Genomic DNA, 121,896 nt, shown 5'->3' on the forward strand with positions numbered 1-121,896 from the left:
GTTAAATTACAGTAGGAAGTATTATGATCATGTTTCAGTTAAGTGTCCTCTGTTTGACTTTATTTTGCTATGTTGTGTTTATTAATTAGAGTTTTCATGAAAGCAGAGTATGGGAATTGTAAGAAATGTGAGTTAGTTTGCATTCTTTGGAGTGGGCACTGTTGTTGAGGTCAGTACCACTGGGACTGGGGTTTTCAGTACCACAAGGTGCTACTACAGAGGAGGAGTTAAAAATTGTAGCAGACAAAGGAGATCAGATGGAAGTAGGCTATGCAAAGTTGTCTAAGAGACTGGGAACACTTTGGTCTGGGGGGAAGGAACATCTGCATTCACATCATACTCCAGAAGCCTGTCATGGTGAGTGGCAGAGGGTACTTTCTTGTACCATTACCCTACCCTCTTTCACTTGCAAATGGTGCATTGGAAGAATGATTGTATTACATCTCTGTATTGGATCTAATTTCTTGAATTTTCTCATCATGGGCATTATGTGAGATGTATGTGGGATTAATTAATATATTGTCTGACTTTTCCTGGAAAGTGTTCTCTCAAAATTTCAATAGTAAACCTCTCTGTGATGCTTGACACCTCTCTTGTATTATCTGCCAGTGATGTTTGTTGATCATATCAGTAACACTCTCCTACTACTATGACTAAATGACCACATGATGAAATGCACCACTCTGAATCGAATCTTCTATACCACTACTATCAGTCCTGTTGTGGTTCCATGTTGATGAACAGTGCTCAAGTATCAGTCAAGCAAGTACCTTATAAGCCACTTCCTTCATGAATGAGTTACATTTCCTTAAGATTCTTCCTATGAACATCAGTCTGGTGTCTGTTTTTGCTATTATCTGTTTTATATGGTCATTCCACTTAAGATCACTTTGAATAGTTACTCCTAGATATTTTGTGGCAGATACTGTTTCCATCAATAGTCTAGTTGTGCAGGACTGGATTTCTTCCACAAGGTATGCAAAATATATATATTTATTTACATTCAGGGTGAACTGCCAGAGCCTATGCCATTCATCAGTCCTGTGCAGGTCATTCTTCAAAGTGATACTGTCTCCTGGCATTGCTACTTTGTTATAGGTAACCACATCATCTGTGAACAGTCTTAAAGAGCATCTGATGTTTTCTAGTAGGTTATTTATATACATTGTAAACAATACTGGCCCTATTACACTTCCTTGGGATACACCCGCCGGCCGTGGTGGTCTAGCGGTTCTGGCGCTGCAGTCCGGAACCGCGGGACTGCTACGGTCGCAGGTTCGAATCCTGCCTCAGGCATGGGTGTGTGTGATGTCCTTAGGTTAGTTAGGTGTAAGTATTCTATGTTCTAGGGGACTTATGACCTAAGATGTTGAGCCCCATAGTGCTCAGAGCCATTTTTGCCAGCCGGTGTGGCCGTGCGGTTAAAGGCACTTCAGTCTGGAACCGCGTGACCGCTACGTTCACAGGTTCGAATTCTGCCTTGGGCATGGATGTGTGTGATGTCCTAAGGTTAGTTAGGTTTAATTAGTTCTAAGTTCTAGGCAACTGATGACCTTAGAAGTTCAGTCGCATAGTGCTCAGAGCCATTTTGGATACACCAGAAATTACCTTTACATCTGTTGATTTTGTTCCATTAAGAGCAGTGCGTTGAGTTCTGTCTGACTAAAATTCTTGAATCCAGTCACAAATCTGGTCCAGTACTTAATAAGTTCATATTTTTCTCGCTAAACAGCAGTGCAACATGGAGTCAGATGCCTTCCTGAAGTCAAGGAACATGGCATCAACCTGATTACCGCTGTCTACAGTGCTATGAGTCTCATTGAAGGAACAGAGTGAGCTGAGTTTTGCAAGATCTCTGTTGCAGAATCCATGTTGCTTTATACAAGGAAATCTTTGTTCTCCAGAAACGTCATGATTCTTGAGCATAAAACGTGTTCCATAATTGTACAACAGATTGATGTCAATTATATACATCTACAATTGTGTGCATCTATCCTACGGCCCTTCTTGAACATGGGAATGACTTGAAATTTTGTCCAGTTGCTAGGTAGCCCTCAATACTCCAGTGACTTGTGATAAACTGCTGCTAGAAAGGGAGCAAGTTCTTTTGCATGCTCTTTGTAGAATCTTATAGGTATCTCATCTGGTGCAGATGCCTTTCCCCTACAAAGCAACTGTAGTTGCTTTTCTATTCCCTGATTGATTATCTCAATATCTGCTATTTTAACATTCATATGATGACTGAGAAGAGGGACTGCGTTAAATCTTCTGTGGCGAAATAATTTCAGCAGATCAAATACAGTAGTTCAATCTTCTCTCTTTTATTGTCAATTTCAGTGTTGTATGGTCTTTTGAGTGAATTAATAAGTGATTTCAAACCACTTAATGATTTTACAGAAGACCAAAACATTTATTATTCCCAGATCAGGTGACAAAATTTTGCTTTCAATGTCATTGACTGCTTCTATCATTACTCTCTGTACACTCATTTTTGTTTCATTCATCTTTTGTTTGCAGCTGGGTTCTGACTCTTCTTGAATCTGAGATGAAGCTCTCTTTATCTTTTTATTTTCTCTGGGGCCCATAGCATGGTAGATATCTTGTAATGACATAATAAAATAAAAGATGATAATGTACCAAAATGCTGTTATAATTGTTAATTTCAATTACATTAGCAATAGGCCTCTTTTGGCATTATCTCCATCATCAGGCTATCTGCAACCAAATACACTTTGTTAAAAGTTGTAATATTATAGCTAAATACAATTTTGCTTTACTGTGTGCTAGTACTTGCTTCCGTATTGCATTGTGGCACTGTTGCTGTATTATAATCTTACTGTTGCATAGCTTGTTTTCAACTGTAGCCAAGTTTTTAAATATTTATCTTAATTTCTATTAGTTGCTTTTTTTCACAGATGTAATCTAGGCCTTTTATTGCTTATAACTACTGTTGATATTTTGACAGCTATAATTGACAGCTAGTTCATAGATAATTACAAATGAATAAACAAATTGTAACCATACAGCATTGCTGGATTAGTTGTCACTACATTATGTACAAGCAATAAAAGACCAAGCTTACATCTGAAAACAACAGCAATTAATAGAAATTAATATAAATACACTCCTGGAAATAGAAAAAAGAACACATTGACACCGGTGTGTCAGACCCACCATACTTGCTCCGGACACTGCGAGAGGGCTGTACAAGCAATGATCACATGCACAGCACAGCGGACACACCAGGAACCGCGGTGTTGGCCGTCGAATGGCGCTAGCTGCGCAGCATTTGTGCACTGCCGCCGTCAGTGTCAGCCAGTTTGCCGTGGCATACGGAGCTCCATCGCAGTCTTTAACACTGGTAGCATGCAGCGACAGCATGGACGTGAACCGTATGTGCAGTTGACGGACTTTGAGCGAGGCCGTATAGTGGGCATGCGGGAGGCCGGGTGGACGTACCGCCGAATTGCTCAACACGTGGGGTGTGAGGTCTCCACAGTACATCAATGTTGTCGCCAGTGGTCGGCGGAAGGTGCACGTGCCCGTCGACCTGGGACCGGACCGCAGCGACGCACGGATGCACGCCAAGATCGTAGGATCCTACGCAGTGCCGTAGGGGGCCGCACCGCCACTTCCCAGCAAATTAGGGACACTGTTGCTCCTGGGGTATCGGCGAGGACAATTCACAACCGTCTCCATGAAGCTGGGCTACGGTCCCGCACACCGTTAGGCCGTCTTCCGCTCACACCCCAACATCGTGCAGCCCGCCTCCAGTGGTGTCGCGACAGGCGTGAATGGAGGGACGAATGGAGATGTGTCGTCTTCAGCGATGAGAGTCGCTTCTGCCTTGGTGCCAATGATGGTCGTATGCGTGTTTGGCGCCGTGCAGGTGAGCGCCACAATCAGGACTGCATACGACCGAGGCACACAGGGCCAACACCCGGCATCATGGTGTGGGGAGCGATCTCCTACACTGGCCGTACACCACTGGTGATCGTCGAGGGGACACTGAATAGTGCACGGTACATCCAAACCGTCATCGAACCCATCGTTCTACCATTCCTAGACTGGCAAGGGAACTTGCTGTTCCAACAGGACAATGCACGTCTGCATGTATCCTGTGCCACCCAACGTGCTCTAGAAGGTGTAAGTCAACTACCCTGGCCAGCAAGATCTCCGGATCTGTCCTCCATTGAGCATGTTTGGGACTGGATGAAGCGTCGTCTCACGTGGTCTGCACGTCCAGCACGAATGCTGGTCCAACTGAGGCGCCAGGTGGAAATGGCATGGCAAGCCGTTCCACAGGACTACATCCAGCATCTCTACGATCGTCTCCATGGGAGAATAGCAGCCTGCATTGCTGCGAAAGGTGGATATACACTGTAGTAGTGCCGACATTGTGCATGCTCTGTTGCCTGTGTCTATGTGCCTGTGGTTCTGTCAGTGTGATCATGTGATGTATCTGACCCCAGGAATGTGTCAATAAAGTTTCCCCTTCCTGGGACAATGAATTTACGGTGTTCTTATTTCAATTTCCAGGAGTGTATTTAAAAACTTGGCTATAGTTGAAAATAACCTAAACAACAGTGGGATTATAAGAGAGCCACAATGAAATATAGAAGTAAGTACTAGCACACAATAAAACAAAACTGTTATTAGTTATAATGTTATGACTTTTAACAAAGTGTATTTGGTTGCAGATAGACTGATAATTGTAATAATGCTGAAATAGGCCTATTGCTAATGTAATTGCAATTAACTGTTATAGCAGATTCCTGGTACATTACTGTCTTTTATTTTATTATGTCATTACAAAAAGCTCTCTTTGTTTATGGAGCACTTTTCTAACAGAGCTATTAAATGACAGTGGGTCTTTACCATGCCCTAAGACCTTCCTCAGAACAGACTTGTCTAAAGCACATTGAACAATGCTTTTGAATTTTTTCCATTTGTGCTCCACATCTTCATCCTCGTCACTGTATATTTGATGCAGCCTACTCAGAAACTCTGCAGTTTGTATCCTGTCACACTTGCTAAGTAAAAATATCTTCCTACCTTTCTTAACATTCCTTATAAAACCTGTAGTCATAGTTGCTATCACAGCCTAATGATCACTGATACCTTCCTCTGAGTTAACTGGTTGGAAAAGTTCAGGTCTGTTTGTTGCTAGGAGGTCTAAGATGTTACCTTCATGAGTTGGTTCTCTATCTGCTCAAAGTAATTTTCAGACAAGACATTCAGAATAATGTCACATGGAGTCCTGTCTCTGGCACCAGGCAATTCATCTCTGATCGCAAGGGCAGTTTCTCTAAGCTTGAAAACACTCACATTCCTGCCACATGTACTCCATTACTCTAGTAGCCAATATATTCTTTTACATAGTGCACGTCTGACCTACTAAGGGGAACACTACAGTTCTCCATCCAATAGTAAAAGTTGAGAAATTAACATCTGATACCATCACAGAGTTGTTTGAGCCTCTGGTTAAGACCTTCCACTCTGCTCCAAACCAGAGAACTGTGATCAACCCTGGGTATAATGCAACAAGTAGACAGTTTAGCCTGCACTCTGTGTGCAGTACTAGTTGCCTTCACCAAATCAGCCACCTGCTGAAAAGAGCTGATGATGGCAGGCATAATTCGTGGCAGCATGTTCCACTGTTTGCAGCCAGTCAGTGCACTTGATAGCCACTGACAGAGTCTCTTCCATGTCATGTACGAGATGTCCCGCCAAACATACCGAGTGCACATTGGCATTCTTTTCCACCCTGCATGCTATTTCCCTGAGAGGCTCCACCTAATATTGCAGCTCCCAATGCCTAGAATACCCATCCTCACCCCGAGTACTTGTCTGGACCAGGCGGGAGAATCGGCCACTGGCTCAACAGGAGTGGTGCCCATGCTGGCTCAGGTTAGTACCTTATACCTGTTACTCACACATAAGGAGCCAGTCATGCAGCACATTCCCTATTTTGCCTTCCACCTGGTGACATGCAAACCCACCACTGTCTGCCACTCACTCTTGAGTGATGACAGACTTTCAGATATTGCATATTGAAAGATGCAGTGACAACCAGGTCACCAGTGGATTCCAATGGCACCAAAGGTGTCACAGGTCTCATCACCAGTGCCCCACTGTTATGGCAGCTTTGAGCATTAGCCATAAGCCTGTTGACCACAGCCAATGCAGCATCCAGCTGTTTATGGACAGCAGTCAGTTCTCTTTGTGTCTACTCACAATAAGCTCAATCCCTAGCCATATCATATTGTGAAATTACTGATACAAGATTGCAAAAAGTATGAACAAAGCAGTCAAGATAAACTTAGAAAGTACTAGCACATCCTGTGAAAGGAAGCTTAAGAAATGGAAATTAAGATGAGAAAAATTAAGAAGAGAAAATTTTGATGAAATAGCTTTCCACAATACTCTGGAGTATTCAGATGAGGTGCAGAGAAGATTCAGTGACTGGTGGGTTAAAATGGGGGGAGGGGAGGGGGAGGAGATAAAGAATAGGAAGATTTTGAGAGGATGGAGAGAAGGGACAGAGAGGAGCAAGAAGAAGAAAACTGAAAGATAGGGGAAGAGGTTTGTGTCTAGTTTACCTGCTCCTGCAGTATGTCCAACAACCATTTATGTAATTGAGCTTCTCAACTCTGTTAGGAGTAGGTCATAATCTGGTCAGATAGTCTCTTGAATGGGGTAATTAAGATAAATAGTGAAGAGGGAGATGATGTGCAAAGTTGGCTCACTACAAGAGGTACTAATATTATGGATGTTGAAAGGAGTAATGAGGGAATATTAGGTCTGAAATCACATTGAACTGTGAAGGCTAAGGTAGCTGTAGTGCCATAAGAAGCAAGTGTGGGCTGCACCAAAGAAAATAAGCATGTGGATAGCAACCTAAGTAATTTAAGTGCAGTAGTTTCTATCCCATTGGGTGATAATGGGTGTTGTTTAGAAGCTATGGAGTCTGGGCCAGATGCACATGGAAGTGTACATGCCACTGATTCTTGGGTTGTGTACAGTGGAACAGCCAATGATGATGATGTTGTAGGTACTATAGAGAATGCACAGATAGCTATTAATGTTGATAGCTGTGCTGCAGATGTTGTGGAATAAATTGTACAAATGCATATATTTCCTCAGAATCAGGGTGAACTTATGAAAAGGAAGAAGCAATGTATTTGTGAAGTTTGTGATCAAATCAACAAGGTGGAATCTGCTGACGAAGGTATGCATGGGGTTCAGAATGCTATGGTAGTGTGAGCATTAGTTCACAACCTTGCAGAGCAAGCTGATGATGTGTGCTATGACCTGTTCACAACACTACAGCAGTCTGATGTGCACAATGAGTGTAAGGTAGGTGAAGGGTACGAAGAAAATCAGAGAGTAAACTTTCTGCCCAAACTTCATGCAAAATTGACCTTTTTGTGCAAACAATGAAATTTAGGGGGACAAAATTCCAGCTAGGCAAACCAGCAGATTCCTGTTGCAAGGTTTGTCCATTTTAATGGACAAATTGGTTAAACTGGGAACAAAAATGCTAATATTTAATTCATATGATACAGTGCCACAAGGCACCAGAAAGTTACTTTAGGTGATCAGGGGCACTGGAAAGCTGAGCATTTTGGGAAGAATTCGGTTTGTGATTAAAGCTACAATGACTATCTGTTGATGTATTGTGAGTAGTAGTACCATGTGTGATTCATGGGTGAGGAAAGGTCTGGGAGTATGTTTTATAGGAAAGCATGAGGGAAACTATTTACACAGGGAAAAGTTCCAAAACAGCAGACTGAAAAACCTCTGGATAGACAAAAAGAGATTCTGGGCATAAGAGTTTAATAAAGCCAGACAATGTGCTTTTAAAGAAGTTTTGTTCATGATAATTTATTAAAAGGCAAACAGTTTTTCAGTACCATTCTTCTTTATAAGTAGCAAGTAAGAAGTAAAAAATAATTATTTTATGTGTGACATTGTAATGTGGGTAGTAGTAAGAAATGTATTCCACAGTATTTAAGAGGTTATAAGACTATTGAACAAGCCATAATGATCTTGAATGTGGTGGGGTGATGTGTTAAACAGTATACAGAGAGTTTACAAGATGATATGGCTAATGGGAAGTTATTAGTTGAAAGTTGTATTGTACATGCTCACAGGAACTATTGGACTGCTAATCAGCATGACAAAGATGTAACCTTGTTGTTGTAAGTAAGGATCTAGTGGGCTAAGCTTCATAGCATACAGTTGCAGCCTCTGGACCTTGTGGTTCAAACTACCTGGTACTTATGAAGTGAAAATTTTTGTAAATATTTACATTGTTGGCTGTGGATGTTGAATTTTACTGCAGTCCAGTCCAGAGTAGTGGCCCAAGGGCTGGGTCTTTGAAAGAAAGGGGGAGGGGGGTTGGTAATGTAGCACCACCACTATTTTTTTGGCAATTCCGTGGAAGCATAGCAGCACAGCACTGTATGAGGTCTGTTCAAAAAACTCTGGAACATTCATAATTTCATGCCAATGGAAGTGAAATGTGATTGGCATCCCTGTAAATGCCTGTGTTTAATGTGTAACTGCCAGAAGTTTCATTGTTGCATACCTGTTAGTTATTGTTCAGTGCCGTATTAAGTAGAATGTTTATCACACAGTTTGTGAATTTTGAGATACCAGAGTTAGAGGAGTAATACACCTGTATTAAATTTTGTGTGAAACTCAAGAAAACCTTTAAAGAGACACATCAAATTATCCAGGGTGCCTTTGGTGATGAGTGATTAAGCCATACATGATGTTACAAATGGTCCACACAGTTTAAAAATAGCCAGATGGAAGTTAAAGATGACCCTTACTCAGGACACCTTTTGAATTCTACTGATGATGCTCATGTTAGGAATGTCAACGAAATTGTGTATGCCAATCAAAGACTGGCTGTTTGAGAGATTGAAGAAGAATTTAACATTTCAGTTGGATCATGTTATGCAATCCTGACACAGCATCTTGGAATGCAACATGTTGCTGCTAAGTTTGTCCCATGGCTCATGAGTTAAACCTCACAATGTGTCAGGAAAGGTTTTTCCAATGCCAAAAAAAGCTCGTCAGGTCAGGTCAAATGTCAAAGCCATGCTGATAGTTTTCTTTGACTTTGAAGTATTAGTTCATAATGAATTTGTGCCAGAGGGACAAACTGTTAATTGATGGTACTATTAGGATTTGTGACAATGCCTGTGAAAAATGTGGAGAGGAAACAGCCTGAAGTGTGGCAAGACAATTCACGGCTCTTGCATCACGATAACGCATCTGCACATTCATCCTTGTTGGTGCGTGACTATTACACAAAAAACAAAGTCACAATGCTGCCTCATCCTCCACAGTCTCCAGATCTGGCCCCTATGGACCTTTTTTTATTTCCAAAGTTGGAAACCCCATTGAAAGGATAAATATTTGCAATGATAGATGAGATGAAAAAAAAATTCGCAGATGGCAAGTTCGATGATCCAGCAAGAGGCATATCAAGACTGCTTCTGGAAGTGGAAACATCACTTGGAGCAGTGTATCAATTGTGAGTGAGAGTATTTTGAAGCAGATCATGCACAATAAGTAAGAAAAATTTTGTGGATGAAGTTCTGAAATTTTTTGAACAGACCCCATAGAAGTCGCAGGCACGTGGCAGGCACATGATGTCAGCATACTTATTACAGCAAGAGAGTTTTCTTGTGTGCAAGACAGATCAGATCCAGCACCATGAACAAGCAAGTGCAGCAATAAGGCAAGGGTCATACAAAATCGACCAAGTGGTTTCCCCGTTGGGAGCCAGATAAATGTAGTTGGGAACATGACTGAAAGCTATGCCACAACACAAAGAATGTGACACTACCTTCTATAAATAACTGTGACTTTTTAACAGAGATATTCACAGCTCAGCTGAATGATTGTCATGAAGGGCTATGCCACACACTGCTGCACACATGGGAGAGCATGCAGCCACCATGAGCTCAGCCATTTGCCACCATGGTACTATCTGCTGATGCAAGTGCCACTTGGATGCTGGTATGAGCACTTTGACACCTTGCACCATCACACGCAGAGGTGGGATTTCTCACCAGAAAGCTGCAGCCTCTGCAGGTGTTCCGGTCATCTGCTGTGCCTCTAATGGCAAACACTGAGTGTGGCATATGGAAATGGTGTGCATGCTGCTAGCTGGCCATAGGCATCAGCATTCTGGGTCGCATCATCAGGACTTGCCATTTGGATGCCAACTGATGGTACACCATGCATGCTGTTACCCCACAGCATCTGAGTGTAGCTTCATAAGTTGTAATAAAGTGACTGGCTTGTTGACAATCTTTTAATGAGCTACCACTAGCCTGCATTCTCACCATGACCACCTGCCACTGCCCAGTCCTGTCTAGAAGCGGCCTGCCATCCCCTCATGACTTTAACACTGAAGGACAATGATTTGCTTCCTGACTGCCAGTCATGAAGTGAACCACTATTGTGTCCCTAATAACATACTGTTCCAACTTATGTAAAACTATTGCACGGTCCATACAATGAAATGCTTTTGTTAAATCAAAGAAAATACCTGCCGTCCTTAAGTTGTCATTTTTTCCTAATAATGCCTCACATAAATAAGAATATATTGCCTTTCTGTTGATAATCCTCCCCTGAAGCCATATCTCAGTATACGAAATTTGCTGAGTCTGACAACAAATTATCTCGGCTGTGATGTGATACTTCTCTCTTATACATTGCTTTCTCAAAAAGTTCTAGAAACACTGTTAGCAAAGGCATATGGTGGTACCAGTAATTGAATGCATTCTGTCTTTCTCCCTCTTTATAAAGTGGTTTTACTAATGAGTATTTCAAGCTGTTAGGAAACTGGCCATACCTGAAAGACACATTGCACCTGTGAACGAGTACAGAATTAATACATTGTGCACTGATTTCCATAAGAATACTTGATATTTCAACTTATCCATGGAGTTTCTACTTTTAAGTGAATTAATAACTTATTCAGTTTCATCTTTGTTTGTTATGTGTTTCTGCATGAGCTATTATTTGTCACAGAATATCAAATTTTATAAATTCTGCTTGTTTATCTGTACCAATAAACTTCTGGTTTAACCTACCACCTACTGTCAAGAAAGATTATTAAATTTTTGGCACAACTATGGTAAATCACTAATAGGTTCATTCTGTAATATACTGAGTGTCCACATTCTGCCCTGATACCTCTTTCACAACTGGCCATCTAGTTTTGATTTTTTCCTCAGTTTTCTATTCTCTTGATGTCATTCATACTTTTTAATGTGAAAGAGCTGTCAAAGAAAGTGGTAAAGATTTGTGGAAATGAGTTTTATTTGTCCCAAACTGTCTGTATTGTAGACTTCTTGTCCTTTGTGATTGGCTTTTTAATGATTGATTTGCAGAGATACTCATGTCTTTAAATCTTTTGTTTCCTACTTTGGCTTATTCCTTTCAGCATTACTAGCTGTGCATCATGATCTGACAGACTATCAATGATTTTTCTCACACTGTGCCCATCAACGAGAGAAGAATCTTTGAAGGAATGAGTCTCTTAAAGATGTCCTAGTAAAGAGGGAAACAACATTCAAGCTCACCATGAGATCATGTTGGCCTAGTTGAAAGTTCTGAAGCCACTGGATGAAATGCATGAACTTCTACATGTGATGCTGACAATTGCGAACAAAGCATCTGAGCATCACTGTGCAAGTTTTTGCCACTTCATACATTGTTGCAACAAAACTGTTTATGATGGTACAGAGCAGCATCACTTGTTTATTAACTTTAGGTAATCCATAAAATCTAGAAGGAGAAGCCACTTTTGGACAAAGTTTTCCTCATTGTTTTATCTTTGATAGTGATCTGCTGCATTTTGGTAGTCTCCCTCTTCACTTGGTTGGTTGGATCATTTTTTGTAGCCATTATCCTTTAGTAGGTTGTACATTTTCTGCTTGTATTCTTGAAGTGGTAGCAAGACCTGCTGAATGGATTACTGTCTCAGAATCTTCTGGGAGGCATTCAAGTGTTTTCCTCTCCCCCATGGAACAATTTGGCTCTTGTAAGTGTGTATCATATTTCACGCTGTATTTTTGTTACTGCATTGAGGGGAAGAGCAACCTGTTCCACTGCACTGATAAAATCTGCTGCTGGTACTGTTAGAGTTGGTGAAAAATTTAATATCTTCCTGAGTACAGATAAAACTGTATCATCAACTATTTTCCCTCTACAATTGATTAAGTCCTCTGAGGCTCTTCTTCCTTTGATTTAGGTACAAGGCATTTGTATTTTGTAGCTTGCCTGCATGTTGCTGAATACCCTGCTCTGTTTTCTGGAGATCAACTGGCTGTGTCTACCCATTGCCGCAGATTGGGGCACAGGTTGACGTCATCTGCAGATGAAGCATGAAGAGTTCTCTTGTGGTCTCAGCAACTCTGTGCCATGTGTAGTTGATCCTTTTCCTCTCCAGAGCCAGGATGCTACTTCCAGTGACCTGTGTGGTGGCTGAAGTTCTGATATGATGAATGACCTTCAAAAAAAGTTGGTATGATTCTGTTTTGGCATCTCAGCAAGTGTTTACCATAAGCCTCTGCTTATAGTTATATGCTTCCAGCTGTTATGCATCCTCACTACAGCTGTGCAACTGGATCACAGTTTGCTGTCAGAAAAATCACAGTTCATAGTTATCAATCGAGAGTCATTGAGTAGAATGGAACTGACATCCGGGATTCCCCAATGAAGTCTCATAGGCCCTCTGCTATTTCTAATCTATATAAATGTTTTAGGAGGCAATATGAGCAGCCATCTTAGATTTTTTGCGGATGATGCTGTCATATATAATATATTAACGTCATTAGAAAATGAAAACCAAATGGTGCAAAAAGCAGCAATTGGCTGTAAATAAGGAATAATGTGAGGTCATACACATCAGTATTAAAAGAAATCTGTTAAACTTCAATTAAACAATAAATCACAGAAATCTAAAGAGTGTCAGTTCAACTATATACCAAGGAATTATGATCATAATAACTTAATTTGGAACAATCACAAAGATAATGTTGTGGGGAAGGTAAACAAAGAGTGAATTTTATTGGCAGAACACTTAGAAGATGTAACATGTCTACTAAACAGACTACCTATGCTACACTAGCTCATCCTCTGCTATAGTATTGCTGTGTGATATGGGATCCTTACCAGAGAGGATTGACTGAGGACACCGAAAAAGTCCAGAGGAGGGCAGCTCATTTTGTATTACAGCGAAATACCAACTTTCTCCTCTGAAGGCAAAAATATTTTATTGATACCAACCCTCTTAGGAAGATGGGATCATGATAAATTGGGGGAATTCAGAACTTGTTCAGAAAGATTTAAATGTTCATTTTTCCCACCCACTGTTCAAGAGCAGAACCACAGAGAAATATTCTGAAGGTGTATCAGTGAACTTCCTGCCAGGCACTAAGTATGAATTACAGAGTAGTCCTGTAGATTTAGAAGTGCTCCTAAGCACATTTGATTCACAGGCTCTCTGACAAAAAAGAGTTTAAGAGTGGAACTGCAGAGCTACAGACCATTTTCCATAAGAAAAATTATAGCAACCATGATATCCAGCATCCCATAAATCTGAAGACACTTGCATCACAGCTTGCAGAGGAAGGAAAGACGTGTTGTGATAGTGTTTATCTGTTACATTCTGAACACATCAGCAAAAATTGGAAGACTACTCTGGCTGCCCACCACCTAAGATGGAATTCTACTTGGAGTCTTGTACATATGATCTAATACTCTGGAAACCACAGAATTACCAAGTGTCATGCAAGTACAGGAAAATGTACAAAGCTCAAACTATCCTGACAGTGCAGAAAAGATACCTATAGCATATGCATCACTTGAATAAAGAACAATCAACAAAGTCAACTCAGAGTTTGCTCCACCTCTAATGGTCATACCAAGCACCAATTTGTTAAAACAGGCTAACACATTCTGGGACTGCATACTATAAGAGTCTCTAGAGATCTAGCTGTATGTTGAACTTATAGATAAAGATAATGGCTACCAACTCTGTAAGGGTTGCAGCATATCATTGAGTGTGCTGTAAGCACAATGGCAGTCTGTGGGAAGATTCACTCACATCATGTCAATTAAGTAGCTAAGGGCACACGTCACAAATCTGGCTCTTCCACAGCGGCATCATTTTGAGGCCTATGGTCAAGACACAGGGGCTGAAGAACATGGCTTATTCCCCAACTTTGCATAACCCACCCCTCTCCCCTCCAGTCTCCATCTAAAGAGTAGCAATAAGGTAAAAGTGTTGCATCACCCAGATAAAGGCACCCTGCTGAATACTGAAGCAGATTTTAAAATCATCATACAGTGAAAAAATGTAAAATCATACTTCTGTTATGAATGTTTTCCATGACTATTTCTGTGGCTTGGGTCTTTAAAGTATTAATGTAGTGTATGAGCTTAATATTGTTCATTACCTGATGCTACATTAATCACTCACAGTAATATGTGGGTACTGTTTATACTTTCAGCCATTTTCTACAAAAAAATGAAATTTGTGAATGTGTCAGTATTTGTACTTGTTTTCTGTCAGTTGTAATTTAAATTTATCCATATGAACTGTAAAAACCCATGAGAACATTTTTTTTTAAAGAATATGTGGCTAAAACAACACTTAATTATGTTTCCATGTAGGGATTACTCATGCACAAGGTTGAGATTTGTGGTTGCCCAGTATAAGATGTTATGAGAATTTACAAGTTCCAACAACAAAATCATATTTCATCTGTCTTAAATAGTAGAACTAATCTTCATCAGCCATACCAAGAATCTTTCTATGATGCTGCAGTTACAGTAGTACCTAGAGTTCCCCTAATTTGATTCCTTCTATTGTTAGACTTATGTGAGTCAGTGCATTCTGAAGTTCTTACTTTTTTGATGCAGATCTTTAATAACCCATCTTGGCAGTAGTGCTTGGACAAGATGGCTGAGATGCCACTAGTCTCCCTGATGGAAGACTTTAAGACAGTCTCGCAATGTGCACATAAAATGAGTGCAATAGGTACACTCTGTGACACTCACTGCTGTGTTTTTTATGAAGCCATCAGTGATCTGACATCTAGATATAGGTATATGAGCAAGCTCATCTTTGTTTACATTGTAAACCTTACCTGGCTTATCACAACATGGCTTCTAATTTGTTTATGCTTTACACTGAGGTGAGAAAAGTTATGGAATACCTCCTAATATCATGTTGGACCTCCTTTTACTAGTGCAGTGCAGCAGCTCAGTGTGAAATGGATTCAACAAGCCATTTCCCTGTAGAAATGTTGAGCCATGATACCTCTATGTTGTTGTTGTTGTGGTCTTCAGTCCAGAGACTGGTTTGATGCAGCTCACCATGCTACTCTGTCCTGTGCAAGCTTCTTCATCTCTGAGTAACTACTGCAACCTACATCCTTCTGAATCTGCTTAGTTTATTTATCTCTTGGTCTCTCTCTCTGATTTTTACACTCCACCCTTCCCTCCAATACTAAATTGGTGATCCCTTGGTGTCTCATAATGTGTCCTACCAACTTATCCCTCCTTATAGTCAAGTTGTGCCACAAATTCCTCTTCTACCCAATTCTATTCAGTACCTCCTCATTAGCTATGTGGTCTACCCACCTAATCTTCAGCATTCTTCTGTAGCACCATATTTTGAAAGCTTCTATTTTCTTCTTGTCTAAACTATTTATTGTCCATGTTTCACTTCCATGTTTCACTCCAAACAAATACTTTCAAAGAAGACTTACTGAGACTTAAATCTTTACTCAATGTTATCAAATTTCTCTCCTTCAGAAACACTTTCGTTGCCATAGCTAATCTACATTTTATGTCCTCTCTATTTTGACTATCATCAGTTATTTTTCTCCCCAAATAGCAAAACTCATCTACTACTTTAAGTGTCTCATTTCCTAATCTGATTCCTCAGCATCACCTTATTTAATTCTACTACATTGCATTATCCTCATTTTGCTTTTATTGACGTTCATCTTATATTCTCCTTTCAAGACACTGTCCATTCTGTTCAACTGTTCTTCCAGGTTGTTTGCTGTCTCTGACAGAATTGCAATGTCATCGACAAAACGCAAGGTTTTGATTTCTTCTCCATGGATTTTAATTCCTACTCAATTTTTTTTTGTTTTCTTTGCTGCTTGCTCAATATACAGATTGAATAACATTGGGGATAGGCTACAACCCTGTCTCACTCCCTTCCAAACCACTGCTTTGCTTTCATGCACTTTGACTCTTATAACTACCATGTGGTTTCTGTACAGATTGTAAATAGCCTTTCACTCCTTGTATTTTAACCCTGCCACCTTCAGAATTTGAAAGAGAGTATTCTAGTCAACATTGTCAAAAGCTTTCTCTATGTCTGCAAATGCCAGAAATGTAGGTCTGGCTTTCCTTAAGCTATCTTCTAACATTGTCATAGGGTCAGTATTGCCTCACATGTTCCAACTTTTCTACCGAATCCAAATTGATCTTCCCCAAGGTTGGCTTCTACCAGTTATTCCATTTGTCTGTAAAGAATTTGTGTTGGTACTTTGTAGCTGTGAATTATTAAACTGATAGTTTGGTAAAGTTTATACCCGTCAACACCTGCTTTCTTTGGGATTGGAATTACTATATTCTTCTTGGAGTCTGAGGATATTTTGCCTATCTCATTCATTTTGCTCACTAGATGGTAGAGTTTTGTCATGGCTGGCTCTCCCAGGGCTATCAGTAGCTGTAATAGAATGTTGTCTACTCCCAGGGCCTTGTTTTTACTTACGTCTTTCATTGCTCTGACAAATTCTTCATGTAGTATCATGTTTCCCATTTCATCTTCATCTACGTCCTCTTCCATTTCTGTAATATTCTCCTGAAGTGCATCGCCCTTGTATAGATCCTGTATATACTCCTTCCACCTTTCTCCTTTACCTTCTTTGCTTAGGACTGGTTTTCCATCTGAGCTCTTGATATTCATACAGGTGGCTCTTTTTTCTCCAAAGGTCTCTTTAATTTTCCTCTGGTCAGTATCTATCTTAACCCTAGTGATATATGCCTTTACATCCTTACATTTGTCCTCTATCCATTCCTGCTTAGCCATTTTGCACTTACTGTTCATCTCATATTTGAGATGTTTGTACTCCTTTTTGGCTGCTTCATTTACTGCATTTTTATATTTTCTCCTTTCATCAATCAAATTCAGTATTTCTTCTGTTACCTCCTTAAACCTAACTAACCTAAGGACATCACACACATCCACGCCTGGGGCAGGATTTGAACCTGCAACCATAGCAGCAGCACAGTTCCGGACTGAAGCACCTAGAACCACTCGGCCACAGCGGCTGGCAAACTTGATGGATTTGCACACACATTCCAACAACTGGTTAATGTGCTCAGTATGGGATGTGACCACCTCTGGCAGCAATACAGGCCTGACAATAATGGGACATGCTGTGAATGATGTCATGAGTCTCGTGTTGTGGCAGTAATGCCCATTCTTTCTGCAGAGCTACTCACAGTCTTGGAGAGTTGGGTGGATGCTGACGTGATGCAAAATGTCCCCCTAGTGCATCACAGACATGCTCTATGGGATTCAAATCAGGAGAGTGAGTAGGCCACACCATGTGTGCAATATTTTCCATTTTGAAGGAAACATCAACCACTTGTGCTCTATAAGGTCAAGCATTATTGTCCATAAATAAAATGTTTGGGCCCACAGCACCTCGCAACAACTTTAAATGAGGTCCCAAGATCTTGTTACAACACCTCCTACAATCCTCCTCAATCTCAGTCTCTTTCCACAATGTTTGGGTCCCAAAATCATGTTCCACATTCCAAACAGATGCAAATCCATCCAGAATCACTCTCCAGACTAAATCAGGACTCATCTGTGAAAGCAACATTGGCCCACTGTTTGTCTGTCCAGGTGGCAGGTTGATGACTCCAGGCCAGACCTTCCCTTCTGTGAAGACATGGCAGAGGCACACTTGCAGGATGTCTCCAACAATAAAGGCCACTCTTCCACAGTCTTCTACACACCATTTGTCCTGTTACAACATGTCTAGTGGATGCTGCATGCTCACATGCCAGTTACTGTGCAGCATTAATGCAGTAATATCGTGCCTTACAGCCAAATAACAGTCCTCTGTTCTGAAGTTGCAAGTGGTCTGACCTGCCCTAGTCTTTGGGATACAGTTTTGGTGTCTATAAACTGTTGCCACATCTGAGAAACAGCAGAATGATTCACATTAAGCCATGGGGCCAAATAAGTTTGTAACTGTTCTGCTCCCTTTCTTTCTATGACCCTCCACTGCAGAGAGTCCTGGTAGGCAACTTCTCTGTGACGTAATGCACCATCTGTGGCAGTGCACACAGCAATTGAGGATGTGGGGCTACTCAGCAAATGCTACCTCGTTTCATAGGTGCCCTGACATCATTGTTGGTTTGGTTATCCACTGACCAGAATGCCATCTTACCATGCAGAACATGACTATACAGACATGTGGTTAACAGTTGATATGGTTATATCATGGATTAGACACAGGACAGGGAAAGAACAGTGTGTTGCTTTAATTTTGGACACCAATATAGTTCTTATTTAACTCTGTGAATATTCTTCTGGCAAGCACCACATGTATTAATGTTCTATTATTTGCAGATTCTCTGCTCTGAGCAAAAGTTGTACATTTCTGCTACTATTTCGGCACTCATTTACCTATACACCTTCACTGGTTTCACAATGTTCCAGACTTAGTTACTGTCGAGTATGAAAGAAAGTGGCAAAAATGACAGCTCCTAAATTGCTGATATTATTTCAGTATAAATACACAGTTTTAGGATTTGTGGAAACAGCAGGTGGAACTGCAGCAGCAAATACAACAGGTGCTGCAGCTGTGATTAGCTTAGCAACAAGAGTAGAACTGGCAGCTGATACAGCTACTGATACAACAGCAGCTGTGACAACATCTATACTCTGCAAGCTACCTTACAGTTTGTGGCAGAGGGGATTTCTGGTGTCAATACCTTTTCCCCTACCTGCAAATGGCATATTGGAGGAATGACTATCAGTAAACCTCTGTATGAGCTTTCTAACTTTCTTACCATGGTAATTTTGTGAGGCATATGTGGGGGGGGTGGGGAGGGGGGTATATGTTGCCTAAATGTTCCCAGAATGTACCCTCTTGGAATTTCAATAATAAGCCTCTCCATGATGAATAATGCCTCATTTTTAGCATCTGCCACTGGAGTTTGTTGAGCATCTATGTAATGCTCTTACACCAACTAAATGATCTATGATGAAATGAATCACTCTTTTTGGATCTTCTCTGTCTTTTCTATTAATTCAAGCTGGTTCCAGACTGAAGAATAATACTCAAGAATTGGTCAAACAAGTGTCTTTAAGCCACTTCTTTTAAGAATGAATTAGGGGAAGGTGGGGTAAGGTGGCTACTCTGTGGGAAACTTTCACAAAATTATGGTTATCAATAGAAGCTTACTGCCTACCCTTTTTAAATGTAAATATTACAAGGTATCATACCAAATATTTGTAAGTGAAAATAAAAATAATATATAGGAGTTATATGCTTCTGAAGTCTAATGAAGAGACCACTTTCCCCTACCTAGCAGGGTGATCTGGAAAATTCCATCGCAATCCCATGTTTGTTGTTCTTATTTTTGGACTTACTTTCTAGACCTTTTGGTGTCCTAGTATCTGATACAATACCACTTGCCTTGGCTACATTGTTTCCAGTCCGATTTTTGTATTAGGCTACATATAATAGAACTGATGCAGTTTAAAATAATATAAATTAATTCAGGAGATGGAATGGCAGGAGATTCCTGTGATTTGTTTTATGTTGTTATTCTACATTAGGTTACTCCAGGTGGTACCCCTAGCTATTTTACAGTAGTTAATGTTTTAGTGATTTCTCCCTAATAGTGTAATCAAACAGTAGTGGGTTTCTTCATTTATTTATGCACAATACATTACATTTATTTATGTTTCGTGTCAACTGTCAGCCTTACATCAAATGTCAATTCTCTGCAGGTCTTTCTGCATTTTGCTACAGTCTTATGACATTGCAATCCTCCTTTAGATAACAGTATTATCTATGAATAGCCTCACAGAGCCTATAATGTTGTCCATGAGATCATTAATACATGTTGTAGACAGTAGCAGCCCTATCACACTTCATTGGGGTACTAGCTTTATTACATACAACGCATTATTCTTCTCAGTATATAAGGCCTGACCAAGGTCACATATACTGGTTAGTGATTATTCTACATGACACAAGATAATTTTCTTTCAACTCTGTTATGCAGGCAAGTTGTGTCTTGCACAATGACCACCTTCACTGTTTTAAACTCTCACAAGACCAACTGTCAATCCCTGCATCGATCATTGATTCTCTGCAGGTCTTCCTGCATTTCCGTAGTCTTCTGGATCTGGTACTTATCTGTGGACAAATTCATGGTCTGCAAACAACCTCATTGAGCTTCTGATGTTAACCACTTGATCATTTACATATATCGTATACAGAATGGACCTATCACACGTCTTTGGATGCTCCTGAAATTACCTTTACATCTGTCAGTTTTGTGCCATTAAGAATCATGTGATGAGTTATATCTGCAAGGAAGTTCTAAATACACCACATGCCTGGTCCAGTATGTGATAATGTCATATTCTGTTCACCAAACAACAGTGCGGATCTGCATCAAATGCCTCCCTGAACTCAAGTAACATTGAATCAAGCTGGACACTATTGTCTACGGTGTTCTGGATCTATGGATAAAAATAAGGAGTTGAGCTTCTCAAGGTCTCCTTTGTGGAATACATGATGACTTTTATAGAGGAGATTTTTGTTCTCTGGGCATGTTGTAATACATGAACATAAAACATGTTCCACAATTCTGCAACAGACTGATGTCAGGATCACCACAACAGGTGTCTGATGACAATTTTTACCAAGCAGAAGAAATGCGGGAAGTTTATCTGTATCAACTAAATTCATGTAAGTTGTGTAAGTTGTGAAGTATTTCTTACCCTTTGTTTCTTCAGGTAGTAAAATATATGAATTAATTAAAAAATTACAGCTGTTTGCTGAGCCTAGTAATCTATAAATTTCTGAAACTTATGATACACTTTCTAGCCTGTATAGTAAGAAAACTCATGGCACAGCCACAACTATAAAATTTAATCAGTGTATCAAGTAACTGGGTAAATCTTACACAGCATGAGTCACTGAACTTCAGGCTTTATTCAGACAGAATAATTTTTCATGTGAATCATGCAATGTGTTTTATTAATGAAGTTGAGTGCTTACTCTCAAAAAATCATATAAGAGCTAAAGTACTAAAAACATTAGACCACCTCTCTGTGAAGTTTTACAAATAGTATGAGTGTTCAACATTACTTCTTCTGTTCAGAAAACTTTTTGTGGCCAAATCTGATAATTAGCAGCGCATCTGATGACATGCAAAAGTCATAATTATTGTCAGGGGATACCAACACAAGCCTACAATTTTGCTGCATCCCTGTGAAAAAGCCTAAATTAAAAAGTAATGTAGTTGGCAAATCATGTTAAGCCACAGTATTGGTAGATATTCAAAGACAAGAGCATAAATTATAATGTGTCATCAGTCTCCAGCACAAGCAGCATATGAAAGACATGGCTCATGCAATGTTATCACTTTCAGATACTCATAAGTTACTGTAGTAATGTCCTGACTTCTACAACAAACACAAGAGAAGTCATTGGCTAAATGGGATGCAGAGTGCTTTATCTGTCACATGTCTGGCCACTTGGCCAACATGTGCATAGTTAGGTAGTGTACACAAAACAATGTAACATGATTGTGTGCATTGCCACATTAATATCAGCAGTCAACAGAGCGCCAACTAACATAGTGATCAAGGTGATTGTTAATAAATATGAGGTAGAGTTCCAAGCTGTAACACAAGCAGCTGTGTCCCTGATTAACTAGGATACTGATGCAGCAGCTCCCTGTCACTACTGTAATCTCAGCAACAGACAGTCACCTACAAGTGTCAAGAAATTCCACTAATGGGCTAGGTCAATATAAAAGAAAGGTGTAAGCATGTAGGTAGAATACTAACTCAAAAATTGATATTAGACTTGACCACCATGTTTATTTTATTCTGCCTTACATGTTTCAGACTTGTGCCATTCTTAAAGGCATCAGTGAAGAAACATTGGTACAATTACATAAAATGTTTATCACAAAAATGGAAGACACAAACACACAGTTAAAAAAATTATAAAAGTACATGAAATGTAATGTATATAAATACTATATAATATGAATTGATTGTATCAGTATTTCTGTATTTTAAAACAATATGACTTTCATAACTGCTGAATAGTACCATCCTCTAGTGACCTTCTTTACCCAATACTTTGGCATGTACAGGCAGCATATAATAAACAGCATACACCCCTGATCACCAGATAGACATACTGCACTCAATTTAGCCCATAGCATATGTGTCATGTGGTAACTGCATGCATTGCACCAGCACATTAACCTGTGCTGCACACACACCATATCCCTCATGTCAGCTGTCCATTGCATCACACAGCTTGTGATGTGCCCATGGTGAGGTGTGTTACTGTGTACAGTGCATAACATGTAGTCAAAAATGGAATGTTATACATCACGAGAGTTAGCAGACATGTATTTAATGTATGGTGCAGCAGGATGTAGTGTCCTTAAAGCAGCTCAAATGTACAGAGAATGCTTTTCCAACAGGCACCATCCCAACTGGAAGATGTTTATCTCTTTGGATACCAACTTACAAGAGACAGGATTGTTCACAGCACAGAGTGCTGCCCAAACTCCAGGCTTTGAGGAGATGGTGTTGGATCATGTGGACAACCATTCAGCAATAAGTACCCATCAACCTGCCAATGAAATGCACACTTCAAAGGAAACAGTGTAGAGAGTACTGGTGGAACAGGTATTACACTCCTATCAAAAAGAGCATGTGCAAGCACTGGGATCAATGGGTTTTGAGCACTGCATTCATGTCTGTGAATGGATTATCCACTGTAGTGCCAAACATCATACAGTTTGTTTGTTCATGGATGAGACCTCATTCACCCATGATGGTGTTTTTAACAGTTGCAACAGCCATTTCTGGGGTGAGGACAATCCCCAGACCATCCATACTGGTGGCCACCAGCAATGACTCTCTGTCACTGTACGGGTGGACATTCCCCAAGATCACCTAACACGACATTATTTGCTGCCTTCCCATTTGAATGGTCCACATTATGTGCTCCTGTGAGATGTGCTTCCACTGCTTGGAGACTTTACCCCTTGTTGTCCATGAAAGGATGCAGTTTCAACACAATGGTGCCCCAGCCATTAACATGTACAGTCATCGTTAGATTATGAGGGAAGGTCCTGTCCCATGGCCAGTGTGATTGCCAGATGTCACACCTCTGAACTTTCTCCTCTGATGTTACATCAAGGTGTTGGAGTATGAAACCCCTACAGAAATGGTTGAAGACCTGCTTCCCAGTGTCCAAGATGCCTGCCTCCTGGTCCAACAGGCACCAGGGATCTTTGAGATAGTGCAGCAGAACTTCATGCACCAATACCATGCATTTGTTGAGACCAGTGGTCGTCAATTTCAACAATCACTATGAGCTGCATTGTTGTTACATGATGTGTGCTGTGTATGTCCATAATACAATAAAAATATGTTTCTGACTTGGTTCCCTAATTCAGTATAATCAGTTGTGGACCCAATACAACCTCTTTTGGTTTGACCCAAAACGTTTGAGACACCCTGCATTTTTGTGAGATTTAGCTTCCTTAGCTTTTTACGATGTGTACTTTATCAATGGTTTTCACTGTGTGTTTGCTTCTCCATATTTACAATGTACATTCTATGTAATTGTACCAATGCATTTTTACTGATACCTTTTCATGTATTTCTCTTGTAGAGCCTTATAGAATGGTGTAAGGCCAAAATGCATAAGGCAGAATAAATTACATGTGATGGTCAAGACTAATTTCTGTTTTTGAGTGCATTAAAATGGCCACAATGACTCATAAAGTATTTATGCATTTTGCTACTAGAATACAAATACTTCATGTAATTAACTTGCTAGTGACAGCTAATATTTTGAGTTGGTCATTTTTACTAAATTGATGATCAGTATCATTAGAGCTATCTCCCATTCAATTTAGCAACCTAGAAAAGTCTTGCGCAGAATATTAATAATTGTTTACACCCAGAGCAGGATGTGCAAAAAAAAATTTTAAGCAAGTATTCCACTGAAATCAGCTAAACAGTCGTATACTTGGCATGCATGTCCAGTACAATTTGCAATGCAGGGAACAGTTACAACTAAGGTAGATTGCATGAGCTAAGTTCCATTATACTTATGTTGATCAGTCAGTAGGTACCATAACAAAAATGGCCATAATCAAAAAACTGTATGGGTCTATTAGAATAGATGGAGATTTTAGGGCAGCAACAAGGGGGGAAAAAAAGATAAGGAAAAACTTTTCTTTTTTTTTTTTACATCTACATCTACATTTACATATGTATTCCACATGCCATCATATGGTGCATCATGGAAGGTATCCTGTATGACTACTAGGAAGTTCCTTTCTTGTTTCACTCATGAATAGAGTGAGGGGAAAATCCACTGTCTATACACCTCCATAAAAGCCCTAATTTCTCTTATCACATCTTTGTGGTCCTAATGCAAAATTTATGTTGGCAGCAATAGAATCATTCTGCAGTCAGCTTCAAATTTTGTCAACAGCATTCCTCAAAAACAATGTCACCTTCCCTCCAGGGAATCCCGTTTGAATTATCAAAGCATCTCTGCAACACTTGCATGTTTATCGAACCTACAGGTAACACATCTAGCAGTATGTCTCTCAATTGCTTCAATGTTTTCCTTTAATCTGACCTGGTGGAGATCCTAAATACTCAAGCAGTACTCAGGAAGGGGTCACACTAATGTTTATATGCAGTCTTCTTTACAGGTGACCCACACTTTCCTAAAATTCTCCTAATAAACTGAAGTTGACCATTTGTATCCCCCACTACAATCCTTATATTTATTGTAGTTGCATGAGAAGGCCTGACAAATAATATGTTCATTAATGTTAAAACTGATAATGTACACACACCCTGTAAACTGACTCATTCCACATTCATTCCTATAAAAGAATTGTTAAAATGAGCTAACTAACTAACTCAGTTTAATAAAGATGAGCATCTGATTTTGTGACTTGAAGACCGGCTGACGAAGTTATATGAAGGCCAGAATTTTTGGAGACTGATCTCACTGACATATATTTACAGATTGCCTTGGAGACAGAAACAAGGTAAAAACAGGTGTTGAATATGCCTTCTGAAATGTAACAGGTCAACTGGTTGCTATTTGTAGTGGTCAGTGGTTTTGATTTTTCAGAGATTTCCCAAAGAATTGATTCACTGTTGCCTAAACCATGTTAATTACCTTGAAGATATGATTGTAACATGGCCTACTTTAGAACAATACATGGAAAATCCATAAGTCTTGTTTGCCCACCTACCAGAAATTAGATGGTATATTTCTCATGCATGGTGTTCTGCAACTTCAAAAAATTGTATGAAATGTGTACTATTGCAACATTAATCCACCAGAGCTGCTTTTTATATTTTGTTCACTGCTACTGGTTTTGAGAGTTGGCTCATTCTCAGACATTACATTATACAAACTAAAATTCTATTTTTCAAATATTATCTGCTTTTGTTTTGGCATATTCGTGCTTGTAACCATGCACAAATGTGACAAAACAAAAGTAGATCATATCTGAAAAATAACATTTAAATTTGTATAAAGCACTGCTTGATAAGGAACCATTGCTCAAAACCAGTAGCAGTCAATAAAACACAAAAGAAGCAGCTCTGGTAGATTATTATTGCAAGAATATGCACTTCACACAAAATTGATTGTGTTGCCATCTCAACAAATGAAGCTTCTTAAAGGTAAACATAAAGTACCTAGGACATCTTTTGAGTAAGAATGGGCTTATCCCCAGGGTGGAGCACACAGACACCACTAACAATCCGTCAGTGCTACAAAATGTGAAAAAATTGCAGACTTTTTTTGGCCAAAATTAACTACTATGATATATATCTATATTTGGCCTTTGTGGGGGGGGGGGGGGGGGGAAGTGGGGGGGAGGGCACCTCAAAATATGTTTTGTAGTGACCTGAGTACAATAATGATATGTCATAATCGTAATTTATATCATGTTTGGCCCCAACTGCTTACTCTCTGAACAAACTCCACAAAAAAGGCATTCAGCAGGGGTGGTCAAACACATCCTGCAAATGGGCCTGCATCTTCAGTTGGAATCCCATCTGGGGACAAGGCATAATCATTGGCCACAGTAAGTGCCATGTTTTTGAGATGGCTGCTGAATATGATCAGCTGATCTAACAACAAAACAGCTTTGATACAAACCACACTCCTGTTTAGGACTGTAAAAGACTTGGAAACCCATATTATGACCCCAGCTCCAGTCCCACTAGCTAGCATGGGTCAGCCTTGCCCCTATCCTCACCCTAGTCTCTGCACTGGCCATAGTGGCATTACACCATAAGGCCATGCAATCAGGAATGTTTTCTAAGGCCTATACAGAGTAGAGATACTCACCAATGAAGGTAGTTCCTGATCTGTCATCATAGCAACTCTAACTACTCACTCTGATGGAAACAAGCCCTAGCAATGCAGCACAACCTGTGTAGACTGACCAGCTGTACCACCACCATCCTCACTGAAGCTGACCTGTCCAGACACTGAATTCCCACTAGATCATGAGGCTGAGGGTCTGTGTCAGCCATACCATTCCCCAGTGGTCCTGGCAAAACCCCAGGCAACATCAATCTTATGTTCTAATTTAAGGGAGGAGTGATTTAATATCACATGACAGTTATATCTACTTAGATGAGATGGCAAGAAATATTATTTGTTTCAAAGCTAAAGACTTTCAAATGTTCTTTTGTGGGGCACTCAAGACAAAATCCCTGTTATAACTGGAGTCAAAGGGGCACATTTCTTAGGTCAGATTCTGGCCACAGACAGACAGTACTGAAAGAAATTTGAGCAGAACTGGGCCATAATATTTGTTAAAGTTTCCAGAAAAAGAAAACTAATTTGTTTGATCAGAATATTAGGGAGTTGGAAAACAAGGTTCATGAGCTTCTTGTATGCCTACAAGATGTCAAAAATTCTAAATTCTCTGAACACCAAGTATTCACAGGGATGGAGAAGTTCAATATCAGCATTTATAGACTAACATCCTTTTTGTGTAGAGTTATTATAAAAAAAGGAGGAGCTGCAACATATGTTAAAGTTGGACACAAAGTCGAAAATCTTGAAACAAATAATTTTTGTGTTGATCAGAATGTAGAAGCACGTGCTTGTGATTTGCTATTGCAGAATATCTCTCTGATAATTGTAACAGTCTAGAGATCCCCTCTAGGAAACTTTCAGCTGTTTATATGAAATCTAGATGCATTGTCGAGCTACCTGTCAGACAAGAAGTACCAGTTAGTAGTTTGTGATGATTGCACTGCAGATTTCTCAAAAGATGTAGACCAGAAAAATGAACCAGAATTATTATTAGGGTGTTTCAATCTAATTCCAGTAGTCAATTTTCCAACTAGTTTTCAACAAGATAATAGGAAACTGATTGATAACATTTTTGTAGACAGTGCTCAGGTTGAAACAGTTAATGTGTACCCATTTATTAATATACTATCTGATCATGATGCTGATGTAATGGAACTAAACAATACAGCAACTTAAAAATCTGAGGCAGGTTCATAAAAAGCAGTGAGGCTTATTTATGAGAACTGTACAGTCTTTTAAGAGTAAGTTAAAAGAGGTGGTATGGGATAGGGTATACATATAAGAGATGCTAATGATAAATTCAATTTGTTCCACAGTAAATTTGTGTAAATATTTGAAAGTTGCTTTTCTAAAACGTTACCAGAAGATTCATAAAAGAAACCATGCAATCCAAGGATAACTAAGGGAACTAAAAACTCATGTAAAGGGAAGAGGGAAATTTATATAAAGGCCAAAATAAGTCAAAATCTGACATTACCTGCATACTAGGGAAAAATATTATAATATTTTAAAGAAAGTCAGTAAAATGTCAAGAAATCTGTGTCCTGATAGGAATTAACAAAATAGATAATAAGGTTAAAACTATGTGGGCTATTGTCAAATGGGAGGCAGAACATCCAGTCAGTGTACAAGATACCATAACAATTACACTAAATGATAATGTTGTAACTGATAATTCAAAAGTAGCAAGCACTTGTAACAGTCACTTTTTTAAATGTAGCAGCAAAAATAGGATTAAATGGTTTACTTTAAGAAGCAAGAGAATATATTAAAAATATCATTCCACAAAACTTTAAGCAGCTAGAAGTAGCACCAACATCCTTCACAGAAATTAAGAGAAATACAAAAAATTCTAAAAAACAAACATGCATGTGTCACTGATGGAACTTCATACTCTTGAATTATGAAGCAATAGCAACCAAACAAATAGAAATATGAAAAGAATGTCCAGAAAAAGTTGGCTTAAAAATCTCTTTTCAGAAGTCTGAATTCTTCTACTCAAAATTAAACATACAAAAATTAGATGCAAAGTATGGCAAGATAAACAGAGTTACACATTTCAAATATCTATATGAAATTCTCAAATCTACAGGAGGAGAAAAGATCTCACAGAAAACTTGACTAAAAATATTAAGAGAGCTAACTGCAGAGTGTGAGACATATGTAAAAGAAATGCATGTCTATTCAAACAAAGGTCACACACTGCAACACAGTCATCAAGCCTGAAATACTGTATGGAAGTGATTTCCCTTATGAAAAATTATGTGGGAAGCATACTGAAGGAAGAACGCAAAATCAGGAGGAAAATTCTCATCCCAAAGCTGACAGAAGAGGGGTACAGATTACATTCTAGGAAAACCACAGAGAAGATGTCAAACCTAGCAGTAGCAGCAGATGTCAGAAAAAGAAGGTTAAAGTTCTACAGGCACATTAGCAGGCTACCACCAACAAGACTCACCAACAGAATTCTGGCTTACATACATGGGGTCAAGTCAACAATACCAAGGATCACAGAAGTTAAACATCACTAGAAAAAGTGCAAATCAATACTATAGATATTGAAGACAGAAACATATACAGAGGTAAGATATGTAAGTTGAATGTTAGGTCAGAGAATGAAGTTCCAAAGAAACAAGGGACATAGTGGACAACAAATGAGACAAAATGCTTTGTGTGGTCCTACAGGGTTTCAACACAAATAATGCTTGATTTGGGGGAAAAAAAAAAAAAAAAAAAAAAAAAAAAAAAAAAAAAAAAAAAAAAAAAAAGAGAGAGAGAGAGAGAGAGAGAGAGAGAGAGAAAGAAAGAAAGAAAGGAAAGGTTGCGATACTGTGATCTTCCAAGGTTCTTTTCTTTTCTTTTTTTTAAATTTATACTTCTTAAAACGCTATTCTAGTGCTTTTCTGAGCATTTTAAAAAGGTGAGTACAACATATGTTTTATATCACTTCAACCACAGTGAAAGTTCTTTTGTACCACAGTTCAAAATCTACAGTTCTGATTTTTTTCTTGAGAGGTACAAGTGTGTACAGTCAAAAATCCCGCACTATGTGTGTGTGTGTGTGTGTGTGTGTGTGTGTGTGTGTGTGTGTGTGTGTGTGTGCGTGCGTGCGTGTGTCTCCTGTGTCCACATATAATATTTTTAAGTGTAGTTGTAAGACAAAAAAATTATGTGTACATTAAATTTAACACTAATTGTGTATGCATATCTTGTAAAGTGTAAACTGACTTTTTCCACATAATTTTGGTAAAAGAATTGTCTAAATGATCTATGGAACATGTTACTAACTAACTAACTAACTAAGCATGATATGTGGGGCTTATGACACTTTGCGCACAGAAAGAAGGCTGCTTCAAGCCTCTGATACACACTTAAGTCCTTGTGTATGAAGCTGTAAATATGTAAAATTAAGATATATGTATATAGCTTGGCTCTCATTTGTTCACATTATGGATTTCACTTTGGATTCTCAACTTCTGTTATGACCATTTAGCTTCTGCCTTTTTGCTATCAACTACCACTCATGTTGGTAGCATGCTTTCCATAGTTCTGCTGTTCTGAGCCAAACTTGTGCATCACCACTGATACTTCAGTGCTTACAAACATAAATAGCTACGCTGTCTTCACCATGTTCTGAACTTTGTCACTGTTGAATATGATAGAAAAATCACTAAATTTACTAATCAATGACCATGTTTGGAATAGTTTTATAGAAATCCTCTGAGAATGTCTACATCTCTCTCTCTTTCTGTGCAAACAGGTCTCAGAAGGCCCCATGGTACAAACCTACTGCCATGCCATCCTAGGCCAATAGACATCACTGGATGCTGATCTGGAGGAGCATGTGTTCAGCAAACCATTTTCCTGGCCATTTTCAGTTTTAATGACCAGAGCTGCTTTCTCTTAATCAAGCAACACCTCAACTGGCTCACAGGGGCTGACTGCACCCCTCTCACCAACAGCGCTCAGCAGACCTGGATGGTCACCCATCCAAGTGCTAGTCAAACCCATCAGCAGTTAACTTCTGTGACGTGACAGGAACCAGTATTACCACTGCAGCAAGGCCACTAATGAGAATGTATACAGGGTGTTACAAAAAGGCACTGCCAAACTTTCAGAAAACATTCCTCACACACAAATAAAGAAAAGATGTTATGTGGACATGTGTCCAAAAACGCTTAATTTCCATGTTAGAGCTCATTTTAGTTTCATTCCACCTATGCTCAATGGAGCACATTATCATGATTTCATACAGGATACTCTACTTGTGCCGCTAGAAAATGTGCCTTTACAAGTATGACACAACATGTGGTTCACGCATGATGGAGCTCCTGCACATTTCAGTCGAAGTGTTCGTACGCTTCTCAACAACAGATTCGGTGACCGATGGATTGCTAGAGGCGGACCAATTCCATAGCCTCCACGCTCTCCTGACCTCAACCTTCTTGACTTTCATTTATGGGGGCATTTGAAAGCTCTTGTCTACACAACCCCGGTACCAAATGTAGAGACTCTTCGTGCTCGTATTGTGGATGGCTGTGATACAATACGCCATTCTCCAGGGCTGCATCAGCGCATCAGGGATTCCATGTGACGGAGGGTGGATGCATGTATCCTCGCTAATGGAGAACATTTTGAACATTTCCTGTAACAAAGTGTTTCAAGTCACCCTGGTACATTCTGTTGCTGTGTGTTTTCATTCCATGATTAATGTGATTTGAAGAGAAGTAATAAAATGAGCTCTAACATGGAAAGTAAGTGTTTCTGGACACATGTCCACATAACATATTTTCTTTCTTTGTGTGTGAGGAATGTTTCCTGAAAGTTTGGCCGTACCTTTTTGTAACACCCTGTATATACCTTCTAGCAAATACTTACTACAAGTTCAAATGCCAGATAGATTGCAAATTGTCCAGGAAATTTGCAGTGGATATGCTTGCATACTGTTTCGTCAGCAAGCACTGAACAGAAGTTCATAACTTTCATAATGTTGAGCACCCTGAACTCAGTCAACAATGTCAACCAAGTATTGAATATTGCTTTTTACCACAATTGAACAAGTAAGTGTGTGACCTTTCTCCATGTGTTAAAGTTTTCTGTGTTCACTGTACTTTTCAAATTTGTCACTGCTAAGCACGAGGTCTGTTAAAAAAATTTCAGAACATTCGTAATTTCGCTCCAGTGGTGTGTTGGAGCAAAATGCGGTTGGCATCCCTGCACACACCTGTATTTTATGTGTAACCACCAGAAGTTTCATTGTTGTAAGTCAGTTATCATGCAGTGCTGTATTGAGCAGAATGTTGTGTCACACAGTTTGCGAATTTCGAGATGGCAGAGTTCGAGGAGCAATGCATCTGCAATAAATTTTCCGTGAAACTCAATTAAACTTTTACAAAGACACCCCAAACGATGCATGCAGGAAGCCTACATTGATGAGTGTTTAAGCCACACTTGGTGATAGGATTGGTTCACACAGTTTAAAAATGGCCAGACAGAAGTTAAAGATGACCCTTATTCAGGATAGTTTTCTTTGACTTTGAAGGATTGGTTCATCACGAGTTCATGCCACAAGGACAAACTGTTAATCAATGATACTATTGGGAGATGTTGTGATACCTACAAGAAAATGTGAAAAGGACATGGCCTGAAATATGGCAAGACAGTTCATGACTCTTCCATCATGAAAATGCACCTGCACATTCATCCATGTTGGTGCATGACTATTGCATAAAAAAATAAAAAATAAAAAAAAATCATGCTGCTGCCTCATACTCCATATTCTCCAGACCTGGTCTCTGCAGATGTTTTTTTCTATTTCCAAAGCAGAAAACCCTATGCAGATGGCGCTTCACATGATCCAGCAAGAGGCGTACCAAGACCGCTTCTAAAAGTGGAAATGGCATTGGGAGTGGTGTACCAATTGTGGAGGAGAGTATTTCAAAGGAGACCATGCACAATAACTAAAAGGTAAGTGTAGAAAAATTTTGTGGACAAAGTCCCAGAATTTTTTGAACAGACCTTGTAAGATCAGTTTTCAATTGCCAAAATTATATATTTCTGCTTCACTGTTAGTGTGTAAGATAAATACTTGCCATTTTCAATGAAGTTCACAGTAACACAAGACATTTGTAGGTTATTTGCTTAGCTTTTCAAACTCTTGATTGATATGAAAAGCTAATTTCTTGACCATTTACCCATATGAATGGCTACCACTATACAGTGCCCAAGGATCAACTGGAACATCAAATTGTGAAATATATTGCTTAGTGTAAGTTGCATTCCCATCATCCTCCTGAACTCAGTCTCCACTAGCCCCTGTTCTATACTTGCCTCTATCCCATCTCCTATATCCACCTCATCCTCTCTCCTCGTGCCACACCAGCTTCAGATAATCCTTGGTGCTTTTCTACTACATCTTAGTTCACATTCATGTTTGTTGCCTTACCTGTAGACCTTCAGCCATTCCCCTGTACTGTTTCATTAAGTGAGGAGGTTCAGTGATAAGACACTGGACTCATATTTTGGAGGATGGCAATTAAATCTTCATTTGCACATCCAGATTTACTTACCAATCCTTGCCTAAGCTAAGCTTGTCCTCCATCTCTGACAAGATCATTGTCAGTAGGATTTTAAACCCTAATCCTCTTACTGTACTGTTTTATTATTCTTAGTACTCACCATAGCAACAATCACTATACATCCCACTAATCCTACAATTATTTAAATGTTCATTTAGTCTATTTATTAAGCTCCTTGATACATTGTGATGTTCTCATATTTAATTGCAGGCCTATATTATCTTGGCTCTTTATTTTTTTATTTATTATTTATTGCTATTCTGCAAGCCCTTTCATTTCAAACCTGACAATTTTTTATGTGTTTGTCCAGCTAGAGACAACAATCTACTATTCCTTGCATTTTCTCACAGTCACTGTTGTTGTCTGGCTGCTCCACAAAAAATCTGTTATGTCATGTAAAATCAGACAAATCTGACTGCTCATAAGTGTTACAGGGATTGGTAATACAGTATAAGAACTTAGATGAGAGAACAGTCTTAGTTGGCATTTGCTAGTACTATTTTTGTCATTAAGAACTTTGACAACTTTCAGTGTTTTTTACAACACTAAAAATATCATGAATCTTTACAGATATACATAACTTCTGACAGACTTCTATAGTCATAATTTATGAATAAGTGCAGGATAAACATTGTCACATAAATTTGTGTTAGGTAGTGTTTCATATATTTGAAGACCCATTGCTGAAAAACTCAAGTCAAGACATAACTGATATATCTTCTACTAAATGTACTCACCAGATTAATGTAGGTTTGTTTCTTCCTACACTACAATGACGGGAATGAAAAAAAAAATCACATGTAAATAACAAAATAGAGGTAATAATAAGAAATTCTTTTGTTTAAAACATTAAAATATACTCATTTTTACACAGTATGTAATACACAATTTTTAACATGTGTAGATATTTTTTTTTTTTTTTGCATTTTTGTACTTAAAATGGCATCTGAATTATCCTCCTATTTGCTTCAACATAGAAACAACACAGCTGCAGCAAAAATATCAATGTGATATGTAACAACAAATGATACACTGAACAAAAACTGAGCTGACTCACAGAAATATAGAGTATGTTACAGTTTTAGAATCTGTATCTCAGTTTTGATGTGCTAGGAAGAATCATTTCATGACTGAAAGAAATCTGCATTTTAGTCTTATATACAATTTATTCAGCTGGATGTTTTTGACCCAAACAGCTGCTCCTCTTCTTGTACTTTTATACATTAACTGAACGAACTGTGACAACACCCATTACTTCTCCCCCACATTCTGATCTAGAACTATGGTTTCTTCCTCTTGTGCTGCCACTCTGGTGACTGGCAGCAAATTCAGATCCACTATGGCATCCAGAGTCCAAAGTAGCATCACTGTAGCAGGTCGAAGTTTGCTGTGTCTGTGACTCAGATTCTTCCTCAGTACTGGCATTTGCTTGATACAATCCTTCTATGAAGCTCCTACTACTGTTGATGTTGTTTGGATTATTTGACAGTCTCATGGAGCTATCCGCATTAGTCACTGTAGGGACCAAAAAATTTAAACATCTGTCACTAGGAGATGATGTTGATGGGGAGTTAAAGTTTGTGCAGTGGGATGCATTATGTCTCCCTGTAGCGTTTACCACATTATTTCCATTAAAGGTGTCATGTACTGTAATAAAATTTTTGTGATGCCTATGAGTGTGTAAAAGCTGGGGTTTGGCTATTTGCAGTGGCTGTTCAGGGATTGTTTCATACTGTGCATCAGGAGCCAGAAAATGTTTATTTCTTTGTAGTAAGGGAAAGCTGTCTAGAGGCTCACTGTTAGCTTTATGAATACTGTTCCTTTGCTGATGTATGTGAAGTTTACTCAGCTGCAGCACTGCTGAGATGCAAGGAGTTTCATCCTGGTTATTCTTGTTGCTCACTAATACTTCATCGTTGGGTATTCTTAGAACTGATGAGGGCTCTGGGCTTGTAATGGTATCTCCTATGACATCATTGTTACAGTATACTGAATTGTGATTATAATTGGTTGTTGCTACAAAATTGTCACATTGTGGCAGAGAGTGTGTTACCTGACATGTATAACAATTTTCATTATTATCTGGTACATGAGAAGTAACACCAGCTTCACAGTCTGAAAGTGACATGGCTGACTGTTGGATATTTTGTGATGTGTCATATTCATCATGAGATTTTGGTTCAATATATTGCTTATTGCACAATAAATTATTATGATGTGATGCTTCCTGCTTGCCCACTGACAAATTATCTTTTGACAGGCTCCTCTGTCTTGTTAATATAAAATGAAAGCAACTGTTTGATAAAGTATGTTTCTGGTGATTAAAAATATCAGCTGTTGAATTTTTACATTCAGAATCAATAATTTCATGCTTGCACTTGTTATGATATTGATTAGCACTTTCTGATAACGCCAATTCATTTTCTGAAGTATTTTTTAAATTAACATGCTTTGTTGTGACACTGCTTCTTTGCTGTATGCCTGTTTGCTTCATATTAAGATGATGACTTTTATCTGATGTGGCAAAACACTGTGATACTTGGTGTAATACTTCTGATTTGGGAATAATAGGCTCTTCTGCTGAAGAAGTTGTAACATTTTGTTTCTGTGGAGCTGAAGCTTCATCATAGAAAGATGAATTGGCCCATCATTGTGAACAGACACATTACAGCAAGAAGAAACATCAGCAAAATAAACCTCAGATTCAGTTGGTTCATTTCCATTTCCATGTGGAGCTTCATGTACAGTAAAAGCTGAACTTGCCACACCTCGCATTTGTGGTGAGCAGTGATTTGGCAGTCTTCCATCATCCTCTGGCTCTGAATGACCATCAGTCGTTTCCAAATGATGTGGAGTCAATTTATCAGCAACATTAAAATCATTTAATGCTATTTTTTCAGACATACTTTGATTGCGGTATGCTTCTGTTATCTGACGTTGTTGACCAAATAATACTTGTATACTGTTTCATGGGAAACTGGATGTTGTATTAATAGCAACAACATGAGTTGGAGAAGTGTGCTGTTTATTTTGATCAACAGAAAATGGTATGTTAGCAACTGATTTCACAGATGAAATATCTATCCTCTTCTTTGCTTTTCATACTGGGAGTGTGTTACTTACTCTTTCTCTACTAACTGATGAATTTTTAGTATTTTCACTGCTACTGTCAGCTGAAGCAGGTAATTTTGATTCATCTGCATTTGTATAATTTTCAGTAAGCACATTTTTCCTAACTTCTTCCACATTTGTGTCATTGGAGCCTGCTGCCTGGAGCTGTGAATTGCCAAAGCAGTTCTGCTCTCCAAGAAACTGGCCTTGTACATGACAGTGTCTGTGAACATGACTGACACATGGTGGGCTCATAGAACTAGAATGTGGGAGCACACCAAGGATAGGTTCACGATGAGCTGGACTACTATGGTTTGAGTATGGCGGTGGTGGTCCCCACATGTAGTAACCTGGGCCATAACTCTCCACTTGTACAGATGCAACACCAACTCTCCTCTCTCCCTGGTTGTTATGCATGTCTGGATTTGGACGGCTGCTGAAACCATATTGACTGTCTGGACTGCTAGTGGTATTCCGGTAATTTTGACTGCTTTCTCTGAAAATTTAAATAAAAACAGAGTTAAATGAATTATATTTAAGCCAAATGAATTTTTATCATTCTCTTATTAATACCATATGAAATGTTCTGTTACTTCAGAAAAATCTCACGTTTGGATTATTCTAACATTTTACATACAAAAGATATGTAAAAATGAATGGTTGTGAATTATTCTACTTATATCACTGTTGTTGAGATGTAATCAAGTACTTCTATTGTTAGATAATCAATAATTGAATTGTAATGCCTATGCTACTGCAATTATGAATGGATGCTGCTGAAAGGGTTTTTCTATTTAATAATTTCAGTGTGGACATGAGAAGGACTACGAGCAAACATTTTTTGTGCTCATACCAGATTAGTAGAATTCCAAAATAAGTGTTACTCTGCAGAACGGGATTTTCAAAACTACAAACCAAGTGGGGTGGCGCAATGGTTAGCACACTGGACCCGCATCTGGGAGGACGAAGGTTCAACCCCGCGTCCGGCCAGCCTGATTTAGGTTTTTATGATTTCCCTGAATCACTCCAGGCAAATGCCAGGATGGTTCCTTTGAAAGGGCATGGCTGAAATCCTTCCCTGTCCTTTCCTACTCCAATGAGACCGATGAACTCGCTGTTTGGTCTCCTTCCCCCAACAACCCCAACCCCCCTCAAAACAACATATAACAACCTGAAGACCACAGAGCTTCATTTGCTACTTTACGGATGATGTTCTCTTTCATAGAAATGAGTTTATTTGTTGATCTAACAGTGACAGATCAGTTTAAAAAGAGAAATCCTATTTGTTCTCAGTGAAATATATTTTCAAAATCACCAGTGACTGAAAATACTTTAGCACACATATATAATTTTACTTTATTAAAGCAGGAATTTTACAACCCGAAAACCTGAATTATTTATTTTGATGCCTTACATAACAGAAATTACCTGGTATTTTGGTTGGTTGTATTGCCTCGAGCCCAGGGCAAACGACACCAGCTCCAGCCAGATGTAGGCCTGTGTGTATTTGAATTCCCATCTTCACCTGGGTTTGGTGAATATAGGTTACCCACTCTGCGTGGTGTCCAGTATCTGCTAGGATTTCAAAAAACAGCGTAGATAGTGTGAAGTTAAAAGACTGGATTATTTATTCTGCATTTGAATGTAAGTGCAGAGAAAAAATGACAAGAGAAACTAGAGACAGGAAACAAATAAAAATGAGTTAAGTATCACAAGTAAAGTACCCAGTTCACTGCAAATAAATATTTTCATCTCAAATCACAATTGGGTCCAAATCTGCAGGCAGGTCATCAATGAAGTACAACACTTAACACTGAAAGCACATTTATAACTGAAACCAACATACAGTCAGAACAGAACTGCGCTCCTGGATGAAGATTGCATCTCTTCATACAAACATCAAATACTCCAGAATGCTGCTCTTTATGCAACGATTAAATATTCCATAATATACAAACATTACAAACACAACATACTTCAAGAAAAGATAAATATTAAGTAACAGGCTTGAATTGGTGAACTGCAGTACATAAACCCGCAATGGTAACTATTATTTCACACTTCATGCACCACAGCTCATAGCATTGATCAGTCTCCTGGAGAAACAGCAACCAACTGTTTCAGATGTTGTCATTGGAGCCAACTATAGTGCTCTTGGCCTAAATCTTGTCAATGGTTCTCTGTGTAGTGGCACTGGTGGGTCCTTGTGTTCTAGTCATGCTGTTATATTGTCTTCACTACTGTGAGCATAGAAGGTAGCCCATTCCATAGAAGCTTAGTGATTCTCAACTGGGTCTCTATGCAGAGGACGTGAATAGTGTCTGTGTCCTTTTGTCGTCTTGATGAAGAATCATAATCCTTGACTTCATATGTGGCATCCAACGAGCAATGAAGGATACGATATGGCCAAAAGTAGCACTTTAGTAACTTTTGTGGAAGTCTTACTTTCTGCACTGGTGTAAAAATCCATACCCAGTCTCATGGGCTGCATCTCACTGGCTGGTGCTTTACATTATAGTACTCTCTGTCTTCCTCCTACATGTCTAGGTTCTTTAAACCAGCTATCTGCCTTGCTTCTTTGGTGCTGATGATAAGGTGTTTCACATATTCATCCTCAGTATTACCTGGTTAAAACAGGCACAGTGTATCCATTGTCATTTCGGCTTCACAACCATGGAACAGAAAGAATGGTGTGAATCATGTAGTGTCTTGCTTTGCTGTGGTGTATGTTAATGTCAATACAGGAAGTACTGTATCCCTACCTCTCTATCTGACACCAAGATACACCAAGAGTGTACCAGCCACCATCTTATTAAAGCATTCTGTGAGATGTTGGAGTAACATTGAAATGCTTCAGGATAGCTGGCTGTAGAAGCTGGGATGATGAGCAACAATTTCTGCCCCAATGGATCATATTTCCTCTTATACAATGCTCTGTTTATTAATTGGAATTCTCCTTTGGTTGGTTCCTCCTTTTTCAAGGCTTCTGTGGTTTTCAGCACAGCTGGATCTTCCCTCTGTTGGGCAGCAGTACCATTTAATCCAGTGATGACTGAGATTCCATCCACACTTCTGTGTTCCAGCAAAGGATTCCTTGAAAGGCAGTCATGATCTTGTGTTTGCATCCATCTTTGTATACCACTGTATACACTGAAGCCTCAGTGTCCATCTCACCTGACAAACTGATGGATCATTTAGGTTAGTCAACCTGCCTAGAGAAAGGTGTGCATCACAAATATGAATGGTTTACCAAATAAATAGAGCTGCAACTTGTTGTTACCCCACACAACTGCATGGTACTCTTTCTCAGTTGTAAAATCATTTTGGATTTTAAGGGTAATCTGGAAATGTTAACTATCATTTTTTCAGCACCTTCCTGAATTTGCACTAGAACTGCACCTATTCACAACTGCTAGTGCCAGTGTCAAGTTCCATCTTGGTGTTCTTGTCATACAATGCTAGGACTGGAGAAGGTGTTAGCACCTTCTTAAGGACAATGAAAGATGTTTCTCATACATTGTTCCAAGCAAATTTGGCATCTACCTTCAGTAGCTCTTACAAGTGATGTGTCTTATTATGCAAATCAGTTATGAACTGCTAGTACTATGAGTACATACCGAGGAAACTTCTCACATCATGAGTGTGCTGAAGAGTCAGAAAACCTCCACCGCCGTTCTCTTGCTTCCCCAAGATTTTTATTTCTTGGGCAGTTAGGAAGTTAGGAGACATATTTTTGGATTCGTACAGAGGCCTGCAGCCTGAGTGCACTTTGACATGGTTGGCAGGCAGCTTAGATGTTCTTCAAATTTCTTGAAAAAACAACAATGTTGTCTAGATAGCAAAGACATATTTTCCAATTAAGGTATTAAAGAGGATGTCCACCATACATTCATAGGTGGTTGGAGCATTGCACATTTCAAATTGTATAACCTTAAACTCACAGAGTCTGTCATAAATTATAAAGACAGTCTTTTCTGAGTCAGCCTCATCAATGTCAGTTCTATAGCCTGCCTGCATGTCCATAGTTTAGAAATATTTTGCTTCTTTCAAGCAGTCTAGGGTGTCATCAATGCGTGACAATGGATAGATTTCTTTCTTCTTCATTTTGTTTAGTTGTCATAGTCGATTCAGAAATGTCATGTGCTATGCTTCTTTTTCACAAGGACCACAGGAGAAGACTAGTAGCCCTCTGGAGATGTAATGATGTCATCTTTTAGCATCTTCTACACTTGTTCCTGTATTATTCATTCAGCAGGCAGCACTCTATATGACCACTGGCTAATTGGTGTATGATCCCCAGTGCTCATAAAGTGTCATACCTTGGATGGCTTGGTGTACCTTTTCTGCACTCTGGATTTGAGAGCATCTGAAAATTTACACAGAATGGCTATCACTCACCAACATTGTTCCTCAGTCAGGCTATTTCCTATGGGCAGTTTGATTGAAGCTTTCTCCCCCTGCATTATCTCTAATGGTGGCAGAGAATGATTCTTTGTTGATGACACTAAGCTGTCCTTCATGGATTGATTTGGCTGTCCCTTCACACATACCTTTAGAGATGAGTTCTGGCTGCTTGTGGCAACTGGTGATTCACAGTTTTCCAAGACCACCTAACAATGCTTATAATTGTCACTTTCTTTTGTGAGCCTGAGTAGCTTTGTGCAATTGACAAAAGCTTCACAGTTTAACTGAGCATCTCAAATGACCACTTGTCTAATTGATGATGGCTGGATAACGTCTTTAGGATAAACAGCTAGCTAGAGCAATTTTTGTTGCGTGTGTTTATTGGAATTCCTTCATCAGTTTGGAGCTCTGATCCTCCACAGTCTATGACTGCTTATGGTGCCTGCAAGAAGTCCCATCTGAGAATAACATTGTGACTACTTTCTATTGGAATGACAAATTTAAATGGTTGTGTTCTGTCATTGATAATTATTCTTGCAATATGTTTTACTGTCAGCTGGACATATGTCTGCCCCTGGTAGCAGAGTGGTCAGTGTGACAGAATGTCAATCCTAAAGGCCTGGGTTCGATTCCAGGCTGGGTCAGAGATTTTCTCCGCTCAGGGACTGGGTGTTGTCCTAATCATCATCATTTCATCCTCATCGACATGCAAGTCACTGAAGTGGCGTCAAATCAAAAGACTTGCACCTGGCGAATGGTCTACCCGACGGGAGGCCCTAGTCGCATGACATTTACATTTATTTTTAGCTGGACATATTTCCCATTTGTGACCTTCAGCGCAATTGCTTTCATCTTTTGCTGAATCTGCAGGTGCCTGGATAGGCTGGTCATCAGTGATGACATCAATGAGATTTCCTGACATCTTGGTGACTATTGTCCATGGAGGATTTGCATCTCTGGCAGTCTCACCTTCACAGGTGGTCACCTTACTTAGATTTCCTGAAGTTGGTGGCTACGCATGTGGCTGGTAGCTCTGTATGGCAATGGGAAAATGCTGCAATGTGTTGGGAGTGACCACATCCAGGGCATGGCAATGGGCTTTGTCCCACAGGTCAACTATGACTGGCATGGAGAAGACTGTTGTGATGGTTGGTGTATTGCCATGTAATAGTGATAAAGCACTTGTCTTCCCTCTCTGCAGTAGTGGACAATGTGTCCAGCACATCCATGAGGAAAACATATTGACATGATGTCCTCTGTCCTCCAAATGTCTGTTCTTCCGTGGGATGCAGTACTTGTCAGTGGAGTTGGTCATATCTGCAGTGATCAGATGTTGCATTGTCATTTGATGGTTGTTGCATAAGTCTGAGTTGGTCAAGTCCATTCTTGGAGTGTTTGACTAGTGGCAGAGATTGATGCTAAAGATCAATACACCCTTCTTTAACATTCCCTTTTACCTCCTAATGCATGGGACCCACATGGATCGCTGCTGTCTCTTGTTACTGTGACTGCATACACTACTGTATCCCTTGTCTTCCTATCTGGCATATGAGGGAGGTGAATTCGTGGTGGTCTTCCACAACTGTCACAGAAACCACATTCTGCAACTGACCATATTTCTTTCATCCAGTTCTTCTTTGTAGCATTTTCTCAATTTGCTGGCACCACTTGGTGAATTCTTCTGTCGTGACATACTTTACCAGAAGATATTGGCAAATGTCTTCTGTGACTCCTTTCATCAAGTGTGAGATTTTGTTGACTTCTGTCATACTGGGGTTCATGATGAGGCATAGGGCCAAAATATCTATATGTATGAGCAGGTCATTTCCCCATTATGTTGGTCCTGTTCTTAAATTGTTCTTTTAATAATCAGACTTGTTGCAGATTGTTGCCAAATGTTTTCATCAGTTTGGCCTACCTTCAGCAAACAATGTCACGTTGAAACCATAATCAACTCCAAATATGAAGGCAGGATCATAAGAAAGATCAATACTTAGCATCACTTGACACCAGCTTATAGGCAGAACAGAACTAAACTCCTGGACAGAGAATGCAGCTGTTTATACAAACACTGAATATTCCCAAATGCTGGTATTTATACAAACACTGAATATTTCAAAATAAACAAACATTACAAACATAACATATTTCAAGAACTGATAAACATTAAATGAGAAATAATTCTTGGTGATTGGATTTGAACTGGTGACCCTAAGCACACCAGTCAGTGATGCTAACAATTATGCCATACTGCATGCACCACAGCTCATGACAATACCGATGAGAAACAAAGCAAACAAAATGGAAAAGAACTGATGTAATCATGAGGGTAGTATTTAAGAATTTTGAGACTTACATATTTACATCCAGCATTTGTGTTTAACCAGTGCAACAGTAATTTAGTGTATCAATTGGTGATGTGAACTAAGTTCACTGCTTTGCAATTTACATATTCAGATTCAAGGCCATTTTCAAAGTTTGTAGCTTCACAAACTAATGGTGCATAGAAACTCCACACAACATAACTGATATGCCTGGGAAAATGCCGGTGCCTAAAATGATTACTAAATTATCTTATATCTTAATCAGGATTATCTACTGAACTGAGGAAAATGTGTAAAACCATTTTATATGCATGTCTGTCCACAGAATTTATTTTACTAAACAGAAAGAAAAGAAAGAAGCAAAAATAATAAACAATAATTAAGAAAGAGTTTTTGATTTTAACACAAAGTATTGAAAATATAATCAGTACCAAGGAACAACATTAATCTCAAGCAACATTAGATGATTTTTTTAAAAAAATAGTAAGATGTTCTTCAGAATGAGATTGCTGGTTGGAAATTCCATACAGGCAAGAAAAGGAAAATAAATCTCTGTTTGCAGCAAAGAAAATACGTGGCTTATTCATTTTCAAAGTAATGAAATGCAATAGCTTCTTCTATAAGAAATTGTGCTTCTCATCACTGATACATATGTGGGAAAATTAAAGAGATGTGCTTTTGTGTTTCTGTTCATTATAAGTGACTGCAGGAAATGAAGAACTTTTGTCTCTTTTTCTTTGGATGTCCAAAGGCAGACATAATGATGAGAAGTTCTCATGGTTACAGTACTTAAGGGATCTGATAGGAAGAATCACCAAAGATGCTGAAGATCTTAAGCACCTCAGCTATAGATTTTGGATGATGATACCATTCATTTGCTTCAGTTTTAGAATTATTCTATGCAGTTGCAGTTAAATTCTGCATTTACATTAAACAGAGCTGTGAGACCTACATTCCCATGTGGGAATGAGGCTACCTATGGCTGCTTCCAGTCCACATTCTGTGGCTGGGCAGCCTATACTAGGAATCTGGTGGTAGCACCTTGTGGTGTGTTATGTCTATAGATGTTTTGCTGTTCCATGATCATCTACATTCCAAACTGTACATCATTAAATGAATCGCCTATGAACACTTAAACCATTTGATATGTATGCCATGCAGGGCCCAATGGTAGGTGGCATAAGGAAAATATCACCCACAACCCAGAGTCGGAGCTGACTTCTAACCACTCTATTGAAGAGGCCCAAAAAAATTTAGGTTTAGCATTTTAAACTCTATTTTATAGAATTTTAAATAAACTCCACAACTAAACGGGTATATTCACTGATAAATCTAAACAGATGGGTTTTCATAGCTGCATTGTAACTTCTCCTGAGAATGTTCTTAAAATGTGTTTATGAAATTGGTGTACTCTGTCTCATGCATAGTTACATATAACCTCGAGGAACTGGAACAGATGATGTGTATTTGTAAAGCAAAATGTTTCACATGCTTTAAATTTCTGAATCCATTGTATATGTTACACAGTCCAGACAATACTGGTCAACATATACAGCTACAAAGTATTTGAATGAGGTGTTATTCCACTGGGTCAGAACACATGAGAATTCTGGGAAAAGAAGTGGCTGATATGACAGACAAGGAAGCATGTGCTGAAAATACCATTGATTCACTGTGCTGTTGCCAAACAGACTATCACCTCAATGTTGATGTTCAGAGTCATATATCAGTGTAAATTCCATTCTAATGTAGAGGTTGTCAATCTCACCAAAGTTATTATCTGCGTACTCATGTGTAGCACAGGAACTGAAAGTGAGATTTGCAAAGCAAAATGAGAAACACTGAACTGTTTCCAAACATTCCTTTACAGAAAATATAATGTAATTGGATGGATAAAGAAGCAACTCACCAACTGGACTGGCAGCAGGAAAACACACTTATCAATGGTATTGCAATTTGCAAGCTTTTGGAGCCAGTGGCTCCTTCATCTGGCAGAAGGGTTGAAGGGGAAGGAAGACTTCTTCTGCCAGAAGAAGGAGCCACTAGCTTTGGAAGCTTGCTAACTCTGAATACATTTTATACATGTGTTCTGCTGCTGCCACTTGTTGAGTCGATTTTATATCTATCCAATTACATTATATTTTGAAAAGTTGATTATTTTCATTGATATACACTACTGGCCATTAAAATTGCTACACCACGAAGATGACGTGCTACAGACGCAAAATTTAACTGACAGGAAGAAGATGCTCTGATATGCAAATGATTAGCTTTTCAGAGCATTCACACAAGGTTGGTGCTGGTGGCGACACCTACAACGTGCTGACATGAGGAAAGTTTCCAACCAATTTCTCATACACAAATAGTAGTTGACCAGCGTTGCCTGGTGAAACATTGTAGTGATGCGTTGTCTAAGGAGGAGAAATGCGTACCATCACATTTCTGACTTTGATAAAGGTTGGATTGTACCCTATCGTGATTGCAGTTTATCGTATCGTGACATTGCTGCTCGCGTTGGTCGAGATCCAATGCCTGTTAGTAGAATATGGAATCAGTGGGTTCAGGAGGGTAATATGGAATTCCATGCTGGATCCCAACGACCTCGTATCACTAGCAGTCGAGATGACAGGCATCTTATCTGCATGGCTGTAATGGATCATGCAGCCACGTCTTGATCCCTGAGTCAACAGATGGGGACGTTTGCAAGACAACAACCATCTGCACGAACAGCTAGATGACGTTTGCAGCAGGATGGACTATCAGCTCGGAGACCACGGTTACCCTTGACGCTGCATCACAGACAGGAGTGCCTGTGATGGTGTTCTCAGTGATGAACCTGGGTGCACGAATGGCAAAATGTCATTTTTTTGGGAGAATCCAGGTTCTGTTTACAGCATCGTGATGGTCGCATCCATGTTTGGCGACATTGCGGTGCACGCACATTGGAAGTGTGTATTCATCTTCACCATACTGGTGTATCACCCAGCTTATGGTATGGGGTGCCAATGGTTACACGTCTCGGTCACCTCTTGTTCGCATTGACGGCACTTTGAACAGTGGACGTTACATTTCAGATGTGTTACGACCCGTGGCTCTACCCTTCATTCGATCCCTTCGAAACCCTACATTTCAGCAGGATAATGCACGACCGCATGTTGCAGGTTCTGTACGGGCCTATCTGGATACAGAAAAAGTTCCTCTGCTGCCCTGGCCAGCACATTCTCCAGATCTCTCACCAATTGAAAACGTCTGGTCAATGGTGGCCAAGCAACTGGCTCGTCACAATACGCCAGTCACTACTCTTGATGAAGTGTGGTATCGTGTTGAAGCTGCATGGGCAGCTGTACCTGTACACGCCATCCAAGCTCTGTTTGACTCAATGTCCAGGCATATCAAGGCCGTTATTATGGCCAGAGGTGGTTGTTCTGGGCACTGATTTCTCAGGAGCTATGCACCCAAATTGCGTGAAAATGTAATCACATGTCAGTTCTAGTATAATATATTTGTCCAATGAATACCCATTTACCATCTGCATTTCTTCTTGGTGTAATAATTTTAGTGGCCAGTAGTGTATTCCTTTACAGAGGAAGAAGATACATCAGTAAAGACAGCATTGTATATATATTATAAAGTGCACAGCAGTATTTAAACAGACATTCTTCACATGCACTTCACAGTTATTTTCAGGGTACAGTTGTATTTTTAGATTTCGATGTAGAAAACTTGTTGTGGGTGCTAATGTCCATATCTCAGCCATGACTGCAGTCTCAGGCAACTGAAACCACACTACGAGCAGTGGCACCAGTGCACGATGGGAGTGACGACTGGGTGGGGGTAAGGAGGAGGCTGCGGAGGGGAGGGAGACAGATAGTATGGTGGGGATGGCGGACAGTGAAATGCTGCAGGTTAGGCAGTGGGCAGGGGAGAGGTGGGGAGGGAGGAGAGAGGAGTAGTGGAAAAGGAGAGGAATAAAGAGAAAAAGAGAAATAATTATTGTCAACAATAGCGGGCAGAGATTAATGGAAACTGATGTCAGAAGGGTTATGCGATAAGAGGAGGTGTTGCACAGATATCACCCAGCTGTGTAGTTCACAAAAACTGGTGGTGGAGGGATGGCTCCAGATGACCCAGATTTGAAGCAGCCATTGAACTCAGGCATGTTGTGCTCAGCTGAATGTTGTGCCATTGGGTGGTCAATGTCATTCTGGTGGACAGCTGCTTGATTGACATACAGTCCCTGGCCAAATTATTAGACAAACTGCACATTTTTAATGTTGTTTGTAATAATTACATGTTGTGTACTATATTTAATGCGATTAATCAGAAAAATTATGACAGCTATTCAGGGAACTTATTACATTGTTGAATTTTGTATCTATTGTTGCTTCATGACATTGGATTGTTGACTTATTGTATTAATATGCAGAGTACAGCATACAGGAAAGAACCTGTTCAATAGTGTTCTCGCATGTAACTGGTGTAATATTTTGCTCACTTTTATTATCAATTTTGTAATATTGACATCACAATTGATTGTTTAACAAACAGATATTACTAACTGTGACCTTTAAAAATGGGTAAAAGAGTCACCACATAAAAAAGCGGAGGTCAAAGCCTTCATTAACACAAAAATGTATTCCAGTCATGAAATTTCACAAAGGTTGGAAACATCAGAAGCTAGTGTGAGGCGTATAAAGAAGAAAATTGATTCAGGTGAATAACTGAGCCCCAAAAGGAAGAATAAATGTTGAAGAAAACCAATTTTCACTCCAAGGTCAGAAAGTTTTCTCAAAATAATTTGCCTAGAAAACAAATTTGAAACAACGAAACAGATAAAATCTCCAGAATGAGATTTTCACTATGCAGTGGAGTGTGCGCTGATATGAAACTTCCTGGTAGATTAAAACTGTGTGCTGGACGATGACTCGAACTCAGGATCTTTGCCTTTCGCAAGCAAGTGCTCTACCATCTTACCTACCCAAGCACGACTCATGACCTGTCCGCACAGCTTCAATTCTGCCAGTACCTCATCTCCTAGCTTCCAAACTTCACAGAAGCTCTTCTGCATACCATGCAGAACTATCACTCCTGGAAGAAAGGATATTGTGGAGACATGACTTAGCCACAGCCTAGGGGTTGTTTCCAGAATGAGATTTTCACTCTGCAGTGGAGTGTGCACTGATATGAAATTTCCTGGCAGACGAGGTACTGGCAGAATTGAAGCTGTGAGGACGGGTCGTGAGTCATGCTTGGGTAGCTCAGATGGTAGAGCACTTGCCCGCGAAAGGCAAAGGTCCCGAGTTTGAGTCACGGTCGGGCACAAAGTTTTAATCTGCCAGGAAGTCTCATATCAGCGCACACTCTACTGCAGAGTGAAAATCTCATTCTGGAGACGTCCTCCAGACTGTGACTGAGCAATTTCTTTGCAATATCCTTTCTCCCAGGAGTGTTAGTTCCACAAGATTCACAGAAGAGCTTCTGTGAAGTTTGAAGGGTTGGAGATGAGGTACTGGCAGAATTGAAGCTGTTAGGGTGGGACATGAGTCTGCTTGGGTAGCTCAGGTGGTAGAGCACTTGCCTGCAAAAGGCAAAAGTCCTGAGTTTGAGTCTCGATCCAGCACATGGTTTTAATCTACCAGGAAGTTTCAGATAAAATCTCAACTGGAAGAAGCTAATGTGAATGCATCTGATGCACTGTTCGCAGAAAGTTGAAGGATATTGATTTCAAGGCCTGCCAACCCACTAGAAAACCAATGTTAACAGCCAAAATGAAAGTAAAGCATCTGAAGTAGGTTAAACAGTGGTGTGATAAGAATGTGAATTTCTGAAGATCGGTAATTTAACTTTAAAATTATTATTTACAATATGATACAACCTATGTACATTTATTCATAGTAGATTAATTATGTTTCTTGATTTTTACAGGTATGCTTCAGCGGTTAAAACACATTTGAAATTTTAACTAACAAATGTCAGTATGTGCACCATCGAACAGGAGAAAAATTTCATCCCAACTGCATTATTCACACCATAAAACACGCAACTAAGTTGATGATTTGGTCTGTCATCTGTGGCAAGGGAACAGGATGTCTTTACATGGTTAAAGGCATAATGAGGCAAGACCAGTTCAAGGAAGTCCTTCAAAAACAAAAACAGTTAATACCACAGCTCAGAGAATGGTCCCCGAATGGGGAACCATTTATTTTTATGCAGAATGGTGCTCCCTGTCACACAGCCAGGTCAATCAAATCCTTTCTGAAGGAACAAAATATCCCTCTGTTAGACTGGCCACGTAATAGTTCCAACATGAACCCCATAGAAAAAAAAGTATGGGAACTAATGAAGAGGGAGGTGGCAAAAGATGTCATCACAACAAAAACACAGCTCTTTGAGAAGATCATCAATGTGTGGTATCATTATCCGCAAATGCAGGAAACTGTACAGTCCTGCATTGACAGCATGCCATGTCATATTAAGGCTCTCATAGCTCCAAAAGTTGGCTCAACTAGATATTAAAATTAATGTTTTCACTTTCACAATATTTTAATTTTTGTTATAATTATTGAAATAAAATATTTTCAACAAATGCTATGTTTTATTTATTTGTTATATCACCTTAGTTATGAAGTAGACAACTCATAATCATTTTATCACAGTTTATGTATTAAAAACAAACAAATTTTGTTAGACATAAATAAAAAATTTACTTAAAAACTGTAGTGCATCTAATAAATTGGCCAAGGACTGTATTGACATAAAATGCTGTGCACTGATTGCAGCAGAGTTGGTGTATGACACGGCTGCTTTCACAGATGGTCCTGCCTCTGATGGGATAGGATAACCCTGTGACAGTACTGGAACTGGATGTGCTGAGTCGGTGGATTGGGCAGGTCTCACACCTGGGCCTTCCACAGGGGTATGATGCCTGTGGCAATGGGATGGGAGTAGGAATGACATAGGGTTGGTCCAGGATGTCGTGTAGTTTGGATGGGCAATGGAGTATGACTTTAGGAGAGTGGGAAGAATCTTGGATAAGATGCCCTCATTTTAGGGCATTGTGATAAAGTCCTGGCAAAAATTATGCTTCAGTTGTTTCAGTCCAGGGTGATAATGGGTCATGAGGGGGCACATTTTTGTGGTTGATTCTCGGAGGTGGTGGAGGCATTAGGTGTGTGTGAGGATATGGCATGGGAAATCTGGTTGTGGAGTAAGTTTGGGGAGTAGTGCCTGCCTGTGAAGGCCCTCATGAGATCTTAAGCATACTGGGCAAGGAAGTTCTCATCAGTGCAGATATGCTGTCCATGGCTGTGTGGGAGTGATTTTTTGGTCTGCAAGGAGTGACAGCTGCTGAAATGCAGGTACTGTCCCTACACCCTCTACCTAATGGTTTCTCCTTCCTCCCTCCTGTCATTTTGCTTGGGACAGGCAGGTATGGCTGAGGGGCCACATCAAGGTAACATGAGAGTTACCTGGGACAATCTGCAGCAAGCAGATGTGTCTCAGCCTGGATAGCACTTCACTGAGTGGGATGCATTGTATCTGGCTTTATGTTAGAATAAGTTACTTTGGAGACTGCAGTTAGCAGATTTATGTCTCATCCTGGTAAGTATTGCAGTGAGCAGCAAGCATTGTTATCTTGCCATGTGTTAGAGTAACAGGTAGCCTGGAGACTTCGTCACAGGTGGAAGTATGTCTCAGTCAAGTCAAGAGCAACAGTGAGTGCACATCTTGTGTATTATGAGAATAAACATATTTTTATATCAAGGGTTGTGTTCTGGTAATTCATTTTAGTGAAAATAAGGGGCGACAGTGAATACTCTTGTACAATACACTTACAAAGTAAATGGACCACTGCAGAACCAGAGACCTGCAAGTGAATTGCATACACATTGATTTTTCATTCTCCTGACATATGTGAAATTTGGCATCTAGAACATTTTCCATTTCCTCTTTAGTTGTACCAAAATATACTGAACAGCTGATGATGGTATTTCAGTTAGAATTGAAACCTTTTCATTTCTTTTTCCATTTGCCTGTGAATTTATAATCTATATTCAGTTACAAATGAATCACATTTGACCCTAACGGTCAGTTTATATGCTTAGGGATTGGCAGTTTTATATAAAGGCAGAACTACTATACATTGTCAATCATATTACATTTATCACCACCTAGATGTGATGTTAAGAAACATAGTTCATGATGAAGGTTATTTGATGCCCACTGGTCAAGTAGGTGCATAAGGGAATGGACAGGGTATTCGTATGAATTTCACTCACTGCTATATGTTACATATCTTTATTGCTGATGATAAATGAAATTTTTCAGTTTTTGTTAGTAACTTAAATGTAACTTAATATATTTGACAATTTAACAAAGTAATTATCCATGTTAAAGTTGTTGGCAACATTCCCTCATGCCACTGTGAAAGGGGAATATTGTATTGTTATATTTTAAGAGTTGTAGGTGTAATCTTTATGTAGATGGTTTTGTTATTTCTGTATACTTTTAATAATATTTTATTCTAACACATAAATTCAATTAAAGGTTTGTTACCTCTCATCCATAACCTCCCAAGGGAATCCTTCATGTGGAATTGGGTAGCGGCAATCATCGCAGCAGTTGCAGTGGCGTGCTGTGTGCTGTTGTTGATACATATAACGACACCTCATCTCCAATTGTTCCCAGTACATTTTCTTTTTTTCATGACTGAAAAATTAAAACAAACTCCAATAAATGTTAAGTTAGAATTGTAACTTTTTCATTTCTTTTTCTATTTGCCTATAAATTTATAATCCAGATTCAGTTACAAATGAGCCACATTTGACCCTAACTGTCAGTTTATATGCTTTGCTAAGTGAAGTTTGTGAACTGCTTGCATAGATCTGTGATGAAAATATTTTGTTAGAGGGCTAGCAGCACCATCATGAATAGCTTTTGAGAAAACTGCAGGGCACCATGTCCACAGTTTATGTTGCCTACACTAATACATTATGACCTACCACCATACTACAGAGGGACAACTCACCATTCAAATGAACCAGGAGGCAACAAGAGTCATGTATACCACACTGTTTTGTTGAATTCTGCTGTATATAGATTACTGAAGGAGACAGATGGACTTTAACCATGCTAAAAATGGTGCATGAACAGAAAAAATTTGATCCAATGAAGCCATATGGTTCCGGCAACTTTTTTCAAGTCTCAAATATCTATGATGCACATTTTCAGACTGAAGCAATGAATGAAAAACAGTTTTATTTGATTAAAGCACCTATGATTGGATTTCAGACAGGATTCTCCATTTTATTTGATGCTGAGGTATTATTCCAATACAGCGGGAGAGACTCTGCAATGTTGTTCAAGTTTTGGGGGGAATACCAAGTGGGCTGAGGTGTGAATGGGAATTTGGATTGAGGAGGGAGGTGTGCTAGGTTGTCCATGCTGTTGTGCAAAGCCACTGCACCAGTGTGGCATAGTGGTTGTGCATCTGCCAAGTGAGTAGAGACCCAGGTTTGAATCCTGGCCTTGGTACAAATTCTCATTCACCGCTTCAATGTCCATACACACAGAAAAAAAGATTTGAATTAGCTCTATGGTATTGAAACTGGGATGTGTTGACTGATGACTTTTCCAAATAATCATATTTTCCACTTTATGAGATGGATGTTGATATTTTGTGCTTTTATGACAGTAACTGAGATACATGAAATTTTGAATGAATTAAAAAAAAAAATGTGTTGGTGGTTTGATGGCATATGTTTGTGGTTTATTTCTAATCACCATGACAACCAGAAAATAAGTATTTTTTTTTTAATGTGGTTAACTTCATTTCTTGACAATGGGTGGCCACAATGGAGTGAGTGGTTTCCATCCATCTGCAATTCAATGTTCTCCTAGTATGGCCCATTTTTAATAATAGTCATGCCTGATGGTTTAATGGTGAAGCACATATCTGGAAACTGAAAGGTTGCAGGATCAAATCTCAGCCAGACCACAAAGTATTTCCATCTGCCTTTAACTATCCTTCACCTCTCAATAATGTGAAGATTCACCAGGACTGACAGGTGGTTTGGATTCCACATTAAACTGTACTTCAGCTTTCCCTGGTATGATTACTAGGGTAGGTTAGGGACATGTAAGTTTCTGAAGAGGCATCCAATTGAAAGACTCACACCAAACCTTTGAGCCGCATGGACTCAGTATTATTGTCTCTGATGATTTTGTTGTTGGTTGGTTGGTCAGTTTAAAGGCAGGGGGAGGGACCAAACTGCTTGGTCATTGGTACCATATCATTGTTAATGGGATGTTAAGCCCTATACTTCCTATCTTTCATCCTAAATGAGGTATAAATGAAGCCATGCTACAAAGAAAAAGAAAGGAAGATTAGAGTTTAACATCCCATCAATGATGAAGTTCTATTTCAATGCTTGTTTTCAAAAATTCTTTTTCATGTGTATTCTGATTTCACATCTTCTAAGTTCTGAGGACTTTTGCCTTATAGGCCTTTTTCATTCTACAGAAGAGGAAAAGGTCACACAGGAGTTTGGACCTGCTGAGTAAGGTGGGTGCAAAATCTTGGGTATTTCATTATCTTGGGTATTTCATTTCGGCCATGAACTGCCTAATACTTCATGACATAGGATCAAGAACATTGTCATTTTGGAGGAACCTTGGATCACTATAATGTGGACAATTTTTTTGCTGTATTGGCTCAAGCAGTCATTTTAGTATTTGAAGGTATGCACATTGGACAAAAACTAGTCACTCTCAGAAGGTGTTATACTAATACTGGGTAACATAGTCTCTGATCTTGCTAATGGCCTCAAAAAGTGAGGAAGAGAGTCCACAAATTTCTTTAGGTATGTCACATCCAACTCAAACCACTCATTTGTGATTAGAACCTGTAGAGCTACAAAATTGTGGGGATGTTGACTGCTAGATTTCACCTGCTGTTTCAAATGGTCCCAGACATTTTCTATGGGATTAACATTGGGTAATTTATATCTCAGTTGAAATTCAGTAAGGTGCCTGAGTGTTTATCAAACCAGAATTTATACATGCTGCTCTGTGAAAATGGCTGTTGTCATCTTGGAGAATTGAAGTATCCACAGCATACTCATCATGAAGATGTAGAAGAAAAGGCTATCCTTGGTCACCAAGAATGTTCACAGTAACTTGAATAAATGGGCTAAAGTCACATTGTGAAAAACATCTTCAAAAAACCATGGAACTACCTCTGACCTGAACTACATCTGGATCAGAATAAAAAAAGGTGTCTGACAGCTGTTTGATTACAGGACAGCAACAATCAGTCAAAAAATGAGCTCAGTCATGCCTTCTGTTCACTGTTGTTGTATTTCTCTGCTGTCTCATCAGTTTCTAGTTGCTACAGCCAGCTGTGGATGATACTTGCAACCAGTAATGTAATAATCATGGTTAATTTTCATTGTCTCCATTGCTTTCTTTTAAATAAACCCAGTAATGCACATTAATGAGCAGCATGTGAATGTATTCAGTATGGAATTGCCCAGCTCTTGCTGTCACTGCCATATTTCATGCATAGGCTTAGGTGAACTGACAACATCATCTCTTCCCATGCTGAACAGTCAATTACTTTGTTATTTTGATCATAGTACACACTCTCCTCACACTGCAGGTTAAATGCATTTATTGGACTATCAGTTCACTTGTCACCTTGCATCATTCAAAAACATCTGCTTCCAGTCAGCTACTATCCAATTTGTGTGTTGTTTGGCACACTGAAGATAGGCAGCTTTATGAAATGCTTTGAGTGGCGGTCTTTTGCCAGGTACCCAACTCTAAATGTCATATTACATGTAGTTCCCTTCATAAGGTTCCCTTGGAAACTGGTTGAGATGGCTCTGAAGTCAATGACAGCAGCAAAATGTCAGTAGAGTTTGAAACTGGTTGTCATTGCTGAGGTGTGACATTTGTCAGTTAGGATCTGTTTATGATCATTGATTTATACCATATTACATGGCCCTGAATGGTATATCATTCCTTGTTGACACATTGTACAGTCCAAATTAATACACTAACAGATCTGGCAGCATCATTCATGGTGTGGGAATCATCATGTTAGCTCCTTTCTGTTATGTCACCATGGTGATCCATGGAATTGCACCGATTCCATTCAACCAACTGGCACATATACACCACTTCATTGATATAGCTTATGCCAGTAGTGGAGGGTCACTTGATGACCTGGTACCAATTCTGCAGTGCTCCAAAGTGTCACTCTCTTGACATGGAGGGTGGGGCAGGAGGAGAGGAGTAGGGAAGTTGACTAATATTTTGTACAGTGATCTTATTAACATTGGTTAACTGTGTTGTGGTTCTCAGATACTTTGCTTTCTTAGCCATGCTGATGAAAACATCTTCCAAAGGCTTGGATTGTTTTGTATTTATTCAGGTGACAGAGACTGGCTGAAAGAGCTGCAGATCTGGATTTAAATCTTAGCTGATCCTGTGCACACTTAATCTTAGATTGTATTTACTTAATTTCAACATTTACAGTCATGAAGTCATAATTTTAAAGAAACATTTTCAGTAAATTTTATCACTGTAATGGGAAATCCAAAAGAAACTGTTCAAGAGAAACAAAAAAAAAAAATCAATAAAATATAAAATCTCACTACAACCAAGCTGCACTTCTCACAAAAATGTATAGAAATATGTTGGACATTGCATTAATAATGAAAAAATTGCCATGATAGGTTTTTTTTTACATGCAAGTAGCACTCTGGGAATCCCAGTTATTATTTAGACATGTTTTCTAACTGTTGCATCTAGTAGCAAGTGTGCCTAGATTTTGGTGTGCAATACTTGGCTGTTAGTAATGTTCATTACTGTTACTGTGAATATTTAGGTTAATTTTCTGCATTTGACATTTTAAATTGGAGCTCAACACTCCATTAAATTGAAGTTATACAATCGTAAATCCAAATGTGCAAATGTAACATGTTGCTTCTATCATTTAGTATAGTGAGGGGTGTTCAAGAATGTGAAGATTCAAAACGTCTGTGTAGGATTGTTCAGAGCCTCCATGTGGGGAAAATAGTACATGTGAAATTTCTCATGATGAACAGGTGTTTCATATGGAGTTGGTTAGCAGTCTCTTCAGATTATTTACAAAAGTTGTCCTTCCATATTCAACACATAGAAGAACTGGAATCACCTGACTTTAAGACATAATACGAACTTGAAAATTTGGCATTTCTACAAGTGGAAAAGAGTGTTAACTGGCTATTAAGCATATAGTGAGCAGAAAAACTACACTGTCTGTTCAATAGAACTGCAAATGTGCACATCTGTTGCATCTAGACAACTAAGAACTCACATAAATGAATTTTATGCAATACTTCTAAGGGAAAACACTATTTCTTCCAATAGATGCTGCTCCATAATATAATATGCAATGTAATATAAAGAGCATCTTTTCTGGCAACTACTACTAATGATACAGATGATCTACACTACTAGCCATTAAAATTGCCACACCACGAAGATGACGTGCTACAGACGCGAAATTTAACTGACAGGAAGAAGGTGCTGTGATATGCAAATGATCAGCTTTTCAGAGTATTCACACAAGGTTGCTGACATGAGGAAAGTTTCCAACTGATTTCTCATACATAAAGAGCAGTTGACCAGCGTTGCCTGGTGAAACGTTGTTGTGATGCCGCATGTAAGCTTTGATAAAGGTTGGATTGTAGCCTATCACGATTGCAGTTTATCGTATCGCGACATTGCTGCTCGCGTTGATTGATATCCAATGACTGTTAGCAGAATATGGAATCGGTGGGTTCAGGAAGGTAATACGGAATGCCTTGCTGGATCCCAATGGCCTCGTGTCACTAGCAGTCAAGATGACAGGCATCTTATCCGTGTGGCTGAAACAGATTGTGCAGCCACGTCTCGATCCCTGAGTCAACAGATGGGGACGTTTGCAAGACAACAACCATCTGCATGAACAGTTCGACGTCGTTTTGCAGCAGCATGGACTATCAGCTCGGAGACCATGGCTGTGGTTACCCTTGATGCTGCATCACAGACAGGAGCACCTGCGATGGTGTACTCAATGACGAACCTGTGTGCACGAATGGCAAAACTTCATTTTTTCGAATGAATACAGGTTCTGTTTACAGCATCATGATGGTCACATCCGTGTTTGGCGACATGGTGGTGAACGCACATTGGAAGTGTGTATCCATCATCGCCATACTGGCATATCACCGGGCATGATTGTATGGGTGCCATTGGTTACACATCTCGGTCACCTCTTGTTCGAACTGCCGGCACTTTGAACAGTGGACATTACATTTCAGACGTGTTACGACCCGTGGCTCTACCCTTCATTTGATCCCTGTGAAACCTTACATTTCAGCAGGATAATGCACAACCGCATGTTCCAGATCCTGTACAGGCCTTTCTGGATACAGAAAATGTTCAAGTGCTGCCCTGGCCAGTACATTCTCCAGATCTCTCACCAATTGAAAATGTCTGGTCAATGGTGGCCGAGCAACTGGCTTGTCACAATACGCCAGCCACTACTCTCGATGAAGTGTGGTATTGTGTTGAAGCTGCATGGGCAGCTGTACCTGTACACGCCATCCAAGCTCTGTTTGACTCAATGCCCAGGCATATCAAGGCCATTATTACGGCCAGAGGTGGTTGTCCTGGGCACTGATTTCTCAGGATCTATGCACCCAAATTGCGTGATAATGTAATCACATGTCAGTTCTAGTATAATATATTTGTCCAATGAATACCCACTTATCATCTGCATTTCTTCTTGGTGTAACAATTTTAATGGCCAGTAGTGTATTTATGTGCTCATGTCGCACATGAAATCAGAATGATTTAATGATATTTTGAGGAAAGCATTTACATACTATAAATTGCTACTGAAAGTACTACAACATGAGAAAGGTCATATTCACTCTCATGATATTGCTTCAGTAAATAAGAATAATTTCATTCCTGGGAGTCATTTAACTTCTCTACAGCCAACAAATAGGAAAGTTTGTGTACTCTATGGTTCAATGTCTCATTGTCAGCAAGGTATTAGAGATGGAACACCAGTTCATTTTTACAGGGATGTGAGAGGGTCTTAGCCAAGTGTTTGTCAAAGAAAGCACCTCTGCCTTCATTTTAAGTCATCATCATCATCATTTAAGACTGATTATGCCTTTCAGTGTTCAGTCTGGAGCATAGCCCCCCCTTATACAGTTCCTCCATGATCCCCTATTCAGTGCTAACATTGGTGCCTCTTCTGATGTTAAACCTATTACTTCAAAATCATTCTTAACCGAATCCAGGTACCTTCTCCTCAGTCTGCCCTGACTCCTCCTACCCTCTACTGCTGAATCCATGAGTCTCTTGGGTAACCTTGCTTCTCCCATGCGTGTAACATGACCCCACCATCTAAGCCTGTTCGCCCTGACTGCTACATCTATAGAGTTCATTCCCAGTTTTTCTTTGATTTCCTCATTGTGGACACCCTCCTGCCATTGTTCCCATCTACTAGTATCTGCAATCATCCTAGCTACTTTCATATCTGTAACCTCAACCTTGTTGATAAGGTAACCTGAATCCACCCAACTTTTGCTCCCATACAACAAAGTTGGTCGAAAGATTGAACGGTGCACAGATAACTTAGTCTTGGTACTGACTTCCTTCTTGCAGAAGAGAGTAGATCGTAGATGAGCGCTCACTGCATTAGCTTTGCTACACCTCGCTTCCAGTTCTTTCACTATGTTGCCATCCTGTGAGAATATGCATCCTAAGTACTTGAAACCGTCCACCTGTTCTAACTTTGTTTCTCCTATTTGGCACTCAATCCGTTTATATTTCTTTCCCACTGACATTACTTTCGTTTTGGAGATGCTAATCTTCATACCATAGTCCTTACATTTCTGATCTAGCTCTGAAATATTACTTTGCAAACTTTCAATTGAATCTGCCATCACAACTAAGTCATCCGCATATGCAAGACTGCTTATTTTGTGTTCACATATCTTAATCTCACCCAGCCAGTCTATTGTTTTCAACATATGATCCATAAATAATATGAACAACAGTGGAGACAGGTTGCAGCCTTGTCTTACCCCTGAAACTACTCTGAACCATGAACTCAATTTACCATCAACTCTAACTGCTGCCTGACTACCCATGTAAAGACCTTTAATTGCTTGCAAAAGTTTGCCTCCTATTCCATAATCTTGTAGAACAGACAATAGCTTCCTCCTAGGAACCCGGTCATATGCCTTTTCTAGATCTATAAAGCATAGATACAATTCCCTGTTCCACTCATAACACTTCTCCATTATTTGCCGTAAGCTAAAGATCTGGTCCTGACAACCTCTAAGAGGCCTAAACCCACACTGATTTTCATCCAATTGGTCCTCAACTAATACTCGCACTTTCCTTTCAACAATACCTGAGAAGATTTTACCCACAACTCTGATTAAAGAGATTCCTCTGTAGTTGTTACAATCTTTTCTGTTTCCATGTTTAAAGATTGGTGTGATTACTGCTTTTGTCCAGTCTGATGGAACCTGTCCCGACTCCCAGGCCATTTCAATTATCCTGTGTAGCCATTTAAGACCTGACATTCCACTGTATTTGATGAGTTCCGACTTAATTTCATCCACCCCAGCTGCTTTATTGCACTGCAATCTATTGACCATTTTTTCCACTTCCTCAAATGTGATCCTATTTCCATCATCATTCCTATCCCATTCTACCTCGAAATCTAAAACATTACTGATTGCATTTTCACCTACATTGAGCAACTCTTCAAAATATTCCCTCCATTAAGTGACAAAAATAAATCAGTATGTTGAGATAGGGATTTCTCGACTACAATTCAAGTGGCTATATACTGTGCTATATTACTTGAATGTTGTTCTCTATGGAAATGAAATATAACATTATCCATAATAGAATTTGTCAATTGAATTGATGTTTCAATGGTTATGAGTAAGTTTATGGAGTTGATAACTTCATACATTTCTATGCTAACAAAAAACATTATATTCAGAAACAAAAATTCAAATACAGAAGTAATAATTCTGAATGGAATGACACATATTATGCAGTTACTACACATCCATTCAGAATTATTACTTCTGTATTTGAATTTTTGTTTCTGAATATAATGTTTTTTGTTAGCATAGAAATGTATGAAGTTATCAGGAGCATTATTCAAGTGTATTCAACCCAAACTGGACTCAAATTTAGAAGGAGTAAGCTTCAGATCATTGTCTATCTATTCAGATTTATGTTTTCCTGAACTACTTCTTGTAAATGCCAGAATCGTTTTCTGTAAAGTGTAAAGACTACAGCAGAGTCCTCCCCATGTCCTTCTCCAGCTGTCTCTAGTAATGACTGAGACATTAAACTATAACTAAGCAACAATCAAGCAACATGGCATAATTTTTAAGCCCATAGACTTATGTTGGGAAGGGATTAAATCCTTGTATCACACCCTGATTCAGTTTCTTCATAGTTTTTTTAGACATGGCTTAATTTGAAATATGGTCCTTTTATAAATCAATGACTTAGACCCTCATACAACCTTCTTCAAATGAACAAGTGCTCCATTTATAGTTACCTCACTTGCAAGTTAATATTCTTCTACCACCTCGTTGTCCCCTACCATGTCTAGGAGCTCTTCTTTTCTGCAATGACTACTCTCCTCATTGACAGTAAACTCAAACTATTTGGCATATTATATATGAGCAAGTATGGCTGCTGACTGCAGTAGCTTGCTTAGCAGGTCAGTGGGCATTCACTTTCTTATTTGTATGAGGGCAAGGTAAAAGGTTATTGGCCTGCCAGTGAGAGATTTTTTAAAATCAAAAATCATGCACTTATTGTTTTGTCCCCTTGTTCAAGATTTCCACAATGTGCTGATTACATCCCTGAAGTGTGATTTTTTAAGTTCTCAATAAACCCATTTATGTCTACTCTAACTTCTTCCTGTCACTCAAAATATTTTCCCATGCCAATTTCTTTTTAGGTCTGTGAGTACTATAAGCACACCAGAAGATGTTACACCAGTTTTTAAGCAAGTCAGCTACCTCCAACATTACATCATGAACTACCAGAATTGGCCCACCTACCACACTAGCAATGAGAGGGCTGATGTTTGTCACTTGGAGTTTGCTACTAATGTTGCACTTGCATGTGAGGCATTTTGTTTTTCTCTTGTTTTATCCCTGATACCTCTAACAATGGACATCTCATGGCACAATCATAGTTGGTAGACATCAGAAGATGCCAAATGTTGTCAACATGGTGGATGTTCCAACCACTTCATACTCAGATCTCTATCATTTCCCCATTGCCAACAACTTTCAGGTCATTTGCAATGTCATGATTTTTTCTGGAACATTTCAGACTTCTTCACATATATTTTGTAATGCAATTGGTCCAGAAGATGTTTTAAGTATTAGCCAGTCATTGTTTTACTCTTTGAAAGGTAATCATGGCCAACCCTTTGCACCAGAGAAATTTACTTCACCTATTTTGGTGCAAGGCAACATCATTATGCCACTGATTTGCTTACTGTTTTGTTTCTCACTTAATATGGTAGATCAAGCTTTCATCTACAGTAACAAGTCAGGGCATAATATCACTGAAAAATTCATTTTCATATTTGCTTTTGGTCTGTATTCTGCAAATGTGACACATTTACTGCACAAAACCTTTTCATTATAAATACCTTTTGTGTGCAGTCTATTTATACACTGTCCCTAATTTAGAAAAGTTTCTGTTGTTGCTAGAATTCAAAACAAAGTATTTAATTATGACATATTTTTCAGGTTATTCACTTTAATGAAACACACAATGCATGGACATTTTAAATTGTTGTATGAGTAAAACTATTTTCTAGATTAAGTTGACACTTGAGTTGTATTACTATGCAATTTTTACCATCATATTTTCATTGTAATCATAATTACTTCTCCTGACCAGCAAGCTGGGTGTGATTCTATGTGAGTCTCTTCAACATTGTCCAGTCACGTTATTGTGACCATCTGTCAAAAGCCTGAATAACAACCTTTTGCAATGCAGACCACTGCAAACATACACAAAAAGAGTCACTGAGACTCTCAAAGGCACAAACAGGGATGTGGAGCCATGCCACTCCAGTACCATGACCACCTGTGCTTGGTTTCTCAGCTGAGAATCCATGGTGCAAACAGCCCAGTCAAGGTGGTCCCACAGATTCTCAGTTGGGTTTAAATCTGGGGAGTTTGGTGTTGTGCCCAGGGGAGTTTAGTAAACTCATCCTGGTGTTCTTCAAACCACACATGTACACTGTGAGCTGTGTGAAATGTTACAATGTCCTGTTCATAGATGCGAGTGTGCTGAGGAAAAACAAACTGCATGTAGGGGAGGACACGGTCTCCAAGGGTAGATGCATACTCGTGTTGATCCACTGTGCCTTTCAGGATGATGCCATCACTGAGGCAATGCCGTGAAAATAATTACCAGGCTATAATGTTCCTTCCTAGTTGGAGAGTATTGGCTTCAGACATTTCACACTGTAGACACCAACAACCATATGTCCAATGGAGCATAAAACATGATTCATCTGAAAAGGCCACCTGTTGCCACTCAGTGGATGTCCAATTACAGTACTGGCATGCAAATTCCAGCCTTTGTCACTGATGGACAGCAGTCAGCATGGGTGTGTGAATCAGGTGCCTGCTGCTAGTCCCATTCACATTAGCTGAATGGTTGTTCAGCAGACACAATTGGTAGCCCCTTGGTTCATCTGGGTAGTCAGTTGCTTTGTTCACCCTTGTCATCTATGCCCCATGGTACATCACAGTTGCCTCATTACCAGTTTTTGATAGCACTAGTTTGCCATGCATGGTATATTTTAACCATGGCTGCATGCGAACAGTGTACAAACTTAGCCATTTTGGAAATTTTTCCACCCTTCATCCAAAAGCCAATGATAATGCCCTTTTTGACATCAGGTAAATTGCTACGTTTCCACATTATGACAATGACTGCACTGTTTTTCACATTCCTCTGGCACACATTTTATACCCTCCACAGTTAGTGCTACCACCTGCCATCTGTGAGTAGTTATTGCATGATGATGTTGAACATAGACAGTGGTCACATTAATGTGAGTATATGTTGTATTATGCTTTGTTAATACACAATTTATGTTCTTGTTCATACACTGATGCCAATTTATATATATAATTTTGAGGGCCTTGAAGATCTGATTCTCCCTGTAATCACCATAATGTCTTTCTCTTTTTGTCTTTTCAGATGCATTTTGATAAAAGCATACTCAAGGAGATGTACATAGAACCATTATTGTCATATGAACATACCACTACAGTCATTCTACTTCAAGGATTTACAGTAGTCTTTTTATGGTCCTAGTTGTTATTGGATATCTTCAAAGTTTATATTATCATTGTTTGTCCTTTGTATATGAGAAAGTGGAAGTGCTATTGTTGCCTTGAGATTACTCTTTGGTGGCCTACTAATTTTTGATTATATCCAAACATCACTGTAGGTAGAAAATATGCTCTGCATAAGCAATACTGCAATATGTAACATGCTAGATGGGGGAATATGGAAAAATTTGTACTTTGTTTCCATTCTTTTAGTGTATGGTATATCTAAAACTATAATGCTACCTAAGTTCTGAAATTTCTCCCTCTTCTCTCTCTCTCTGTCTCTTTCTCTCTCTCTGTTCATTCTCAATTTCAGAACAGACTGTTGGTAAATTTTGGCTAAGCTCTAAACCCATTGTATTGGTTTTTCTGATTTTGAGACCCATCCCAATAAGTTCTTCATGTCATAGATTTAATTTAGCTAGCTCTTCAGCTCCTGTCACACCCTATACCACTATATCACAGATAAAGTGTATTCTGTCAGCACATGTGAAGTAAAGACCACATCATGATTAGTTTTGTGACTTGATAACTCAATATTTCACAATGAAGAGTATTCCCAAGCATCAACAGCAGTACTGGACATGCCAGATTTTGTAAATATTGTGTGAATCACGAACCAATGCAATAAAAGATCGTTTTCTACATAAGGAGCTGAACTGAGCAGATACCTCATTGGAATACATCAGTCTGAATATAAAGGGTTTATTTGATGGTTTTTCTATCAGAACTTGTGTTGTATGACAACAAAGAATTTCAAAACACAGTCACATAAAGACTTATTGAACACATTTTTAGTATGACATTTTATAATACAGCATTAAAAAATTTACACATCAGTGGTTGAAAGTGTTACAGAATCACTACATTCAAAAATATGGATGGAAATATGACCTCCCACAGTGTTCTACTCCCTCAGTTGGTGCATGTATCGTGACTGTAGAAGTTAAAATTTTGTTTGAGTTAAACTTGGGAAGTTTGGAGTGAAACAAGTGAGAAGCACAAACTTTGAGTAATTCAAAGGGATGTGCACAAAAAACATCTTGGTAGTATACTGTCTTCAAATACAGCGAGTTGAGTTCTATTTTCCAGTGGCTATATAATTTTAACTTCTCATAGATGTTCAGATCTCTCGTGAAAGCAGTTTTTTCTAGAAGGAGATGGAGTGTTTTTAAAGCTCTCATTTTCAATATGTTAAGCAGTCTTGAATCTGTTGATGTATACACAATGTCCTTTGGAATTTTCTCTGTGCATCTTCAGCAATCATTATTAAAAGTAATGCAGCTTCATATGTATTGATTTACAGAAGTCCAATCTGAGTAGTTGGAATTCTGGGTATAACTGACAATTTAGCTGGTGTTGCAGCTCACACTGATGAACATCCACCAAGTGATGATATTTGAGCACTCACAAATGTTATTGGAAATCATGTGAATAATATCTGCTATAATGTATTGTGTGAAGATAGCTAAAGGGATTAGGTATTGGAGGTGTGTGTTGTTGCTTTTTTTTTTTTTTTTTTTTATAGCTTTTAATACTTCATCCATTATGGAGTGATGGTAAACAACTTATAAGTTAGACCTGAGACTGTGTTTCAGATGTATCTGATCTTCTGTTCTTTAACTATTATCATAGTAAAATTGTTTCCCTCTTCAAATTATTCCAATATGTGCTTACATGATACTTTCACAATGTTCAGAAAGATAGTTACAAGTAATTTATTTGTCTCCCAGTTCTTCTCATGATACACTGTTTTCAGAAAAACATGTTCAACAATTTACCAACTAGGACTAACGTTGTGTTATTCCACCTTCAGTGCAGATTCAGTAGATTTTCTTAACCTGGCCACATGAATTGACTCATATACTTTAGAGGAAGTGAAATCAAAGTAAACAACTCTGTCAGTGCATTTTTTTCCTATAACCCTTTTTGAAGAGAGGGATGATGATGCATTACTTTTAGTCTCTAATTGTTATATTTACTTTCCAAACCTTGTTGAGTATTCTGTACTACAACTCCTGACCAGTCTCGTCAAGTGCTTTGATTGTTTCTACAGTGATATTATCTGATCCACTACCTTATTGTTTTACACTTTATATACTGCTGTCTTCACTTGTAATCGGGACAAACAATTTGTATTTACATTGCCAAAATAATGCACTCCAACAATCAAAGAAGTATTGCTCTCCCCAATTCCTATCCCTTGTCCAAGCTATGGGAAAAGGTCATTATAAAAATAACAGAGGATCAGCTGAAAATTAATGGATGATGATGGCCTGCTGGAATGATTTTAGCCATAACTGATCAGGAGAGGATCAAAATGTACTTATAAGTTGAAAGACAAGCCCCAGAGTTACAAACATAATGAAAATACATCTTCAGTGATATTGATTACAACTTTGGGACAGGCCAGCATCCTGCAGTGACTGGTCATATTTTCAGCAAATAACATTAAGATTTTTTTAGATGGTCAGATATGCATGGCCATAGCACAAGATGTAGACCAAATGTCTTAGTAGGTTTATACCACTCCCAAAAATTCAGAAATGACCTATTCAACTCAGGAAACTTTGTAAAAGCCCTGTGTCTCATATAAGATAGGAAATTAATGCATGAAACCATTAGAGTAGAATACATAATTTCTTCTATAAACTAAATAAATTATTTTTCAGAAATTAACTTACACCATTTATAACCATTATTAAAAGAAATTCCCACAGTTTAGTAAATAACTGAAGCATGATGTGATTAATTTCAATTCCAAATTAATTTAATGTATTTAAATAATTTGTTTGTTGCTACAAAAATTCAAAAGCAATAATTTCATTTTTTGGTAAAGACCTACAACTCAATTACTTTTACGTAACATTGCAGCCCAAATTATTTTCAGTAGGATTTATTGGATATTGTGTGAGTGTGTGAGGGGTGGGGGGAGGGGGAATGAGAAAATTGTGTATGTGCAGGTTATATTTACCTGAGAAGCTGATAGACCAGCATACAAGAAAAAATACATATTAGAATTCCAATAACAGATAATCCAAATAAAGCTCGTAAGCATGAGTAGAGTGCTCCATGGATGACATCACAGTCTGGTGTTGAGTTGCAAACATACCGTAAACCTGCATGAAAGGAAAAATTTATTTCTAATTAATTTTTTCAATAAAAGAACTACTCAAACATTTATAACACTCACCAACATTGCTTAGTTCTTAGGAAATTTAATTTTAATTTTTTAATGAATTAAAAAATGCCAAAAATCATTCAAAAAGCTCGTATAGGCTCATTAAGAAATTGTTGTTTCCCACATTAAAGCAGTTTTGTTAACAGGATATATATAGAGGCAAAATGCTTAGCTGCCAAGAAGTATCAGAGACACTATGGTTGAAAATCAGAGGTTTCCAAGTGAAGAAACGGTTAGAGGAAACAAGATCAAGCCCTAAACCAGTATAAACATTACCTAGGACTCTGGACACAGTGAGATAAACCTGTGGGTGATTTTCGTAATGAAATCCTGGTTATTCTTGTTTAATTTAATAATTTCTTCTTTTTTGCGCTATCCTATGAAGGATCCTCTGGTTCCAAAAGCTATTTGATGCCTATCTGTGCTGCTGCTTGGAGGTTAAAAAATTTTCTATGTAAATCAAATTGTAGTTTAAGTTTTGTGAACATTTTCCATATAGATATTAATAAATATGACATTATTCTTCACACAGTGTCAGTCACTGCCCAAACGAACCAGTAACGTTTTATCTTTAATAATTTTTAAGACATATTTCTTAGTTGAATTATTAATTTTGCTAGAGAGAGTAAACATATCAACTGTACATCAATATCCAGCTATTTAGTGATACTGTTTGCAATGTAGAGCATGATGAGAGGAGGAGTGAGGGGGACAGAACAGAAAAAAAGTGTTTGCTTCCTGATAGTGAGCCTTTGCATTGAAAAAATGTACAAATTAGATTGTAAAAAGTTTGGCATCTGAGTTTTCATTTTGTATTGTCATTTATTATATAAACTTGAGATGATAATTCTATTTTGTTGTTACACAGTGCCATTTAAAATTCTGATATATATAAATATAGACACACATGGAATGTTATAGTATGTTAAGAATGGTACTATCTACAGGGTGGTTATAATTAAAGTGCAGCTACTCTTGGGGGTCCAGTGCAGGATTTAATTATCATTTGGCAATAAAACTTGGTAGATATGTTAATACATAAATGTGGAGTAACTTACACTGGAAAAAAATTAGTTCCAGTTTTGCTCATCAGGTGCAAATCTGCTGCTATGCACAGTTTGTTTGATGGTATGACATCCATGCTGTCATTTGACAAGCCTTAACATGAGTGGAAAGTATGGCCGTTGAGAAATCAAGAAGAGAGACTGTGCACTGCTAGTGAATTTTTTTTATGTGAAAAGCAGCAATTTAAGTGTTGCAGTGAGAGAGTATAACTGACTGAAAGGCCTGAGGAGAGGCCCAATATCATTAAATGAATTAAGATGATAATGAAATTAAAATCCACAAACAAGCTTGGTGTGGCACCTAGAGAAGGAAGGCTGTAATTGACCACACAGCACATGCCCTGATTAGCGCTAGTGCTCATGCAGTGTCACAAAAACTGTCCAACCCATGGCCAATAGCATGAAAAGTTTTGTGGTCTATTTTACACAGGTACCTGTACAAGATCCAGATGGTGCACCAACTGAAATCCTATGATCTACACAAAGTTCTGAATTTGCTCTTCAGTTTCTGGCATGGATCAAAGTTGATGATGTGGGTGGTCAGGAAATATTGTATGGAGTAATGAGACACATTTTGCACTCCAGGGCGCAGTGAATACACTGAACTGTCAATTTAGGGGCACTGTTAAACTTTGTGTTGTGCATGAAGAGCCACTGCATTCAGCGTATGTGACTGTGTGGTGTGTATTCACAAGCACCTTTATTCTTGGCTAATTTTTCTTTGAAGACAGTCTGCCTCTCAGATGCACCATGACTTCTGGTGATTATTGAGACCTCCTTGTACAGCAGGTGATTACTGCTTTGGAAGAGCATAGTTGTGTTGAAAGCACTGTTTTCATGCAAGATGGGGCAACACCTCATGTTGCATGCCTGGGGAGAGATCTGTTTAATGCAACCTACCATGAACATGTTAGCTCCAGAGGTTTTCCACATGCATGGTCGGCAAGATCACCTGATCTAAATCTGTGTGACTTTTGGTACTGGAGATATCTAAACGAATGGCTTTACCAGGGATACATTTGGCCTCTCCCTGTTCCGTAGGCCAGTATAAAGGAACTCATTACTCAGATTCTACTGAATCTGCTGTGAGAAACTGTTGATTGCATCGTCATCGTAACTGCCGTCTGCTTCACGTCTGCTGTGCAGCGAGCTACGTACAGTATTAACAGTATTAACTGTATTTTTCTTACTTGTTACTTCTTCTTCCTTGTGTTTTTGCTTCTAGGAAGCTTTAATTGTTGAGTGCTAGTGATAGTGTTCGGTAGATTTCGTGTTCATTTTGAATACAGTCAGAGAGAGTCCCTTTAGTCAGCCAGTAGTGCTAGTGTTTGTTCTGAATACAGTCCAGAGACAGGTAGTGCTATTTTCATTGTTTTCTATAAGAAGTGTCTAGTAACCACAGTTTAGTCAACTATCAACTGCCTTTAGTGAATTAGCAGTCTAGTTAAAAGTTGATTAACTCTCAACAGTAAATTGATTTCTTAGGATGGATAGGATGTGTGACTGCTGTGTACGGACGCAGGAGGAGCTGGCCACTGTTTGTGAACAGCTGAACGTGTTGATGGCCACGGTCAGCCATCTTCAGGCTGCTGCCTTGGAGTGTAGCGGCAGTGGGGAGGAGTCTGATGCATCACATGGTACACCCCAGGTGTTACATGCTTCACCCACTGTCCATGCTGTCGAGACATCTTCGCGGGTACCGGGCATGGTTGGGCCACCCTCTCCCCAACGGGAGTGGCGGCTTCAGCAGCATTAGCGGCGCACGAGGCGGAGGGTCAATGTGGAGGCTGGCCGTGTGGCATCGCACGCTCTGCCTGTGAGTGGACATGTGGCCGCTCCTTCAGCAAGGTCCAAGCAGGCACACAGGGGGAGGGGTTTATTAGTGATTTGGAGCTCCAACATTAGGCGGGTGATGGAGCCCCTTAGGGAAATAGCGGAAAGGTCAGGGAAGAAGGCCAGTGTTCACTCTGTCTGCTTGTCGGGGGGGTCTCATCTGAGATGTGGAGGAGGCCCTGCCGGCAGCGATAGAGAGCACTGGGTGCACCCGACTGCAAATTGTTGCTCATGTCGGCACCAATGACTCCTTCCGTCTAGGTCCAGAGGTCATCCGCAGTTCATACAGGCGCTTGGTGGAGTTGGTGAAGGCGGAAAGCCTCACTCGCAGGGTGGAATCTGAGCTAACTATTTGTAGTATCATTCCCAGAACTGGTTGCAGTCCTCTAGTTTGGAGCTGAGTGGAAGGCTTAAGCCAGAGGCTCAGACGATTCTGCGGAGATCTGGGGTGCAAATTTCTCGACCTCCGCTATCGGGTGGAGAAATGTAGGGTCCCCCTGAATAGGTCAGGCATGCACTACACACAGGAAGCAGCTAAAAGGGTAGCGAAGTACGTGTGGAGTGCACATGTGGGTTTTTTAGGTTAGAGAATTCCCTCCCTATGCCTGACAAGATGCCTCCTGAGACGTGGCAAGGTAGGAGTAAGGAAAATGCAACAGGGAATAACAATATTAATGTGGTAATAGTAAACTGCAGGAGCATCTATAGAAAGGTCACAGAACTGCTCTCATTAATAAACAGTCACAATGCCCACATAGTACTAGGGACAGAAAGTTGGCTGAAATCAGATGTGAACAGTAATGAAATTCTAAACTCAGATTGGAATGTATACCGCAGAGACAGGCTGGACGGTGAAGGAGGAGATGTGTTTATAGCGATAAGAAGTGCAATAGTATCGAAGGAAATTGACGGAGATTCGAAATGTGAAATAATTTGGGTGAATGTCACGGTTAAAGCAGGCTAAGACATGGTAATTGGATGTCTCTATAGGCCCCCTGGCTCAGCAGCTGTTGTGGCTGAGTACCTGAAGGATAATTTGGAAAATATTTCGAGTAAATTTCTCCACCATGTTATAGTTCTGGGTGGAGATTTTAATTTGCCGGATATAGACTGGGAGACTCAAACGTTCATAACGGGTGGCAGGGACAAAGAATCCAGTGAATTTTTTTAAATGCTTTATCTGAAAACTACCTTGTACAGTTAAACAGAGACCTGACTCATAGTGATAACATATTAGACCTTCTGGTGACAAACAGACCCGAACTATTTGAAACAGTTAATGCAGAACAGGGAATCAGCAATCATAAAGCAGTTACTGCATTGACGATTTCAGCCGTAAATAGAAATGTTAAAAAAGGTAGGAAGATTTTTCTGTTTAGCAAAAGTGACTAAGAGCAGATTACAGAGTACCTGATGGCTCAACACAAAAGTTTTGTCTCTAGTACAGATAATGTTGAGGATCAGTGGACAAAGTTCAAAACCATCGTACAATATGCATTAGATGAGTATGTGCCAAGCCACTGTATGGTGCACAACAGAGGGTACTGTGTGCCACTACTGGTCATTTTCTTTCCTGTTCCACTTGCAGACAGAGTGAAGGGGTTCTAGGTGCTTCAGTCTGGAGCCGCACTGCTGCTGCGGTCGCAGGTTCGAATCCTGCCTCGGGCATGGATGTGTGTGATGTCCTTAGGTTAGTTAGGTCTATGTAGTTCTAAGTTCTAGGGGACTGATGACCTCTGATGTTAAGTCCCATAGTGCTCAGAGCCATTTGAACCATTTGAACCAGAGTGAAGTTAAAACAACTGTTTATATGCCTCCGTATGAGCCTTAATTTTTCATATCTTAACTTCATTGTCCTTATGTGCAAAGTATGTTGGCGGCAGTTGAATCATTTGGCAGTCAACTTCAAATGCCAGTTCTCTAAATTTTCTCTATAGTTTTCCTCAAAAAAAAAAAAAAAAAAAAAAAAAAGTGCAGTCTACTTTACAGATAAACCCTACTTTCCTAAAATTCTCCCAATAAACTGAAGCTGATCATTTACCTTCCCTACCACATTTCTCACATGCTTGTTCAATTTCATATTGCTTTGCAATGTTACACTCATATATTTAAATGAGGTGACCGGGTCAAGCAGGACATTGCTAATGCTTTAGCTGAAAATCAAGTGTTTGTTGTTCCTACTCCTCCTCATTAACTTAGTTTTTCTACAATCAGAGATACCTGGCATTCATCACACCAACTAGAAATTCTGTCTAAGTTGTCTTGTATCCTCTTACAGTCACTCAACTTCAACACCTTACCATACACCACAGCATCATCAGCAAACAACCACAGATAGCTGCCCACCCCATCTGCTAAATCATTTACGTATATAGAGAAGAACAGCAGTCCTATGACACTTCCCTGAGGCACTCCTGACAATATCCTTCTATCTGGTGAACACTCACCATTGAGGACAATATACTGGGTTCTATTACTTAAGAAGTCTTCAAGCCACTCATTATTCATACCTTCATTAACAGCCTGCAATAGGCCACCATGTCAAGTGCTTTTTGGAAATCTAGAAATATGGTCTCTCCCCTTTGCCTTTCTTCCATAGTTCTCAGTATATCATGTGAGAAAAGGCCAAGCTGAGTTTTGCATGTGTGATGCTTTCTAAAGCCATGCTGATTTGTGGACATGATCTTCTCAGCCTCAGGAAAATTTATTATATTTGAACCCAGAATATGTTCAAGGATTGTTGGAATAGTTTCCTCCCTCTGTCAGAAGGGCTGTTGCTGGCAATGTTGAGAGGGCAAAGCAGGTCAATGATATCCATCATCCACTGCATGATCATCAAGCTGCAGTCTGTCGATTGAAAACTAGAAAGAGCTTCATCACTTGGACACAGCCACTCTAGCGAACACCTGAGTCTAGCTGTATCACCAGTTGAAAGAGCAATCTGCCACTGGATAACCCTGCAAAGGAAGAGCTGGCCCCAGGAAATGATCTGTTTGGAAATCACACAGTCATCTTAAGGTGGATGTTCCCCAATGACAGACGAAAATGTAAAAATGGGGCATCCTTCCAGGTGGTGGAGACATGCCCTGCAAGAGCAGAACAACACAAGATCTGGATCACTTGCTCATATGCCCTCTACTGGAACAACCTTGCACAATGCAAGACTTGATCAAGGCAAATATCAAGGCCATCAGAATTACTGTGTTCTGGAAATGCCAACTGGACACAGAAATAAATGAATGAGCAATCCCAAAATTTCCTATATAATACTTATATTAGCACTTATAAATGCAATACCATTTAAGATATTTATTCATTTTATAAGATTACATTTACAAATACTTTGACAAGGTAGCAAAAGTGAACTGTAGGAAATGCTGTAATTTTGGTTAGAAAATAAATCACTTGTTTCTCAAGCATTTCATTTCTGTGGTAAGAGAGATGAAAATTTCGGTGCCAGTGTACTTAATACTTCTTTCAGATTCATAGTACATGTCATTCTTGTATGTGGTGGATATTTCTGGATACAGAAAAAAGCACATGAGAGAAAACAAGCAATGGTATGCATCCCCAACTGCTGAAATAATTTGTGACAAGATATTCTTGGACTCAGTCTAACAATGATTCTACTCGTTCTTTTCTGGATGATGCAGATTTTTTTGAACAAGAGAAGAGTCCTCGCCCCCCCCCCCCCCCCCAAAAAAAAAAGTTCCACATAATGGACAATGTGTATACAAATAAACCTTAAGAATTGATTATATAGCTTCTTAAGCTCAAAAACCATTTAAAATTTTTTATTTAATTTTAATAAAATGTTACTCAATCAAATACAAAAAATTTAAAATATTGGATAAACTCAAGGAACCCACCTTCCTCCATTTTGTCTGATGACTGTAGCAAAGCAGAATAGCATGTGCAGGTCTGTGTCTTTTGTGTGTACATACATTCACGTAGAGTTTGGAGCCTACTCATATGTATAACTGTTGTGCTAATTGTCACCACAATACACAGCACACCGCCAACTAAACAACATATCCCACACAGCTTGATCTAAAACAAAACAACAGTTTGTAAATTACAGGTTGTATTTCATTATAAGAAAGGATACAACAGGTAGGAGAGGGCTGTTAGGGGACTCCTAAGGGTATAACAAAATGTATTACATTTTTTAACTCTCATATACCTTTCAGCAACAACTCTTTCAGCATACTGCCTTCCATTTGTAAATGAAGTAATTCAAGATGTGCAATAACATACACTTAATAACAGCCACAGATAAAAGTGTTTGTAAGTAACAGTGATAAAAAAAACTAAGTATTTATGTGTAGATTTTATCTATTATCATCATTTCAAATGTTTGTGGATCTCAAGTTTGAAGAGTTCAGTGATAGGGTTGTTGTCATCAGATTTGACAGCAAGACAGTGCCAACAGTGGTAGCTCCAGTGTACAGAGCAATGTCACAAGCCACAGATGAAGAGAGAGAGAGAGAGAGAGAGAGAGAGAGAGAGAGAGAGAGAGAGAGAGAGAGAGAGAAGTATATGACGATTTTGAATGGATAATTCATTAAGTAAAGGAAGATGAAAATCTGATAGTCCAGGGAGATTGGAAAGCAGTTGCAAGGGAAGAAATAGAAGAAAGGATTATGGGAGAATATGGGCTTGGCACTAGGAATGAGAGAGGATAAAACCAATTGAGTACTACAATAAATTTCAGTTCATAATAATGAATATTGTGTTCAAAAATCACAAGAGGAAGAGGTATACATGGAAAAGATTAAGAGACATGGGAAGGTTCCAGCTGGACTATGTCATGGTCAGACAGAAATTCCAAAATTAGATGTTTGACTGTAAGGCATCACTGGGGGACAAGCCTACTCAAGTTGGTGTGTAGAATCTATGAAATTGGCAACATACCATTAGGTTTTCAGAAAAAATATCATTCACAAAGTGCCAAAGATATCAAGTGCAGATAAGTGCAAGAACTATCACACCATCAACTAACAGCTGATTTTTACAAGCTGCTGACGACATTATGCAGAAGAATGGAAAAGAAAATCAAGGATTCATTATATGATGATCAGTTTGGCTTTAAGAAAGGTAAAGGAACCACAGAAGCCTTCTGACAGAGCAGTTGATAATGGAAGCAAGGCTAAAGGAAAATCAAGGCATGCTTATAGGGTCATCAATCTAGAAAATGGTGCAATATATTTACAATTCTGAGAAAAACAGGAGTAAGCTTTAGGGAAAGGTGGATAACACACAGTATGTACAAGAACCAAGAGGGAACATTAAGACTGGAAGAAAATGGTGCAATATATTTACAATTCTGAGAAAAACAGGAGCAAGCTTTAGGGAAAGGTGGGTAATGCACAGTATGTACAAGAACCAAGAGGGAAAATTAAGACTGGAAGACCAAGAATGAAGTGCTTGGATTAAAAATGGTGTAAGACAGATATGCAGGTATTAATCTATACAATGAAGAAGCAGTTATAGAAATAAAAGAAAAGTTCAAGAGTTGGTTAAAATTAAGGATAAAATGTATCAGTGATAAGATTCCCTGATGACATTTCTAGCCTCAGTAAAAATGAAGAAAGATTACTGGATCTGTTGAACTGAATGAACAGTTTAATGAGTACAGAATATGGATTAAGAGTAAACCAGGAAAAGACAAAGGTAATGAGATGTAGCAGGAATGAGAATAGCATGAAACTTAACATCAAAATTGATGATCATGAAGTAGATGAAGTTAAGGAATTCTGCTATCTTGGAACCAAAATTAACCAACACAGACAAAACAAGGAAGACATAGGAAGCAGATTAGTACAGGCAAAGAGAGCATACCTGGCCAAGAGAAATCTACTGGTATCAAATATTGAGGAAGAAATTTCTGAGGATGTACATTTGGAGCACAGAATTGTATGGTAGAGAACTATGGGCAATGGGAAAACCAGAACAGGAGAAAATCAAAGGATTTGAGATGTGGTGCTAGAGTGGAATGTTGAGAATTCGGTGGACTGATAAAATAAAAAATGAGGAGGTTCTCCACAGAATCAATGAAGGAAGGAACATATGGAAAACATTGACAAGAATAAGGGACACATTAGCAGGACATGTATTACAACATCAGGAAATAACCTTCATGGTACTAGAGGGAGCTGTAGAGGGTAAAAACTGCAGGGGAAGACAGAGATTTGAATACAGCCAACAAATAATTGAGGACATAGGGTGCAAGTGTTAGCCTGATATCAAGAGATTAGTGAAGGATTGGAATCCCTCACAGGCTGCATCAAACCAGTCAGAAGACTAATGACGCCAAAAAAATTTCAAAATTGGGTGTGAAGTCATGTACTTAATTTGTGCCCATTATACTGCACTTTTGTATGAATTTCTTACAACTTTCTTTCAGGCCATTTATTATTTCATCATTTGCTTTTAGTACTGTGCTGTTGTGTTTATGATATTGCTTTTCCTACAGTCTTTATACATTATTTCCCAGGTTGTTTTACAGACACTACCGGCAGAACTTATGTAACAAGCATATGGTAAATATAATTTTATAACAATCTAGGATAACACCAGGATCAGTGTCTGTCTTACTTTGTATGATGTGAGCTTTGATATAGGCCATCATTTTCTAGTTTACTATTTGCAGACTTTACAAAGCTCAGTTCAACATAAACTGTTATGAAGAGACAGACCATTAGGTTGTGGTTTTGCCTCCTAATAGTTATAATAGTGAATTTTTGGTGAAGATAATTCAGTTTTCAAAGGCTATATGAGATTACTTTCTTAGTTGCAGCAAGTTATTGACATAGAAAATTTGTAAAAATGTTTTTTATTCATGTTGCTTAATAATATTTGATCACAAACAATTTCCATGTAAAATAGTATTACTGTTGTAAACTCTTTATAGTGAAATAACTGTGAATCATTCCATAAAGCATGTTCATTAGTAATTAGGAATACAGCAGTCATGTGGTCTGTCAATGAAATTGCTGTGTTTCCTTTGGATTTATGACATGTGAGCACTATTGTTACAGGTTCTTGCATTTTTGTTGCATGTGACAGCAGCCACAGATCTAGTATATTTCAGAACAGGGCAAAAACTTGATAGTGGTACCTCCCCCCCTCCCCCCTTTCCCCTCGAGTGTTTGAGATAGGACATCAAAATTTAACAAAAATTTGATTTTTCAAAATCATGTTCACTTTGTAGCCCACTTCTTCCTGAAGAGTTTGATACATAAAACATATATGTTCGAGAAAATGGAAGATGTTATTTAGTCTTAAGTGTGCCAAAGTGCAGTGCCGTGCCTCTTCACACAACATTCTTCTATCTCACATCACTGTATTTCACTCTGTGGAATTCAAGCATGTATATTTTGTAATGGAAGCCATGAAACCTATATTCAGGACAGTGGAAATTAAAATGTCCTATGGTGCCTCTCCTGCTCCCATTGACTGGTCTGACATTCTAACCCCCTTAAAAAAAACTCATAATTAATACTAGGTGGGATTATTTGTAACCAGGAGAGTAAGAAATCTTCAGAAACTTTGCTTTCTTTATTGGCTGTTAGCTAACAACTTTCTGTTTTGAGTGCCATAAAATTTAGTATATGAGTGTTGCCCACAATGTAATTAACGAATTTTTTTTTCTTCAACAATTCTTTATTGAATGTAATGAGAACTACACATATGAAAGAATGATGTTTTATCTACACACTCTATTTTTCCACGTAATCTCCTTCCCATTCTATAGCCTTTCTCAAGCGCAAAACAAGGGCATCTATGCCTTGTCGGTACCAATCCTTGTCCTGGTGGTGGAGCCCGTGCTTCACTGTGTGAATCACCTCCTCATCATCCTCAAAATGTCTTCCACAAATGGCATCCTTTAATGGCCAAAGCAAGTGGAAGTCCAAGGGCTTGCAGCAACATGTCAGGTGTGATGGACGTGGATGGTCTCCCCAACCACTGCAAATTGTGGGGCTCTGACAAACTGCCTTCTGATGATCTCAACCTTATGCCCAGTGACTAACTGTACTTCTGTCAACAGCAGATTCTCCATAGATTTTGCACAAGTGTTTGTGAATATTACCCACAGTTTCTTTCTCTGCAGTGAGAACTTCAATGATGGCACATTGCTTGTAACATACATCACCTACAGATGTCATTTTGAAACTGTAGCAGCTACACTATTTGACAGTAGTGATGAAAGCTTGGTCCACTCATTCAGGAGACTTTAAATAAGACGTACATAATGTTTTGCATTTCTAGCATCGTTTTTGGGTGAGAAAAAAAAAAAAGTGCTGTGTATTACTTCCTGGCAACCCTCATAGGAAAGATTAAACCAGCAAAGACAAGAGACAGGTAAGGCAGTAGACATTTTTTGAATCCTTATGTCCCAGCATTTTCTCTCTCTGTAATCTTGCTACAGCTTTATACAGCATGCTTTCCTTTCTGTGAAAGAACCTATTATCTCATCAACATTTGTCAAACACTTTTCTACATGAAAAATCAAAATGTCATTGTCTAATACTGAAAAAGCTGTTAATACAAATAGTACCCAAGACAGGTGTGGTTTCTGAATTTGATTATGTCTATTTTCTCAGTGTTGCTAGATAAAATGAAGTAGGCCTTTCTAATATTGCAGCAATTGTAACACATGCCAAATAAGCGAAACTGTTTCAGAACAAATGGTCATTTTTATCTACTGTATTTACATAAATAACATGATAGAATATAATTCATGAAGTACCAATATCAAATGCTTAACAGACCTACTACAAGCAAAACGTTTTATGTTAGAAAACAGTTTCAGATTTCATTCATATTCTCCAGTTTATCAAGCATGAGATCAAAAAGTAGTATTACAAAATTTTATATAAATTTGGAATTGTCATAATTCTTCCATACAATTTGTGTGATTCTGTAATATTCCTGCCATTGTCAAAACTTATTCTCTGGTTAGCTTCACTAACCCTGCCAGAATCATCAGTTTAGTTATCCTGCATTTATTCTCCATTTTTTTATTTTTTTACTTTTTTAATATGTGTTCATACAACACATTTCCATGCTATTCTGAGAATAGAACTTAAGTGGCTGCTAACCAGGGACTGTATAACTGGGGCCTAGTAGTGTAGCAATCTGGCAAAAATTTTCTGTCAAAATTTCATTTCATATGTAATCTTTCGTAAATCTTAAAATTTCCATTCAGTAGTCTGAATCTATGCATTTCGCTAGTAATTATAGCAATGTTGATCATTCTCATACCCAATCAAACACATAAAGAATGACATTGGCTGCCTACAAGGGCGTATCATGGTACACGGGTGTACAGGAGCAGATGCACAGATTGGACCCTGTGTCCACTAAATATTTCAAACCTGTCCGTTGGGCAGTTTTGAACAGGTGCTGCAGCATAGATCAGATGAGGTACCTACATACAGTGGCACACCTGTTTCCCAAATTTACTATGATACCAACAAATTTCTTGTTGTGGTTCAGTCACTGGTGCAGAAGTGGTGGATGATGGCCTGCCACTTGAGCATCCTCAGTGACTTGGCCAGCCTCAATCACTACTTGCATCACACTGAGACAATTATTGACTCATGTGCTGGGTCAACACGTCCACTTTAGCTGTCAGTGCATCATAGTCTACATACGATGCAGTTGTTCATGTGCTTGTGCACTGTATTATAACAATAATAATAATATTAATAATAATTTTATTGTCATTCGGCCATTACAGCAGTAGACAACGTCATATACATACTAAAATACAATTAATAGTTTGAAAGAAACAACAGGTTTCTTGTTAACATTATAGTATTATATTACAGTTGATAAATTCTCTTATGTCATAGAATGGGTGGAGGACTAGCCAGTCATGAATTGTTTGTTTGAATAATTGTTCAGGTAATTCTTGAACAGATTGAGGAAGATTATTAAATAATTTGTACCCCATGATTTTGTAGCTGTTGAGTGACTTTGACAATCTGTGGTAGGGAATATAGAGGCACCTATTCCTTCTTGTATTGTGGCTGTGTACATTTTCTCTGGTTTTTGTTTCTGGTAATTTCTTCTTCGTATAAATTAGAACATAGTATATGTACAAGTTTATAACAGTCATGATTTTCTGTTCACAGAACAATGGTTTGCAGTGTGCCTTATATGCAGAACCAGTAATTATCCTAATAGCTTTTTTTTTGCAGTATTAATATGTCATGTACACAGCTAGAGTTCCCCCACAAAATAATTCCATATGTTATTATGCTTTGAAAGAAGGAAAAGTAGGATGTTCTAACATATTTTTCAGGAACACAATCCATAAGTCGCCTTAACAGGTAAATAACTCTTGACAATTTACCACTAATATATTGTACATGTTGACCCCAAGATAATTTATCATCAATGTATACCCCCAAAAATTTGACATAACTTGGATCATCTGACAGAAGCTTGTCTCTAAGACTACAGACCATCTGCTGTGTTTTGTTTTCATTCAGGAGGAATCGATTTGCCTTGAACCAATAGGATGCTTGGTCAATTGTCTTTTCTGCACATGTTTTAAGGCTATTGAAATCCTCACTAGCATGAAGAAATGTTGTATCATCTGCATACAACACAGTGGTGGACTTGATAAACGACGGCAGATCATTTATCATTATCAGGAACAAAAAGGGGCCCAGCACAGATCCCTGCGGAACACCTACCTTGACTTGCTCTATACTCGACATTTCTCTCCCTACACAAACAACTTGCTTACGATTCTGAAGATATGATTTTATTAATTTAAGGCTGTTATGTCTAATGCCATAGAATTCCAGTTTTTCTAGGAGTGGCTTATGCTTTACACAGTCAAAAGCTTTGCTTAGATCACAAAATGTGAGTTGAGCATAGCCCTTATCCTCAAACACTTGATGTAAGTATTTGACTACAAAGTCTATAGCATCCACAGTAGACAACTTTTTCCTAAAACCATACTGAGATTCACTAATTATTCCTAATTTTTCAAAATAGACAGATAGCTGTTGGTAAATTACACATTCCAGTATTTCAGAAAAAGCTGGGACTATGGAGATTGGTCTGTAACTGGAAGGTGAGTCCATATCTCCCTTTTTATATATTGGAATTACCCTAGCCACTTTGAGTTCTTCGGGAAAATATCCTTCAGATATGCATTTATTTATACAGAATGTTAAGGGGTACACAATATAGTCTATTACTTTCTTTAGTAAATTACAGGATATGTCATATATATCTACACTGTCTGAAGATTTCGTGGTTACCATACTGACGGGTGCCGCAGACATAGCATCTTGTACTGTATCCACTAGGTCCACCACTACATCTGGAGACATATCTAACTCAGATGCTATAATCCCCTTAATTGGAGACAGCAAACAGCTATTCCAAATAGTTCATAGCAGGCTGTCTGGATCTGTACCAGCATTGATCTTACTCTGCAGGTACTGGGATGGTTTGTGGTCCACAATGCCCTCTTGTGTTAAAACCTGATGGAGGCATTCTTCTAGTGAAGCTGATACTTTCTGATTAACTATGTCTTCAGCCAGTCATATGAATTGCTTTCAGGCAGTGTGGTAATTACATCCTGCACCTCAGTGACATACCAGTGGTTGAGTTGACTTATGACCAATGTGAACTTCACAGACTCCACAGTGATACCCAAGTAGAAGAAGTTAGCTTCAACTTGTGTGAATCAGAGGGCTGGATTGTGAGACCAGAAGGGCAGCAATCATGTTGTGTGTCTTAACACAGGGGGATTCATCACTACCAAGCATTCCACCATCTCATGAATTACCTTTGATAGTAACATGTCAAATTCATGCATTATGCAGGCAGATCATTTTGGGGTCATCACTTCAGCCATTGAGCTGTGATCCTGCCAATCCAACTGTAAATCTCACATAGAGTTATGATTAATTTGTAAAAATGACACCTTCATTCTGAAGTAATAATAACTTTGTTCATTGTTGAAACTGGACAAAACAGTGAAACTCGTGAGCATCATGAATGCAGATATATGTGCTAGTCAGGAATGAACAAAACTGCTCTGTTTACCATAACTAAAATGACCCAAGACAATGATAATTCTTTGTCGAAGAAAGAGTGTACACAAAACATAAAACTTCCATAGGTCTGAGAATAAACAGAACATAGAAAACATAATAGGAATTCTGCACTCCTAGAAGCTAGCGCAAAAATTGTTTTAACAGCACAAAGTTTATAAACATAAAAATCACACCACACATGCATCACACTGCACAGACACGCTGACAGCCATGATAACTACACATGATAACTACATAGTATCAAAACTATGGCCCAACTTTTTGCATGGGGTCAACTGCTGTGGGCTGATATCTTGCAGGGGCACTTTTTTCTCCACAAAATATGAGGCCATGTTCCCTTGTCAGTAGTATCATAAAATTGGAATTTATTCTGTGTGTAGCTCACAATACAAATGAAGACAACAATGAGAGATTCCCCAGTTATTTAATTATTAGCATTTAAAGACAAATGTTTTTTATTAGTACCAGTACTTCACATAGTGGCTACACTTGTTTGTGCATTCCCTATATCATCAATAAATTGCTGCAATAGCCTCTTTAGTTAACTACTCATGTATCCATGTCACTAGCATTGCAAATATAATGGGAGCTGTTCATTATTGTTAAACTGAAGCAGAAATGACATGATTTTCTTAGAATTGTCAGAATTTGAAAGGCCACATTTTTTCCACTAGGAAATTCTTGTGGTTAAAAGACTTGATGAAACAATTATAATCATACACATTAGCACAATAACAGAAAATCAGGATGGGATACAAACAATTACAAATTATGTTATGGTGCCAACTACTCATCTTTTAGTGAAACATATTAGTACTGGGAAGACCAGTACAAAAATGCTGAACAATGTAACTCAAGTTTCCAACTTTCATTCTTATACAGAATGCAGCACACTCACATATAATGCAAAATAGGTTTGGGTGAATGTGCTCATGCATACATGCATGTGCCTGCATGTGCACAGGCTCCATTTGTATGTTTGGAATCACTCACAGCTTTAGGCAGATCAATATAAATAATGTACATTTATAAGTACCTTTATGTACACTTAATAATATTCCCTAAGTAGTACTAAAGAGTTTCTAATACAAATAACTGGTGCTAAGGAGGAAAAGTTCCCTGCCATTTAAGGACTTCAGTGCAGTGTTTTGCTTACCAGGTATTCGTAACGATTCTTCCTACTTGCCAAACACATCACAATTAATCCAGTGACAATGAGCTGGAAAGAAATAAGAGAGGAAGCTTGTTTTAGTTGTATTGCATTATGCATGAAGTGATATTCCTGTTATTTTAAATGTGCTGTAACCAGTCATGTAAAATTTAATGAATTATTGTTCTCTACAGTGAAAGAACCTACCAACAAAAATAAACATGAAGAAATTGATGTATGATTGAATCAATACACACTTTCTGTGTGTACTTTCCATTAATCATAATCAAGTGACAAAAATTGTATAAATAAATTATCACTAAATTCTCAGTTCATATGAAAAAATAGCTTCAAATAATATCCTTAGAAGAAACAGGTCTTATAATTCTCAATCTTAATTATATGTTTTGACCATGGACACTTGCAGCCACTACTAAAACATTAGGTTATCTAACAAAAAAATAATTAAATCATTTGCATAAAGAAACATAACTGTAGCCAGTATTTCAGATTATAGCTTCAATCTGTGAAATGTACCAAAAAATAATAACCTAGAAGTTTCTGAGACTTAATTTCTCATCTTATATTCTGTTTTTTGTCTTTTCTCATGTTATTTAATCATTTTCAAATGGAGAGATGTCCCACCTGAAGAATCTCAACTATACTGGTTATTGCAGTATAATACTTTTGGCAGCACTTCAGTTTGCTATCCATAAACATTTTCCTTTAGTTGCCATCATAGTTTTTGAAAATGTATGTTAAAGCATTGAGTAATTTGCTTTTTGTTAGTGTTAAATACAAGGAAGGCATCTCATTGCAACTGAAGACTTGAAAAACAAGTTAATACTTTTTCCTGTTATATGGGAACATCCAGCTGTCAAGACATAAGTAATGCTTACTATAATATGTTTTCCAAATAAAATCCCACCAGCAGAACATATTTAAGTGTTAAGATTCTTGTGTTGCTGCAAATCAATAATTCTGTGAAATGCTATGCTTTTGTAATATGCTTCTTCTTTATTTTGTAATGTTTGTCAAAAGAACTGCTCTCAGATCTCATACTATCAAAATACAATGAGAACAAAAAGGAAAGGTCTAACTAGTTTTGGTAAATGATAAAAATCCAGGACATGTGGAATTAGTACTAAATAAAACAGGACCTCAGAATGTGGTGTGAATACATTGTGTGTTCACTAGTTACAAAAATTGTTCCTCAAAATGTGTTTTTCATGGAACTGCAGATGAACAAGGACATTTAACACTGTTGAGAAAATCAAGATTTGAATTTTTAAAAATTTTTTTGTGAACTGAAGTACCTAACATATGCTGGGGTGACAAAATTCATGGGATAGCGACATGTACATATTCAAGTGGTGACAGTATAATGTACACAAGGTATAAAAGGGCAGAGATGTCATTTGTACTCAGCTAATTCATGTGAAAAGGCTTCCCATGTCATTATGGCCATGCAACAGGAATTAGCAGACTTTGAACACAGAATGGTAATTGGACCTAGATGGATGGGATATTCCAGTTTGGTATTAATTAAGAAATTCAATTTTCTGAGATTCACAGTGTCAACAGTATGTCAAGAACACCAAATTTCAGGCATTACCTCTGACCATGGACAACACACAGTCCAACAGCCTTCACTTAATGACCAAGAGCAGCAGCACTTTCACAGAGTTCTCAGTCTAACAGACAAGCAACACTGTGTGAAAAAACCACAGAAATCAATGTGGGACATATGAAAAACTTATCTGTTAGGACAATGTGACAAAATTTGCTGTTAATGGGCTATGACAGCAGAAAACTGACACGAATGCCTTTGCTAACAGCATGACATTTCCTGCACTGCCCCACCTCGGCTCATGACCATGTCATTGGACCCTTGATGACTGGAAAACTATGGCCTGGTCAGATGAGTTTCAATTTCAGTTGGTAAGAACTGATGGTACAGTTTGAGTGTGGTGCAGACCCTTGACCACAGACCCAAGTTGCCAACAAGGCACTGTGTGAGCTGGTGGTGACTCCATAATGGTTTGGGCTGTATTTACATGGAATGGACTGGGTCCTCTAGTCCAACTGAACGAATCATTGACTGGAAATGATTATGTTTGTCTACTTGGAGACCATTCACAGTCACTCATTGACTTCACATTCTCAAACAACAGTTTCATGTCACCAGGTCACAATTGTTTGTGATTGGTTTGGGGAACATTCTGGACAATTTGAGTGAATGGTTTGACCACCCAGATCATCCAACATGAATACCATCAGACATTTATGGGACATAATCGAGAGGTCACATTGTGCACAACATTCTGCAATGGCAACACTGTTACTATTATGTATGGCTGTAGAGGTTGCATGGCATAATATATCTGCAGGGAACTTCCAACAACTTGTTGAGTCCATGACACACTGAACTGCTGCACTACACTGGGCAAAAGGAAATCCATCATGATAATAGGAGGTATCTCATGACTTTTGTCACCTCAGTCTAAATTGTCTCTACAAACTGTGTTCATATGTTATTTTTTAGTTTAAAATTTGATTTATTAGTGAAATTCTTCCACTCATATGTTATGATCAAACTGGACCCATGTGACAGATAAAAATTTATATACACATTCAATTACATCTTACCATAGTTGCTGGTACGTAAGTTGGTACAGTTTCAAAGTAATTCAGTGAAGAAGTGTATGATCGTAGCATGAAGTATACTGTGAGAAACAGTATTCCCAAGAGTACAGACAGTCCTCCACATGCTGTGCAGAGGAAAACATATTTTCGGAGCCAGCAGGAATGTGGCAGAGCTGAAACAGAGCAGAAAATATTTAGCTTTATTCATAGTTGTAAACTACATAGATGAAGGCATTTAATTGACTATTTCAAATATGAATGTAATGAAATTGTTTCTCAGTTTATCAATTTTCTCAGCTGACAATTTAAAAACAAATTTTATAATACATGGACATACAGGGTGTTTCAAAAATGACCGGTATATTTGAAACGGCAATAAAAACTAAACGAGCAGCGATAGAAATACACCGTTTGTTGCAATATGCTTGGGACAACAGTACATTTTCAGGCGGACAAACTTTCGAAATTACAGTAGTTACAATTTTCAACAACAGATGGCGCTGCAAGTGATGTGAAAGATATAGAAGACAACGCAGTCTGTGGGTGCGCCATTCTGTACGTCGTCTTTCTGCTGTAAGCGTGTGCTGTTCACAACGTGCAAGTGTGCTGTAGACAACATGGTTTATTCCTTAGAACAGAGGATTTTTCTGGTGTTGGAATTCCACCACCTAGAACACAGTGTTGTTGCAACAAGACGAAGTTTTCAACGGAGGTTTAATGTAACCAAAGAACCGAAAAGCGATACAATAAAGGATCTGTTTGAAAAATTTCAACGGACTGGGAACATGACGGATGAACGTGCTGGAAAGGTAGGGCGACCGCGTACGGCAACCACAGAGGGCAACGCGCAGCTAGTGCAGCAGGTGATCCAACAGCGGCCTCGGGTTTCCGTTCGCCGTGTTGCAGCTGCGGTCCAAATGACGCCAACGTCCACGTATCGTCTCATGCGCCAGAGTTTATACCTCTATCCATACAAAATTCAAACGTGGCAACCCCTCAGTGCCGCTACCATTGCTGCACGAGAGACATTCGCTAACGATATAGTGCACAGGATTGATGACGGCGATATGCATGTGGGCAGCATTTGGTTTACTGACGAAGCTTATTTTTACCTGGACGGCTTCGTCAATAAACAGAACTGGTGCATATGGGGAACCGAAAAGCCCCATGTTGCAGTCCCATCGTCCCTGCATCCTCAAAAAGTACTGGTCTGGGCCGCCATTTCTTCCAAAGGAATCATTGGCCCATTTTTCAGATCTGAAACGATTACTGCATCACGCTATCTGGACATTCTTCATGAATTTGTGGCGGTACAAACTGCCTTAGACGACACTGTGAACACCTCGTGGTTTATGCAAGATGGTGCCCGGCCACATCGCACGGCCGACGTCTTTAATTTCCTGAATGAATATTTCGATGATCGTGTGATTGCTTTGGGCTATCCGAAACATACAGGAGGCAGCGTGGATTGGCCTCCCTATTCGCCAGACATGAATCCCTGTGACTTCTTTCTGTGGGGACACTTGAAAGACCAGGTGTACCGCCAGAATCCAGAAACAATTGAACAGCTGAAGCAGTACATCTCATCTGCATGTGAAGCCATTCCGCCAGACACGTTGTCAAAGGCTTCGGGTAATTTCATTCAGAGACTACGCCATATTATTGCTACGCATGGTGGATATGTGGAAAATATCATACTATAGAGTTTCCCAGACCGCAGCGCCATCTGTTGTTGAAAATTGTAACTACTGTAATTTCGAAAGTTTGTCTGCCTGAAAATGTACTGTTGTCCCAAGCATATTGCAACAAACGGTGTATTTCTATCGCTGCTCGTTTAGTTTTTATTGCCGTTTCAAATATACCGGTCATTTTTGAAACACCCTGTAAATGGAGCCTGTGATCCAATTCTTTCTCTATCCAAATACATCTAAATTATTTCTGGGCCTCCTTATCAACAAGACTGATGAATGACTTGACAGTGGGTTATGATCAGTGATATGATCCATACCACATGCCTCTAAGTTCTGTATAGTGTGAATCCCAAATGACCTCACTGGTCTTGGTCACTTCATAAATAATCATTACATTTTAGGCTAAGCAATAATGTAAAATGTTGGAAAAACTGCAATTGATACTAGGTCATATGAATGATACAACATGAGAAGATGCCATTAGATCACAAGTGGCAGCTTGTTGCCATTGACACAGTCTGGAAATCAGGCTGATTTTATGTCCTTTTGCCAACCTAATCAACTCATGGTGAACGGAATTCTGTTGTGAGGTATTAACACTTACAGATCCTATACTGGAAGATGTTTAATGCATAGTATCATCAGAGTCTCACAGGCTGCAAGCCTGCAGATGCTAGCTGCCGCAGAAGTAGCTGAGGTCAAATAATGGCTTTTGCATTGTTTTGCCTATCTAACAACACTGTTCTTTGCAATGGATGGCTCAGAAACTGAATCCCAGTGCAGTTTCCTACCAATGTGTAAGGACTATTTTACATTATGTCAAATTTTGTAGTGTTCCTTGTTAGGCCCACTTTGGGCAAGCCATTTATGATATGATAGCTTTATTAAGCAGCCAAGGGAGACAATTTACATTAATTATATCTGTTCATTACAAACAGTGCACTAAAATGCAACAAACTGCACACAAGAAAAATAAAGGGTTAGGTGTGGTAGCTGCACGAAAGCAATTAAAGTACACGAATTACCAACTTTGGACCACAGCTAAGTTGATGGTATTGGTAGTGGTTGTTGTTTTGCAGTTGTCACTTCAAGGACAGGTTTGATGCCTCATCCCACACCAATCTATCCTGTGCAAGGCTGTTCATCTGTGCACAACTACTGCAACTTACGACCATTTGAACCTCCTTGCTGTTGTCAAGCCTTGATACCCATATAGAATTTTTACCCTCCACACTTCCCTCCATTACCAAACTGACAATTCCATGATACCTATCAAACTGATTCCCTATTTTAGTCAAGCTCTGTCATTTTTTTTCCTCCCCAATTTCGTTCAGTATCTTCTCATCTAATCTTCAGTACTCCCCTGTTATACCACATTTCACTTTTTTTAAAATTTTTTTTTTTAATTTTTAGACTGAACTGTTTATCATCCACATTTCACTTCCATACTAGGCTGCACTCCAAACAAATACCTCTAGAAAAGACCTCCTAACATTGTTTATTTTAAAACATTTCACTTTTTCAGAAATGCTTTCTTGCTATTGCCAGTTTGGACTTTATATCCTCCCTACTTTGGTCATCATTAGTTATTTTTCTGCACAAATAACAAAACTCACCTACTACTATTAGTGTCTCATTTACTAAAATAATTCCCTCACCATCACCTCATTTAATCTGACTATATTCCATTACTCTTGTTTTGCTTTTGTTCATGTTCATCTTATAACCTTTAACCAAACTGCTGCCTATTCTGTTCAGCTATTCTTCCAAGGCCTTTGCTGTCTCTGACAGAACTTCTGTGTTATTGAAAAATCTCAAAATTTTAAATTCCTCTCCCTGAATTTTAAGTCCTGTTACAAATTTCTCCTTGGTTTCCTTCACAGCTTGCTCAATGTACACATCAAATAACGTCAGGCACAGTCTGCAGCCAATAATAGACAAAGGTGACTTATTCTCCATGATCTTATACCACTCTTGCTGCTAACATTAATTATTTTTTTCTTTTAGAAACCGTTTTCATTAATAATGCATATAGACACAACAACGTATAGGGAGCTACAGGAAATTACGAAATTTGTATTTCATTAAATTTTGTTATACACAGTATAATTTACAGTCTGTTGATGTCAGTAGTGTAAGGAGTTCATACAGGAACATTTTATTTAAACAAATAATCATAATTTACTATACTTGAAAACAATGAGCTCATAAAAATTCAATCCTGATAGAAATTGTTTTAAAATTGACTTCGTTTATTTTTAAAGCTCTTATTCTTCTTATTCAAGCAAGTGTTTTACAATTTCTGAAAACTTAATATTCCAAAAGTTACTCATATTAAAAATGTTTGTTTTCCAGAATATCCTGATTTTAAAAAACTTTCCAAAATCCACTGGTATAATTTTGTAGCCCTGATTTTTCTGCTCCAAAAAATGTATACTCTTATTGAAACAATCTGACAGTTTATAAATTATTCCAGTTAGAAAATTTCACTAATGGCAGGCCTTGTCTGGAAAATGCTTGGCAAATCTTGGGAACCCCTGAGCATATTAAAACTTCCCTGTAGTGAAGTAGCACCATTTTTAAATTATACAGATTCTGATTAAAAAAATCTATTGTATCTTTGAAACTTTCTCTTTGTCTGTTTTTTAATGTTAATGTCTGAAATTAAATGGTACAGTCCTTTGCCTTCTCAGGATTTCTGCAATATGTGCATCTTTTTATTCCTGGCATATAAGCAACATTGACACAGCTACTGTATAGTAGCAGCTTGAACTGACAACTGTAAACAACAAACGTGCATTAGACCAAGCAGCTTTGTGGATATAGAAGTATGTAAGTTACTATATTTTGCATATTTTTGTTCACTGATGTCTTATGGGATAATACTGTATGGCAACTCCTCACTTAGGCTAAAAGTATTCATCGCACAAAAGAAGATAATTAGAATTATGTGTGGAGTTCATACACATACATCTTGCAGGTGTCCCTCTAATCCTAGAACACAGAAAGGGGGGGGCGGATGTTACATTGCTACTAAACTATCATAAAGTTTACTACTCCACATTTTATTAAAGGTAGTCAATTTATGGGTTATTCGTTAGCTAATTACCAGTATGAGCTCTCCAATAGCATGCAATGTACCAAATTAAGTACAAAATGTCGTGTTACACTCTACTGTGTTTGTAAATTTTGTGAGGGTTTAATAATGAGGATTAAGCAGCTGGGAATATTAACCATGGCCTCACAGTACATTTATTCACTTATATAATCTGTTATCAACAATCCATCTGAGTTTGAGAGTAACAGAGATATTCGTATTTGCAGCACTAGAGGGAAAAATGATCTGCATTACCCTTTATTAAATCTAGCTCTGCCACAGAAAGCAACAAATATGCAGTTATTAAACTCTTTGACAATATACCCATGGACATAAAATGTCTGGCAGATAGCAAAAATATCTTCGAATGTAGATTAAAGGGTTTTCTGCTTAACAACTCCTTCTATACCATAGAAGAATTCTTGAGTAGAGATAATTACTTATAACAATACCATAAATGGCCAGTATGCAAAAAAAATGGTTCAAATGGCTCTGAGCACTATGGGACTTAACATCTATGGTCATCAGTCCCCTAGAACTTAGAACTACTTAAACCTAACTAACCTAAGGACATCACACAACACCCAGTCATCACGAGGCAGAGAAAATCCCTGACCCCGCCAGGAATCGAACCCGGGAACCCGGGCGTGGGAAGCGAGAACGCTACCACACGACCACGAGCTGTGGACTCCAGTATGCAACAATATAATAATTATTGTTTATTTTTTACTTAGTTGCATATAAGTGTTCTATGTTTGTTCTGTTGACACATTCCACATCATAACATTTATCGTGAATTTGATCTATGGAACAAGTACTATAACTAAGTGACTGAGCAGGCAGCATTCAATAGTGGATATGCAGCCACAATATGTCAACAATGTTGTATCGCGAATTGCAATGGAGCAATGTCTATAAATCAAGTGCTCAATATATTCTTCAGAATGTTTTGAAGCAGAGAAAAATGTGCGCAAACTTGGACAGGCACACTTTGACTCCAAAACAAAAACAATGATGAATGGATGCCTGCCATGACTTGGCTGAATTGCAAGATGTGAGCAACTCTATTCTGTAAACAAGCATCACAGGTGACAAGACCTGGTGTTATCAACACCAACCTACCAAAGTATGACAAAATGCAGAAATTCACATGAAGCATCAATGCTTTGAAGTCATAACTGACATTGAAGCCAATGTGGTATGCAAGTTGAACAGTATCCCTAAGAAGGACTTTTCTGACAGTTTCACATGGTGGTATGAATGTTCTGTTTGTTGTAGTCAACTGAGGGGAGACTACATAGAACGTCTAAAATGTTGTAGTTGCCATCTTAACTGTTCTCTGTTTTTTCTATTAATCCAGTCTTGAAACTTTTTGGGCCAACTGGGGTTTTCAGACATCGTCCCTAAAACCACAGTCAGTGGCTAGCAAGCATTCAGTATGTAAAAATCATTTAGTTGTCGTAAGTCATGATTGTGGAGTTATAGCGTAAAATGTAGAGATTGGACTAAAAATATTGAAACACAATGAGAAATGCATCCTTGAACATAAATGCAGATGCTAGCCAAGCCTGCATGTCATGCTGTTGTATTTATCCATGAATGGCATCTGTGCAAGGCCCTCAATACACTGCAAGTGTCAGTCATGGTTAGAACAGTGTTCTGTGTTGTTGTCAGTACATCATGTCAGAGCTAAGTAAACTCAAACGTGGGAAAATAGTTGGTGATAGTATGATGAGTGTTTCTGTAACCAAGGGAGCTGGAGTGTTTGGTGTTTCAAGAGACACTGTATCAAAGTTTTATACTGCATAAAGGGCAAAGGGAAATACATCATCTGCTAAGTCACAGTGAGGACAAAAGCGTGTGTTGAATGATCATGAGGGAAGATCATTGAAGAAGACTGTGGCGAATAGCTCAGGACTGGTTTTGTGAGCATGAAAATGAACTCTCACATCTCCCCTGGGCACCACAGTCACCAGATCTTTGTGGTCTACTTTAGAGAGAAGGGTGCACAATCGCTATTTAGCTTCATCATCACTGCCTAAAGTTGTCACTATTTTTCAGGACAAATGGTACGATATTCTCTTAAAAACCATACCGGACCTGTATTATCCATTCCGAGGTGACTGGAAGCTGTTTTGAATGCCAATGGTTTTCCTACATGACAACAGGCATGGTAATGTGTTGTGGCTGTGGTGTTCGCATGTTTTTGTCCACCTATTGAAGTATGCTACTTCACTGTGTTGCCATTTGAAAAATTGTGTTAAACTGCTCACAGATTATGTGAAGTGCTGACCTGTGAGTATTACAGTTGCATACTGTGTGTTGGTCTTAAGGTAGCATGATTGACTGCGTGCAAGTACCCTATTTTAGTCATCCAGTAAGTGAGATTGGCGACAATGGCCATACCGCAGTGGTAACACCGGTTCCGGTCAGATTACCGAAGTTAAGCTCTATCACGCTGGGCTAGGGAGCTGGATGTGTGACCATATGGTCTGCCGAGTGCTGTTGGCAAGCAGGGTGCACTCAGTCCTTGTGAGGCAAACTGAGGAGCTACTTGACTGAAAGTAGCGGTGCTGGTCTCGTAAACTGACATACAGCTGGGAGAGTAGTGTGCTGACCACATACCCCTCCATATGATGCATGTGGGCTGAGGATAACATGGCAGCCAGTCGGTACCACTGAGTCTTCATAATAATAATAATAATAATAATAATAATAATAATAATAATAGCTTTATTCAACATCGAATGGTACACTGCACATGTACAAAGAAACAGTAATGATTAAAGTTATTTGTACAATACACAAGAGACATTCTTCTGAATACGTCATTAATTTACAACAAAATTACAATAAGATGTATACTGATTTCTATTCACATAATTTCACAAAGCATTTGTTGTTCTTCATATAAGTATGGTACTCTTATAATGCATAGAAAGGGTGTTTTACTAAAAATTTCTTAAGGTGATGTTTCAGTTTAATTGTAGGAAGAGGCATGACTGCACTAAGCAGTGCATTAGCTAATTTTATACCTGCATACTGAGGCCCCTTTTCGTAAAGTGCTGTTCTGTGGCTGCCAATGTAAAATCTTTCCTTATTTCTAGTATTGTATTGGTGGAAATATGAATAAGTGTTTGGGTGCAGTCTTTTCACAAGCAGTATGGCTTTTAGAATGTATGTGTTTATAACAGTTAACACCTCTGTTTTTGGAAACAAGTTGCCACAAGATTCCCTATATTTGGCTCCACAGATTATTCTCACACCCCTTTTTTGTAGAATGAGTAGCTTATCTAGATTAGCTTTGGTTGTTGCCCCCCAAATTTCAATACTGTAGTTTAAGTGAAAGGAGAAAAGAGCATGGTATGCAATCTTTAGGACTACAGTATCTTTATAGAACTTGTTAATAGTACAGATTGCAAATATATTTTTTGACAACTTAGTTGCTAGGGAGTCAATATGTGTGTCCAATTTCAGGTTGCTTTGGATTGTTACACCAAGGAATTTTACACTGGATTCTTTCTTTACCAATTCATTGCCAATGTATAATTTAATTTCATTATTCAAACTACTTTTGTTAAACTCCATCAAACATGTTTTACTGGTGCTTACATTTAAGTGGCTTTCATTAAAAAACTGAACAATTTCTTTTGTCACATTATTACACTTGGCCTCTAGTTCATTACATGATTCCTTTTTACACACAACGGACATGTCATTGGCATACAGAACAATTTTGGAATTTATAGTACAGTATTTAATATCATTTACATAGATCAAGAACAGAAGGGGGCCCAACACTAAGCCCTGGGGCACGCCATATTTTATGCAAGTGATCTCTGATTTGTAGACACCACTTTCCGTTTTAAGCAGAACAAACTGTTTTCTATTGCTCATATAACACTTTATTAGGTCATAAGCAGCTCCTCCAATGCCCATGTTCCATAGATTGTCTCATAGCATGTCAACATTCACACAATCAAAGGCTTTTTCCAGGTCTAGGTATACACCTGCCACACGTTCCTTGCTTTCGATACTCCTAATAACTCTTCAATTAGTTGAGCAGCTGCAGTGCTAATTGATTTACCTTTTAGGAATCCATTTTGATTTTCAAACATCAGGTTGTGTTTGTTAAGAAAGTTTCTAATCCTGTTGTATATAACTATCTCAACTATTTTGGAAAAGACAAGAAGGATTGAGACTGGTCTGTAGTTTTCTATTTTGTTGTTGTCACTTTTCTTAAAAATGGGTGTTACCTGTGCTATTTTTAGTCTGTCTGGAAAGGTGCCTGATTCTATTATATTGTTGACTGCTACAGACAGAGGTACAGAGACATTTTGGCTACAGGCTTTTAAAACATTAATATTTAGGCCATCATGCCCAGCTGAATTAGAGGGTTTTAGAGAGCTAATGATGCCCATTATTTCTGCACAGTTTGTGGGGGCTAGATATCTAATATGGTCACATGTATTACCTTTAAAACTGTAGTGCATGTTTTTATGTTTGTCATTTATGGCTTCCCCTACGGAAATATTCATTATAAGTATTTACAATTTCCAGTTGGTCTTTTATGAGCATGCCATTGTGGTTAATAGTAAAGTCCATACAGGATTTGTCATTGCAGGTTCTAAAACCGTTTATGACTGCCCAGATACCAGCAGTTACGTTGTGTGAGTTTTGAAGCTTATTTGCAACATAGTTGCTCCTGGTCTGTGTGACTAAGTCCTTATAGTGTGCTTGATATATTTTGAAAGCTTCCTTTAGCTCAGGAATCTCTCTATTATTCAGCATTGCTCTGTGGAATAGTTTTAATTTTTCCCTAGCTTTACCCAAATATTTTTGTTTATATTTTTTGTTTGTTTCATTTTTGTGATTACAACTGGGCATGTGGCATCAAAGCAGTAACAGAAGTCAGCAGCAAAGCTATCATATGAAAAGCTATTATTTTCAAACCATTTTATATGTGCTAGCATGCAGTTTGGTCTATTTATGTTGCCATTATACATTATTCTTTTAGTTCCAAACTGTCGCTTTGTGGTGACAGTGGGGGCCTCATGGAGCTCCAATTTAAGCTGTACTGCATGGCCTGTTCGGGCGAAGTTTAGTTTTAGTAATTGAGAACCAGAGCGCTTAGCGACTTCCAAAAAACAGTACACATAGTATCGAACGCTTATGAAACTTTTTCTCACTGACATCCGCCGTAAAATGATGAAAGAAGTTTATCGCCTACTACATTTTCGCTGTTCATGCCGTGCAACTTTAGCATCAGACATGACGGAAAGTTATTACTTCTTTACTACCGTCTACACTCACAACACAATTTGTAGACAAGTACCACTAAATGTACCTGCAAAATTAAATCACAGTACGATATACAGTTCAGGAGATAGGACGTCATAGATATTTAGACGCGCGACAACTAGCTTTTGTTTAGAAATAGTGCGCAGTAGAAGTTTAACATAGGCATGACATTTTAATGTATTACTTCTTTACTGAAAACTCTATTCGCATCTCACTTTGCAGAAAGTATTCCACATACCAGTAAATGTACCTGCAAAATTATATCACTGTGTGACACGTAGTTAAGGAGATGCCACGTCATTAGCATTGTGCTCAGTGGAAAACTGCTTTTGCTTGAAATGGAGTGCAAATTACCCAGACCACATTCATCCAGTGTTTCATAATGAGAGTAGTTAGCGACTTCCAACAAACCTTAAGCATACTTTCAAATCTTTTCTAAAGCTATCCTCACTTACACGCTTAAAGGCCAAATATTTAAAACATGAACTCATTTGTAAAGCAGTCAGACCTTTGAAACTTTTTTATGCACGGGAGTTCGCTTCTTTACGGTATCGTGGGTTTACTGGTATCTTTCACTCTGTTAGTTACCCTTTACAAAATTACTTAATACCGTATCTTGCTCTGAAGTGTGTAAACCAGACAATTAATATCCTTTCATCACAAACGTGTTTGAAAAACCATAACACACTAATGGCCATTAAAATTGCTATACCACGAAGATGACATGCTACAGACGCGAAATTTAACCGACAGGAAGAAGATGCTGTGATATGCAAATGATTTAGCTTTTCAGAGCATCCACACAAAGTTGGTGCCGGTGGCGACACCTACAACGTGCTGACATGAGGAAAGTTTCCAACCGATTTCTCATACACAAACAGCAGCTGACCGGCGTTGCCTGGTGAAACGTTGTTGTAATGCCTCGTGTAAGGAGGAGAAATGCGTACCATCACGTTTCCGACTTTGATAAAGGTCGGATTCTAGTCCGTTGCGATTGCGGTTTATCGTATCGCGACAGCGGCTGGTCCCGGCGGAGGTTCGAGTCCTGCCTCAGGCATGGGTGTGTGTGTTTGTCCTTAGGATAATTTACATTTCAGCACGATAATGCACGACCGGATGTTGCAGGTCCTGTACGGGCCTTTCTGGATACAGAAAAAGTTCTACTGCTGCCCTGGCCAGCACATTCTCCAGATCTCTCACTAACTGAAAACGTCTGGTCAATGATGGCCGAGCAACTGGCTCGTCACAATACGTCAGTCACTACTCATGATGAACTGTGGTATCGTGTTGAAGCTGCATGGGCAGCTGTACCTGTACACGCCATCCAAGCTCTGTTTGACTCAATGCCCAGGCGTATCAAGGCCGTTATTACGGCCAAAGGTGGTTGTTCTGGGTACCGATTTCTCAGGATCTATGCACCCAAATTGCGTGAAAATGTAATCACATGTCAGTTTTAGTATAATATAATTATCCAATGAATACCCGTTTATCATCTGCATTTCTTCTTGGTGTAGCAATTTTAATGACCAGTAGTGTATGTCCATTTACTTATTAATCATCCCAGGGTGGTTATCCTGCACGTTACTTATTGACGACTGAGAGGCAAACAGTGCTTTAGTGCTTGTCTTTACCAGGTTGTGCGTGTCTGGTGTAGTGGTGTCAAGCGACTGTCAGCTTTCAAGCAGTCCACGTGAGACGGCTGCACCTCCACATGCTGGATGTTGCATGCATGTGGCTGTGGCTGGGTTGGTCCGGACCAGACGTTTGATACCAATGACTCTGTCATCACCGACGAAGTACGTGGCCCTACAGCAGGTGTTAAAGTGTCTATCATCAAGCATCACAACGAAATGTCTCCCAGTTGGAGCACACAGAAACTTCTTGTCTCCCCTAAGCTTCTACAAAATTTTGCCTTGGTGGTTTCTTTATTTTTGTTTGGTGAACTCATAACGTCGTGCCACCAACAGAATTACTTGGTAGTAACTTTCCTTGCTCCTGAGTAACGCTCTCTTTTGTCACACCATAAAACATACATTTTCCAATGATTGTTCCCCTTGCACTCTTTACAGAGCAGTCTTTAGTTTGCAGATCCTCCCTCAGTCATGCATACTGTTGGATCGTAATGTCAGTGGCCCCTGGAGTGTCCACTGCGCACTATCTTCGCTGACTGCGAAGCTCCAATGCGTAAAGTCATTCTCACAGGCACAGTGGTGCATGGTGAGACGCACAGTGCGACCTTGTCTGGCAACGTACATTTTTTATTCCGTCTTCGAGCTTCCTATTCGACAGACTCATGAGGTCAATTGTTCACACTACCAAGAATTCTGTGTAAAATATGGGCGACAATAGTGCCTTGCTGCTGTGTCATCATAGTTGTTCCCACTCTTATCAATTGACAACTCGCTTGGAACATGTGTAAGTCAATAGTACGAGGGTAATCCCAAAAGTAAGGTCTCCTATTTTTTATATGTACATATACCTGTTTATTTCTACAGTGGTTTACATCAGTTTTCAGCTTGAACATTTAGCTATTTTTCGACATAATCACCATTTATGTCGATGCATTTTTGTAGAAGCTGTGGCACATCATACCAGCTCGCCGCCATGCTGTTCAGAAAGTTATGAACCTGAAGGACATTTTTACTCTGCAGCGGAGTGTGCGCTGATATGAAACTTCCTGGCAGATTAAAACTGTGTGCCAGACCGAGACTCGAACTCGGGACCTTTGCCTTGCCCGCGAAAGGCAAAGGTCCCGAGTTCGAGTCTCGGTCTGGCACACAGTTTTAATCTGCCAGGAAATTTCATATCAGCGCACACTCCGCTGCAGAGTGAAAATCTCATTCTGGAAACATTCTGGAAACATCCCCGAGGCTGTGGCTAAGCCATGTCTCCGCAATATCCTTTCTTTCAGGAGTGCTAGTCCTGCAAGGTTCGCAGAAGAGCTTCTGTGAAGTTTGGAAGGTAGGAGACGAGATACTGGCAGAAGTGGAGCTGTGAGGACGGGGCGTGAGCCGTGCTTGGGTATCTCAGTTGGTAGAGCACTTGCCCGCGAAAGGCAAAGGTCCCGAGTTCGAGTCTCGGTCCGGCACACAGTTTTAATCTGCCAGGAAGTTTCAGTTATGAACCTCTTCTTTCACATAGCCGTCGGACCTGAATCGCTTTGCGGCCAAATGTTCTGTTAACCTAGGGAACAGATGATAGTCAATGGGCGCCAAATCAGGACTGTAGGGTGTGTGGGTGATTGTGTTCCACTGAAACTGTTGCAGGAGAGCGTTGTCATGGAGAATGTGTACGCCGTTGCCCAACATTCCTCTTCTCCGGTTCTGAATTGCCCGTTTGAGTTTTTTCAGAGTCTCACAGTACCTGTCAGCGTTAATTGTGGTCCCAGTGGGCATAAAGTCGACCAACAATACCCCTTTCCCATCCCAAAAAACGTTGTCATGACTTTACCGGCAGACTGTGTTTGTTTGAATTTCCGCGGCTTTGGCGAAGAAGGATGCCGCCACTGGCGTGATTGTTGCTTGGTCTCAGGTGTTAAGTTGTATGCCCAGGTTTCGTCACCCGTGACAACTGAGTCCAGAAACAGCATGGCGACGAGCTGGTATGGCTTGGGCATTCAAAAACTGCCACAGCGTCTACAAAAATGCATCGACAGAAATGGTGATTATGTCGAAAAATAGTTAAATGTTCGAGCTGTAAACTGACGTAAACCATTGTAGAAATAAACAGATCTATGTACTTATAAAAAAAATAGGAGACCTTACTTTTGGGATTACCCTCGTATTAGACCCAGGTAAACCATACCTAGGTTGTTTTAAATTTGACTGTATGTGATACCAGTAGATCAGCCACATTATTTCATATTGTCACCCACCATATTAGTTCCCTGTCATTGCCACAGGTCTTGGGAAAGATAGTAGAATATAGATATCACCATATTCTGCTGAAGAGAGTCTTCTCAGTATACACCACCTACAAGCGTGTTCAAAATTGGTTCAAATGGCTCTGAGCACTGTGGGACTTAACATCTGAAGTACAAGCGTGTCTCCCAACAACAGGATATACACTATCTGATGACAAGTTTACGGACACCGTTACATAATGCAGAACTGACCACTAGACGTCACGTGAGGTGGACTCGCCAGGGCAGTATTGTGTTGTCGGTATCCCACTGCCACCAGTGTACAGCATGGGTCAGTGTCTGACCTGATCCTGTATACATTTTATACAGCAGATATCCCCGCAACACCACTGATGAATCTGGTCTTATACGCTGATGACACAGCCTTGCGCACCAACAGCCTTAATGCATGGATACCGTAACGGAGAGTTCAGATGCACATAAATCAACTCGGCAGCTAGGCGACACAATGGTGACTAGCTTTCAACCCAAAAAAATGAAAGCCATCATCCTTATGAAATGGGTGGCGCCAGGATCTCTGCCACCGCCATCGTCAGAGGAACAGCCGTGAACCGGGCATCATCTGCCTGATACTTTGGCTTCGCGCCAGACAGACATCTACTTGGCGTCAACACAGGGCCGTTGGACGACTCAGGGACCTATATCCAATTCTCAGCCTACATTCGACGCTACCCTCTCACGCCGGTCTAGATTTCTACAAATGCCTCATATGATCTTTCCTCGAATATGCAGTAGCTACTTGGGGCAGTGTTGCAGACACCCACATCCGACGGCTGCAACAAATTCAGAGCAGGGATAGCGACTGACCCTCCACCTTCCTCAGGATTATCCACAGTACGAACTGCATCTGTTAGCTGATGTACCACGACTGAAAGAACGATATTGAGAAACTGCAAGAAAGTTTTACCAACAGACTGCCAAATCTGCAAACATACACATCAGAAACCCGTCCAACAATGGCAAGTACCGGCTCATTGAACAGTGGCCACAACACATTCGGGGCTAGTACTGTGCGACAATTAAAAAAAAACTGAATAAATAAAGTAAAACACAAAGTGTTAAAACTTCATCTTAAAATGGGAGTGAAGAGTTTCCAGTGCTGAAGTTCACTTCTTCATCGCAACGACAGAATGGGTTGGTCATAAGAGCTCAGTGACTTCGAAGGTCATCGGATGTCATCTGAGTAACAGAACCATCAGAAACATTTCAACCCTTCTACAGCTGCCAAACGCGACTGTTTGTGACGTGATCGTGAAGTGTGAACGAAAAGAAACAGCCACAGCTATCCCGAGGACCAACCAGGAAACTTGTACTGATGGACAGGGATGGGGAACAATGGTCGAGTAGCTCGTCATACGCCACACATTTCTGTAGTCAGTGCTAAGCAACGCTTGACGTGACTTAAAGAGCGTTGCCACTGGACAGTGTGGATGATTGGAAACGAGGGATTTGGTATGATGCGTTATGCTATACCATGTAGCAATCCGTTCGAAGGAAATGGGTTTGGCGAATGCATGGAGAACATTAGCTGCTATCGTGTGTAGTTGGGTTGATATGAGGGGAAGAGACCAAACAGCCGGGTCATCGGTCTCATCGGATTAGGGAAGGATGGGAAAGGAAGTAGGCCCTGCCCTTTCAAAGGCACCAGCCCGGCATTTGCCTGAAGCGATTTAGGGAAATCACAGAAAACCTAAATAAGGACGGCCGGACGCGGGATTGAACGGTCGTCCTCTCGAATGCGAGTCCAGTGTGCTAACCACTGCGCCACCTCGCTCAGTTATCGTGTGTAGTGCCAACAGTGAAGTATAAAGGAGGTGGTGTTATGGAGTGGGGGTGTTCTTCACGGGGCCGGCCATAGTGGCTGAGCGGTTCTAGGCGCTACAGTCTGGAACCGCGCGACTGCTACGGTCGCAGGTTCGAATCCTGCCTCGGGCATCGATGTGTGTGATGTCCTTAGGTTAGTTAGGTTTAAGTAGTTCTAAGTTCTAGGGGACTGATGACCACAGCAGTTAAGTCCCATAGTGCTTAGAGCCTTTTTTTTTTTTTTTTTTTTTTTTTTTCACGGTTGGGGTGACATCCCCCTGTTGCGCTTAAAAGTGCGAAATGCGGAAGGATAGGAATACATGTTACAGTATTGTGTACTGCGTACAGTTGAAGAACAGTTCAGAGACGATGACTGTTCGTATCAGCAGGGCAACGCCCCTTGTTATGAAACAGCATCTCTGAGGAAATGGTTTGTGGACAATAACATTCCTAAAATGCCCAGAGACCCGATCTGAACCCAGTGGAACACCTCTGGGGTGAATGAAAACGTCGACTTCACTCAAGAAAGCAGTGTCCAACGTCATTACCTTTTCTAGTTTTGGTTCTCGGTGAAGAATGGCCTGCCGCTCATCCACAAGCATTCACACACCTCACTGAATGTGTTCCAAGTAGAGTTCGATCCGCCACAACGGTGACGTGTGGACACACCTCATATTAATGACCACTATTAGATATTCGGATACCTTTTATCAAATAGTGTATTCACGTATTGTGAGTTAGAAAGAAGAACTGACTTTTAGGCAGTTCGGACTTGTGCTGCCAGAGAGTATAGGACCGTTTTCGGACTTACAATTATTCCAGATGAGTGGCTGAATTAATCAAAAGACTTTGCACATTAAGTAAGATTTCCTTAAGATGTTCATCATCATCATCATGATCATCATCCAATTGACACACACTGCTGGATACAGCTCTCCTCTGGAAAATTTCCCATGCAATGCTCGCACCAGATATCAGTATACGAATAAACAGTATTGTCTACGAACGATCTCCGGTTGATACTAGAACAATTACACTGTTGATCATTAAACTGCAACGACAGGAAAGGCAGCAAATAGCGAAATTTTGCTTATTATGTGTTAAACTGTAGAAGAAAGAAATGCGCGATTAAATTTGGAGGTGATTTGCGGAGTATAGAGGATGCGAAATTTGGTACACAGAGCTGCCAGCAACTATAGCTCTAACCTGGCTACACATCAAGCTAAACTGAGCTTGGATGACAGATACAGATACGTCATTCCAAGCTACTTCAATGCTGTGCCAGAGCTCATCATTTGCAGTGGCTGGCGAGTGGTTGCATAACAGTTTCCCGGCAACCTGTGTCCAGATCGCGTAATTGGGTGAGAGATTTCGAGAACATCTACATCTACATCTACATGGGTACTCTACAAATCACATTTAAGTCCCTGGCGGAGGGTTCATCGAACCACCTTCACAATTCTCTATTATTCCAATCTCGTATAGAGCGCGGAAAGGATGAACACCTATATCTTTCCGTACGAGCTCTGATTTCCTTTATTTTATCTTGGTGATCGTTCCTCCCTATGTAGATCGGTGTCAACAAAATATTTTCGCATTCGGAGGAGAAAGTTGGTGATAGGCATTTTGTGAGAAGATTCCGTCGCAACGAAAGACGCCTTTCTTTTAATGATGTCCAGCCCAAATCCTGTATCATTTCTCTGATACTCTCTCACATATTTCGCGATGATACAAAATGTGCTGCCTTTCTTTGAACTTTTTCGATGTACTCCGTCAGTCCTATCTGGTAAGGATCCCACACCCCGCAGCAGTATTCTAAAAGAGGACCGACAAGCGTAGTGAAGGCAGTCTCCATAGTAGAACTGTTACATTTTCTAAGTGTCCTGCCAATAAAACGCAGTCTTTGGTTAGCATTCCCCACAATACTTTCTATATGTTCTTTCCAATTTAAGTTGTTCGTAATTGTGATACCTAGGTATTTAGCTGCATTTACGGCTTTTAGATTAGACTGATTTGTTGTGTAACCGAAGTTTAACGAGTTACTTTTAGCACTCATGTGAATGACCTCACACTTTCGTTATTTAGAGTCAACTGCCACTTTTCGCACCATTCAGATATCTTTTCTAAATCGTTTTGCAGTTTGTTTTGGTCTTCTGATGACTTTATTAGTCGATAAACGACAGCGTCATCTGCAAACAACTGAAAACGGCTGCTCATATTGTCTCCAAAATCGTTAATATAGATAAGGAACAGCAAAGGGCCTATAACACTACCTTGGGGAACGCCAGAAATCACTTCTGTTTTACTCGATGACTTTGCGTCAATTACTACGAACTGTGACCTCTCTGACAGGAAATCACAAATCCAGTCACATAAATGAGACGATATTCCATAAGCATGCAATTTCACTACGAGCCGCATGTATGGAACAGTGTCGAAATCCTTCCGGAAATCCAGAAACGCGGAATCGATCTGAAACCCCTTGTCAATATCACTCAAAACTGCATGTGAATAAAGAGATAGTTGTGTTTTCTAAACCCATGTTGACTGTGTGTCAATAGACCGTTTTCTTCGAGGTAATTCATAATGTTCGAACACAATATACACTACTGGCCATTAAAATTGCTACACCAAGAAGAAATGAGATGATAAACGGGTATTCATTGGACAAGTATATTATACTAAAACTGACATGTGATTACATTTTCACGCAATTTGGGTGCATAGATCCTGAGAAATCAGTACCCAGAACAACCACCTCTGGCCGTAATAACGGCCTTGATACGCCTGGGCATTGAGTCAAACAGAGCTTGGATGGCGTGTACAGGTACAGCTGCCCTTGCAGCTTCAACACGATACCACAGTTCATCAAGAGTAGTGGCTGGCGTATTGTGACGAGCCAGTTGCTCGGCCACTATTGACCAGACGTTTTCAATTGGTGAGAGATCTGCAGAATGTGCTGGCCAGGGCAGCAGTCGAACATTTTCTGTATCCAGAAAGGCCCGTACAGGACCTGCAACATGCGGTCGTGCATTTTCCTGCTCAAATGTAGGGTTTGGCAGGGATCGAATGAAGGGTAGAGCCACGGATCGTAACACATCTGAAATGTAGCGTCCAATGTTCAAAGTGCCGTCAATGCGAACAAGAGGTGACCGAGACGTGTAACCAATGGCACCCCACACCGTCACGCCGGGTGATAACGCCAGTATGGCGATGACGAATAAACTCTTCCAATGTGCGCTCACCGCGGTCGCCAAACACGGATGCAACCATCATGATGCTGTAAACAGAACCTGCATTCATCCGAAAAAATGACGTTTTGCCATTCGTGCACCCAGGTTCGTCGTTGAGTACACTATCGCAGGCGCTCCTGTCTGTGATGCAGCGTCAAGGGTAACCGCAGCCATGGTCTCCGAGCTGATAGTCCATGCTGCTGCAAACGTCGTCGAACTGTTCGTGCAGATGGTTGTTGTCTTGCAAACGTCCCTATCTGTTGACTCAGGGATCGAGACGTGGCTGCACGATCCGTTACAGCCATGCGGATAAGATGCCCGTCATCTCGACTGCTAGTGATACGAGGTCGTTGGGATCCAGCACGGCGTTCCGTATTACCCTCCTGTACCCACCGATCCCATATTCTGCTAACAGTCATTGGATCTCGAACAACGCGTGCAGCAATGTCGCGGTACGATAAACCGCAATCGTGATAGGCTACAATCCGACCTTTATCAAAGTCGGAAACGTGATGGTATGCATTTCTCCTCCTTATACGAGGCATGAGAACAACGTTTCACCAGGCAACGGCGGTCAGCTGCTGTTTGTGTATCAGAAATCGTTTGGAAACTTTCCTCATGTCAGCACGTTGTAGGTGTCGCCACCGGCGCCAACGTTGTGTGAATGCTCTGAAAAGCTAATCATTTGCATATCACAGCATCTTCTTCCTGTCGGTTAAATTTCGCGTCTGTAGCACTTAATCTTCGTAGTGTAGCAATTTTATTGGCCAGTAGTGTATGTTCTAAAATCCTGCTGCACATCGACGTTAACGACATGGGCCTGTAATTTAGTGGATTACTCCTACTACCTTTCTTGAATATTGGCGTGACCTGTGCAACTTTCCAGTCATTGGGTTCGGGCCGGCCGCGGTGGTCTAGCGGTTCTGGTGCTGCAGTCCGGAACCGCGGGACTGCTACGGTCGCAGGTTCGAATCCTGCCTCGGGCATGGGTGTGTGTGATGTCCTTAGGTTAGTTAGGTTTAAGTAGTTCTAAGTTCTAGGGGACTTATGACCTAAGATGTTGAGTCCCATAGTTCTCAGAGCCATTTGAACCATTTTGGGTTCGAATCTTTCGTCGGTCGAACGGTTGTATATGATTGTTTAGTATGAAGCATGCATCAGCATACTCCGAAAGGGTCCGCAGCTCGTGGTCGTGCGGTAGCGTTCTCGCTTCCCACGCCCGGGTTCCCGGGTTCGATTCCCGGCGGGGTCAGGGATTTTCTCTGCCTCGTGATGACTGGGTGTTGTGTGATGTCGTTAGGTTAGTTAGGTTTAAGTATCTCTAAGTTCTAGGGGACTGATGACCATAGCTGTTAAGTCCCATAGTGCTCGGAGCCATACTCCGAAAGGAACTTAATTGGTAAACAGTCTGGACCAGAAGACTTGCTCCGAGGACATTTACTTCTACGTTACTCATGTTGGCAGCTGTTCTCGATTCAAATTCTGGAATATGTACTTCATCCTCTTTTGTGAAGGCAATTAAGAAGGCTGTGTTCATTAACTTTGCTTTGGCAGCGCTGTCTTCGATAGTATCTCCATTGCTATCGTGCAGAGAAGGCATTGATTGTTTCTTGCCGGTAACATTCTTCAGATACGACCAGAATCTCTTTGCATTTTCTGCCAGGTTTCGAGACAAAGTTTCGTTGTGGAAACTGTTATAGGCATCTCGCATTGAAGTCCGTCCTAAATTTCGAGCTTCTGTAAAAGATCGCCAATGTTGGGGATTTTGCGTCTGTTTAAATTTGGCATGTTTATTTCGTTGTTTCTGCAACAGTGTTCTAACCCGTTTTGTGTACCAAGGAGGATCAGTCCGTCGTATGTTAATTTATTTGGTATAAATCTCTCAGTTGCTGCCGATACTATTTCTTTGAATTTAAGGCACATCTTGTCTACACTTATATAATTAATCTGGACTGAGTGGAGATTGTCTCTCAGGAAGGCGTCAAGTGAATTTTTATCTGTTTTTTCGAATTGGTATATTTTTCGCTTATTTTTCGAAGATTTGGGGATTACACTATTCATGATGACCAGGGCAACAGACCAGCACAGACAGAATGGGCAACATATATACTTCCGTTATCTGGTTGGAAGATAACGTCACAGAGATCTCGAAGACACAGCGCAGCCATCGGCCTCAACAGTTATAAAGGTAAGTCCTGCTGTCTGAATTACTGGCTGAGTGAACCAGAGGTGATCGTTTTATGTACCCTGTGACACTCCATACACCAGGTGCTTGGTCTGTATTATGAGCATTGAGACATGTGTGTGTCCATTATGATCCTGTGTACCAGACTCGATAGGCCGCCATCCTGTACCTGGTGTTGTCGTTGGGCGCACCACTATTGGTGTGCTTCTCTCTTTGCTGCCACATCAAGGGAAGCTGCAACAATGGTTGCTGTGCTGACAGTCTATGGTGCTCCAGACATCATTGCGCTGTCTGTGTGGATACTTGTCTTCCTGTAAGAAAGCCCATTTCCTGATTCAAGGTGCGTGACGTGCCTGCAAGATCCTACGCTGTTCTCTCAGGCGGTAGTCGCTCGGGCAGCTGATATCCTTTATGGCGTTGAGTATGGGCCTCCTGAACCCATCGGTTCCACATGCACATCGCAGTCGTGGGATCCTACCAGTGATCTCTGGATCCAACGAATGGGAGCAGCAATAGTACAGAAACTGCAGTTTCGATAAGCAGCGATTCTGCTGCTGTCGAATTTTGACATGTGCTGGTAAACTTTTCTCGTTTTAACATGAGGCATAACAGTATCTTCTCACAAACAAACAACACTCAAATGCGATTTGTGATTGAAAATCCCACTGAGTAGTCTTTTCTTATATACAAAATATTACTCCTACATCCGTTCTGTGGTTACTCGCTGGGGTAGCCGAGAGCGCTAATGCGCTGCTTCCTGGACTCGGGTAGGCGCGCCAGCTCCGGGTCGAATTCGCCTGGCGGATTACCGACGAGGGCCGCTATGCCGGCCAGCCTGGATGTCGTTTTTAGGCGGTTTTCCACATCCCGCTAGGTGAATACCGGACTGGTCCCCACGTTTCGCCTCAGTTACACGACTCGCAGACATTTGAGCACATTCGCACAATTCCATGGCTTACACTAGACACTGACAGCTGCAGTACACTCATTCTGTCCCAGGGGGTTCGGGGTGGCGGTAGGAAGGGCATCCGGCCACTCTCTGCAACTAACACTGCCAAATCAATAGTAACACGGCCGAACCGCGTGACGCAGGACCAAGGCCCCAAGAAGGAAATCCTTTGTGTGGTTGTGTGTTGCTTATTCTAGCATGTAGTACACTTAATGCCAATTTTACGTTTATTACACGCCACCTTCCTCGTGTGGCAATGTTAACAGCCACCAGTGTGTACAGGGTGAATTGCCTAAAACTTGCACTGCATATATTGTGGAAATGGAAAGTGTTATCGATGTGCGGGTTTCACAGCATGGATTGGTAGTCAGGGACTCGTATTGTTAGCCAATCAACAGACTGTAATAACATTTAGGAAGTGCATTTCTGTGCGAATATACGCTTCCTTAAATGGAACAATGCCACATTAAAAATGGGGTAAATTAGAATGTCAGTGGCGTTTGTTGCAGGATTCTTGTGAGAGTCGTTACGGGATATCGTATTTAGAAAAGTTGCGACACTGACTCTTGTTTGTGTCATTCAGCCTGCGTAGTTGCTAGGAACGATGTTGTTGTTTGCTTATAGTTTACTTGTGTGTTCCTTGAGTGCACTGCGTGTTGCTAGTCAGCGTGTGACAGTTGAAGCAGTAGATCGTTAGTTGACTATGGGATTTACCAATGCAGAAGAAGCCAACATGTTCATAGTGTATGGAGAAGGAGGGTGTAAGAAGAAAGCAGTTCGTTCTTGTGCCGTGTGTGCGGCAAGATAACTCAATAGATGTCAACCTTCTCGGCAATTGTTCATCAAACTCTTCAACCAGCTGTATGAAAGTGGTAATATAACACCTAGACAGCTTCACAGAAGGAAACAAGTGACGACAGAAGAGAGAGAAATTAATCTTCTTGTTGCTGTTGCAGTTGATCTGCACGTTAACTCCTGCGCAGTCGCATGAGGCAGTGGTATGAGTCAGGAAAGTGTCCTACACATTGTCCATTGACAAGGGTTCCGTCCCTGTCACATCTCTCTCCATCAAGAGCTGCATGGAAATGATTATGAGAATCATGTTAACTTCTGTACGTAGGCATTAAGACAGGATACTCCAGATGTATCAAGTATCTTGATAGTGATGAAGTCACATTTACCAATCATAGCCAGATAAACCGCCGAAACATGCACTGTTGATCAGTTGACAATCCCCGATAGATTCGTCAGGTAGAATGTCAGCGTCCATGGAATGTAAACGTGTGGTGTGGGATGGTGAACCATCAGCTCATAGGCCGGATTTTCTTAGACGGAACTCTGAACGCGCATATGTATCGCAGTCTTCTAACAGACCATATTCCACGGATGGTAGAAGGCATTCCTCTGCAGACTAAGAGGAACCTATGGTACCAACATGATGGCTGTCCAGCCCACACTGCACGAAGTACTATAGTATGTTTTGACTAATTTTTTTCAAATCGTCGGATTGGACGCAGAGAATCTGTACCTCGGCCGGCCTGTTCCCCGGATTTGACGCCTGTAGACCTTTCCCTGTGGGGAAAGCTGAAAGACGCTGTCTGCAAGATCATGCCGACTACACCCAATGATATACAATGACGTAGTACTGCAGCCTGCTCTTACATCTCCGCTCAAATGCTAGCACGTGTGCAGCAGTCGTTCCATACAAGACATGAAGCATGTATTGCCGCTGTCAGTGGTTGTTTTGAACACAGCCTGTTATGGGCAATTGTTTCGTTACTGGTCAGAATCCACGTAACTTGTGTTGTTATTTAGTGCGTATTGTTGTTGTTGTTGTGGTCTTCAGTCCTGAGACTGGTTTGATGCAGCTCTCCATGCTACTCTATCCTGTGCAAGCTTCTTCATCTCCCAGTACCTACTGCAACCTACATCCTTCTGAATCTGCTTAGTGTATTGATCTCTTGGTCTCCCGCTACGATTTTTACCCTCCACGCTGCCCTCCAATGCTAAATTTGTGATCCCTCGATGCCTCAAAACATGTCCTACCAACCGATCCCTTCTTCTAGTCAAGTTGTGCCACAAACTTCTCTTCTCCCCAATCCTATTCAATACCTCCTCATTAGTTACGTGATCTACCCACCTTATCTTCAGCATTCTTCTGTAGCACCACATTTCGAAAGCTTCTATTCTCTTCTTGTCCAAACTATTTACCGTCCATGTCTCACTTCCATACATGGCTACACTCCATACAAATACTTTCAGAAGTGACTTCCTGACACCTAAATCTATATTCGATGTTAACAAATTTCTCTTCTTGAGAAACGCTTTCCTTGCCATTGCCAGTCTACATTTTATATCCTCTCTACTTCGACCATCATCGGTTATTTTACTCCCTAAATAGCAAAACTCCTTTACTACTTTAAGTGTCTCATTTCCTAATCTAATTCCCTCAGCATCACCCGATTTAATTCGACTACATTCCATTATCCTCGTTTTGCTTTTGTTGATGTTCATCTTATATCCTCCTTTCAAGACACTGTCCATTCCGTTCAACTGCTCTTCCAAGTCCTTTGTGTCTCTGACAGAATTACAATGTCATCGGCGAACCTCAAAGTTTTTACTTCTTCTCCATGAATTTCAATACCTACTCCGAATTTTTCTTTTGTTTCCTTTACTGCTTGCTCAATATACAGATTGAATAACATCGGGGAGAGGCTACAACCCTGTCTCACTCCTTTCCCAACCACTGCTTCCCTTTCATGCCCCTCGACTCTTATAACTGCCATCTGGTTTCTGTACAAATTGTAAATAGCCTTTCGCTCCCTGTATTTTACCCCTGCCACCTTCAGAATTTGAAAGAGAGTATTCCAGTCAACATTGTCAAAAGCTTTCTCTAAGTCCACAAATGCTAGAAATGTATGTTTGCCTTTTCTTAATCTTTCTTCCAAGATAAGTCTTAAGGTCAGTATTGCCTCACGTGTTCCAACATTTCTACGGAATCCAAACTGATCTTCCCCGAGGTCGGCTTCTACCAGTTTTTCCATTCGTTTGTAAAGAATTCGCGTTAGTATTTTGCAGCTGTGACTTATTAAACTGATAGTTCGGTAACTTTCACATCTGTCAACACCTGCTTTCTTTGGGATTGGAATTATTATATTCTTCTTAAAGTCTGAGGGTATTTCGCCTGTCTCATACATCGTGCTCACCAGATGGTAGAGTTTTGTCATGACTGGCTCTCCCGAGGCCATCAGTAGTTCTAATGGAATGTTGTCTGCTCCCGGGGCCTTGTTTTGACTCAGGTCTTTCAGTGCTCTGTCAAACTCTTCACGCAGTATCTTATCTCCCATTTCATCTTCATCTACATCCTCTTCCATTTCCATAATATTGTCCTCAAGTACATCGCCCTTGTATAAACCCTCTATATACTCCTTCCACCTTTCTGCTTTCCCTTCTTTGCTTAGAACTGGGTTGCCATCTGAGCTCTTGATATTCATACAAGTGGTTCTCTTCTCTCCAAAGGTCTCTTTAATTTTCCTGTAGGCAGTATCTATCTTACCCCTAGTGAGACAAGCCTCTACATCCTTACATTTGTCCTCTAGCCATCCCTGCTTAGCCATTTTGCACTTCCTGTCGATTTCATTTTTGAGACGTTTGTATTCCTTTTTACCTGCTTCATTTACTGCATTTTTATATTTTCTCCTTTCATCAATTAAATTCAATATTTCTTCTGTTACCCAAGGATTTCTATTAGCCCGCGTCTTTTTACCTACTTGATCCTCTGCTGCCTTCACCACTTCATCCCTCAGAGCTACCCATTCTTCTTCTACTGTATTTCTTTCCCCCATTCCAGTCAATTGTTCCCTAATGCTCTCCCTGAAACTCTCTACAACCTCTGGTTCTTTCAGTTTATCCAGGTCCCATCTCCTTAAATTCCCACCTTTTTGCAGTTTCTTCAGTTTCAATCTGCAGTTCATAACCAATAGATTGTGGTCAGAATCCACATCTGCCCCAGGAAATGTCTTACAATTTAAAACCTGGTTCCTAAATCTCTGTCTTACCATTATATAATCTATCTGAAACCTGTCAGTATCTCCAGGCTTCTTCCATGTATACAGCCTCCTTTCATGATTCTTGAACCAAGTGTTAGTTATGATTAAGTTATGCTCTGTGCAAAATTCTACAAGGCGGCTTCCTCTTTCATTCCTTCCCCCCAATCCATATTCACCTACTATGTTTCCTTCTCTCCATTTTCCTACTGACGAATTCCAGTCACCCATGACTATTAAATTTTCGTCTCCCTTCACTATTCGTATTACCACACGTATTGTGCAAGTGTTGGTGTGGGAACTTTTCAAAATACAATATCTAGTAAACGACTCGCCCAAGAATACTGCAACAAACACCACTGATATTCTAATTTACCCTAATTTTAGTTTCTTAATGTCAATAGGCATGGTTCCATTTAAAAAGTGTGTGTGCGCACAAAAAATACACTTTCTGAGTATTGTTACAATCTGTTGATTGGCTAACAATACCAGCTCCTGCCTTCCAATCTATGCTGTGAAAACCGCACATCAATAGCACTTTTCATTTCCGCAATATTTGTGGTACAAATTTTAGTTAATTCACCTGGTAATTCACCCTGTATACAGGCTGATTCCGTTACAAACTTTGAGGGATGATGGAGAAGGGTAAACGTATGAATCTGAGGTAAAGGACCCTAGGCAAGAAGCTATCGAGTTGAAATATATAAGCGAAACTCTACTCACGTTCCACCTTAATCTCCCGCAGTGCTCAGGCGAAAGACCCCAGCTTCCAAAAGCTGATCGTGGCGTACAGAATTCTCGTTGAATACTCTTCAAAACCCTCAGATAATTTCCCCTGTTGATAAATTAGTTATGGTGCACGTAACTAGATTCAGAGAGGCCAAAGCATGGATTGGTAGTCAGGGACTCGTACTGTTACGATACAGTCATAACGAATTCCATTTATCTACATAAGTTTCACAAGCCACTTCAATATCAATAGTTGTCCAAAATTGGCGTCCCCAAGCGTTAATGCAGGCATGGCATCGTAGCACATAGTTCTGTCGCACCCTTTCTAATAGCCCTGATGCCATCTGAACAGTGTTGCAGACAGCGATAATTCTTCCCAGGAGATCCTCTTCGGTCTCGACAGGCGGCTCGTGCACAAGACTTTTCACATGGAACCATAAGAAAAAAATCAAGTGGTTTGAAAGCAGATGAACGTGCTGGCCATCAAACAAGATCTCCTCTAGGATGAGATTTTCACTCTGCAGCGGAGTGTGCGCTGATACGAAACTTCCTGGCAGATTAAAACTGTGTGCCGGACCGAAACTAGAACTCGGGACCTTTGCCTTTCGCGGGCAAGTGCTCTACCACTCGTTTCTTTCAGGAGTGCTAGTTCTGCAAGGTTCGCAGAAGAGCTTCTGTAAAGTTTGGATGGTAGGAGACGAGGTACTGGCAGAAGTAAAGCTGTGAGGACGGGGCGTGAGTCGTGCTTGGGTAGCTCAGTTGGAAGAGCACTTGCCCGCGAAAGGCGAAGGTCCCGAGTTCGAGTCTCAGTCCAGCACACAATTTTAATCTGCCAGGAAGTTTCAAGATCTCCTCTGCCTACCTATTTTCAGAGAATGTCTGATCCAAGTGCTTACAAATCCTCAGTCGAAAGTGAGATGCGGCTCCATCACGCTGGATCCACATCCGTTCACGAATAGCAAGTCGGATATATTCCAAATGCCTGGGTCTTTGATACACACTATCGGAGGTAGTGGAACGATTTTCGCTCATGGCTTTTGACCCGGCCGTTTCCGGACCAGGGTCCCTTACCTAAAATTGATACATTTACCCTTCTCCATCATCCCTGAAAGTTTGTAACATCATCATGGAATCACTCTGTATAGTGGGAACAGAAACGGACCTATCACACGCCCGACACTACTTACTCTTTTCGCATTTCCTCTTCGATGAGACCTGTTGGGTTATTCCTGTTAGTAAAATCCCGTTACAAATGGAGCCCGTTATTAGGTATGAACCTTTTTTTAAATTTTAAGTCTTATGTTTCGCAGTTTTTACGGAATCTTTCTGGGGAGGGGGCTCAGGTGGCACAATGGCTAAAACATTGTTATATGTATGTCGAAGAAAACGGCTTCAAATCCCCATCTGACAATCGAGTTTAACGTTTTATGTGGATTCCCAAAAACTATAACAGCTGATGCCAGGATGGCATCAATTTCATCCATACCTGCATCTACATGATTGCTCTGTAATTCACACTAAGTGTTTGGCAGAGGGTTCATAAAACCGCTTTCAGACTATTTCTCTACCGTCCCACTCTCGAATAGCGCTTGGAAAAATGAACACCTGAATCTCCCCACACGAACACTGATTGGTCTTATTACGATGACAATTTCTCCCTAAGTTGGTGGGAGTCAACAAAATATTTCGGCATTAGGAAGCGAAAGCTGATGATTGAAATTTCGTGGAAAGGTTTTGTCATAACGAAACTCACATTTGTCTTAATGATTGGAGCCGCATCTCACTTATCGCATCCGTGTCATTCGCTCCCCTATTTGGTGATTGTTAAAAAAAAAAAAAAAAAAAAACGAGCTGCAATTCTTTGAAATTTTTTCTTTCTCATCTTAGTTCAGTCCGAGCGGCATACGCTTTTTTCTACACTGCGCAACAGAATTAAAGGATTACTTTTTCGAATCCACGTAATTGTCTCCCACTGCGACATATAAGTTTGAAATTTGTCTCTAAGGTGTGTACGACCTTCCTTTCTAATGGTGCGAAAACGTGGCGCCCTGCGACGTCACCCTCGGGTTCGACGACGCTTTAAACAGCAAGGAGTCAATACGTGAGACAATAAGACCACAGCTCAGAACTTCATATGACGTGTAAGGTGGGTTAATGATCTCGCACTGGCGCGGAACTCGACCAAATTTCTGCCACACTGGATGGAGCACTTTTATCTGACCACCGCCCACCTCCACTCCCCACCCTCGCCGCGCGGGATTAGCCGAACGGTCTCGGGCGCTGCAGTCATGGACTGTGCAGCTGGTCCCGGTGGAGGTTCGAGTCCTCCCTCGGGCATGGGTGTGTGTGTTTGTCCTTAGGACAATTTAGGTTAAGTAGTGTGTAAGCTTAGGGACTGATGACCTTAGCAGTTAAGTCCCATAAGATTTCACACACATTTTTGAACTCCCCACCCTCCGACCTGCCTCTGTGCCTGCCGTCTGCGCCCAGCACCTCCCGGCCGGCCGATGTGGCCGTGCGGTTCTAGGGGGTTGCTACTTTCTTATAGACAACCATATCATCTGCGAACAGCCGTACGGAACTTCCGATATTTTCTAGTAGATTTTTATTATTTGCCGGCCGCGGTGGTCTAGCAGTTCTAGGCGCTCAGTCTGGAACCGCGTGACCGCTACGGTCGCAGGTTCGAATCCTGCCTCGGGCATGGATGTGTGTGGTGTCCTTAGGTTAGTTAGGTTTAAGTAGTTCTAAGTTTTAGGGGACTGATGACCACAGCAGTTAAGTCCCATAGTGCTCAGAGCCATTTGAACCATTTTTTGAACCAGCACCTCCTCCCCCCCCCCCCCCCCCCCCAACCATCCCAACCCATTCCTTCCGTCGACATCGTTGCTCCGTCTACGGTTCGCACCCAGATATGCGTGCTGGCGGCGCCTCCGCTGTTCCTCCAACTGCATCTGAAGTCAGTCCGTTGTGGGATATCTCCTTCCTCTTCATAAACAGGCTAATTGTGGGTTTCCAGGCCTTACCAGGGGTGTAGCCACTACCGCGACTGATAAGCGGTTTTCTTACTCTAATCTCGGAAGATTATTTAATAATACCAAAAGTTAGACGTTTGTTTCCGAACCTTATTATCGTAATCCATTCCTCGTAATCCTAATAGACAAAGTTCTGCTACTGCCGACGTGTTATGGTGCTGCAGTCTGGTATGTCATTGATGTTCTCGGCAACGATCTCCGACAGTGCGCACCGTTTGACCAATACATGTCTTGCACATTGGCGAGGTATCTGACCCCAGATTTCCGTAGTCCGACGTCGTCTATGGCACTATCAAGCCGTGCTTCTGTTTTAGCTGGTGGGCGATAGACTGTCCTCAGTTGGTGTTTCTCGAGAATTCGTGCTATTTTCCGAATAATGCGCTACAAAAAGAAATTAACTCAATGACCGCATTTTCCTCAGGTTTCACTTCTGTTTCAGCCGGATGTACAGTGGATGTAGGACGTAGGGCACTCCGAATTTTTCATCCTTGTAGCTGTTCTTCCAAAACCCCGTTCTTTGTTGAGACTTTCATTGTCAGGGAGGTTGCAGCCCAATGCACCAGTTCAAATGGTTCAAATGGTTCTGAGCACTATGGGACTTAACATCTGAGGTCATCAGTCCCCTAGAACTTAGAACTACTTAAACCTAACTAACCTAAGGACATCACACACATCCATGCCCGAGGCAGGATTCGAACCTGCGACCGCAGCGGTCGCGCGGCTCCAGACTGTAGCGCCTAGAACCGCTCGGCCACTCCGGCCGGCCCCAATGTACCAGTGTTTGAGCACTCCATTCCTCGGGTGGTGGCGACTGTCCTCGCGTGTTTGTAAGTTGGTGCGCATATTCTTATGATACACACTGTAGCTCAATGTGCCCTCCGTTCTCCTTTTTACCAGGGTATCCAGAAAGGGGAGCACTCCATAAGATTCGACTTCGACTGTAAAGCTGATGTTCTGGTATATGCAACTGAGATGTATGAGAAAGTCATTCAGCTTGTTTCTTCCATATGTCGTCTACATACTGCAAAAAACACATGGGTTTGGCTTCCTCCTCGAAATCTTCCACATAGAGTGAATCGGAGGAAGATGGTAATCGGTGTATGACGTGTATTTGCTAGTGTTACTTCACTGTGTCAAGAGAGCGCAACACTCAGCGGTCCGCTGCTTCCTCGAGTCCAAGTTTCGAGTGGCTAGCGGTAGCTGCTGTTATAGCGGACATTTTTAGTCTCTGGGAACCAAAAAACTGTGCTATGTGTTAAAATCTACTCCGTAAAATGAAAGCAGATATTTTTAAAAACAATAATAGTGATTTCTATACATTTGTAGCAATTCTAACATTAAGTTTATCACGTACTCTGTGTCTTGAACTATGTATGCGTCCAGTTACGTCCCGTTTGCTGCCATAATGGAACCCGTGTTTCAACTTCCATCTCATCACGATACGTGGGAAAGGCGCCGTATTTTCCTTCGGATAAGAAGGACACGCGTAATACCTTTTTGGCACATTTACTTATTTTCAGGCAATGCCTTGAGATTACGGAGAAGCATTCTAAAAGAACCAACATTCTTGGTTGATATGACATCTCAGAACGCAACACTCCTAATGAATCCATAATTGCAGAAGTTGCATCTAACGCAAGTGCTGCAGCTCAAGACGGGATCTCTACTTTATTTGAAAAGATTGCACCGATGCCAATTTCGGAAACACCAGAGAAAAGGAGGAAGAAAACTTTATGGCTGTTGACAGACCAGGAAATGCTACAAACTTTGAAAGCATCGCAACAGAAAAGGACTGGCAAAAAAAAGTTCACCAACCACCAAACGAGGGAGAGAAGTAAATCCAATTTCTGAAGACAATGACTGTGTTGTGAGTAGAAGATACTACTACGAAAAAAAGCCCTTAAGTGGACTGGATTCAGGGCATTTACTGTAAGAAGTGGCTTCATAAAACACGCACAGATGAAGCAGATATGTGAAACGACTGTGCTATAATACAGTAAATATCAACTGTAGAATGGTCGGTAATTGCATTACCAGTTTTTGATTTGTATTATTAGGCAATAAAATACCTGTATCTAATTAAATTGGTGATGTCAAATTTTGCCATCTTACCACGATCTTCTATAGTTCAACCTATAAAAAAATTACTACGGGACGTGAAAGTTATGATTTTATCACATATATCTTGAAGAAACCTTGCAAACACGTGTCATCAATTTCGTTTTGAAAATCTCAAAATTCTTGTCATAATTTCATATAGAAGCAAATGGTATGGCACCTTCCCCTAGGTACTTTACATATTGGCGACAGCTGGTAAAAGTGGACTCCCAGTGGCTACCTCTTCCATCTGCTGGTTACAGCCACCGTCGAAAACAAAGCATTTTGGCGCCAAGATATGCAAGACATGCCGACTATAGCTAAACTTGGACAGCTGCCACCACTCGGTGCAGAAGAATGGAATGCTCAAAACATTGATACATACACTACTGGCTATTAAAATTGCTACACCAAGAAGAAATGCAGATGAGAAACGGGTATTTATTGGACAAATATATTATACTAGAACTGACATGTGACTACATTTTCACGCAATTTGGGTGCATAGATCCTGAGAAATCAATACCCAGAACAACCACCTCTGGCCGTAATAACGGCCTTGATACGCCTGGGCATTAAGTCAAACAGAGCTTGGATGGCGTGTACAGGTACAGCTGCCCATGCAGCTTCAACACGATACCACAGTTCATCAAAAGTAGTGACTGGCGTATTGTGACGAGCCAGTTGCTCGGCCACCATTGACCAGAAGTTTTCAATTGGTGAGAGATCTGGAGAATGTGCTGGCCAGGGCAGCAGTCGAACATTTTCTGTATACAGAAAGGCCCGTACAGGACCTGCAACATGCGGTCGTGCATTATCCTGCTGAAATGTAGGGTTTCACAGAGATCGAATGAAGGGTAGAGCAACGGGTCGTAACACTTCTGAAATGTAACGTCCACTGTTCAAAGTGCCATCAATGCGAACAAGAGATGACCGAGACGTGTAACCAATGGCACCCCATACCATTACGCCGGGTGATACGCCAGTATGGCGATGACGAATACACGCTTTCAATGTGCGTTGACCGAGATGTCGCCAAGCACGGATGCGACCATCATGATGCTGTAAACAGAACCTGGATTCATCCGAAAAAATGAAGTTTTGCCATTCGTGCATCCAGGTTCGTCGTTGAGTACACCATCGCAGGCGCTCCTGTCTGTGATGCAGCGTCATGAGTAACCGCAGCCACGGTCTCCGAGCTGATAGTCCATGCTGCTGCAAACGTCGTCGAACTGTTCGTGCAGGTGGTTGTTGTCTTGCAAACGTCCCCATCTCTTGACTCAGGGATCGAGACGTGGTTGCAAGATCCGCTACAGCCATGCGGATAAGATGCCTGTCATATCGACTGCTAGTGATACGAGGCCGTGGGATCCAGCACGGCGTTCCGTATTATCCTCCTGAACGCACCGATTCCATATTCTGCTAACAGTCATTGGATCTCGACCAACGCGAGCAGCAATGTCGCGATACGATAAACCGCAACAATCTCGACAGGCTACAATCCGACCATTATCAAATTCGGAAACGTGATGGTACGCATTTCTCCTCCTTACACGAGGCATCACAACAACGTTTCACCAGGCAACGCCGGTGAACTGCTGTTTGTGTATGAGAAATCGGTTGGAAACTTTCCTCATGTCAGCACGTTGTAGGTGTCGCCACCGGCGCCACCATTGTGTGAATGCATATCACAGCATCTTTTTCCTGTCGGTTAAATTTCGCGTCTGTAGCACGTCATCTTCGTGGTGTAGCAATTTAATGGCCAGAAGTGTAGCTTCCAAATGAACATTCATCCGCCGGTCGTGGATTTAAGAGGATATACACTTGGCAGCACAAAAATTGACCGTCTGATCTGCCAACACTGTAAGGCTCGGAAGTGTCTGGAAGAATTGTGGTCTTTTGCTCGAGCTGTTATAATGGTGTATCCGTGCGTGGTCTAATGGTAAACGTCGCGCAATATGGACGCAAAGTTGTGAGTTCGAGTTTACTCCTTCTTTAATTTTTTAAACCTCATTTCGGCTGTCTGCTAAAGGTATCAGACTGATGTAACTCGAAAGATAATTTGCTTCACTTTTTGACCCACCAGTAACAGTAAAAACGTCCAACATCAAGGTCAGAACATCGCTGTGCTCGAGTAGTTCCTCGTCCTACAGCGGCGAATGCCGGACATTTGCAACGCCGGACATTTGCCACACTTGCCCCTTCGCCAGGTAGCGATCCCTCAGGTAAGGGACGCCCTTCCTTGTACTACTTCTGTCTGCTTTTAAACCGCCGTCTCCACATCTTACTCGATACAACCAGTACGTAAGGGACCTTCTTCTTCGACATCTTGGCCAAATACAGAGCTTCTTTTCCGAAATCGAAATATTTATAACTTTTGGGAAACAAAAATAATACCGACGATTGTGTCAGTATGTAATTAGTTCTACCAAGTATAAATATAGATTCCTCTGTCTGTACGGTAGCTTCCATTCACGCTTACTGATTGCGATAGAAACAGTCCATCCTCATGCGAGCAACAAGAAAGGAGCGATGTAAAGAGAACGCGAATGTACGCTAATCATTTCTTTTTTAATCACTGCATTTGTGCCTACTTTAATTACTACAACTACATGCCCAAAAGACAACAAGGAAAGAAGAAATGGGTATGTGAATGTTTGAAAAGAAGAAGGACATCTCCATATTAATTTACTCTCCAAAATGCGATTTCCCTTGCGGCGAAACATTAGTTAATAAAGTGTAGCCGGACAATGTTCGAAACATGACTGAAAATACGTTCACTAAATAGAGATAAGAACATCTATGATTGACATGTCATCTAAAGTCGACGTATAATTTTAAAATGTTAGAAATAAGGAAATGAAGTTATACAGAATGCTATGCTTGTAACGTACGTTGTTGTTCTATATTGTTTAGCTCTGGTATTTACAGGGTCACAGAGAAAGCATCCTAGGTTTTGGAGGGAAAAGCCGTAATTGTAAAGATCTGCACTACAACAGAAACAAGAAGCACAACTTAAGGAAAAATAATGTAATGTGTGTTCTAGCTCACAAGCGACACTGAAGCAGATAGTTCCTGTGACTTAGTGTGGGCAGAGGTCTCATCACAAATAGGTACCCTACTCATACAATTATAGTTGGCAGTGATTTCAATCTACCTTCCATATGTTGACAAAAATACATTTTCAGATCCTATTGTAGATAGAAAACGACTTCAGTAATTGTTCTAAATGTTTTTTTAAATTATTTTGAAGAATTAGTTCACGAGGCCATTGATATTGTAAACGGTTACGAAAACACACTTGACCTCCTAGCTACCAATAATGTTGAGCATCACGACGGATACAGGGGTTAGTGAACACACAGTTGTAGCGAGGCTCAATTCCGTAACAAAGGAATTCACCAAAACTAAACGCGAAAGATATCTGTTTATAAAAACAACTAAAAATTCGTTTGACGTCTTTCTAAGAGACAGTCTCCAATCCTTCCAAACTATGTAAGTGAAAACCATATGTGGCTTAACTTCAAAGAAATAGTATTAACAGCACTCGAGAGATTCATACTAAATAAATTAATGAGAGACGGAACTGATCACCCATGGTGCACAAAACACGACAGAAAGGCGCTGCAGGAGCACCGAAAAAGGCAAGTATAATTTAGACGAACGCAAAATCACCAAGATTGGCGAAGTTTTACTTAGGCTCGAAATTTGGTGCGGATTTCAATGCGAGATGCACTTAATAGTTTCCACAACGAAACTCTCTCTAGACATGTGGCGGAAAATCCGAAGAGATTCTGGTTCTATGTTAAGTAAACCAGCGGAAAGGCTCAGTAAGCGATGGGGAGGAGGAGGATGAGGAGGAGGAGACAAGGAACGCAACCCTTTGGAGCAGGTAAAATCGTGGCAAATGTCCGCACAGCACAGCGGCAACCGGCAACAGACTACCTGCCACCGGCAGCTTGACGGCGGCCGCCATCCCACCAGCTGAACATGGCGCATCTGAAGCATGTCTCTGCTCTCGCATTGGTAAGCATAAACTTGTTGCTTATTAATAAAAATATCCACGGGTGTACTGCCGGTCTACAGTGTCCAACGGGCACAATATTTCGGCGATCATACATGTCGCCATCATCAGGTCAACTGACGGACTGAGCTCCTGTGAGCTCAAGAATCACTTGTTGCTTATTGTAGTATGATTTTCCGCGCGAAATAATTTCGATAAACCAAGTGAACACCGTGTAGTTAC

The 121,896-nt window shown here is 40.0% G+C and overlaps 1 protein-coding gene across 1 annotated transcript; it reads right to left on the reverse strand.

Moving 5' to 3' along the window:
• Positions 1 to 34,179: 34,179 nt before the first annotated feature.
• LOC126184386 (uncharacterized) lies at positions 34,180 to 121,674 on the reverse strand. Its single transcript, XM_049926770.1, is given in 11 exon segments — positions 34,180 to 34,819; positions 35,102 to 35,598; positions 35,844 to 36,235; positions 36,308 to 36,911; positions 37,844 to 37,987; positions 51,700 to 51,852; positions 66,577 to 66,721; positions 73,550 to 73,730; positions 82,926 to 82,988; positions 85,569 to 85,738; positions 121,596 to 121,674. Coding segments are annotated over 11 exon segments (2,727 nt in total). The 3' UTR covers positions 34,180 to 34,520.
• Between the last annotated feature and the right edge of the window lie 222 nt (positions 121,675 to 121,896).

Source organism: Schistocerca cancellata, chromosome 4 (genome assembly GCF_023864275.1).
Source record: "Schistocerca cancellata isolate TAMUIC-IGC-003103 chromosome 4, iqSchCanc2.1, whole genome shotgun sequence".
Lineage (NCBI taxonomy): Eukaryota > Metazoa > Arthropoda > Insecta > Orthoptera > Acrididae > Schistocerca > Schistocerca cancellata.